The 115,545-nt window shown below is 37.9% G+C and overlaps 2 protein-coding genes across 14 annotated transcripts; one reads left to right on the forward strand and one right to left on the reverse strand.

Annotated features, from left to right (window-relative positions):
* Window positions 1–691: 691 nt before the first annotated feature.
* On the reverse strand, window positions 692–98,834 carry SPAG9 (sperm associated antigen 9). Of its 12 annotated transcripts, none has more exons than XM_039343969.1 (32): window positions 98,429–98,834; window positions 93,578–93,698; window positions 82,891–82,961; window positions 77,379–77,473; window positions 69,573–69,726; window positions 57,958–58,165; window positions 57,210–57,309; window positions 56,374–56,495; window positions 50,981–50,995; window positions 50,366–50,423; window positions 48,543–48,695; window positions 48,409–48,460; window positions 47,622–47,752; window positions 45,059–45,115; window positions 44,941–44,952; window positions 43,160–43,333; window positions 40,526–40,655; window positions 36,223–36,318; window positions 35,476–35,643; window positions 33,725–33,896; window positions 30,591–30,818; window positions 28,371–28,566; window positions 22,543–22,665; window positions 21,284–21,364; window positions 20,063–20,130; window positions 19,316–19,464; window positions 17,980–18,151; window positions 16,574–16,687; window positions 12,053–12,091; window positions 10,832–11,008; window positions 6,002–6,148; window positions 692–4,336 (listed from the first exon to the last, which is right to left on the reverse strand). In XM_039343969.1, exons 1-32 carry the CDS (start codon window positions 98,732–98,734, stop codon window positions 4,221–4,223), a joined length of 4,005 nt encoding a protein of 1,334 aa, XP_039199903.1. In that variant the 5' UTR covers window positions 98,735–98,834; the 3' UTR covers window positions 692–4,220. The 12 variants fall into 12 exon arrangements, with proteins under 12 accessions (XP_039199903.1, XP_039199912.1, XP_039199926.1 ...); XM_039343978.1 differs by lacking the exon at window positions 50,981–50,995 and adding an exon at window positions 54,116–54,127; XM_039343992.1 differs by lacking the exon at window positions 50,981–50,995.
* A 7,972-nt stretch (window positions 98,835–106,806) lies between these two features.
* Window positions 106,807–113,435, forward strand: LOC120308267 (nucleoside diphosphate kinase). Of its 2 annotated transcripts, none has more exons than XM_039344083.1 (5): window positions 106,807–106,961; window positions 108,874–109,006; window positions 110,826–110,927; window positions 111,949–112,061; window positions 113,188–113,435. In XM_039344083.1, the coding sequence occupies exons 2-5, from the start codon at window positions 108,878–108,880 to the stop codon at window positions 113,303–113,305; spliced, it is 462 nt and encodes a 153-aa protein (XP_039200017.1). In that variant the 5' UTR covers window positions 106,807–106,961; window positions 108,874–108,877; the 3' UTR covers window positions 113,306–113,435. The 2 variants fall into 2 exon arrangements, with proteins under 2 accessions (XP_039200017.1, XP_039200006.1); XM_039344072.1 differs by lacking the exon at window positions 106,807–106,961 and adding an exon at window positions 107,336–107,412.
* The last annotated feature ends 2,110 nt before the right edge of the window (window positions 113,436–115,545 follow it).

A 115,545-nucleotide genomic window follows, 5' to 3' on the forward strand; every position in this document is an offset into this window, starting at 1 on the left:
TTCCCACCCCTTGCCACCAAAATGACAAGAAACAATGGTGGCAACTTTTGCAAAATGTGATCAGGCAAGGGAGGAAAACTGGAAGTCCTATGTGACTTAATGATCTCTGACCTAAGCAATGAAAATCCATTTGCACAACTTTGAATCATCAAATTTATAAGCAAGCTTTGGACAAATCAATCTCAACTTAATATGTTGCAGGCTTGTTTTAAAGAGGCTTCCTGGGAAAAAAAGACAAAATACAAATAATTATAAATCATAAATGACTGGTTCATTTGTTGACTGAAAGATATCCTATGAGGAAAAAAGAATACAGTTGGTGTCATGGGCTTTCAAACAAGTTATATGTTTATTTACACATATCATTCATGTAAGGAAAAATATCTGCTAAGAAAAATTTGGGAAATTTCAAAGATGATTTTAGAATCTTTTTTCCCATTTAACCCTATTCCTTCCAGCATGAAAACATGTTTATTTCTGTCCTTTTTCAATATTAAAATTAGAATTTCACTGTTTCAAATTTGGTTGAGTTAAATTTGGAGTTGTGAAGAAGTTTCTCCACTCCTAGAGAGTCTATGTTCTTTAACACATGACATATATTAATTTTAAAGTTATTTTCCCCCACATGAATAAATTACATATAAATTATAATTGCTGCTGACCACGTTATAAGAAACACACCAAACAAGAATGCTTTTCATATACATATTTATATATATTTCATGTACAAAGTTACATTCTGAACCCCCAAGGATTCAATAATAAATACTGAAATAACTTCACTGCTATATGAGCTTATCAGCTCACAGAAAAGAAGCCTCAAGTTTAAACAGACAGCAGGTTTAATGCTGCAGTATTCATCTCAAGGTTACAGAGGAAAGTAAAATTCAGCATAAAGTGTCTAGACAACATTTTCAAAAAGTTAATGACCATAAAATGCCTTAAAACATGTTTAAATGATAGAGAAGTGTGCAGTAATGACATTGTTAGAGAGAAGTATTTAGTGTTCAATGTTTTGAAGTGCAAAACAAAGGTTGTTACAATATGGCATAACCCTGTTAAGAAAATAAAGTTAGCATCCACAAAGAAGTGTGTTTCTCACTCTGTCGTTTTTTACAAACTTGGGATTTTTACAAAATCCTTTATGCACAGGGTCAACTGTAAGCATGCCAAGTCAGTTTCAAGTCCTTTGGTAGCTTTCATAATACTCACATGGAAATAAATATTTAATTAAACATTATTTTCAGGACGCCATGTTCTTTAGAACAGTTAGCATATTAGAAGATTATAAAACATTTTAGTTACTAAGGCAGCCTATGATAAAGTGTCTACACTCTGCCAGCTCTAACTGATCCAATGCAGGAAGACCTTGCAAGAAATAAACTAAATGGCAGTATACATAAACTTATTATCTTTTACCATGCAAAACACATTTACCCAAACAAATCATGTGCTGCATTTTTTGTGCTTGAAATGCTCTCTCAAACTATTAACAAAGCTGTTAACTATCAAGAGACTCATTCCTACTTCTGATTTTAGAACTATGATTACACATTGAACATATGACACTCTCAAAACAGATTTGTTAGGCAATCGTTGGGTGCTTGAACTTTAGCAAATTTTAATCATCTACAGTTTAGAGTGTACTGGAACAGGGAGTGTGTAAGTTTAAGTGAAAGGGATCTTCTACATCCATCTTTTAAAACTGCAATTTTTTTAGGACAGGGAATAAATTTTAAAAAGGAGACTGAAAAATGGTGCTCTTCCCTCACTTGCACTAATACAGGTGTTGATCTCTCTGGCAGACTCCCGTCTTCTGCTGTGAATGACCATTGCCCGAATGAGGACAGAATGGCAATTTACCATCTGGAAAGTCATTAAACATTATCACCGAGGTGTATTTTTTTTGTCTGAGCAAGGAATCAGAGAAACAGTTCTAATGATTTTAAAATGAAAATGCTGGACAAAATTGAAAACCAATATATGGGAATTTCATTCCTTTTTCCAAAAACTATTCCACCACTCATGAAAAATCAGGATAATGTTTCCAAAAGATCTCCTCAAAGTAAGATGCCTTGAAAGGCAAGGGGTAACAAAGTTAATGGAACTGGCTGTCTTTTGGACATCTAGAATTATGAACTGCATGAATGGTTTCTACTGCTCTGAGGATAGGACAAAATCTTAAGAATCTATCTTCTTTTGGTAAGGCTCATGTGTGCCATATAGGCACATATGGTGAAACTTTCACTAACTCACCTGAACATCTCTCCCAAATTGACTATTAAAATTTCCTTGGATGGAAAAGTGTGAAAAGTGCAACACAAACGTGAGTCTGGTATGGATGTATATGAGTGTAGCAAAAGCAATTTCTGGGAGGAAAAAAACCCATATCCTCTTATCCTTCTCACAGTGTTTCATCAGTGTTCCTTTTGTTAAAATTCTTAAACCCAGTTCAGCAGTTGAAATAAATTTTAAGTCTATTGTGATCAGATCACATTGGGCATATTGATGAGCAAAATATGAAGGTATTAAACATTCAACCATTCTCAGTTATTTTTAGCCACACATTTTGTGGTTAAAATACATACCTATCAGAATGCATTCATTGTGTACAAAATAGGATGCTTAAAAAGTATTTATACATATAAAACTATAATCAGTACATCTGAAGGGAAAATTATTAAGTTTTCATCAGATAAGATTATAGTTTCTTTTATTAAAAAGCTGCCTAAATAAATATTTACACAACAGATCTCAGTTTAATGTGATTTTAAAAAGGTGTGTGTGTGTGTGTGTGTGTGTGTGTGTATTAAATACATGTTTCCTTGAGAGATGACAAACTGCTCCTATTGCATAAAAAGGTTTAGGCAGTTTTTCATGACAATTCCTGGTTTTAAATGTTGCCATTTCAAATTTTGAAATTCTTCCATTCTGTCATGTAAATAATAGCAACTCCCATCTAACTGGAAGAGCCAGAGTCTCTTAGTGGACACAAGCTTAATGTTAGTATTTTCACTCCAATTTTATAACAAGGAAAACATTGAGAAGCAGTTTATTTTCTGAGTGATTAAAAATATAGCATTTAATTTAGCCTTACCATCAATTGGATAGCAAATGAGTATACTGAGTCCAAAACTTTAAATGTGAAATGATAGAATAAATTGCATGATAGTATTTTTTCCAATTTCTCAGATTGGCCACTCAAATTTTATACACTGGTGTTCTTACATTAAAATTAATGAATACACCATTTCATAAATCCATCAAGGAACATACTGGATAGACCTTTCTTTTGAATGGCATCTGTAGACTGATAATATGGACTGAAACATAATATAATTTAAACTTAATTGAGGTTTTTTTTTCTCATGCATCGTCACTGCTAGTTTGCTCACCACTGAGAGCCCTTCTATATCCCATGGGAAGAGCTGGAATCCCCAAGATCCAATGAATAGGAGCACACAAAGGCAGCCTATTGTCTGCTCAAGGAGTATTTAAGGAAGATGCTTTGATCTAATGCCCTTTTGAGATTAAACTGGATGTTTCCAAGCTATGTTAAATAAGGAAATTGGGAAGACTATTCTCCCCATAAAATACCACATTTTTTTTCATTTATTTAGGATAGCTGTACTGATTTTTGGTGCTATTAGAACTAAATTTAAAAAAAAAGAACCAAATATCTAGTAAATTTTTAGTTCAAGGATCTCAATATAAACAAAGGTTCACAAAATTGGCAGGATTCAGAAATGAAAAAAGCAAAGTCTTCCAATTTACTTTAACCATCAAATTTGATGTGTTCAGTGAATCCTGTATATATTACACGTCTGTTTCTTTTGAATACTACCCAGAATATTAATTTTCTATTTTACTCTTATGCAAATGAATTCAAAATGGCTCAAAATATAAATGTAAAACATTATGGAAAGTAGGGGGGGGGAAAGAGTTGTGTTACAGATTGCAGTGGGGCCTATAAGGTGCATTTAGGAAACAAAATATGGCATTTATCTGCTTGGGAAGACCAATTTATTCTCGTTTTATAACACTGATGCAGTAAAACAGCACGAGCTGGTTCCTGTTTTAAGGTTTGAGAGGTTTATGATATAAAGTCAAATGACAAAGAAATGTTCAAACTGTATGCAGTGAAATGGGTTCCACAGAAACAAAACAAAACTGAAGACATGCAAAAGCTTTTGCAGTCTCAAGCCATTTTCTATTGGAGCTTATTCACTGCCACACATAACCTGCCACACTATCAGGTGGCTCCTCTCAGCTTTGGCAACGGAAGGCTCAATTGGTAATGCTTCTCCAAGGGGTTCGGATTCACCAACTTCATCACCTAAAAGCAAGAATATTTCAGTTAATAATATGTAGCCGCCCACCCACACACACACACCCCAAAGCTGTAACGCTTTATTATCAGTTTGAGATGAAGGGAAGATAACTATCCATCATTCCAGAAACCACTGTAAATGCAAAATTATCAAAAGATACGGAATTGTGGGCTAGAAGTAATTGCTTCCTGGCCTTTCGTACAATAATATAGCTAACAAACAGAAACAAGGTCAGTTGTGAAATAACATCAGAAGTTTCACTTTAATTAAAATGGATACTTGCCAGGAAGCTTCTTGGCAGTAATCCATACAACCATTCTGAAGAAATACAACGCATTTATAAAAGAGGAAGAGGAAAAGTCCAACTTCCAAATAACTACAGACTTGAATAACTGGGAATATTTTTGTCACAAAAATAGGAGCCCATGTGTTGCTGCTACAATCTCAGCTTTCCTCACCACTGGCCAACCTGACTGAACTCCTGGGAACTGAAGCTGACTAGTATCTGGGGGTCCCCAGGTTCTCATCTTGGCATTAAATAGAACTATGGAAAAACAATGAGAAAGTATGGGTAATACTCCACTTACAACTGATTATTAAGTGACTGTTCAAAATTATGACCGCTCAAAAAAGAATGCTTTACAATCGATAAAGCACTTCCAGCTGCCATAAATCATTTCTCCAAGTCATGTGTTCAAGATCCGAGTGCTTGGCAATCTGTTCGCAGTTACAAACAGTTGCTAAGTGCCTTGTGATCATGTGATTGCCATTTGCAATCTTCTCTTCCATCTTCCCCAGAAAGTCACTGGGGAAAGTTGCAAGCTGCTGCCTGCCAAAGGATTTCTCCTCCACTCCAGGCATACAGGAGGGGAGAGAAACTCCTGTGCTGGGCTGAAGAGCCATAGCAAGGAGCTTCTTGATCCTTCCTTGTTTCTCCAGCTGGTAAGTTCCCTTCCACACAAAGAAGGGAGCCCTATCACTCCATCCACCTAATGACGCACGCAGTTGCTTAACAACTACAACCAACAGCCAAAATTGCAGTGAAGTAGTCCTATGGGAACCTCACTTAACAGTCCCTATACTCAGTGACAGAGCTTCTGATCTCAATCCTGATCATAAGTTGTAGACAATATAGACTTTTCATTTTACTGACACACTCAATATCCAGTTTTCATTACTATCACCCTCTGGTAAAAAACAGAATTATGTAATAGGATTTTGTATAAAGGAAGGTGTATCTATACTGGTGGGGTTAGATCAGTTTTCAACGCCCACATGAGTTTTATGACACTAAAAAAGTATTTACAATATTATATTTCTCTCCTTTCAGCGATATTATTAGCCTGACAGGAACAAATTTTTCTCCTTCTAAAAAGCAAACATTTTTGGAAAATCTGGCCTACCTACAAGGTCCAAGATACATATTTAATTTTCTGTCAGTACGAAAAGAGTTGGCATTTTAAAAAACCTTCAAATTAAGACACCCTTACATCTAATTCAAATGCTACCTTATTGAGCATTGTTTTAATGGGTATGTACTAAGCCACCCATTAATAATGAAAAATATTTGGATATTTTATATTTTATGTAATTATTGGATTAGATTATCAGAATGTGGTAATATTTTAGGTAATAACAAAAAAAAACATTTGGAAAGTCGAAGTTCTTACCCATCCTAAAGTCAATGTACCCTTCTCCTCCACTTATCACCAGTACTGATTTTAAAGGAGTCTGGCTATTGGGTTCCTGTGTAGAGACGGTAGTTCTTTCACCAGATAATTCTGAGCTTCCACTCACTTGGGGACAAATCACCTGACCTAAACGTGGACAAAGTATTGAGGTTACTTTTTTGTAGAGCAAATTACCAATGCCAAACTGATTAACTAGATCTTGAAAGACAGCCTTAATGTACTTCCCCCCAAAACTCCTCAGAATATAAAAAGCAGAAAAGGGAATGACTTTTCTCCACTTCACTTTCCCAAGCTACTTGGCTTTTGTAGCTGGAAAGAAAATGTAGCGCCATTTTTGGAGGAATAGATTATCTATTTTAAGAACAGTGACAACAGAGTGCACATTAACTATGAGAGCTGTACTCCACTCTTTCCATCCACACGCAAAATGCCCTGTCCTAAGAATTAGATTAAATTCCCGCCGCTGAAGGCCCTCAAATGTGTGCCTGAAGGTTGGAGAATACTTCAGAACACACCTGAATGTACAGAGAGGGGCAGAAGTGAGGTATCAGAGAAAAGCTGTAACTTTTCTGCGGAAATTGGCTCTCATAGCCTTCAAATATTGCAAAGCTCAAAGTGTTCCCCGCACTGCAAATAGCAAGGCAAATTCTAAATGGTTTTGAGGTCTGACTGAAATAATATTTTCCAACCAAATTTAACCCACTCAATCCATATATCCCAAGAGAAGCTGCTACTGGCTTTACTTTTACAAGGCAAACAGGTTGAACTATCAGCCATTGCTTCTTAGTTGATATGTGAGGGGGGTTTTTTTGTTGGTTTGTTTTGCTTACCAAGGACTGGACACACCATAACGCAGCAGATCTGTACATATACTGCTCATCACAGCTTGTGTCCTGGTAGCTGACTGCCTGTAATAGTTGTATATCTCCAAATGTCACCTCCCACTTTCCCATCTGCTTGCTGTCTTCTTATGTCTTTTTCTCCTACACACCCATACACACTCTCTCTTGGCCTTTGCATTTGTAAACTAAGGGCTTGGGTGGGGTGAGGCTACCCCTAGACATTTCAAGTTTCTGGCCCTTTGGAGAAAAGCATAAGCTGCGCTGATCCTTGGGGAAGTGGGAATGAGGAGTGTTTCTATCTGGCTGCTGATGCTTTTCCAAACCACAGACAGTAATCCCAGCTACACTTCCTCACATGGAGGCCCTGCATTATGCAGCAGTCTCCCTCTGGAGATTTAACTCATCCCTACATTGCTGACCTTCTGCAAGTTTCTAAAATTTAAATTATATTAGAGAGCCTCTGGAGACTACTAGATGATGCTGTTAGTTTCACTGTGGATAAACTTATGTGGCTGTTTGATTGGTTTTCTTAACAATTTGTAACTCTGCACTATGGAAGTTTTATTGAATGGCCTTTAAGACTGGACTATGAGCCAACAGGCACTAAAGGAAAGAAGGACAGCAAGCAGGTTATCATCCTTGTACTAGCTCTCATCCTGCTAAGATAGGCATGGTATCTCTGGCAGAGTAATATAAGCTATCTGAATTAGATTTAATAAAATTGAAGTTATGCCGTGAATGCCAGCTTTCAGGTTGCTACAGCACTGTTTGTGATTTATGTTTTTTATAATTACCTTTATTCTGGCGTATAAGACGACTGGGCATATAAGACGACCCCCAACTTTTGAGAAGATTTTCAGGGTTTAGAAAGTCGTCTTATATGCCGGAAAATACGGTAAATGTATTTCTTATTACACTAGCCCAGGGGTAGGCAACCCAAAACACTTAAAGAGCCACTTGGACCCGTTTCCCACCAAAAACAAAACACTGGGAGCCGCCAAACCATTTTGATATCTAAAATGAAGATAACACTGCATATATCCTTTTTTACCTTTATTATAGGTGTGTGTGTGTTTGTGTGTGTGTGTTTGTGTGTGTATGTATGTGTGTGTGTGTATATATATATATGTATATGTATGTATGTATATATATACACACACACACACACACACACACAGGTTAAAAAAAAGGATATATGCAGTGTTATCTTCATTTTAGATGTCAAAAGGGTCTCTCTCTCTCTCTGTCTCTCTCCCTCCCTCCCTCTCTATCTGCCCTTGGTCTGCCTGCTACTCCTCTTCCCCCGCTCTCTTTCTTTCTCTCTCTCTCTCTTTCCTCTCTCTCTCTCTCTCTCCCTCTCTCTCTCCCTCTCTCTCTTTCTCTCTCTCTCTTTCTCCCCCCCCTCCTATCTGCTGCTCACCTGACAAGCTTCAAGCTGTTGTCCAACAAGATAAGAGGTAGACAACCTCATCTCTTTTATGACTCATGGACTTCAACTCCCAGAATTCCTGAGTCAGTCTAGCTGGGCTAGCTAGCTCTCTCCTGCCCTTCCTGCTTCCTGCAGAGACGCAGCAAAGGGAGGAGCTCCGCCCAGTAAGCTTTTCAGCTCCTCGGAAAACACTGTGAGTCCACTCTCTTTTACATACACACACACACACACACACACAAAAACACAAACACACACAGAGAGAGAGAGAGAGAGAGAGAGAGAGAGAGAGAGAGAGAGAGAGAGAGAGAGAGAAGCAGGGAAGCACAATTCCTCTCTCTGTCTCTGTCTCTCTCTGCAAAGGCAGACGAGGCTGGGAGCCGCAGGGGAAGGCTCAAAGAGCCGCATGCGGCTCCGGAGCCGCAGGTTGCCGACCTGTGCACTAGCCCAGGGGTAGGCAACCTTGGCTCTTTTATGACTTGTGGACTTCAATACCCAGAATTCCTGAACCAGCCATGCTGACTCAGGAATTCTGGGAGTTGAAGTCCACAAGTCATAAAAGAGCCAAGGTTGCCTACCCCTGCACTAGCCCAACTCCAGGAACATATGTTTTACACACATTAAAACTGTGGCACTGGCGTGAAGAAAAAGAGATTCAGAAAAATGGATGAGCAAGTATCTTAAGGTTATCCTAACACATGCAGTAACAGTAATAGGATAAGTTCCCAGAAGCATCAATGGTCTTTTGAATGGCAGTTTGATAGCCCAAATCATGCGGTAGTAGCAAAAAAACTTCCTTTGTATTGAATCAATGGCCTTCTGTAAGTGAATAAAACATAGACTGAAAATCTTGTCAATGTTTTAAAAATTTGTTGCCTACATTCTAGTAATCCTCTCCTTGCTGATATTCCAATGATTCAAAGTTTCTATGTTAAATATTCTGTTTCATAATGACCACATACTTTCCAATCTTATACAATTTCCATACGCCAAGACTGGTTCACATAATAGCACCTTAGTGCATGGTGTGAATCCAGATGGTTAACTGACAATACAGCGTGCCTAGTTAACCCAGAAAATTGTATTGATTTGATAAACCTTGGTTAACCCGACTAGGATGATGCACAAGCACAGCCCAAACATCAGGTAAAAGTTTAATTCATATTTAAAGTCTTTTACATCTTTTATAACTTTGTGTCAATTTCCTATCCTGCCACTATTGTTCTTACTTCAATGCCCCCCTTCATGGCCCTTCATCTTGTTGATTTTCATCACTGATGATACTACTTATGCTTATAATTGAACAGGTGCAGTGTCTTCAAGACAGGTAAGTGCAAATTCATTCTTCTTCTGATATCACAATGAGTTCTTTGATTATTCTACTAAAGTTTGAGGCAAGTTGTCACGTGTCATAACAGCTGTGGGAAGAAAGGACATTCTTCTCCTTATATAGAAGTATGGTTGGGGGTCTACACTTTCAAGTGCTTCCCCTCCATAAGTGTTTTGAAAATACTGTAGAAGAAGACATCCCGAAAAGACACAAGACAACTTGTTTATATTTCCCCTAACTGCACAGATGCTGTCCCAAACTCTTATCCCACCTGTGTCTCCTACCTAGAACAAACAGTTTGCTGTAGCTTTTTGAGTATGCTGGTTTCAACATCTTGTCTGAAGCAACGTCAAAAATCAGAAGTAAATATTTTCTCTGGATGAATTAAGAAAGAAAGGATAGAAAACTGGTGGTTCTATAAAGAAATTCCTCTTCTGAAACCTTTGCAAGTGAAAGCAGCAATGTACAACAATTTCTCCTTAATGGATGGACAGCAAAAGATGATGATGATGATGATGGAAGGGACTTTGGAGGTCATCTAGTCCAATCCCCTGCTCAGGCAGGAAACCCTATACCATTTCAGACAAATGGCTGTCCAGTCTCTTTTTTAAAACTTCCAGCGTTGGAGCATTCACAGCTTCTGGAGGCAGGTTGTTCCACTGGTTAATTGTTCTAACTGTCAGGAAATTTCTCCTTAGTTCTAGGTTGCTTAACTATTTGGTTAGTTTCCATCTGTTGCTTCTTGTCCTGCCTTCAGGTGCTTTGGAGAATAGCTTGACTCCCTCTTCTTTGTGGCAGCCCCTGAGGTATTGGAACACTGCTATCATGTCCCCCCTCGTCCTTCTCTTTCCTTAGACTAGACATACCCAATTCCAGCAACTGTTCTTTATATGTTTTAGCCTCCAGTCCCCTGATCATCTTTGTTGCTCTTCTCTGTAGTCTCAACATCTTTTTTACATCGTGGTGGCCAAAACTGGATGCAGTATTCCAAGTGTGGCTGTGAAATTGTAAGTGAAAGAAGTTCGCTGAGGATGGCCTCCAGCACGAGTCCAAAAGCTTGAAAAACAAAACCAGTGACTTGACCCAGATTGGATCCTATCCTGGGACGTGTATATTTGCCTTCATTTGTTAGTAAAAGAACTCTATGATGGATTCCAGAAGAAACCTCATGAAATGAAAGGCTGAAAAGTACAATTACACAGAAAGCTTACCAGGTACTGCAACAAAAAACTTAACAGCATCACGATGCCCATGGAAACAAAGCTGTGCGTGTGCCATTGAACAGTAAGGAATGAAGGTTCCAGGGGTCACTTTGTCACTGTTTTCATCTCCATACACGCGTATTACATTGCCAGGACGGTTGCCAGAGCTTGCTGCTGCTTTGTTGGCTACAATGAAAGAAATAAAACATTTCCCAGTGAAATGGCAAGTTGTAAAAAATAAATTAAGGAACCCTGTGATATATCCAATCTAGAAGCTAAAGCAAATTCAGGTAAATAAAACAGAAAGGGCAAGAAAATGCTAATTCAAGGCAAAGCTGCAAAGAAATAAAAGATAGCATGCTTAGTTATTGGAAGTACCTCAAGAAAAAAAAATGGAGTAGCTTGCTGGTCGAGCATAACCACACATTTTGTTATTTCAAAAGTCTATGTTTAGAATGAACAATACTGAGCAGGTTGTTTCAAACTGCCAAAACAACTAAGTGTAACACAGAAATATTCAAAATATTAAACCAAATTATTTTTATATTTTAGAAGAGGAATTCTTAGGGTAACCATGCTAATTTGTTGTAGCAAATATCAGAGGGCAGTGTGGCATCTTTAGTTTAAATACATTTACTCTAATATCTTTCTGTGAATAAACATAGTCTGTCATGTTACAGAACTTTTAAAAATATGCCTTCCTTGGAAGTTATGAATCTTGGACCTCCTAAAGCCAACACTACAATTACAGGGAATGAGGAAATGATAAAAAGATGCTGTTGGCTAGTTTAAGGAATTCATTTTTCAAGTACTATGTTCCACTGCCAATTTTTTTTAACTTATAATTTTTGCCCTTTTTTCATGCTAGACAGACAGAACTATCTCCATTTTGAAGAGTGCTAGAAGAAGGAAAGACATGTGATATGCAGCAAAGAAAAAATGGTGTGGATTAATGACAGCTACAAGGTTATGGTGTCACAAATGATGCTGGAAGAAAAACAAGAAGCCAGCATGAAAAATTCAGCTGCAACAAAATACGAGGCCACTAAACTGTTGAGTAGGATTGGTGGTCATTCAGCAAACATAAAATACTGCAATGCAGGTAACTGCAGGTGGAAATACAGCTTAGGAACAAAGGGAAGGGGGTGAATTTTAGAGAAGTGGGAACAGCCTTCAACGGGCTATTAGAGAAGCCTGAGAATACAGGGGAGGTTTGGGATCAGCACTTACCCCTCAGCCCCAGTAAACGTCCCTGGTGGAGGATTACAGCTAAAGTAAGAAAGGAGGAAAGGGGAAAATGGATAGGTGTGACAGCAAAGGAGAAGGATTAATCAGAACCCACAATTTGTGTTCTGCTATTTGAAAAGAGCTTCATGGGCAAGCTCCTACTAGCTAATGCACAGTAAGAATACTAGAACAAACACACTGTTTCTTTGCAAGAACAATATGGGCAAAACAAATAGCAAAATATTATTATTACTGCTGTTTTATTGCTACAGCCGCTACTTGCTACCTATTGAGAACTTGTCTTTCCCCTTTCCCTCTTTCTTTTTAAACTGATGCTAATAATAATAATAATAATAATAATAATAATAATAATAATAGTAGTAGTAGTAGTAGTAGTTGGAAGGGACCTTGGAGGTCATCTAGTCCAACCCCCTGCTCGGGCAGGAAACCCTACACCATTTCGGACAAATGTGTGTCCAGTCTCTTCTTAAAAACTTCCAGTGTTGGAGCATTTACTGCTTCTGGAGGCAAGCTGTTCCACTGATTAATTGTTCTAACTGTCAGGAAGTTTCTCCTTAGTTCTAGGTTGCTTCTCTCCTTGATTAGTTTCCACCCGTTGCTTCTTGTCCTGCCTTCAGGTGCTTTGGAAATAGCTTAATTCCCTCTTCTTTATGGCAGCCCCTGAGATATTGGAACACTGCTATCATGTCCCCCCTTGTCCTTCTCTTCGTTAAACTAGACATACCCAATTCTAGCAACCGTTCCTTATATGTTTTAGCCTCCAGTCCCCTAATCATCTTTGTTGCTCTTCTCTGTACTCTTTCTAGAGTCTCAACATCTTTTTTACATCGTGGTGACCAAAACTGGATGCAGTATTCCAAGTGTGGCCTTACCAAGGCATTGAAGAGTGGTATTAATACTTCACGTGATCTTGATTCTATCCCTCTGTTAATGCAGCCTAGCACTGTGTTGGCCTTTTTGGCAGCTGCAGCACACTGCTGGCTCATATTTAGGTGATTGTCTACTAGGACTCCGAGGTCCCTCTCACAGTTACTACTATTGAGCATGGTGCCACCTATGCTGTACTTGTGCATTTGGTTTTTCTTGCCTAAATGTAGAACCTTGCTTTTTTCACCATTGAATTTCATTTTGTTAGTTAGTGCCCAGTGTTCAAGTCTGTCCAGATCCTTCTGTATCTGAAGCCTGGAGTGTTGGCTATTCCTGCCAGCTTGGTGTCGTCTGCAAATTTGATGAGTTCCCCATCTATCCCTTCATCCAAATTTTGATGAAGATGTTGAAGAGTACTGGGCCCAGAACAGAGCCCTGGGGCACCCCCTACACACTTCCCTCCATATAGATGCAGTTCCATTGAGGACCACTCGCTGAGTACGGCCGGTCAGCCAGCTACGGATCCATCTGGTGGTGGTTCTGTCTACCCCACATTTTTCTATCTTGTCAAGTAGTAGGTTGTGATCTACTTTATCAAATGCCTTACTGAAGTCCAAGTAAATTATGTCCACAGCATTCCTCTGATCCACTAATTTTGTCACTTGGTCAAAGAATGCAATAAGATTTGTCTGGCATGATCTATTTTTGACAAACCCATGTTGGCTTTTAGTAATGACTTTGTTTGCCTCTAGGTGTTCGTTGATTCGTTGTTTGATTATCTTTTCCAGGATCTTCCCAGGTATTGAGGTCAGGCTGATAGGTCTGTAATTTCCTGGATCCATTTTTTTTCCTTTTTTGAGGATGGGAACTACATCAGCTCTTTTCCAGTCCTCTGGTAGTTCCCCTGTGTTCCAGGATCTTTGAAAAATATAGTTCAGTGGCTCCGATATCACATCTGCCAGTTCCTTGAGAACTCTGGGGTGTAATCCATCTGGTCCTGGCGATTTGAACTCATCTAGGCTGGACAGGTGCTCCCTAACCATTTTCTTGCCTATCTTAACTTGTGTTTCTGTTTTGTTTTTTATGGCACTATTTTTGATAGGTTGGTCTGTTTTTTCCCTTTGTGTAAAGACAGATGCAAAACACGAGTTAAATAGTTCTGCTTTCTCCCTGTTGTTTGTCACCTTCTTGCCACTTCCACCCACTAATGGACCAATCGTTTCCTTCACTTTTTTCTTGTTTTTTACATGTTGAAAGAAGCTTTTTTTGTTATTTTTGACTTTGGTCGCAAGCCTTAGTTCATTTTGAGCCTTGGCTTTCTTCACTTCATCTTTGCAGGCTCGGGCTATTTGCTGATATTCTGACTTAGTTATGTTCCCCTCTTTCCACTTTCTATACTTGTCCTTTTTATCTTTCAATTTGTCAGAGAGTTCTTTATGCAGCCATGCTGGTTTCTTTTGAGAGCTGTTGTTTTTCCTCTTTGTTGGTATTGTGCTAAGGTAGAGGAGCCACGGTCAAATGTAGCCCCCCAACCCCCCCAAATTTTAGGCACAGCCCCAGACTATCAAAAGATGTCACCAAATTGTGTGTGTTAATATGTCAGAAAGGGGGAAGTATTGGGTTCATGACTAGAGATTATTATGATTTATTTTTTATTTAAAATTTAATGAAAAGGAAATTAGATGGCATTTTTATTTTAGCCCCAGCTACTAATGGTCTGGACAGCACAACCATCAAAAGCCAAATGTATCTCTTGGTTGAGAAAAACAGTGCATGCCTCTCCCCATCTCAAGATCATAAAAGAGAAAGTATCCACTTCTCAAGGGGTGGGTGGGGACACCCAGATGGTGAGCGCTGTCTGTCAAGTGCTAATTGGTCAGCTGGTCAAGCAGGATCCAGTGTATCCAGCTTGTGCAACCAGCAGCGAAAAGAGACAAGTACTTACCTAATTATATCCTGTTCCACCAATGCTTTCCAAGACAGTAAGGATAATGTCACGGACATCAACCTCATCATTGTAAAATATAGTACCTCTTAAAAGGAGGATACTAAAAGTTTATGCCTTATGGAAAACTGGTGGTGAATAGTTGCTTAGCAATTTTTCCAGATTACAAACCATTTCTAGAGAGCATAATAAGGCGCATATGCAAACCTCAATAGGAAGGATTTCTTTTATTTGTTTATGGTGAATTTGAAAAAGAATTTTCACCATTTAAAGATATGCGTTATTTGAAGTATTTCTGTTTATTGAAGACACAAGCCAAACCAGACATTTAATGAATGATCAATGAATGGTATAGCATGGAAAACAATGCACATGATACTCAAGCAATTAATATGAAAAAGGTTCATCATTATTAAATTTTTAAAAAGTATTATATATTATATAGCAATGCTCTATAGTGACCATGCTCTCTCTATATATATTGCAGAAGGTTCTAGGGAAAATTTGCTATCTGATGCCAGTATTAACAAATCTGGAGGTTTCTCAATGTGGAAACCCTAAACAGAAGTATATGGATGAGAAAAGGACGGGTTTTTTTTTTTTTTTACATAATTGCAGATGACTAACAATTTAAATAAAACAGCATTTCATAACTATATGTATACCATACATGCATTTCAAAAAAAGTAAATAAAAAATATAGAATTAATTAAAATTAAAGTGCCGCTCTTGGCACTTATGCTCAGAACAAAAGCTATCCCATTCCCTATTTTTTTCAGCCGCATTATGGGGTTGGAAGAGTAACAGGAAAGAAAAAAGACAGCAGCGAAGTCTATCCAACTAAAAAGTAGAGAAGGGAACAAAGCAAACATTAAAGCTACAGAAGATTGTGGAAAGAAACCGAACTGGAACAAAGTTGTTAAATAAGTGTTCCCTATAACCATTTATTTGTAAATTTAAGAAATCTCATTTAATGCATTAATTAATGCATTTAATCTTAACATATTTAGTATCATGCTATCTTTTAAGGAAATTTTAATATATATTCTTTCCGAATTGAACATCATGGCTCCTGATTATCAAATCAACAGAGTAGGACTGAGGTCCTACACATATTTTACCCAGAACAAGGCCACATTTCAGCACTATTAACATGGAGAAAACTGGGTTGCCAGACCTTACGCTCTCATAAGCAAAATTATTACGTATTTGATTTTTGCCCCGCCTTTATTACTTTATAAGTATCTCAAGACGGTGAACATACCTAATATTCCTTCCTTGTCCTATTTTCCTCAACACATAATCCTGTGAGGTGTTGAGCTGAGAAAGAATCACTGGGCCAACATTAACCAGTCAGCTTTCATGGTTTTCCTCTCAGTTCAATCTTCCTGTATTCTAAAACTGCATGAATTTCTGTCCCATCATTAAGTCCTTACCAAGATTTAGTTTTAGTGAGTTAAGCTGCCTGGCAGAGAAGAAACCGAAAAATCCCTGTAGAGTCCCGATTGACTTGACTGATTGATTTTCTACAGTTTACGTGATGCTCCAATCTGAACATGCTGAGAGGCTTACACAAAGGATTACACATGATTCTGAGCATGGCTGAAGAACACTGAATATTGGTCTGTATTTCACATTTGGTATAAAATTGCTGGCATTCTTTGATGTCCCATTCATTCTTATAAACTTACTTTCTGTTAATGGTATTGAGATGATGACTCCATTTCCTGTCCCAACCCATAAGCGATTGCAAGACACCATCAGAGCTGTGATTCTCACAAATGAAAATCCCAGCTTTCCTGTACCTGAAAGAAGTATGCAGCATTCATTAAAACATAAAAAAAATTCTTCAGAGATCTATGAAATGTTTATATCTAACTCCTTTGTTTTGTAAACCAAAAAAAAAAAAAGCCAGCTTTGGAAACTCTTTAAATAACAAAGAATCCAAAACCAGTTGCTATTTTGAGAATAGAAGAGTTGCATTCACACAAAGGGCAGAGATCCAATACAATCTTCTACTGACCCTAGTTTTTTTCTTCAACCTGCTGGTCCTAGCACCATCAACAATGGTATTCATGGATTCCCTGGTCCTGCAGAGTATCTTCCAGGGAACAGCATGAAGTGCAGCAAGAAATCAAATATAGCAAGCTCAAATATGGTTATAGAGCTCAACCTTTCCCAACCTGCCCTGTTTCTGATCTATTATGACTATGCTGATTCAGAATATAAGAGTTACCAGTAGTGCAGATCAGAGCTCCCCAACCTTTCCAGCTTGGTAGCCTGGAAGGAAAGGAAGGAGCAGGGAAATATATGCGTACACAAACGGGCTGCTGGCGCCTGCAGCAACATACTGGTGCCTGCGTGCATGCGCAAACGGGCCATTGGCACCTGTACAAACGGGCCCTGGAACCTGCGCAAATGGGCCACTAGCGCCCACATGATGCTGGTGGCGGTGCTAGGGCACCCGCACAAACAGGTCGGCTAGCACCTGCACAGCGTGCTACCATGAGTGGGGGAGCTCGCCAGTTATTCCCGCGGCCCAGTGGCCAAGAGGCCACGGCCCAGTACCAGGCCGTGTAGATGAATATTCTAGAGTAAACAGTACAGATGTTGCTGTTGCTGGGATTACAGTGTATTACATAATATCTGTTGTGCATGTGCACACCTTTATATACCTGTAAGGAGATATATACCACAGTAAGAAACTGTTTTGCAATAAAACATTTTTCTTTAAATCATTGTAAACTCCTATACATAGACGTATAAAACGTATGTACAATTTATACTGTTAGTTTTCAAATAAAATTATTTGAATTATAAATTAAAAAAATTATATTTTTTTCTTTTTTTCAAGGTAAAAATCCAGATTTCCCTTTCCTCTATTTTTTTTTCCATGACAGATCTCTTCAGCTCAAAAAGATAAAGGTTTCTTTTATTTCTTGAGAGATGATGTGGTTGTCAGCGACCCACCCAGTGTTGTTTCTATATGGAAAATACATTCATAATTTATAGGATACTTAAAATATTTAAAACATTATCCAAGGAATTTACTTCATCCAAAACAAAAACGACCTCCCCTCCAAGGCATGGCACTTACCTAGCATTTTGCTTACATAAGGCTCAATGTCAACATCTTGTAGGTGCTGGTAAGTGTGTGCATGGTAAAGCCGGAGAGTTGAATCTAAACGAATGGACACCCACACTCCATCTCCCACCCAAGCCAGCTGTCTCACTTGGCTCTCCTTCCTTGGGTGTGCATCAAATGATTTCTAAGAGAAAATGATGGCTCAGTTAACAAAACATTTCCCCACACTCCTATTTACCCTTTAAAATACACTCAAGTGTCTAAGAGTCTTCATTAAATAATAACACATGAACATATACATTTTCTCTCTCTCTCTCTTTATATTGTGAAAAGATTTTCAATGCAAGTCTTCTCATCCCTTGATTAGTATCTATTGTTAGTTATCTTCCAAGTTTTAAAAATGCTATTTTTAAAATGTTCATGCTAATGTCTCATTTTGTTCCATCTGTTTGGCCTTCAGTGATATTTTCTTTGTACTGTATATACTCATTTCCTTTTAAACTTCCCCTTTTCTGTGTCAGTTCTCATTTGGTGCTCTCCTCTCCCCCCCTCATCATGTCAAAATCAAAGAGCTTAGAACAAGTAAAGCTGGCTGTTACAGGGTGGAGCAATGGAGCTTTACTGTCCTTAAAGCAGCAAGATCATAATCAGGATCTAACACATATTTCCAGTTTCTATTCAACATCACTACTGAATCACTATTCTACGTTTATTGTTCCTCAAGACAGACCTAGAGTTGAGAGAGTGGGCAACATATATCAGTGTGGAAGACACTGAAAAGTGGAGGAGAAAACCAGATCCCTGCTCCCAAAAAATTATCATTTGATATTGGAGAAAAAAGAAATAAGAAACAAGGAATAAATAAGGAAATGTTAATTTATTGTTTTTGTGTCATACCTTTATGCTTTGTCCCATTACAAACCAGGCACTGTTATACTGTGCCAAAGGTTCCAGTGATGAGATTCAAAAAGGAATATAAAAAACCCTGCTCCCAAGCAGAAGTTTATTTAAAATTGTTTTAAGTGAGTCGAAGGCTTCTGGATATTAAGCAATAGTAAAACTGAAGGTATGTGGTCTATGGAAAGGGATGTACTAAGATTTAAGGAGGAGAGATAGATGAGGAATCTCTGCAACACCTGGAATGGTACACAAGCCATTGTAAACATTGAAAGAGGAATACGTTTCACACTATAAGGCCTTTACCGAACAGGCTGCATGAATATTTAAGGCTGTTTATACTTAGTGGCTGTTTATACTGGCCTGGCAGTGTTTTTCCTGGTTCTCTGACTTAAGTAGCAAAGAGAACAGGCATAAATTCAGTCTGAGGAAATATTTTGTTTTCACTTGCCTCTATTTTCATTGCTTTTGGCTGAACCACATAGATTTTATTTCTGTACCCACACCAGACTTTATCGTGCACCACAGTCATACATCGGATTGAATGATGAGGCCGGCCAAGATCTAAGAGATGGTAATTTGTCAAATCCCATTGTCCATCTATAAAGAAATATTTAAGGAAGTCAGAAAATGTATGAATACGTATTATATACTCACATACTTCTAATTTTTAATACTTTTAGATGCAATTGTAGTTTAAAACCATAGAATTGGTGAATTAAATGATGGCAGCAGCTATCATATTACATCTCTTCCCCCCCACACACACACACATACTTTAAAGGTAGTTCCCATTCTCATGGCTTTCCAGAAGCCAGAAGCTCATAAAAAAAATGCTCTTCTGGAAGGTTTTTGAAATTGAAGCTATATAGATCTGCCAGTTTCAAGAACATTACATTAATTATAATCTTTTAAACTGCATGTTTTGTATATTATTGCATGGGACATTGGTAACCGTTGTTTTATATACCACTTAGAGCCAGCATGGCTGAATTGCTTTATATACTGTATTCCTAAATAAATATACAATGTTTGAAGTACTGAGGGAAACATTAGTGGTAACAGTACTTCAAATTATAAATTGAATAGATCATCTCTGAAAATATACAAGGTTTCTAATGCATACATTTTTCAGAACCAGATTAATAGTATAAAATACATGATAGCCTATACTCCTATATTGGAGTAAAGCACTTACCAACTCCTCTATGAAATATTGCTAAGGTTCCATCGGCTAGTGCAACTAGTACTATTCCTTTTACATGCCTAAATAAAAGAAAAGGGTAGAAGTTATAATTACAGTTAACAGCAGTAGACTGATATGTTCATTAATTCCATTCAATTTGCATTTACACTCAGATACAGTCAAACTGCTTCTCGCTTAAACTGTAGAAGGCCCCATGCTGTATAAACCATAAGTCATGCCATCTGTAAAAGACATGCGAGTATTGGGGGAGGAGTCTATCTATAAATATTCTATCAACAACTAGCTAGCATACTGAGTCAAATGTACTCCAAGTTTTTAAAGCATTTTTGTGGATCAAATGTATGAGAACTTTGATCCAGTATTTCAAAATGAGAGTGTATTCAAGATTTCCAGTTTTCACATCTAATATGTTTGACCATTAACAAAGATTTCATGTTCTACATTTTACACTCTTAGCCTTCTGAGAAGGACCTAAAAACATGGCTCTGGTGCTTATGTCTGAGACCTCAAGAGGCCCGTTATGTTGGGAATGGCTGACAAGATAGAGATGATTCTCATCCCCAGGATGCCCAACATCTTAGATCTTAACTTCTAATTTTTTATTCTAATTTTAATTGCTTTTTAGGACTTTTAAACTTTTTACTATATCATAAGCTACCGAGAGTTGCTGTATTAGTGAGATAAGCAGCACAGATATTTAATAAATAAATAATGGGCAACCTGTGGAAGTAAACTAATATTGATGGAAGAGGAAAACTTAGGGACAAGATAAGGACAAGAATTAAACACAAGCAAGCATGTTGCCTACATAAAAGTGCGCATAAACAGATGTTTATATGAGAGCAGCCTGAAATTATGAAGCTTTTACATAGAATATTTGCTCATCTAGGAAGAAGACTTAAATAAACCTAAAATGTTTATGTGCAGTGTAGGATCACTCAGTACAGAGGGAGCATTTAATGTCTCACAACATCATATCAGAAAATAAGGTTTAGTATTTTTTACCTTTCTTTCTTTCCAACAATTAACTATATCCAAGATTGATCCTTATTAATATATTCATGATCAAAAGCATACCTCTTTGTCACATTACCACCTCAATATTCTCTTTCTCAAAAATAAAAATGTAAGCACTTAAACAAAAATGAATGTTTCACTCCACATGAATTAATTTTAAATTAGGGAAGTGCAAATTAATTTGTAATTACTTACACTATACTGAGTATTGAATCTTTAAGTTTAATTGCATGAACACATTTTCTCCACTGAGCCACTGAAGAGTGAACATATAAACTGCAACAATAAAATTAAAATAAGTTAGAAATTCAATATCCCCGCGCTCATGTTAACACTGAAGAACAGCAGTATCACTTAGAGATGGTAGATTTTTAAAAATTACAATACTAGAAGACAGGCTGTAAGTTGACTTAAACATGATTTATCTACAGAAATGTTTCTTAATCTTGGCAACTTTAAGACATGTAGACCTCAATTCCCAGAATTCCCTAGCCAGCATGGCTCAAATATGGAACCTGGGGTAGTTTTCTCTAAAAACTCTGCTTACAGGACCCAAACCTCCCATTTTACCGGTGATGCATATCATTTTAATACAAACAAAGCAGTGATGAACATAATAGGAGCACCCTCTACCTAATCCACAGTTCAACCAGATTGTATACTGTGTATGTGTGTCCCTGTTCTGCCCAAAATAGTTTAGTCTCTAATCAGGAAAGGTTGTAGGGTTTTTTTTAGGTCTTTTTTTTAGGTCTGGAATTCATATTTCCTCAGACACACTTTTTCCAGCCATGACTCAGAAGCAAAGGAAGAAAGAAAGCAAGATATTTTGCAGAAGTGGAAAATTGTTAAAGTTAATATGTTAAGGGAGAGGGCCTGATGAAGCGAGCTGTGTTCTGAGGGAAAAAAACAGGAAAGGACTTGGGATGAACAACAAATCTATCACTGAAATAAAATATCCATGATTTTTAACTTTCCTAATTGATGACAGGAGGCAATGAGCTTTCCTCTGACTGCCTTTCTTTTTCTGCCTTCTCATCAAGTACATCAGGCTATTCTATTTCCCTTTTTTTTCCCCCCTCAATAAGAACCACAGCATAAATAGTAACACTTTCCAAGCATCAGCTTTAATTAGCTGAGTCTCCCATCATAAACAGGCCAATGAATGACTAGGGATAAACTCCAATTAGTATTCATTAATTGAAAATCTCCTCTGGAATTAGAATTTGTAACAAATAGCTTAAAATAGGTATTTAGCAATGTATAAACCTCGAATTCAAAATGTTTCTAAGGTCAAAACATCTGCTTTGATACCATTTCAACCTTGTCTGAAGTTTCGAGCTTCCCAAATTATCCAGAGTCACCAATTTCAAACTCAAACAACTCCGTGCAACGCCAAACTTTAATATTCTTACTCCAAAAATATCATTATTAACAAAAGTATAAAAAAGGCTTACCATCCGTTCTGTGCTCCCAGCCACATAGTAGGTAAAAGACTACTCATTTTTTGTGCTTCTTCCCTTACAAGATCCTGCTCATTTGGTAATTCAGCAACATCTTTAAACAACTCAGACTCATTGCTGAAAAGGGGAGAAAAAGTCAAAAAGATAAAAAGCATAAAAAAGACTCCTGGAATCTAAAACAATTCTACAACACATTAAGTCAAATGCTTATGTTTTGAGGTAATTAACTCTGTGGAGAGTTTTATAAGAATTCTTATAACTACCATCTGATGTAATTTTTTTATAGTTTCTCTGAAAATTCTCATTTCAGAAACTTAATTTGCAGCATGAATGTTTTTAAACTGGGGTCTTACAGTTTTTTCCCCTATCACCACAAAACAGCTACATTAGCTATTAACAAAATTTGATAAAGGGACTAAGTTTAAGAGAGACGCTAGCAGTTGACAACAAATCAAATACAGCTTTCAGTCCCAAAATCACAGAACTGCCACCAACAGTTTCTATTTATTTCATCGTCTTTCTGGGTAAATGCAATCTAGTGTAGAATGAGGATGCTAGGAAGTGAACTCCAGTTTCCTATTTTCCTAGTCCAAAATGCCCCCTTTTCCAAACTAGCAATTATTCCACATCCTACAAAAGAGTAAGTTTTTGCAGTGAAGGATACACATTATACAGGGGGCAAGGAACTATCGGAAAAAAGTATGTTTTTCTGACTATCCTTACATCTTTGAACTGGGCCATAGTGCAAGAATAACATTGACAAACCATCTATTGAGGGAGTATAACAAGAGAAATACATACTTACATGTATTCCTTGGTCTATTTTTTTTTTTTTTACACCATTGATCGTAGTATTTTAGAGGACTGGAAATTAGTAGCCCAACTCCAAAAACAGATTTCAGTCATGGTACTGGGGAAATACTATTCCACCACATAGTCTTCTTTCCCCCATGGTGTTCTATATCTCTATGAACTTCTGGGAACAATCACCCCAAGGGAGTGACTGGATGCCATCTTTATGTGGAGAATAGGCAAGTTTACTGAATCTCTTGCACTGATTTCTGCTTGGACTGAACTGCAGTCTAGCTAAAGCTGAATCCAGAAAGTCCAAGGGTCTGGGACTGAGTTAGTTCTCAGTCAGAAAAAAAGGACTCTTCCTGTTCTTCACGGAGTTGTTTTTCCCTATACCTTGGCGTGTTCTTTGTCAGTGTATAACTCTGGTCAGCACCATTTGGAATACGGAACTGAATTTTCCACACGACAAATCAATGATTCCAGGTTTTCAGAACTATTAAATATGATTTTAAAATTTTCCAACAGATGTTTAAAACAGAATGGTTATTGCCTGTCCCATAAAGGAAATGTAACTTTGAAGGTATTGAGAATTAATGTGCTGTTAAACTGTTAAACTATGTATCTCCTTCGTATTTTACAGTATTAACATAAATGAAGGATTGGAAAACATTCTACAGGATCAAGATTTGTTGTTAAATTTGTAACAATTTGTTGTTTAAAAGTTTCCAGCAATTTATGTAAAGATATAATTGGTATTTTAGTACTATTAGAAAAAGAAAAGCATGTTTTATATAGCTATTTTTAATTTTTAAAAAAACCATGTCAGCTTATCAGCTTTTTTTATTTAAACATCTTAGTTTTGTTTGAATTGCTCAACCTTCATTTACAAGTTTTGCATTTTATTTTTACCTTTATTTTTTGGTTTTATAAAGTCACTAAAACATATATTAAAAGCTAGCCAATGATAATGAGTGCATATTTCCAGCTGCAAGTGATACATTAATTATGTCTTTTCTGGGAGACAAAAACCAGTTAGAACTGACTACCTCCTACTTAGATTATTGTAGCACAGGGGTGTCAAACTGCCAGCCCGCGGACCAGTTGCATCATACAGAGGCCGCGCCCGCCCCAGCTCCAGCAATGCAAAAAAAGTCACGATACATCGTGACCCATCGTGTGATATGGCAAGTTTGACACCCATGTTGTAGCATATGCAATGTGGGTAAGCTGAAAAAAACAGCCAGTCTTCTTTCAAAAATTTAACATACCAATATTAGCCAAACTACTCTAAGCCCCATTAGATTCCTGAGTTAAATTCATGATGCTTATTATTATATATTAATAAATCAAAAGTTTGGGCGCTGCTTATTTGAAATGGCTTTCCTCATATGCAGTTTTCTGGAAGCTATGATCTTTGTTTGGGCACATGATGTGAAGAAGGCTAAATGCTGGAAAAGACGGAAGGAAAGAGGAAGCAACAGCTAGCAGCATAGTGGATAGATTCAATTAGTGACAATAAGTGCACCATTGGAAGACCCTGAAGACCTAGAAGAACAGTTTAGAGTCAAATCATCATGGAGAAAATCTATGAAGTTGCTAAGAACTGATAGTAACTGGATGACACATAATCAATGATCTTTGACCAGAATTCTTCTTCTGCACATAGTGTCTCACCAGGTGGAGGCCTAGCTTTCTTGAAAACTACTAGGACCAGGGCATTCTCAGTGGTAGCCCTGTGGAATTTCCTCTTTCTGTTTCATCGGTTTTAAAGAATATTTTGAAACAAGCGTGAAAGGAACTGTTACTGATTTACAGATTACATCATAAGTATGCAATTTGTACTTTAACTCTAATGCATTCATTAGAACCACATACCAATTTGTCTCATCGTTGTGCCATATTAAATTTGAAGATATTTTCACTGCTAATAATTCATTTGATAATATTGGAATATTTTCATCAAAGATCAGCGTATCATTTTACATAATGCATCATTATGGAAATGGGAATTTTGGCTGACCAACTTTTCTTTGGATACTGATTACTTTAAGACTCTTTTAAGCATGAAACACTGAGCCTGAATTCCTAAAATACTTGAACTGGACATACCACAAAAGATTTAAAAAAAAAAAAGTGGATGGAAAGGTCAGTAATTGGATTGCTCATTCCCTCCCTCTCCAACAGATATTCAATTTCCTCTTATGTTCTTAGGTAGGGCAAAAGAGCAACTTCCCAGCAAATGTATAGAACCAGCTAGCAGAGATAGAAACTTGTACAGAAAAAAGACCACATACAATAGAAGAAATAGTGAATGAAGGCGAATATGTATGTCCCAAGATAATGTTGAAGGATCCAATCTGGGTCAGTCACTGGGTCCAAAGATTTAGCCTTCCGAGCTTTCAGACTCTTGCTGGAGCCCGTCCTCAGGGAACTTCTCTCTAACAGAGTGTGTCAGAAGAAATAGTTTACTGAGTGAGGATCAGATACTCTGCACTCAGAGTGTAGCACTACATTTTCCTATAGCAGAGGATAAAATCCATAGTTGGAACTTCCCAATTCAGTAGGAACTAGTTGTGGAACTTTTTTCAACCAAAACACCACCTGCAGCAGGATTCTTTTGCTAAAGGAAGCATCAGTGATCATCTCTACAATAACTTACTGGCATCTTACAAAGAAGATATGGAGAATCACATGACCATTTTATATTGTTCAGAAGATGATTATTAGAGTAGCTAACATGGCTATGCTTTGTGTGACGCAGACCATTATTCCTGCTGGGACAATAGCTAACTAAACTTCATAGAAGGATATGCAAGTGCAGATATAACTGGTAACCACTGCCAATAAACTCTTTCAATTTAAGGAAACTTTCTGAAATCAGAAGAAAGAAAATTGAGAGAGAGTTATTCTTCATCCAGGTTGTTATAACAGCTGATGTCCAGCTTCTGCCACTGTTTTTACAGATAAGTGGACAGATGGTAAACAAAGAACCTGTTATCAGCAAAAAGTTTAACAGACTTTAGGACATAACTTATCTTTGTATGCCAACAGGATATATTCAGAGAGCAGATTTTACAGATATTAAGAAAAGCCATTTTCCAAGTCAGAGTCACTGTATAAATGGTCTGAATGTGTCACAGATCGGGGATTTTAAGAACAGGTGTAACTCTCATAAGAGCAATTGGTGCATACATAAAGACTTCAATAAAAAGGCACGTGAAAGAATAGCTTGATGTGGGAGTGTGTGGATACAGACCATCTTTCGGCCTCTGCAAAAACTGGTGGCAATATTGAGAATTTCCATTTCAATGTGCTCAGTTGCAGGCACTGATCTAGTCCAGATTGAAAAAAGACAAGCACCTGAAGAACCAAGGAGCAGAGAGACCGAATCCTCTTTGTCCAGCTCCAAACAAAAAGAACAATTGTCAAATTAACATATATAGACTGTAGACGTTCCAGGAAGCAAACAATAGCCTCTAAGATGACTACTGGCCTAATCCACTGGCCTAATTCTGGATGAAGCGTAGCTCCATAAATTTCTGGTAGAGGAAAAATCCTCCAATGGCTTATCTTCTATAGGAATTGAGGATTATTCCAAAGGACACTATTTGGTATTTCAAGTCTCTCCTGCTACTATAAAAAAATCATGGGGCAAATAGAATATCAGCCATCCAGACCTTGGAAAACTGATACTTGAAGAACACAGCCTCAGTGTCATCAGAAAACTCTAAGGGGAAAAGGAAGTTGTTGAGCTCTTTGGAGACACTGGAGTGATCAGAAAGAATAGAACTAAGATGAAAGTACAAAGGGGGTTCCTGTGATAACTTGTGTACCAGAATGGGGATTGCTGTTTTCTCTGCTCTTAAGGACACAAACAAATGGTCCTGGCTATCAAAGTTAGGGAGAAGAGTACCCCAAGCTATATATCTTCCTCCATTGAATAAAACAAGCATGCTGAAATGCACCATGCAACTGGTTCTACTGGTTCTTCCCATCCAAAGAAACAGTAGAACTAGGAAGGCTTATCTCATGCTAACTGAAATCTCTGCTTGCCATTCCAATATAAGAATTAGAACTCATGAACAAATCATGACTACAGATTCCAATTTGTTGGGGGGGGGGATGGTTGGGATCCTGGTACCTGAATAACAACATTAAAGAAAGTAAAAAGAAGGAATTTAAACAACTACATACCAGCATTCCTGATCATTCATATGAAGCAAGTATTTCAACTTGCTACTTTTGTTTTGGCTCTGAATAATATGTAAAGACTGCCAAAGATTCTCTTTTGGCAAAATGATGTGTTAAGCATGAAGTATTCAAATAACCAATTCATAAGTGTTTGGTATTTTTATATTATTTTATTTGTATTTATTTGATTTTTATTGTTTTGTATTGTGAGCAGCCTAATATTATTTGTTAACATGTGTATGTGTGTATTCTAAATAAATAAATATTGGAAGTTATTTATATGCTAATGGAATGCTTACCTGTGCATTTGAAATCTGAGTGCTGCAACTACGTGAATCACAGAATAATTTGCTTATTTCCTTGGCCTTAAATGCCACTGTAATTCATGGAGCAGCTTACAAAACCCTCTCCAGGAAGAGAATCGTGAAGAGTACATTAAAATGGCAAAAGAAATAATAAAACCAAGCAACAAATTACAAGTGCAGTGAACTTTATGCCAAGGAATACACATACACCAATGCATACTAAAACAAGGAATTTCCTTTTTCCCAATAATGCTTCACTCCAAACTCTTTGGAACAGTTAGGGTTTAATAACTTTCTGAAAATTAACACAGAAGAATGTAGTCTAATCAAAGAATGGAGCAAGAATCCAGTTCCAAAGAATTGAGATTGAGAAAGCTTGTCTTACTTGACCCGCCACCAATTCATGCAGATGACACTTTCTTGAAGAGATCCAAAGGCAGACCACTCTTCCAGATTTTATTGGATGGGGAGAAACCATCCAGTAAGTATTTCCTTCAATTGCTTCACATTGCTAGTACAAAATAGGCATACCTAGACTGGAAAGCTGGAGAACCTTCTACAGTATCTTGGACTCCCAAAGGATCTGTGAAGACATGCTCTGTGTAAACGCCACTTTGCGCAATATCTGCTACTTCTTCTCCCAAGCCAGCACTGACTTCTGTCGCTTCAGTTGCTTCCTCTGCTGTCTGAATATGCTCATCTACTGCATCATTTTCAGCTGCAATATCTGAGTAAATTTTTCAATTATAGGTGAACTTGAATGATCATACAGCTCCCTGCTGTTATGAAGCATGCGTGGCTTTAAGTATATTAATTAGTAATTCCTCTTCAGCTTCTTCAAATATTCCCTTCTGCTTTCTCCACTAAAAAGCTGTACTTAAGATACAGGAAGCATGATAGTGAGGAGATAAGTGAGGAATTCACCCATCATATCTACTTGCTATATAACATCAGTGTATACATTCTCCATCCTTGCCCTCAAAATAACATATTGCACACATACACTGAAATGGATTAAAAACATGACACTATCTACTTTAAGAGGTTATTATACATTTAGACAATTGAAAGTAGCCTCCTTCATGAACCAAACAGTGAACATAGAATTACTTCATTAATATATGCAACCTATTTTAATTTTCCAGTTCACTGGTCACTGCCTTTATTTTTTTGAATTTGATTTATACACCCTATTCTATTCAAGCAAATATTTAAGTCAGCTATTTATTAATAGAATCTAGTTTTCCTTCCAAGCTGAACCACACCAAAAGACAGTGATAATTAGCCCTAACATAATTCAGCCAGAAACAAAGGGCAAGCTACTACCTCAGTACAAAGGGCTTTTTGGAAGGCAATGCTTAATATGATTAGCATTTTGTGAAAGTATTTTATGCACACTGTCATCCCCATCTTTCCTTTCTCCACCCAACCACAAGGAAACAAGAAATTGTTAAAACTAACAACTGATTCTTGATGTCTTTAAATTTAAAACAATTATTTTGGGAAATAAGACAATCCTAAACTATTATTTAGGGAATCAGGCTTTTTTTCTTAAAATAATTATTACGTTAATGGCAGCTTTGGGCTGTGCAATAAAACTCAACTCCTATTCAGTCACACACTTCTTGAAATATTAAAAGAAGCCCGGAGAAATGTTTTTATCCCACCCACAAAGTTGAACTGCTTTCCCCACATTCACTGAAGTTAGCATAATTTCTGAAATACAGAACTTCCTATCTACAGCTTCCAATATAAAACCAGGCTAAGGTTAACTGAAAATAGGAATGGAAGTTTTGGTTTGTCTTTTTACTGTTGCAGGAATACCAAGCCTAAGGCTTACGCACATAAAAAAATAAATGCTTATGTCAGCATCAGTATACAAGTAGTCTTTGACCTACAACAGTTCATTTAGGGAGCACTGAAAAAAAGTGACTTATGACTATTTTTCAGACTTATAACCATTGCAGCATCCTCACAGTCACATGTTCAAAATTCAGACGCTTGACAAAAGGCTCATATTTATGTCCCCGGGTCAAGTGATCCCCTTTTGTGACCTTCTGACAAGCAAAGTCAATGGGGAAGCCAGATTCACTTAACAACCATGTTACTAACTTAACAACTGCAGTGGTTCACTTAACACCTGTGACAAGAAGGATTGTAAAATGGGGCAAAACTCACATAACAAATGTTTCACTTAGCAAAAGAAACTATGGGTTCAATTGTGGTCGTAAGTTGAGGACTATATATCAGATTTATATTTAATATAATGGTAAGTAAAGAGAATATATGGAAGTGACACTGTCCTCTCCATCCCAATTTCTGCTTGTTAACTAAAATGCAACTGGTTCGTATGATTAATGTGTTGTAATATTTATGTAAACGCATCTTAGTATATTATATAAGAGTATCTTTTTCTGCATTTTCTAAAAAATATTTCCCCCTTCAGCTAGAAATCCCAGCGAAAGTTAGAAATAAAATTATCTTGTGGAATGAATATAATGCTAAATAATAATGTATTTGTTTCCTTAGTTGCACTAAGCTACATTTTAGAAGCTGAGAAGGAAGAGACCTCCTACTTGACTAGCAGCATTGTCAGTTTGATTGGAAAATCAAAACTAAAATCCTGGACTATGGCAACCACTTCCATATTGTTGCTGAGACCCTACATCAATATACCTACAAGTTGGTAGGGGCTTAACCCAACAAAGGAGAGCTAGCTTCTTTTTCACAGAATGTCAAGGATTTTTATACCTGGCGGTTTGTTTATCTCAGGTGAAACAGTACTGGCACTGTGGGTAGCAGCAGAACTTGTAATGCCTTCGGCTGTACATCCAACGACTGTGATTCCTCCTAACAAACAGTCTGCTTCTGCTGAACTATTGCTATTTATGCTGCCACAAATGGATGACTTATCCACCACACCAGAGTCTGGTTCCTGTGATCCTTCTTCTCCTGTAGGGTAGTCAGTCTCTCGAGCCCCTGAAAGAAAATGTTACATTTGTCAGCTTGATTATCATTATCTTCCAACAGAAGGGAATACATGTAGCTCATTCTATTTCCTTCCATACTGTTAAAAATATTTGAGATATCCGGATTAAGTGAATGCAAAAACAGGGAGTCCTAGGTGCTGAGAGATAAACCATATTTACATACCATCCAAAAGAAAGAACAAAGCTAAGAAACAAACAAGACTGTAACACATCCTATCTAGCAGCCAACACCAGAGAAACAGACAAAGAATCAAACAGAAAACAATACCCTAATCAAGAAAATTACCAAAGAGAAAAAAACCACACCCCAACTAACACTGGTAAGCTATATAAACAAGGAGCAAACCCCACACTCATTAGCACTGTTTAGGCTACCTACTCAGGTAATGAAACATTGCAGACAAGCTCAGAGAACACCTAGAATTCTATAAAGGAAAATATTTATAATTCGGAGTAGAAATGAGAGGTTCTTGGTGCTCTCTTGAGCTTGGTTGTTTTCTTGCAGACTAGCACTGATGACATTACCTAGTTTGGATAATGAAACATCTGCAAGAAAACCACCAACCTTGGAGAGCACAAAGGACACCTCACGTAGAATTTTCTATGCAAATCTCTACAAGTTTTATTATGTGAACTACTAAACAAAATTTATCAAAATCAGAGAAATACTCAAAAGGAGACCTGGACATTAAGAAAAAATAATACTTAATTTTCTAATATAAAATGTACAAAGCATCTCATTTAAGCTGTAAAAATATACAAGATTGCTATCCACCTTAAAATAGAGTAAAAGAGAAAACACAAGGATCCTCTCCAATCTCACATAAAGCTTACTCAAACTACACTTCTGTATAGGAAGATCACATAGGAATAAACCATAAAAGCAAAGTATTTTGTGGTACAATTAAAAGGAAAGTACATTTATTATGGCATGAGTTTTCATGGTCTGCTGCACATGAAATCTTAATTGCAAGTCTCCAATCAATAAGCCCTTTCAGATTCAAAACAAAAAAGTTTACGTTGGATATTTCACAAAATTGTGAAAAACAGAATAGGAAGATAATGAGATCCAAGAATAATCTACTATGGGGCCCGAAAAAAAGAAAAAACTGATTCTTGTCACCTATAGCTCAAGTTAAATCCAATCAAACATCTATCCACTGCTCAACTAGGGCAATGACATTTTCTTCTAACAGGATTTTAGTGATAAATTGTTATCTGTAATCTAACTTAGGTTAAAACAGTTATTTAACAGGAACAGATTCTACCAATGAGACACAGAAATAAACCCCTGGAGTAAATCCAACAATTTCCCCATATTTATTTGACCAAAGCTAGTCTAGTATCTAATAACAACATCCACAATTTTAGGGATTCATCTACCTGTGCTCATCCTTCAATCTGAGCACAACCTCATAGGCTAGCCATGTCCAAGGCCTTTTCTGTAAGACAGATGCTGTGCAAATAATATTATTAATAATAAATTAAATAAAGACACAATCCTACATATTCAGAAACTGTTCTGAGTCTGACACAGTTTACATTCGCAAGATTCCATATATTCTTGGCTTTATAGCAGTGGTTCTCAACCTTTCTAATGCCGTGACCCCATAATACAGTTCCCCATGTTGTGGTGACCCCCAAGTGGGTGTGGCCACCAATAAGAGGGAGTAGGACAGCTAGGGAAAAGGAAAAAAAATAGCGGACAGCGTGGTTTGGTGACCCCCGTGAAATGGTCGTTCGACCCCAAATGGGGTCCCGACCCACAGGTTGAGAACCACTGCTTTATAATGACATTTATTTATTTCAATTTTATATGCCCACTCATCCCATCATTGTGGCCAGCTAACAATTTAAAAAATACAATCAAATAACAATAAATACATAACCAGCAGGTAGGATGAGACAACTTTACTTGGAACAGTAAATGATATCTGTAACACCATTAAACATTCACCTCTGTCTATCCTGGATCCTTGAGAAAGACTCAATAGATGGGCAAAATGCCAAATCCAATCTTAACATCTGGTTAACTGGTTGACCATATCTTCCATATACAAATACATAATCAGCAACAAGGATGAAACTAAAAAGCCGTAAGCACACACCCAAATTATACATTACATAACCATCATCTCTGGAGTGTCTTCAGGGTCCCACCAGATGACACTCTCTTAGACAGGACCCATACATGCCTCTCCTGCCTACACTTCTGCCTTTTTATTATTTAATTAATTATTAATTTAAAAACTGCATACTTTACATCATTTCACCAATGTGAATAGATCACAAATCAACTACTCTGATTGATGCAGCTACTTCAAAGCCATTTTAAGTTTTAGAAAATTGAAATATTTTAAATAGATTTTGAAAGGCCACTGCTTGTAATTCCACAATTTATACGGACTGCTTACAATTTTACTCCTATTCCCAACACAAAAGTCAACTATGTATATGTGCTCCTATCTCAGCATTAAACTCCACCCACATAATAAAGTAGCATAATTAATAAATGAAGTACCAAAATACATGTATTGGTTCTTAGAAATAACTTGCTGGTTTTACAGAAGTCATGTCTCAAGTATTTGGAATAAATTTTGTGTTTAAAATAGATTTCATTTATTTTTCCTGAGCCAGAAGAGAAACGGTTGGCTTCCTTAACAGAATTTGGCCACCTAAGATTTTTGCAATTTACCAAGTCAGTTATATATTAGGTAGGCACTTCTAACAGTCAAAACTATCCAAGAGAAAGATTAATAGCTAATTTGCAAAAGTTCTGAGAATGACTCAACTCTTTAGCTCAATTTGACCAAAGCCAGGCTTATCCAGTTTTATCAAAACAAGGGTAAAAGAATCCCTATTAATTTAAAACAGTTGTTATGCTGTGTCTCTTACCTGGCACACTAGCTATACATAGTACATGCGAATTGCAAACAATGAAACTGTCTAGGATGTTTCCTGGCTGGTTAGCATCTACAATGATAACTTTCGTAGCAGAATGGGTACTCGTACAGATCCAAACAAGGCTTGACAGTTCTTCTTGATTTCTCAGCTCTTTTTGCTGGTCCTGTATAGAAAGAAAGAAAAAAACAAGACCAACCAATATAAACCTACAATTGTGTCACGCAGGATGCGTTTTAAAGTGAGCAATAACAATTTCTGCTTTATGGCAAGAGGGCAGTAACACCCAGTTGCCAGATACATATTTGAAATATGCCTTTGAATTAAGGAGGAATCAATAAGATGCAATAACTGGAGTTGGATATTCAATAAATTTAAATAAATAATAATGTGACTGTACTCTGTTGCTACTTCCATAATCCTTGCCTCACATATGTATTCTTCCTGAGACTACACCAGGGGTAGGCAATCTTGGCTCTTTTATGACTCGTGGACTTCAACTCCCAGAATTCCTGAGCCAGCCATGAAGTCCACAAGTCATAAAAGAGCCAAGGTTGCCTATCCCTGGACTACACCCCTGCTCTGTGAGCCCAGGAAAAAGTACAACTTCTTTAATGCAGTGACACTGAGTGCCTGAGTGCACTTACTTCCCCTCTGAGCCACTTTTTTCCTTTCCATTTTGAGTAGCTGCATATTCCTAATGAGAGAATGACCCTGAGACCCTGCAATCATATTAAATGCATGCCGGTTACCAAGTGCCCAAATTTTGATCACGTATCCATGGGGATGCTGTGACAAGCATAAGACAGAGGGTCGATTTTTTTCTCTCTCAGTGTGTTTTGAATGATCGGTAAATGAATGGTTGTAAGCCAAGGACTACCTATAATTCCTTAGCATAGAAAGCAGGAAGCGTTTGCAGCACCTTGCAAATAAGGAATGGAGATGCAAATGCCACAGTAGATTATTAGTCCCCTTTTGAAATTTATCAAGTGGTTGCTGAATGTGTTTGGTTACAGAGAATGTGGAGTACTCCTTAGTTACCCAGAAATGAGCAAAAGCCTTGAAGCGTGAATAGATTCTGCAGTCCCTGACCAGTTTTCAAAGAGGAAGATTTGACAGGGAGAAATTTCCTAGTTAACAGAAAGACCCAAATTCAGTTTTCCCCATATAAGAACTTCAATGACAGGAGAGGGGGTTAAAGAGAGTGATCCCGAAATATGCCTCCCACTGTAATTCACACTAACCAAAGTGATGGCTTTGATTATTTCCCTCCCAATAAATCCAACGGAAGGCAATATGTTTTCGTTTGTCATTAAAGGAAAAAAATAGGGGGAGGAAAAAAATGTACCTACTCTTTAACTTCTGTTCTGGCAGGCCTTTTTGAAATAACGATTCACTTTCCTACTATGTAAAGCAAACTACCAGGTGCAAAGAATCAGGACCATTCGCAAGGTTGTAGCATAGAAGATTTATTCAAGCCTATATCAAGAATCTGGTCAACTAAAGTTCAACATTAAATTAGTGCCATATAAGGGTCAACGGAATTCAGGAGGGGTTGGACTTGGGAGTGCTTGTGGGAATGCACAAACTGATGATGGACTTAACTCTGCCCCCCAGCTCTGCCTGCTCTTCTCCTACACACAGACACACACACACTTCAAATTCAGGACTATGAATTAAAGGTATTTTCAGCTACAAACACAAAGCAGAAGCTATTTGCATTCTGAATCTACTTCTAGCCTTACCTTGAGTTCTTGATCCAATCTGTCCAAGCTATTTTGAGATGCACTTCTCGGTTTGCCGTTGTCCATGTCTGTAGCTGCAATATCATTGTAGAAGACACTGGCGCCAACTACTGAACCACCATCCCGTGTTTTCCCTCCAGATAGGTTCGCTCCTACAGCACACCATAGCTTTAATGACAAGAGAGCTTGATAAAACATTTTATCAAATTAAGCTTTATGAAATGCTAACAATGCTTTAAGTATAGCCTGTACCTGAATTTAATAATCAGAGATTCCTACAAGTTGGTACCTTCATCCATCATAAGATCATGAATCATGTATCTTGACTACAAGCCAACCTGGCATTTAGAAACAATCACTAGAATCCAGGGCCATCGTGGATCCAATAACCAGGCATTGAGGGTAGAAACAAGGGCCAGACAAGTGGGACAACTTACAAACAACACATCCAATATCTCTAACTACATCCTCCCATCATCACCATCATTTATACTATAAGGAATAAAGGAAAATATAACACTGATTTGATAGGAGATTGCCTGCCGTACTTATTTCTGTCCACTACAGTCATGATGTTTCAGTCTGCTCTCTCAATCCCCCCAACTCAGATCATGCACACGTTTAATGGGCTTCCATGCCCACCTGACACATAACAAATCAGCTCATCCCTCACAAGGTACCCAACAGTCATTTTGGCATTTGTTTGTAGTATATGAGAGGAGACAAAGAAAACAAAAACTCATCTACCTTCATGGAGGTATCCTTTTCATCAAGTGGTCTCAGGTAAACAGGCACAGGCAAATTCCTCATCCTGCTGTCACCCTGAGCACCACCATTCATAATCTAAAGAATGAAAGAAAAGGTAACACTTATTTCGATATGAGGGTGCAAGCCAACAGTGAGTTAATTCTTTTTTTCATCCAGGAAGACAGGAATTCTGTGACTGCATTTCATCCTATCAGACACTTGAAACACAACGAAGAGGCGATCAACACAGGAAGAGTATTCTGCTACAAATATGAAAGTCTGGTCCTGACCAATTAGCTGAAGTTTGGAAGCTTCCATCTCACAAAAGCAGAAACAACTCAGTGACCAATCCCACTCTTTGTTCATTGTGGATAGGCATTCTGAAGAGTGATAAGCATAAATGGGTCTTGGTAAATGAAAGAAGACTTGCAACACTCTTTTTCCAAAGGCCTTCACACTGAGGCAAGGTGACCAAGCTGTAGCATTTATTGAAAATACTTGATATATAATCCACAAATATATTTCATGAATCATCCCATAGTGATGATACAAACTGCTATTCTACCCTACCACTCTAATACTTTCAAGTGTCTTTCTGCCCGATATAACTTCCAGAAGAAGCCCTTATCGTCCTTGGTCCTTAGTTGGACAAATGGAGGCTTGGATAAGGCCACAAGGGATGACAATTTGTAAATCCCCAAAGGAAGCATGTAATATAGGGTAGATTAATGACTCGTTTTAGAAAAGTCTTCAGGTATAGGTAGTTGTGGTTTTTAATCTGAATTATAGCGTAACCATATACATAATACTCATGGGCTTCAAGCCTAGATTAAGGACAGCATATTTAAGCTAAAGGAAATCTTTGAGGGCCATCTAGGAATTAGTCTGTGCTTGCTGAATTCTAAGGAAGCATTTCCAATAACTTCTTTAATACATTTAGCATATTCTAATATTATGAGGATATGCCTTTCAAATGCCAAATAGCTAGGCACAAGTATTTTGAATCTCAGCAGGCCGTAAGTGCCAGATGATTCATGAGTCTATTTCCCCCATTGTAAAAAATCTCTGACAGGAATCTTCTAAAATTACAGTCATTCATTAGCTCTGAGCATCAGAAGTGTTCAAAGTATATATAGGCCTCTTTGATTTCTGTTGCATCCTTTGAGGGAAATATATAAGTCTTGTGATTTGCTAGGCTGTAATGAGATTTACGTTTTGTCCATACGCATTCTAGTGCAAGAAGCTACTGTAATAGAGAATGAAGCTATGCCTGTGGAAAACTGCCCACAGAAACAATGTGGCTTAACTACTATAGCAGAGATGTTAGTCTCTCAATAAACTGAATCAGACAAAACTAACGCACCTGCACGATTCAAATGAGACTTCCAAAGACATTCAAATTTATTTGTGAGAAATGTTTATCCATTCTCACAAATATAAAAGGTTATGGGCATTTTAGCTTTTAGCTTGTAAATTAGAACATAAAGAACTTCAGCTCCCAAACCTCTCTGCCTAATTCTTTCTAATTAGGTATATATTTTGGTGGACAGAAAAGTCACTGCTCAGTGTTTCTAAATAATCCATCCCAACTATTTTTTTTTTCATTCTACTCAATTTGAAAGATAAACTTTGTTTCACATATGGGACCCAAGCTAAATAGGCCTTGATTTCATCCAAGTTAAATCAAGTTATTTTCCAAAGCTAAATCATATAGGCCTTGATTTCATCCAAGTTAAATCAAGTTATTTTCCAAAGCATCAAACTACACCCAATTCTACAGTAACATCCCTAATTAGATTTTTAACAGCAATCAAAGGTCTCTTGTCAAGATTTCCCCTTTGTGGAGGAAGTACAGAATGGTGATGCTGAAATTACAATGGCAATAATTATAACAGGAATCAATATCCTAATCCTGTCATCTCTGAAGCAACACAAATTCCAAACAAGGCAAAAGAAATGATAATCAACATGGGAGCGAGCATCAGACTAAGCGCACTATGCCCACATTCACCTCTGAGATATTTATTTTGACCTTCTTTCACATTTCTATAATATCTATCACAGGTTGACAGAGTTAGCATTCTTTCACATGAGAGCACTAAAGTGCTATTACTCAATGCAGGAGTTGGGAGAAAAAGATGATAGCTTTAAAAGTAGTAATTGCACTTCGAATATCTAATCTGCCTGGCAATAAAGAAAAATGGGTGTTCTGACTACACTGATAACCTAGAGCAGGGGTAGGCAACCTCGGCTCTTTTATGACTCATGGACTTCAACTCCCACAATTCCTGAGTCAGCATAGCTGTTGAAGTCCATGAGTCATAAAAGAGCCGAGGTTGCCTACCCCTGACCTAGAGAGAAGGACAGAAGTCAGTGGGAAATATTTCCTTCAACGCCAAGCAACTGGCAGCACAGGATCCATAGGTCATATGCTCTCAGTTCCCTGGTCCCACATAACGATTACTCCTTGGATAGAAGAAAGGGCTGCAAGGGAGGCAAGCTACAGAGCTACTTTGAAATAGATCAGCGGTCAGAATCTCTACGGTACAGCTACTCATTCCACTTTGCTACAGAAGTGCTACAGTTACTAAGTGGCAGCAGGGAAAGATTTCTACAGTTATTCAGAAGTATCCCAGAAGACTGTTGGATATGAACCAAGAAGATCCCCATGGCCAAAATGTTGCAGAGAATAGTGACCTTCACATAAGACCTGCCAGATAATTGCAGCCGAACAGATCACTGACTTCTGAGGACTCCTTAGAATAACAGCCCCTAGGTTATCCTGCATTGCAGTAAAAAGAAACAATTCTTTTAGGCAGGTGGGCAGGCAGGCAGGCAGGCCAGACGAGATGAGTGCTATCTTGTGATGACATGTCTTCAATAGACAATTAATGGGGCATTTTTCCCATGACAGTATGCACAACGAACTTTTAGCTTCTACTTGATTTGTCTCAGCATGGATTAGTTTGTCATTTCTTTATAACAATTAGAATAGGTTCCATTTGTTTTCTCGGTTTGAAAAGATTAGGCTTGTTGTTAAACTATTTTTTGTTTGTAAACTTAGTAACATTTTAAACCAAAGAGCACAAAGATTTAAAATTGAGAAGATCCTAACTACGCCAAGTAGCAGCAAGTTGAAGCAGAGTGAGAAAAAATAAATTGAAGAAGCAGAAATCTGTCTATAAGAAAACAGAAAAACAAAAATACGATTTGTAGCCAAGTTTAATATTAAGGTCTAGATAAATGACAGAGGATACTACTCTATTGCATGTCTCCCAATGTCACACATTTTCTTTATTTTACATTAAGGCATACTTGGCAACCTATAGATAGATATTTACAATCACACCCAAATGTTGATGGATTTGACCCAATACAATAAAAATATTAAACTCTTAGGCATATGAAAGTTAACTGATACTTTTATTTTAAAATAAAAAGTCTGAGGGGTAGATATGTTTCTATCCAGAGTGGTACAGTTCTATTATTTAACAAAGTCTTTAACATCCCTCTCTAAAAATAGCTTAACGGACAGAGAGAATGAGAGAGAGATCTGCAGCTCTCAAGATATATGAAATACTCTTCTTACAGTTTAATAACCTTTTATTGATTTTGTTCCCAACAGCATTATGCTTAAGTAGAAATGTTGCCTTTTCATACAAAAGCTCTAAAAGCCTAACCCTCTTCATTAAAATATTTGGGGATTTCATGTAAGAAATGCACAAGATTATTACACCACTATCCTACACTCTTATGCATTTTAGTAAAATAAAATCTTTAGTTCTTAGCTAACCATTTAGCAGTAGAGTAGCACTGTTTTCCCATTTATGTCCTGTGTGGTACACTGCAGCTTGCAAAAGAAACCTTCCCAAGATTTTCCTTGCTGCAGGAGGCAAGATGCTTAAAAGGCCCTTTCAGCCCTAGTACAGTACCAGAAGTAGGAGGAAAGTGGTAAATATTCCTAGCCAAACCTGTCTCTTGCAACTTACTTTCTTCTTCATTTTCACCCATACTTAAAAACCACCATCACCCTTTCAAACTGGCTGTTAATTTTTCATGGCTATTAGTTTTATATAACCCTGTGTTTCAATTCATAGCTTGATTTTCACTTAATGGGTGTGTCTGCATCGTGACATAACATGCAGCCCTAATACTGTATTTTCCCATCTTTGATTTGTAAGTAGAAATACTTTCAGTGATCACATTCCCATGGAACAATAATGCCTAAACAATAAAGAACAGGTAATACACAAAGTTGGGTATTACCTTTCCTTTGCCAGGTGGTTAATATCTAACATAATACCTGTTTATATTTCTGAGGAAGACTCCAGCCAAAAGCCTGCACTCGGCCATCTTCTTTCTGAACGTGGGCTTTCACTTGGCGATACTGTTCTCTTTTTTGCTCTCTTCGTGAGGCCATACTGGCCTCAGACCTAGACCACAGGAAACATTTTTTAAAAAAACAACAACAAATCATTCTATTTCCTTCCATATTGTTAAAAATATTTGAGATATCCGGATTAAGTGAATGCATAAACAGGTGTTCTTTAAAGTTACTATATTGACCCAAAAAAGTACTCTTGAATTTAAGATGATCCTCCCCTTAAACAGATTATAAAAAAGAAAATAATAATAATTTGTCTCCATTATTGTATTATCAATGAATCTAAAATATCCCCATTTTACAATAAATCACTTGAGAAAAAATTAAGACTTTTATTTGGGTAAGTAGTGTATAATAGTTAAATAATACAGAAAGAGATTGCATTTTCTTATTATATAGAAGAATCACAGAGTAGCAGAAGTTGCTTTAGAAAAAATTACTTTCACTGAATATTAAACCAACTTTTGCTAACCTATACAACATATTACTGTTGCATTGTCAGTAAAAGTTCATTTCTGAAGCAGGAACAGCATTTTTCCAAGCTTTTAAAGCTACAAAATTAATTTGCATGGTTGCAGGCTGAATTTTTTTATGTGAATAAAGTACCCTCAACTGATCTGCATGAAACTTACAGAAAGTTTCATGCTCCTAATTTATTTTATAAAGTTGCATTTTAATATGAAGATCTTTCTAGATATCTAAATTGCTATGAAATACATGCAAAAAGGATTTTTCTCACATGGTACGTTAACTATTATGGGTAATGCTCTAACGTGGAAGACCGGTGTTCCCATCCTTAGTAGGATTGCCCCTCTTCTGTTTTGTCTCATATTTATGGGCCTCAAAGTGTTGTGACATCCACAGTATGACTGGAAGCTGAAGATTGCCAGCATGTCCCTTGGCAACTTCTAAGAATTTAAACTTGAGCTGATGAGAACTTGTCAACACCGATTTAGATTTCTGTTCCTTAAAGAAGAGTTGTACCATGCCTAGTCCCCAAGATTACATTTCCAAAAGTTTCTACCAACTGTTACATGTTATATGATAGAAAGGGAAAACTTTAAATAGTATTAACTGCATTAAATTAATTTTAACTAATATTACATTTAATCTGAGTCCCAGATTAAAATTTGGTCTTGGGGCCATTCATTTATTTTAACTCATATTACATTTGAGTCCCAGATTAAAATTTGGTCTTGGGGCCATTCATTTATTTTAACTCATATTACATTTAATTTGAACCCCAGATTAAAATTTGGTCCTAGTGCCATTTGTTTCTTTGCTATGTCACCTAGCCTACATTTTTGAGAGCAGCTTGCAGCACATCATTTGAGTAGCATACCAGGCCTGAAAAAAAATATCTATCTCTGACCTAAAGCTTAAATTATTGAAGCCATATTTCAACACTATATAAAAGCTTTAATTAGTATAGAATCATAGACAGGTTTCCAGAAACATATTTTCCCAATATTCTTCTGTATGTCCATGAGCTCTCTACTCTTTTTTTCAAGGTATTGTGCATGATCTGCCCTGCCCGACTTACCCCCAGAATATGTGGATGGTCTCTTAAAAACTTTCTGTGTGCGCCAATGGAATCACTGAGATTCCATTAAGTAAGAAAGTTGGGAGGAAGAAAGCAACTTAACAAATTTCAAATTTGCAGAGAACTACTGAGCAGTTTTTGAAAATTAAAGAAAGGCTTAACTTGTTTCTACAAATGTTTCAACAAAGGAATGTGATGGAGGAGGAGGAGCCATGTCCCTCTCCACCATAAATTACACCTACAAGTATCTGCCATATTCATGCAAACACAAATAACATTGTTCTTATAAAGGCTGAGTTATTTAATGTCCATATTGCACTTTCCCATTTACTGTACAAAATACGTCTATCAATAGAAGTATTGGTGGCAAGTGCCGCATATATATAATCACACACAATAAAAAAACAAATAAAAGGCCTTATATAAATGTGACTTTACAACAGAATTCCTAGAAATTATCAAGCTAGTTTTCCAACAATTCTATTGTTTTACATGACTACAAAGAAGATGCTTTCTGCCAACTGAAACTTAAAGAAAAGTCTCTTTCCATCTGATAATAGATTGCAGACTAGTCTGGAAAAAATTGTTCTTTAAGGGTACCTCATCTTGAGTTCATGTTTTGAAAAGCCACCATCACCACTGTTTTGAATTATAGCCTTTAGGGGAGTTAAAGGACTATAGTCCTTTAAGAGAAGACCCACCAGCCTTTTCAGTGTTATATTCTGGACCAGGTGCAGTTTCAAGATGTAGCATGAATTGCAATAATCCAGTCTAGAGGTAATAAGACATATATCACCACATCTAGGTTTGACCTCAGGTAGACACACAACTAGTGCAAGATCAAGCTGGATAGAACCATTGATACCATCTCTGCATTCAGTACAGATATGAGTCCAGGCATTCCCAGAGTGCAAAGCCAAATCTTCAGAAATATATTGACCATGGTCATTTATATAGTTGGTAAGTTCTGTCTATGCATATTTTTACTCTGTAAAGAAAACATAACTTACTCTTCACTGAGGAAATCAAAAGCTTTTGATTTGTCACTTGGGAGCTGAGATAAGGTGCTGCTTCTTTTCTTGACTGAAGGAGTAATGTGTGAGGTTGGTGCGTTGTACTTAACATTAACTGGTGGTTCTGGTTTCTTGGTAGTGTTGCCCGATGAACTGAATAATCTGCTAAAACTGGAAGGGAAAAAAGCAAAAGCACTTGGATACGTAAGCACATATAGCCCCTTGATCATCAGAGTTTGACATGTACATGCGCATTGAACACAGTGCCTCACACAAAGCAGGGCAGAAAAGAAGAGCCATTCACTGCTCAATACAGCCACACCATTAGAAGATAGCTATAAAGCTCATCAGAATTAACCCATATGCTTTCAAGTCAAAAATGTTTCAAGGGTAGCTAAAGGCTAGCCAAATGTCTAAAACTGTGGTTCTAAGAGAAGGAATGGTTCTCTCTAAGATGATGTCACATGTCAAATATTACAAAACTCTGGTCCCTGATAATTAAGGTAGTACTCAGATTATGACCATTTGTTCAGTGACCATTTGAAGATCTGACAGCAGTCTAAAAAATGACTTATAACGGGTCCTTGAACTTATAATTACTGCAAGGTCCCTGTAGTCATGTGATCAAAATTTGGCTGCTTGGCAACTGGCCTTCATTTATCAGTCGCCACAGTCCCGTAGTCATGTTCTCTTGCCCCAAGCAGATTGCTTCAGCTTTAACCCTTCCCACCTATCTCCCCCTACCTTGAATCTCTGCCCTTTGGCTGCTGTAGACGCCTTCCCAGTCACCAGGCTTCTAGTGGGCTTGTCCCAACTTCAGCAGTCTCAGCCAGGACTACCGTAAAGGGTTTTTTTAGTTTCCTTATATGTATACAGCACATTTCTAGCAATAAAACTATTAGCATGAATATGATTTAGAAACTGGAGAAACAAGCCATATCGTAGACCACTTGCTAGTATGATAGTCCTGGTTGATCACTAAGATAACAAGGGGAGAAGACCAGCTCTGTATCCCAAGGGTGGCAGAGTGCTGACTTGCAGTTCTTCACAGAAGAGCTTCCTCTGGGTGGCAAATGCACTTCAGAATACACTCAACCTATAAAATTTATCACCTGTCCACTGTTACATCTTTTAGGTTCCTATTGAAGATTGCTTCCCTTCCACCATTTCCTCTTGTTTCTTTCCCCTACTTTTTAAATAAATATTATTTTCATCTCTTTTTTTAATAACCCAGACTATCAAAATATGTCCAGTTAAACTAAAATCTGTGGGTATATATCCAAACATACTGGATTATCATGTTCATAAATTAGTCTTGGTCGTAGGGATTTACAATCTCTGTATATCAGTCCAATACCACAGCAGAAGGTAAGAACAGATAACGTGAGCAGCAATAAAAGTATTATAAAGACACAAACCTGCAGGATTCTGAATCTTTAGCAGCTGAGCCCTGCAATTTTGCCAGCTCGTAACATTTTCATTAACCAAATAATCCTAACTTATTCCTCACAAAAATAAAATAAAAATTCGGAGGACACAGGACAGTCATGCAACCTCTCATGTACAATTTTAGTAATTATAGCTTTAGTATTAAACAGAGCAAAAAGCAAAAATTTGAACTCCCCTCAAACATATTTGATGAACTGAAATCAGTAAGCATACAAACAATATGGTTTTAAACTGCCACAATTAGAGAAAGACAATTATGTTTCTCTGCTAAGTGCACAATAAATCTTTCAGGATGCATCTTACAATATAATTCAGCTTTAACATCTTACCTGTCTGGCATACTAGACAATAAAAGAAAATAATGGATAGTCATTACTAATTAAAAGTCCCTAAAAGAGTAATACTATTATTTTTAATAAATACAAGTATTTGTATCTCAATACTTACAACTGCCAAAGACTCGATCTCTTCTTCTCTTGCATAGCTGGATTTTCTCTTGATGCCCTAAAGAAAAAATAAAAAGCCCAGATTATAACATCTCTAACGTCTGAGGATTTCATACAGTTGGAGACATGTTGGCATTTTATAAGTAAATCCACATTAATGATTTTCCAAATTCTGAAACAGAATTTGAGATTTACACTAAAAAAAAAACACCACAGCTGTACATGAGGATATGACATTTAAGAAATCAGCTTTTGTGCACTATTGTATCCCCTCTTAAATTCAATTGTATCTCCTATGAAAATAAAAGTAATTGCAATCATTCAATACAATAACTAATTCACAATAATAACAAGCAATCACCTGTACAGGTTGAAAATATACTTACTACATGAGAGCAAAATGAATTTGTGTTGCTCCAGTATGTAACTGAAGATTTTTCTCATGCAAAATAATTCAATCTAATCCTAAAAATGAATTGTTTTGTTTTCTGTAAAAACTAAGTTGAAAACAACCAGTAGATTATCAGGCAACTAGATGGTAACAAAATAGGGATGGTGAATGTAGTTTATCTTAAATAGAAGTTTTAAAAAAATTAGCTCAAACTAATTGGAGAAAGCCAATTTGGTGTAGGGGTTAAGGCATCAGGCTACAAACTTGGAGATCATGAGTTCTAGTCCTGCCTTAGGCACAAAGTTGGCTCAGTGACCTTGGGCCCGTCACTCCCTCTCAACCCGAAGAAGCAGGCAAGGGCAAACCACTTCTAAAATCTTATCAAGAAAACTGCAAGGATTTATACAGGCAGTCACCAAGAATCAACACTGACTCGAAGGCACACACACACAAAACTGGGTGCCACTTTTTTAAAAAATACATACTCAGAAAGGAGCTGAGAAAAGCCAAATAGAGATGGTGGATGGTCTTATATATTCGGTAAGTGGGACAGATGTTTAACCCATATATTTATCATAGAAACATGGAAATGGAAGGACATTTAGGTCACCAAATCCATGCCTTGCTCAGGAGTTTAAATTAAGGCCTCATAGACAGATATCTGCATAGCCACTCGAGCACATTCAATGAAGAGGAACCACTACCTCTCTGAGTTGTTTATCATGTGTTTTCCTAAATTACTCTGAAGGCCTATAAATTGCATATATGCATACACACACACTGCCAGCAGTAAATGATTTATACCAGGGGTCTTCAAACTTGGCCCTTTTATGACTTGTGGACTTCAACTCCCAGAATTCCTCAGCCAGCAGGCCTGGCTGAGGAATTCTGGGAGTTGAAGTCCACAAGTCATAAAAGGGCCAAGTTTGAAGACCCCTGATCTATACTCTGAAAATTTTAATGCATATTCAGCACTATGTAACAAGGCCAAAGTCAGCTAAATGTACAACAGGACCTGGAGAGGTTTAGATTCTACTATTTAATTGCCTCCGTGTCAAGTTAAGTTTACACCAAAAGCACAGCTGTAATCAGTAATCTATTACTAGAGTGATCATGTCATCTGTCTTACTATAGTTAGAATACCAATTTGGCCAGTTTTAAATCTGAAACAGATTTCATTCAGAAATAGCAACCTGGCATTAGGCCAATTTTGTGTGAATGGCATGCTGCTTCCCAGTGATATCCCTCTCAAGAACCGTAACAGCCGGTTCGAAACTAACCCTCTCCCACAGCAGAAACTGAATCAAACTTCTAAGTACCACATCCGCCTCAGCTTTCCAGTTAGTTAATTCCATTTTTTCTTTCCCTTATTTTTCCACTCTGCTTTTCTTTTTCATGCTTTGACTTTTTCTGCTCGTCTGCAACAACTTTCTTACTTCTTCTTTTTTCCTTCTTCCATCTTAACAGAATACATAAAATAATAAAACCCATTTCTTTCCCTCTGTACTACAACCTATGCTATTTTTCATAGCTCATTTCTGAAGCAAAAGCCAGTATGGTGTAATGCTTAAGACACCAGGCTGAAAACCTGGAGTCCATGAGTTCTACACATGGAGAACCTTCTTAGGCAAGGTTATCCAACTGGGTAACATTGGGTCAGTCACTCTGTCTCTCAGCTCTAGGAAGGCAGTCATGGCAAATTACTTCTGAAATCTTATGAAGAAAACTGCAGGAACCTGTCCAGGCAGTCGCCAGGAGTCAACAGTGACTTAAAGTGTATGCGCGCACACTGATGTGCACACACAAAGACACACATTTCTGAAGGTCTTTGGAACAGACTTTAAATCTAGACAAAGCAAATGTTGAGCGATACCTGTAAAACCTGGATCATTTTAACAAAAATTAATCTTGTCCGCCTACAAAAATTCATCTTAACCTAGTTGTATCTATAAAAACAACACAAAAACATATGTTGTAATAATTCTGTTAACCTTTAACAGTGCTGAAGTTTTTTAAATAGATTCCTTTTGTGAAATGTTTATTTAAAAAAAACAAATACAGTACATAAACAATTGCTTTTAAAATAAAGAATGAAGCACTTTCTCCTGCCTAGTAAACAAAATGTGTATGACTTGTTTAATCTGTCCACCAGGTTACCATAAATTGCACTTGCCTTATCATCTCAGTCCATCGCACCGCTTCCTGAAGCTCCATTAGCCTTTCTTTGTACTGATTTCGTTCCATGAGAACCCGGGCCATCTCCACACGTGTGAATCGCTTTCTCTGAGCAGTAGGAATATCACTCTGCAGAGTTGAAAAGATAGCAAGCACACTTAATTAAGTGGACTGGGAAGCACAAACGCCAATCATATATAATTTTTACAGTACAGAGAGTTCTTGACTTACAACCACAACTGAGCCCCATATTTCTGTTGCTAAGCAAGACAGTTGTTAAGTGAATTTTGCCCCATTTTACAACCTTTCTTGCCACAGTTGTTAAGTGAATCTGACTTCCCCATTGCTTGTCAAGAGGGTCGCAAAAAGTGATCATATGACCTGGTACACTGTATCCATCATAAATGCATGCCAAGTGTTGTAAGTATGAAAAACAGTCGTAAGTCTCTTTTTCAGTGCGGTTGTAACTTCAAATGGTCACTAAACCATTTGTAGATCAAGGACTACTTTACAGGTAACTGTGAATATTGACAACAATGAGGGGAAAAGGCCTCATGACCAATTTTGGCCCTAATGAAGGAAAATATGATAACTGAATATCTTTCAGAATTTCTGTTTTACCCCCCCACAAAACAGACTATGTTACAGGATTGGCATACACAAGGAACCTGTAAGCTCATATTTCTGTACAATAATGCCACAGAAAACTAGGAGGATCAATCCAACTATAGTACTGCAAGAATAAGAGAAAATGTAGATCCAATGTTATTAGTATGAATACGTACATCATCCTCTTCCTTTGCCTTTTGCCTTGCTTCTTCAGCTTCTGCACGGGCTCTAAACAAGAGGAATTAATCAAATTAGTCCAAGAGTTTTTCTAGGAGACTCACTGTAACACATTCAAGAATTTTATGCTCACTTTCTAAGCTCTTCCTCCAACTCCTTATTCTTCTCTTCAAGCTTTTGTTTGGCTAGTTTTACAGCTTCCAATTCTCCTTTCAGCACATCCTTTTCACATGTCAGTTCATCAACTTTTGCTATTAAGTCATTCTTCACCACATTCAAGGCATTTCTAGAACACAGATGTTTGCAATTAAATCATTTCTAACAACATTCAGTGACAGAAATAATGTCACTCACAGATCTATTTTCATCACAGCAACATTTACAATAAATACATACAATGCATACAATGAATACAATATACAATAAGCAAAAATAAAAATTTGATTTTACTTTTTTATGGTCTATTATTTTGCCAAGTGAAGCCAATATACTTCATAAAGGTCTTTTTAACAAAAATCTGGTACAATCTAATGTTCTGAGGTGAAAACCTCCATTTCCAGTTTTTTGTCAACTATAATCATGAATATCATGCAAAAATTGAATATTTGCAAAAGAACAAACTTCAGATGTGATAGGAAGTCACCTCTTATTGTTTGCACATAGGATACGATAATCAGAGTACTCTTAAAACTGGATGCTCAATTCTTGGTGCCTAACTAATTATATTTTTAAGTCAGTAACCCAGCAGCAATAAATATTACCGTATATTCCGGCGTATAAGACGACTTTTGAGAGCGATGAAACAGCCTCCGAACTCGGGGGTCGTCTTATACGCCGAGTCATAACGTTTATTTATTTATTTATTATTTCCGGCGTATAAGATGACGTTCTAGGCATGCGACTCGGTGTCGATCATCTTATATGCCGGAAATGACGTCATTTCCGGCGTATAAGATGATCGACACCAAGTCGCATGCCTAGAAAGTCATCTTATACGCCGGAAATAACGTTATAAATTACGTTTATTTCCGGCGTATAAGATGACTTTCTAGGCATGCGACTCAGTGTCGATCATCTTATACGCCGGAAATGACGTTATTTCCGGCGTATAAGATGATCGACACCGAGTCGCATGCCTAGAAAGTCGTCTTATATGCGACTCGGCGTCGATCGTCTTGCGACCCGGCGTCGAACTCGGGGGTCGTCTTATACGCCGGGTCGCCTAATACGCCGGCATATACGGTACTATCCGAAGCAGAACATCCAGATTCAGCCAGAGTTTCATTCCATACAGCATTAACCTTGCAAACTCTCAAGCGTCCTCCTTCTGTTATATATTCAAGATGGACAATATTTAGTATTTATTGCTATGTATATGTAGGGATGTGGGTCTATACATATGTTGTTCATAGTATGTTTAGGTGTGTGTCATGTATGTGTTTCACTTTGAGAGCGGGCAACTAAATTTCATTTTTGATGTGTGCCATTGTGCCCACAGTATAAAAATGACAATAAAGGTTATCTTATCTTATCTTATCTTAAAATATGATATGAATTTCAATAAATGAAAATCCCTTTTGATTGTCCTGAAACTGCCAGTAAACAGAATGAAACCACCTCCAGTGTTCATATTTCCAAGTCTTTTATAATTCTATGGCTCTATTAATAAAATATTTGTAGAGCTGTAGAATTATAAAAGACTTGGAAATCTATTCTATATTTATATACAAATGCTTGTATTTATAGGATATTTTATTCATTCTACAACAATGGAACACCACATCAATTACCATGTATCTTTCACAAAATTCCATGCATGTATACATGTGCCGTTACACACAAGACTTAGGGGAAATGATTATATACTTTATCAGACAGCAACTTGTGGGCATGCAACATCATGTTTAATTAAAGAAATAGGTTAGTGTATCTAAAAACCGAGAAATGATTACTCACTTGGTTTCGAGTAGTTGTGTATTTTCCAGAATAAGGTTTTCAACTTCACGTCCCATTCCTTTCAAAAACCGTAGAGAATAAAGAAATATTAAAAGACAGAAACGTGCTTTAACAACTACAAGTTTTAACAACTGCACTGATCAGCATATTCAGCAGGTGCTCTGGTGCTCACAATTCTACTGCACAAGTAAGAGCTCATTAATTTCAGTGGAATTTTCCTACTATCTTACAGAAATGTGTACAGATTTGTATCCTCACTAAAATGAAAGAATTTCACAAGCAGAATTCTGTGATCAGAGCACTATGATCATAACCACTGATCAGAAAAGAGTTTTCAGATATAAAGTATTTTGCTCTTAGGTTGTAAATCTCAGTATGAAATTCAATTTTGAAACCCAAAGGAGCCAGGCAAAATACTTTTAGTCCAAGCAGACAAAACAAAATAAATTCTATTTCATTTGGTAACAACAGTATAAAACAATGGAAAAACTTAGAACACTTTATATTATGTAATCTCGTACTCAAATAGGTGACACCACAAGAAATGTTGAATGTTAAGAAACTCAAATAATGCAAAGCCCTTGCAAATGTTCCTCAAATGAGATGATGCCTTACCAAAGAAATCATGGTCTTTAAAGCCCATGCATCCCATGAAGAGCAAAAGGAAGAAGAAATATGTAATGAGAACAGTAAAAATGAAGTACAGAATAGAGAAAGCTGAGAATTTGAAATATGAGTGATTTCAGGGTAAAGCCAGCATTAAATGGCTGCAGCAACGTATGTAGAACAGCCAGACAAACAGTTAAAAGAGAGTCGTGTCTAGATCAAGGATCCATCCAATCCAACCTCCCTCTTCTTAGAGCAGCTACCAGAGATCTCTCCAAAGATCACAACAGGCCTGAAAGGGAGAACATCCCACCCCCAGTAAGGTAGCATTCAGAAATACTGTTAAAATCAGATCTCATTTCACTATCAGAGCTGATAATAACAGTCATTGCTATTTTTAATGCAGATGGATTTAGAAGTGAATTATGGATTACCTATCCTGTTTTGTTTTTCCCTCAATAACCTCCTTTAGGTTTTTTTTAAAAAAATAAATGTGGCATTTAAATGACTGAAGAAGTACTCAGTTTAATGAGATGTTTCCAAGTAATTCCTTGCAAAAAAGCAGCCCTTATCAAGTCATTGCAAACCTCATCACCTAAACCATGCTTAATTTTTTAAACGTCGTATTGCATTCCAATTCTTCTAAAGTGAAAAATACTTAAACCTTTTTCTTGTAGAACATGCTCTTAACCATAAAAGATTCATTTTTACTTTTTTTGCTCCATTGTATCAAAATAGCATATATTTTAATGGAATGCAAGATAGAGAAGACTATATATTATTACAAGAATTATCTTTTGAAAGGGTGCAGTATAATATGAACACGTCTGATATTTGAGTTTTAATGGGGCCTTTTTACACAAATCTAATAGGTTAATAATTTGGGGTTGTTAATTGACAGTTATCCACATATATTCCCATCCATATTTAATATAGGTAAAATAAAATAAGCTATTAATAATATATCTTACAAGATCCAGCAAAAGACTAATGGAATATCATTGATTTTGTACTAGCTTTTGAAAAACCGACTTCATAAAATGTGAGTAACTGTAGGAAAATGCATAGTATTACTGCATATACATGAAATGATGGAAAATGAGACTGATAAGTGCAGACAGTCCTAGCTTGATAATCAGTCTCTTAGCAACCATTCGAAGTCATGACAGACCCACCCCTCAAAAACTATTTATGACCCTGTTCCAAAGTTATAGCCGCTATATCGGCTCCATGGTTATTCACTCTCATGACTCTTATGATCAGAGATGCTGCAGTGGCCTCCCCTTTGTCTATCTTCCCTCATCCTGCTCCACTGGGTCCCTACTTGGACCTGTTTTCCAATTCCATCACCCACTGCACACTTATCTCTGGAAGAGCTCTGGGGCTCCAGCCCCAAGTTGGGGAAAGAAGGCAAGCCACTCCATCCCTCAGGGTCCCTGGGTCCCAGAAGGGACCACCATTTTCTGAGCAGCCGCCAAGGAACTGTGGCCACATCCAAATGGTAGACACTTCCAGCATGCAGCCACGTGTCCTAGGGACAAAACGGTCTGCTCTATGCAGCACTGTGGAAAGCTTATGGCCCCATTAAAGCAACAGCCACTTCCAGGACACAGCCACGTGGTCCAGAGATGAAGCAGTTTGCTCTGCTTCCCTAATGCACAGTGCTGCAGAAAGTTCTGTTAGGAAAGCACAAAATACTGCTTCAAAACTGGGCCGGATGACTATGTTCCAAAATTAGCTGCCATTTTGGAGCAGCTACAACTCTACAGGTCTGGAGCTCTGGATATCTTTGAAAGGTAAGTGCACAATGGATGACAGGGGGTGGGGAGGAGAAGTAGGGCCTGGCAGGATGTGAAGCAGGCAAAAGGTCTATTGGGAGCCAGTGTGGAGGGGAAAGGCCTGCGGGGATCCAGGAAGAGAGCAAGTTCAAGGACTGTGGGGACCCCAAATGTTGGGAAGTAGAGCACAGAGTGTCTGAGGGAGTGGGGAAAGCCTGGGGAGTCTGCATCAGGTGGGCCTGAGCCTATGCTAGGCCTACTAAAGTTTTCCCAGTTTTAGATACCCCATGCTCCACTTAACGTCTATATCAGGGAGAGCAGGGGGTAGGGGTGATTAAGCTAGGTGAACTCACTTAATGATTGTCAGATTGTCGCAACATGCGAAGTAATGGGACTACCTGTGCATCATTTATTTAAGGCTTAAATAAAGCTACTATTCTCATCAAAAAAACATGCCTACACTTCAAAGTACAAAACTTTAAATGACTTCTAGAGCAAATGGGCTACCTGGTATTTATTATGCTTGTACACCAGAAATGTCCCTCTTGGGAACAGGGAAATTCTTGCAGGGAGGGGTATTCTGTGAGCACACTGAAATTGTGCAGAAAGTTAGTTGAGCAAGGCAAAAACAAGTTTTTGGAATTCTTATGCATTTAGTACAATTTATTTCAATATCGGATCTTCTAACACTTGACAGGCTGACTGCACTATGGAAAAATATAAACACATGGACAGAAGTTTGCTTGTTTGATAAGACACACTCAAAGTACTGCTCAAATCCATAGATTAAAAAAAAATTCCCAGATTCTGGGCTTTCTGTGTGGGAAGCAGAAACACTCTGTGTCCATTCTGTCAGGGTGGCATAATCACATTCTATTTTTTATTTTATTTTTTTTGTCTTCCAACTAGCCAGTATGTAATTTGCATCCTACATGTTTCCTGTTTGCATAGGTTTCACAGATTAGAAAACAGCCTTTTGTCCTGCATGAAGACTCAAAAAATAATGAAAATTGTTTCAGAACGATTACTCCTTGCCATGTGCTTATTCCCAATCATTTCTCCAAGGTTGACGTTTGCATTGGCAGAATTTGGATCAGTACCACAGAAAGGAGACTATTCGTAACGAATGGTCAAAGTTTGAGTTTTTAGAATACTTCAGTTTGGAGGAAGGAACTGTTTCAGTTATGTGAACAACACTTTTAACTGTTGGTATTCTGAGTAGAGAATAATTATCAGGCAAAATAAATTAAAAAGCACTAGGCAGGATAAAGACAAAACAAACTGCAAAACAGACATTATGAAAGCAACAGCCAAGAATGCTGAACTTCAAAACAATCACTTTCAAATATATAAAAAGGATACAAACCAGAATATTCTCCTGGGTACGCAGCCCAAGAGAAAGCAAATTGGAGAAACCCATTTAACTAATGTTGCAAAAGCATGCCAAAATACAACACAGTAAACTACTAATACAAAACATTTCATATAAAATGTGTTCCCTCAGATTAAGTACCACTGGGCTTCTGTACCATTATGCATATTGGTAGCCCTATTTACACATACTATCTAGAAACAAAACAAAAAAAACCAAATCTATGCTAAAGTAATTAGTACATGGTTACAACTGAGCAGTATTACAAATGATGGCCTGCCTGTTAATCACCTTAATACTGCATTAGTGATCTATTTAAATATACCCTTAAAATTACCTATTTTGGTATAAAAGTGAAATTGTTGCAGTCTCTAACGTATCCCCCTTTTTTATGCTTTTACTACAGCCATTTCTCCTCTCATCAAAGTCACTCCCCACTTCCCTCAACAGCAATAACATAACTGAGACCATACTCATCAGGTGCCACTATGATGTTTATATCTATTATAGGATTAACCTTAATGGTTCAAAAATCTTATTTTTTAAAAAAAAATGCAGAAACAGTATGGGCGTAACATAAAGTGACTGCTAGAGGAATGGGATAAGTTATAAAACATTGGCAGCATCTACTATTCTTTTTTGGGTTTTGTTTTAAGCAAACAGAGCCAGGGGCGAGGAACTAAATTACAAAGAGAAGTGGAAAAGAGAGAGAGGGAGAAAGGAAATGTAGTATTTTTCTGTAAGTAAAGATTTCTCTCCCTTTAAACTAACACAAAAATACACTTTCAAATGAATAGAGGGAAGTGTGTTCTTCGCATGAATTTTGGGGTGGAAGATGTTCCTCCACCAAGAAGTGTTTGAAGAAGGAACAATTCACATATATCTCAGTTGTACAACAAAAGACATGTTACCTCAGAAAAAATTCCTCTTGACATTTTAAGGCATGTTAAACATTTATTTATCTTATTCCCTCCAATGCCACCCAACTCCAAATACATTGGGCATCTGACAATACACCAGGCAATACAGGTAGTCCTCGACTTACAACATTTCATTTAGTGACCGTTCAAAGTTACAACCTCACTGAAAAAAGTGACTTATGACCATTTTTCACACTTATAACTGTATGACCATCCCCATGGTCACCTGATCAAAATTCAGACGCTTGGCAACTGACTCATATTTATGACCTTTGCAGTGCCCTGGGGTCACGGGATCACCTTTTACGACCTTCTGACAAGCAAAGTCAATGGGAAGCCAGAACAACAGTGCTACTAACTTAACAACTGCAGTGATTCAATTAACAACTGTGGCAAGAATGGTCATAAAATGGACCAAAACTCACTTAAATGTCTTGCTTATAGCAACATAAATTTGGGGCTCAGTTTTGGTTGGAAATTGAAGACTACCTGTATAAAACAATATAATAAGAAATAACAAACTACAAAAAACAATCTAGAACAAAAAAAGAAAAAGGAGCAAAATAGCAAACCCAGCAGACACCCCAAACATCCCATTAACTTCTAATATCCCAAAGAGGGGCTTCGGCCACCCCCGCTCAAAACTTGGGAGAACAACCAGACTTTTACAGCAATCCCCACTTCAACTGTACTAATGTCAAAAGCACTCCTTTTTTTAAAACTTTACAAGAGGGGGAAACATTGCCTTCCCCATTAATTCCTAGATAGAAAAAGCATCTAGGAAGTTCTTTTATAGGTAAAAAGTTACAGATTTCCTAAAATAAATTCCTCCTTTCTCTTCTGCCTATTTTCCAGATTACTCATCCACATAAACAAAACCAGACTGGAGGAGGTGGGAGGGAGACTGAATTGTCAGATTGAAAAAAATGTAAAATATTAGGGATAGTCATCTAACATACATTAATAGCAACCGAAAGCATAATGATGCAATGGCAGATTTAAGAAAATCTCACCATTATGAAATAAACAAAATGGTCACCATCGCAACCCACTATTTGAGCTGTAAGTTTCCCAGATGATTGGCCAAAAGATTGGTTGCTAATGGGAACCCTTTTTTAATAAATAAGTGCAGGCATAAATATGATTATATGTTAAACATTTAAACAAATGAGAACATCAAAGAGCTATGGTAAATAGTGAATGCTTTTAACTCTATTCACTAGGCAAATTATGTATGGAAATATCTTGAGTACTTTTTTCTTAGAACTCTATCCTTGAACTATTCTGTAAATTGCTTTCACCATTTCTAAACAATTTTAAAAAAATACTCACCCAGCAAATCTGCTCCTTCATCCACATCCCCAATCAGACCAGAACCCGCAGAAGATAGTTCTTCAAAGAGCGATTCTGTATTACGATCAAATGCTTTGTTCTCTATGCCTTTGGTAGGAGTGCTACACAATAGAATTCGAATGTAGGAAAAGAATTAGATCTTTTTAAAAAGACTTCACCAGTCTAGATTTCAGTGTACAAATGTGCGAACTTTCTAATGTAAATTCTGCTCCACAAAAAACTATGCCACAATTAATGGTTTACTATTTAAGAAAGCTAAAGCAAAATGACACATTCAGCAATAACCTTTCCCCCTTTCCTTTCTCTGTCTTTTCCTGGTAGGATGCAGAAATATTAGGCACATTAATCAAGGCACTATTTTCTCCTCCACAACACTGATGTTCACATGGTTACAAGCTCCTCTGATTCACTTAGTTTCTTCCTGACAGTTTTGTATCCACATTGCCACCATAACAGGTTAGCCATTTTCATTTCTTTAGAGCCTCCAACCACACCCTGCAGTCTCTTCCTCCATGCTAAGCGGGTGGAAATGAGAAGCAGCGTAACAATCTGACATATTACCCTTATGAGGAGATATTGAGCGATGGCTACTGCACATACTGTTTTGCCCTTCACGGTAGATCAAAGATTTTTGAGCCAGAGCATCAATAGAAAATCTGAGTGCCACAGAATGCCAGAACACTAGTACTGACTGAAAAGTATTGATCAAGAGATTGGTCATATGCCATAACGATCACAAAGAGCTACAAAACTCTCTTGTGCTATTTGTATTTTTTCCTAAGCTCTCCAGTGATTGAAAATTGCTGGCAAAATACCTTGAACCTTTATATCCACTAAGATCTTTATCCATATCCAGCTCTGGAGTGGATTCAATGATTGCCTGAACTTCAGATTTGTCATCATTTTCATTAGATCCTTCAAAAGAAATAAGTAAATATTGTTAAAAGCAAGGAATATGAAATAGAATTAAAGGCAGCATACATAGGATCTCCCCTAATTTTATTCTCAAACTATAATCCTGTGAATTAGGTAAGAATGAGAAAGAATGACTGGCCCCCATTGACACAGTGAGCTTCATGATCAAGTAGGAATCAAAATTTAATTTTGCCTGGTCCGAGTCGAACACGTAAAATCATTACACTATACCAGCCACTGTACCAGTCAATGCACAAGATTATTAGATTCCAAAATTAATGATCACTTCTCACCGACCATCTTTTCTAAATGTGAAAAACTTTAGTAACACATGTTGTCATATAGAAAATAATATTTTTCCAGCATAAAGAGCCTTAAATGTGACAACTTAGTCTTAATCATATACTAAATCTGAGAGCAGTTGTTATTTAATCTCATAGTCTGTAAATACACTGAAGCCTGCTTGTGATCAATAAGGCCACCTTCACATGACTTTCCTGCTGCTTTCTGTATGAGGAGGTCTTCCTATAAGGAATACAAGTAGCACTCTAAGTAAATTTATTAATTCTGGAACCTGTAGGCATACTATGGATTTTAAATTACTCAAACTATTAAATTACTCAAAATGTGAATAATCTAGCAACTTACCAATAGATACATTTCTTGTTTCCTGGGCTACCTGCACTTCAATGTGCTTGCTTATGTCCAATTTCTGGTTCCATGAATCAGAATTCTTTGCAAGGCCTTCCTTGTCTTCATGCAGGGGAGACTCAGCAGACTTAAGCACATCTGAAGCAGCAGTTAAGATTGGTGTAGTAGATTTGGACCCTGCTTGGCTAACATCAGAAATTTCATCCTAAAGCATAAATAAGTTTGAAGTAATTACAAATTTATTTGGGATATCCCCTAATCCAAGATTAATACTTAACTAGTTGAGGCCAGATAATTTACTGTGTTTTCTAACTAAAAGATGCATATTTCTTTTTGCAAATGCAATTTCATTTATATTCAAGGTACCAACCTCAGTGATACAAAATACACCTTTCTCATGTTCAATAATACTTCAATACCACCATAGTAGTAGTAGACCGTAGGCTTAAGCATTTAAGTCTTTTTTAAGCCCTTTGAGGTAGTCCAGACAAAAAGCACAACTATGAGTACCAACACTACCTTTATTGTATGCTTACATTAACAGAATCTTGCAAGATTGATCCTCCTTTTTACTCTCTGGAAAACTAGGAAAGATCCCTTCTGAAATGCTTCCTAGCCCCACTCCTTCTGTGGACTAAGATTTTTTTTTTACATGATAGTTGCCATGTCTGCAGCTCTTCTTCCTGTCTCTCACGATCATTCCCACTTATCATTCCATTAACCCATCTAAAGTTAATCTATGTCACTTACAAAGCTTCATCCTCTTCAACAATGCTTTCCTTCAGGAAGCCTCTATCCTATTGCCAAGGAGTTCAACTCCTCATTAGCTATACACCCCTTTGTTCCTAAAAATTGTATTCAGCCGTTCAGTGACTGGCATTGCTAAAACATATTACAAAAGCAAGAAGGGAGGTGGAAATCATGGGAATCAGGCTTTTTTAAAAAAAATTTGAAACAATATTTTATTAGCAATAGCAGCAGTTTGCCCCCAACGATCTGGGACCTCATTTTATCAACCTTAGAAGGATGGAAGACTGAGTGAACTTGAGCCGGTGAGGATTAAACTCCTGGCGGTGGGCAGAGTTAACCTGCAATGCTATATTCTTACCATCATGCCATAACAGTTTCTATTGTGCCAGTTTGCCAAAGGAAATGCACAACAAATATATGCCCATGAAATTTCTCTTCTCTTTTGCTTTCCATAGCAAAGTATATATTGTTAACATCATTAGACTAATAAGTACTAGATTAATGTATACATAATTTTGAAATGTGCAGATTTAATCTTTGCATAAGTGTTTAAATAATTTAAACACTTTATATATTGCCTTATGCTACTTTAATACTGCATCATTTAATTTACATGTCATACATTCAGACTATAAAAACAAGACACCACGAGCTACAAATGGGTAGCCATAAAAAAATCAATGAATGAATAAATAAAACTTTTTGTGTTTTAATTAATAATATATTCCAAGCCTCATTCTTCCTCTTGGCACAATGAATATTAAACAAATTAAACTTTTTATAAGCTGCCTGAGTAAATTTTGTTTGTCCATTTTAACTGACACTAGCAATTTGCATCCATAGCTAAGTGCTATTTATAATTTCCTTTTACATTTCGGAATGAAAATGTACCTAAATGGTTAAGAATTCAGGTACAAGCACTTCTGAACACACGTCTCAGGCTGGGAATTTGTAATCAATAATCAGAATTTAGCAAAAATCCAACCTCAATTTTACAACTGTCAAAGTCAAGAATATCTGGCAGGTAATCTATCCCAACACTCACAGAACTACCAGTAGATCCAGATCATCCTTGATATATACATCTTTGATCTGAACAATGGCTTATCTACACATATACTTTAAAACAGGGGTCCCCAAGTCCTGGATCATGGCCCACTACCAGACCGTAGCCTATTAGCTGGACACACATGCCTGCGCAGCTGAACTTCTGTGAGTGGCGAGCCAGTGGGCAATTGCATGTGCACACCAGCCTGCCGCTTGCACAATCTGAGCTGTGCATGTGCACACTGGCTTGCCGCTTGCACAAGAACTGTGTGCATGTGCGCACACGCTAGCCCACCAATTGCATGGCCCCGTTCCCCCCTCCCCAATCGTGCCACCAAGCTGCAAAGGTTGGGGATTGCTGTTTTAAAGCTAGAGAAGGAAATTGTCCCTTATAACTCACATTCAAATTCTAATTTCAAATTAGAATTAAAAAACATTGAGAATGTTAAAAAAAAAAGTCACAGAAGAACACAAAAAATTAGAACTACTATTTATTGGCTGTAAATCCATGCACTGGTACATCATTTTGAAAAAAAAAAAGGTACTGCATTCTGAATTACCATTCTTTAAATTTATATGCTGCTTGATTCCCAGGGACTGTGCAGTTCACAAAGCTATTTAAAGCAGGGGTCTCCAACCTTGGTAACTTTAAGACTTGTGGACTTCAACTCCCAGAATTCCTCAACCAGCTTGGCTGGCTGAGGAATTCTGGGAGTTGAAGTTCACAAGTCTTAACGTTGCCAAGGTTGGGGACCTCTGATTTAAAGGATGAAAATAAGACAAGAAAAACAAGAAATAAAAAAGGATAGAGATGGCAGAATAACAAACCAGGTGGAAACAAAACCTAGGTCAAAAAAAGATGTCATTCATCCTCACCAAGAGCCTGGATGAACAGCCAGATATTCAGGCTCTTTTGAAATACCAGCAGAGCAGGGCCATTCAGATCTGAGCGGGGGTGAGCTCATTCAATAGGACAAGTGCTATGACAGAGAAGGCAGACTTCTGGGGTCCTGATAGATAGCATGGTTTCACTGAAGGAATCTGGAGAGTGCCATATCTGCCATATTAAATAGGTTGGCCAGATACTGTTCAAGATAGGTAGTCCCTCAAGTAACCTGGCCCTAGGCCAAGTATCTTTCTCAAATGATTTACCTGCATTAGGTAAATGGTTGAAACAAACTATTTTAGCTCCTTATCCTTAAAGGACAGGTCATGAGTATCAGATTGGAACAGTCTGAATGAAATACTTACATCCTTTCAAGCATCCTACTTCTATATCCTTCTAAAAATTGTATTTCTCCTCGTCAAGGAAACAGACAAGAAAGGTACAGGTGGTCCTTGTTTAATAACCATTCCTTCAGCAAGTCTTCAAACTTATGACCCTGCTGAATGGTAATTATGACAGCTCCTTGGAGTTCCAACTGTCAGAAACAAGGTCAATAGGGAAGCCAGTGGGAAGTCAGAAACTGCAGTGAAGAAAGCTCCTCACTTAACAAAACTGGGACTGCTAGAATTGCTGTGGTTAAAAGCACAGTCATGTGATATAATGCTTTACAACTGCATCACCTAACAATGGCAATTCTGATCCCAATTGCTGACATTAACTGAGGACTATCTGTAACAGGAATAATAGTATCAGTAACGTTTATTCCAAACATGTCTAACTCAAGGCCCGTGGGCCAAATCCGGCCTGTGATGTGTTTAGACCTGGCCCACAAGCCAACTAGTAGGAGGAGGTGACTGAGTATGTAGCAGTGGGGGTGGTGAGCTGAAGCAGCAGCAGCGCCAGTGAGGCCTGGGGGAAAGTCAGCTGAAGCTGCAGTGTTGCTGGGACTCTGCTGAAGTCCAAGGATCGGTACGTGCGGTTCCAGCTGATTGGGGCTTTCGGCGACCTCAGAAATGGTCGGCAGCCACAAGTAGTCTTCGGGCAGAGTGTCAGCTGGATCTGCGGGGCTGTCGGTGCTTGGCAGGGACCCCAGAATCAGCGCAAGAAGCTCCAGCTGATGAGCGCAGGATGAAAAGGCCAGCCAGGTAGTGAGTGAATGCATGTGGAGGGGAGGAGAGGATGTAAAAGGAGGGGTTTGGATGGGAAGGAGGAGAAGTAAGGGGGGAGAGAAGGCGATAGGGAGGAGAGATGTCAGTGGAGCAAGCCTGAGGGAAAAAAGGGGATAGGAGAGGAGAGGCTTCTGTGGGCCAAGCCTGAGGGAGAGAAGGGGACAGCAACTGGCACTTTGAGGGCAACCATAATGCTGATGCGGCCCTCAATGAAATTGAGTTTGACACCCCTGGTTTATTCTAACGTACGATCACTATATTCTTCATAAAACCACTGATATTTTAGTCCCACTTCTGATTTCATGGATCATAGATACAGGCAGTCCTCAAGTTACAAGTGTAATGGAGCCTGCCCAATCCACTCGTAACTCGAAAATTCGTAGAGTGAATCTCGTACCTCAAAAGAGATTACTCCCTTGCTCATTAAAACACTTGCAGCTCGTTAAGTGAACATGAGGTATCTCAGGGTAGGAAAGGCCACGAAGGGCCTAGTGATGGAACAGGCCCCCAAGGCCTCCCCGACCCACTAAGATACCACATGCTTCCCCCTCTCTTCCTGCCGCACCAGATTCACCTGGAAAAGATCTGTCTCCTCTCTGCCGCAGTTCCTGCTGCCACCTGGATCTGAGGCCAGAGGACGCTTCCGCACTCTCCCCGCAGCCCGATCCGGGCTCCGGAGGCCTTTTCCAGACCACTGCTGCCTGGATCTGAGGCAGGGGAAGCGTCCCCCGGCTTTGGTTCTGTTCTCTGTTGCAGAGAACAGGGACCTAAAGTACCATTAGATCATGTGAGATCAGTAGCGTGAGATCTGCGTTACTTTAGGCCTCCATTCTCTGCGAACGCACCAAAGGCCTAGAACAGCCAAGTGAAGGATCTCGATCTTCGTAGGGTGAATATTGAAGGCCTGGTGACTAGGAAGACCCGGGGTGGGGATGGAGAGGGAAGGAATAACCAGGGTGAATGTTGCAGAGCCACTGCGGTCACTCGTAAAGGCAAACAACTGCCATGGTGCTGCAATATTTGTAACTTCGGGATTTGCTCATAAGCACTAGGGAGCTCTTATCATGTAACATTGAACGAGCATTAAGTGAATGCTCGTAACTCGGGGATTATCTGTACTGCAGCACCTATACAAGAGGGCTGTATCCAACCCTATTTAGGTTCATTATTGCAAACTATCAAAATCAATTTATCTTTCTACTGACATAGTTCTAATCTTTACCATTACGCAATCTCATAAAGGAGAATTTTTTTCCTACATAGCTGTTTGTCCATTATGCTCTGCCTACATGGGCAAAATATTCTAGGATTATCTTCTGCTCCAGCAAACACTTCCAGAAATAGTTTTAACTTTGCTGTTAAGAGTGATATTCCCAAATCCACTAACCCCTCCCCCCAAAATCCAGCAAAAATACTTATTAAAAGAAAAAAATCTGTAGTTTTATTCAATAAATCCAGAGTGAAATAAAATTTCACTTTGTCTAAACATTTCCCAGCTTCTATATTCTAGCCACATCATGAAAAGAATGCAGGCACTCAAATTACTGACCTTAGCAGTCAAAAAACTCCCAATAAACAGCCTGGTTACCAACAAAAACAGAACTTGCAGACCTTTGTTTGAAAGGTTACAAGAAAGTTTAGACTATTCTAATTGCAAAGTGACCATTCATTTTAAAAAATGCAACTGCTGTTCTTCTGCTGCTGGTCTTAAAGTATCAGGCTATCTGAACAAATTTAAATTAATGCTTCGGTCAAAGCTGATAAATACTATTAAGAAAAATATGATTATATTGCTCTAAGACCTTAAGTGTTCAAGATATTATATTGTCTATGCACTTCTTAATGCAATTTTCAGTCTCACAAGAAAGGAGGGATTACTATTCCATATGTACAGGCAAAATTAAGCAGTTATTACTATGTTAAACTCAAGGAGTGGAAAGCAGAATTTAAACCTCATTCATTCATGAAGTTTCAAGTGACCTGTGAGCAGTTACACTTTTTCATTCTAAACTACCTCATATGGTAGCTGTTCAGAAGCTGCCCAGAGTCATCTGGAGTTGGCAGCCATAACAAATCTAATAAATTCAATTAAATGTATGAAAAAATCAGAAGTAACAACTATACTAAAAAGTATAAAATGAAATTCTAGATGAAAGAAAGACACTTCCAATTTTACGCGGGAGAAAACCCGAATAACCAAAGACATATATATATATATATATATATATATATATATATATATATATATATAATTTGTTTTCTGAGGTTTTTGCGGGTGTTTGTATATAGGTCTTTGGTTATTCGGGTTTTCTCCCGCGTAAAATTGGAAGTATCTTGGCGACGTTTCGACGAAGTCTCATTCGTCATCTTCAGGCTGGTGTTTTCGGCTTCGTGCTTCTAGGAGCAATGTGTGATCGTAGCTGTTTCTTCCTTTTAACTGCCAGTGGGAAACCCGCCCTTATTGACAAATGAGTCCCTAACACAAAGAATGACACCAGACCCACACTCACGAAAGCCACACAGGATGTCACCACCACATGTCCACACAAAAAGCAAACCCAAACCCACACCGATGATGAGGCACGACCACAAACCAGAAGCCAGACCACAGCTGCATCATTAGCCACTTTAAACCCCTCCAATCCATACATGAAACAAACTGACACCCACCACGAGAAGATGAGGCATGACCACGAACGCGAAGCCAAACAATAGCAATGCTCATCATCTCACATCCCCCTGCAACTCAGATTAACCTGAGCACAGCAAAGCCCCCACCCAAACAGAACACTCCCCCAACCAATCAGAGCACAGCCAACCCCCCATCCAATCAGAGCATAGCCAAGCTCCTAACCAATCAGAACACACCTCCATCCAGTCAGAACACAGCCAAGCTCTCATCCAATCAGTTCATACCCCCATTGGCAGTTAAAAGGAAGAAACAGCTACGATCACACGTTGCTCCTAGAAGCACGAAGCCGAAAACACCAGCCTGAAGATGACGAATGAGACTTCATCGAAACGTTGCCAAGACATTTCCAATTTGACGCGGGAGAAAACCCGAATAACCAAAGATAGATATAGATAGATAAATAGATAGATAGATAGACAGACAGACAGACACACACACACACACACACACACACACACGGTTGATAATGTCCGTAAAGATGTGACTCCTGGGTATATTCATAATATAAAATAAATAACTTACGATCACCAGGAGAATCCAAGTAAGAAAATACTTTAATAAAACCAAGCTTTCGTTGGGAGCTCCCAACATCGTCAGGGTTAAAAGCCAGTTAGTGGAAATGCCTTAAATAATAATGCTTGCGCCCGGCTCCTAGACCGCGTCATTGGTCCTAACCAGTTAATCTGTGTTCTGGTCGTTTCTATGACGTCTGCATCCAGCTCTCCTCTACTACTCTTTTGGACACTCTTACTTGTTCTCTCAATGTTAGTTCTTAGATTTGTTAGAGTCCTTTCACCCTCCTCCTCTTCAATGATATTTACTCCCATACCATTTTTCTCTCTGCTGTGGGTTATGGGGGGTCATTTGATTTCATACTATCGTTATGTTCCATTAGGGCTCCAAATATCTTCTCCCACTCTCAATTGTAAGTCGATGGTCTCTCCTTGCTCCCCCTCCCCCATCCTCTTCCCCCCTATGTGGATAGTACTTGTCCGGGTATCATACTGCTCAGCACTTCCCCCTTCGCCCCCCATCTTAGCGCTCTCTGTATCAACTATGCCTTGCTGTGCTGTCTGTTGCTAGCAGTTATCACCCCTATCTGAGGCGAATCCCCTGTATTCCATCGGGGAAGCCGCCAGTTGCGGGCACAAGTATCCCCCGTCCGTGATCTTCCGCTCGTCCATAGGGCGAGGGGGGGAAACCTCTCCCTCTCTTTTACAGCGCAAGCGAGTCACCACCCCACATCCTCTTCTTCTCCGTATAAGCCGCTCCTCTTCGTTAATGTGGGCAACACTGGGCTCGAAAATCCCGTCGCCAGCTCCCCCGGATCTCTTACTGATGTAATCAGCCTCACTCCTCCACCCAGGGGGCGAGGATCTATTAAGATGTTGTCGGAAGACACACAAATCTCCCGCCCGGCGGGCTCTCCCTCCTCCGCTTTCCGAGGGGCACTCGGTTCTTAACAGATGCCTCAGCTGTTCTTCGGAGTGAGTCTGCTGTTGACTAGATGCCAAGGGGGGGGGTCCGTGGGCTGCTATGGGTCAATGGAAGTCTCGTGTGCTTGTCCATACAGGGAGTTAGATATGATGTTGTCTCCTCGGTCTCGTAAGCCTCGTACGGATCGTTTGCAGCGAGTGGAGTGACGGTTCATACTCCATTTCCTCAGTGCCTGTTGTGTCAGGCAAAGATCTACATGGCGATTGATTGAGTCCTTGTCTGAAAACTAGGCTTCCTTTAATAGTCGGCCCCCTTTCGTGGCATCACTGGATATAATCCATGTGTTATCAAAATCAAATTGACGACCATGTTCTGCCATATGCATCCAAACTTGAGAGTGTTGCTCGCCCCTTCTTACGACCAGTTTGTGCTCATGTAAATGGGTTTTTAACCGTTTGGATGTCTCGCCCATATAGTTACTTTGACAGTTCTTACAGTCAATTTTGTAAACCACCGCAGATTTTTCCATAGCGGCGAGTGGGTCCTTGGGGCACACAATTTTGGAGCGTAGCGTTTGATTGGGCTTATGGGCCACCTCTATGTTATAGGGGGCCAACAGTCTGGCTGTTGCCTCAGAGACGTTATTAATGTAAGGCAAGGAGATACGAGTCTTCTGTGGGAATGATTCATCCCTCTGCTGGTTGCTTCGGGGTTTAGGTATTGTGCCATGCCGCTTTATAAATTTTAAAGGATACCAATTCTGTTGACAAATGCAGAGGAGATGTTCCCTTTCCTCCATTTTGAACTCAACCGTGCTGCAGTGGGAGTCCATGCGCTTAAATAACGCTCTAATGCAGCTGACCTTATGGGACACCGGGTGATTACTCCTGTAGTGGAGAATCCTGTCCGTATGGGTGGGCTTACGGTAAACTTTTGTGTATAATGATCCATCCGACTAGCTTTGGATCAGCACATCCAAAAAGGCTAAACGGCCTTGCTTCTCTTCCTCCACCATGAATCTTATATCAGGGTAAATCGAGTTCAGTATTCCCATAAAGTCAGCTACATGTTGTCTTTTAACAACAGCAAACGTGTCATCCACGTACCGAACCCAAAATTTGGGATGGTATAGAATCATCGCCTTACGCTCTAATTGTTGAAGCACTGCCTCTGCTACAATGCTGGAGATGGGGGAGCCCATAGGTGTGTTAATCTCTTCATATATGACACCCTGACACGTGAAATAGGTTGTTAGGCATACCTCCATTAGTCTCACGAGGTCTTCCGTCTGCAGGGAGTCCTCGTAATGACCCCCCTTTTTGTCTGTCAACTGGTCTCTCAGGACAGAGATGGCTAAGTCCTGGGGGATGGAGGTGAAGAGTGAGGTAACATCGAATAATACCATCATCTCATCCTCCTCCACCCTGAGTGTCTTGATCTTACCCAGGAACTCCTCCGCTGACTTGGGTAGTGAGTAGTGAGACTGTCATCCACAAGGTGGCAAATACGGCCACTAAGCCATTTTGCCAGCCCCACAGTAGGAGTACCTCTAAATGAAACTATGGGGCGAAGAGGAACGCCTTCCTTGTGGATTTTGGGTAGCCCATAAAACCTAGCAAGTGCCGTGTCACATGGGCGCACTTTCTTCAGGGTGTCCTCACTTATCTTTCTACTGCACTTAAAAGTATCCAGCAGTTTATTAACTTTGTTCCTGAGTGTCACCGGGGGGGTCTTTCCCAATTATTTTATATGCTGTTCTATCGTTAAGAAGCTCTAGCGCTTTAGTTATATAAAGCGTCTTATCCATGACCACTGTCACCCTCCCTTTATCTGCAGGGAGTATGGTGACAGTGTCATCCCTCCTGAGTTGCTCTAGGGCCTCCATTTCCTTTATGGATAATGTGTGATAGTTTCTGTGGCCCATGAGCAGCCCAGCAACCTATCTATCTATCTATCTATCTATCTATCTATCTATCTATCTATCTATCTATCTATCTATCTATCTAAAAATATGATTCAACAATATGCTTATGTTGATAGATTTTGATAATTTGTCATAGGCTTTTACTATGAAGATTATGTATTGTGTTGGGGAATTTTCTCAGTTTACTTTGCAGTATTTAGAATATCAATGAATTTAAATATTTCAGATATATCCAGACAAAGTGCAAAAGATTATCCTTCACCAAAATGTCCAGAAAAAGTGCAAAAGATTATCCTTCACCAGACAATCTAAATTGCGTGTAATCCACATAGCAATACATTTAAATATGTAAAGAGTTAACACTACTTTTTCATTAGCTTCATTGACCCAAAACCCAATGTGCACCAAACAATGTATCAGAGTTCAAGTTGAAGCTTTAGGGTTATAATTCTGAAGTGAAAAAATATGTGTACTTAATGACCAATTCATGTGAATGGATTCATATTATGGCTTTATTCGGGGCTATATTATAATAAATGCTTGCTAGGTGGATACCATACAGTTTAGAAGAAAGGAGATCAGTAAGTCCCAGTAGAAAATACAGTGAGTGCCATGGCATTACTTATTTAAGGAGTAAAACTCTACAAGACATTCTCCAGCACTGGAGATGGATAATCCACTAATGGGTTAACTTAATCCTCCTGCGCAATCAGATCAAGTCAGCCAAACTTGCCACGCCTGTCCTGGGCCTGTTTGCCCCAGTTTTTCGACTTGATCTTGCCCAGAACAGACGTGCAGGTTTGGCTCACAGGCAGATATTAGTGGATTACCTATTAGTGGATTATCCATTAGATTATTAAAATTTCTAAATTCCCTTGACTTGTTCCCTGAGTAGCGCTGGGACCAGCGCTCCTCCAGAGGAATATTCCCCTGATTCCCTTTGGGCTTCAGTTTGCTAACAGAGGACTCCGTCCTCTTTCCAACTCACTTCCCCCCCCCATTCATTCCTCGCCGAGTAAAGGGGGGGTCCTCCGTCCTTTCTTCCTTTCTTTTCCAATCCCCCCCACTCTCACCAATTCCCCTCCGGCGTTGGAGCTTGCGGCTACAGCTCCAACGGCTTTTGAAGAGCTGGATTGACTCATGGAGGCCGCAGGGGCCTCTAATTGCATAGATGAGTCCGAGTGCTCCGGAGGCTTCCGGAGTCACTCGAAACGCCGTTGATCAGCTGGGGAGGGCGTTTGTTGGCCTTAAAGAGCCCGGACTGACTCGGGGAGGCCGCAGGGGCCTTGAATTGCATCAACGAGTCCGGATCGCTCCGGAGGTTTCCAGAGTCAATCAAACGCCGACGATCAGCTGGGGAGGGCGTTTGCAATCAAAATCTGAAAACAGTAAATATAAATATTAATAATTCCTAAAGATAAACTGAGTAAGCCCTACAAAGGATTCTTACCCAACTGCAAGCTTGGAAAACAGTATGTCTAAAATATTTGAAAATGTTGTCTTCCCATATTTCCAAGTGCAGATATCAGCTTTTCAGTAAACCATACATTAGAAGAAAAAGGAACTTACCTTTAACTGACCTGGAATGAGTTTCAAAAATTTGTGCACTACGAAAAGACAATTGGAAGTTTAGCTTTTATTCATACACATACATCCTGAGGAACAAATTAATAATTTTTTCTGTGAAAATTAAAACAGCTCCTTTACCTTGAGGCTGGTGCGGGAACGAGGCTGACTTAGTTCACGGAACTTCCAACTATCTGATCCAGGAGTTTCCACTGATCCTCTCTGAGAATCAGGAGTAAGAAGTGCATCTCCTGTAGGGAGCGGAAAGATGCCCAATGATATAGGAGGCTCCTTTCTGTAGATAAAGAGGACAATATCATATGTTATAATTTCTTACACATTCTCGATTTTTGAAACGTAAAATGTTGAAATCATGTTTACCATTTTAAACTGATTCACGATAAATACTCTCTCACGCTGCTTTACATGTAGGCAGTAGACCAGGGGTGTCAAACTGCCAGCCCACGGGCCAGATGTGTCACGCGGAAGCCGCGCCCACCCCATTGCCGGCAATGGCAAAACTGTCCCGATACGTTGTGCAACGTCACGTGACGTCACGAATTTGATATGTCTGCAGTAGACAATGTACATATTAATTCATTTAAGGCCATGTTACAAACATACTTTCCTGAAAATAAAGCTAATATCAACATCTCATTAGAAAATCTTGGATTATGCATACATTTCTGAGTAGGAAAGCAACATAGCAATTATACACTACAAATGAAACAAATGAAATAGGTATCAAGTTTGGAAAAGGGCAACCAATGGTAAAACTAATTTAAAATTTAAAACTAATTATCAAGTAACTGTGATTTCAAACAGCTTTTGCTAAGGAAACACAGATTAAAAACTTCCAGAAAAGCTAAACTTTCCCCCAAATTGAATAAAGAAAATATATCATGGAATAAACTGCATGTAAGTATGCAGTTCATTTCGCTTTGCTTTTAAACCAATACTTTCCCAAAATATTCAAAGGAGATTTGTCTCCCTAAAGGAAAGATCACTGCATTTCATCTCTTACATATGGATATTTGATTTTCACCTGACAAAAATTAAAGTAGAATGCTTAATATTTATCAGATAAATAATATTTATTTATGCATATATTTATATTTTTTCTTGATGTTTTTAATAACGCTAGGCCAAAGCTGAATGATATAGGACTTTTCCACACTGAAATAAAGATAAAAATATATTTATAACTATACAAAAGTTTCTAAATTCCCATCCTTAACCTCATATTAAATGCTTGAAAAAACATATTACCCTGCAATATTGTAAAGATACTTTTTGGGAAAGGAAGCCACACAAATAGTTAGACCAAGAGATGCAAGGGCTAGTTACAACAACAAAAATAATATTCTAATTGTAAATTTAAATGGTTTACAAATCAGATTTCTTAGTTTGTAAAGTAACATCAGAGGAACCTGATTTAAATCAAGGTATTCCTGCCTATTTAAATTAATGTTTTGAATGGGAATTAGAGCTTGTGAAAGATAATACAGGCTATCTTTCCTTTGGAGAAGCTGCCAACATTAAGTATCATTTGGGACTAGAGAATAAAAGGATCCTCGTTTCCATATGGAATAATAATTAATTTAAAACCTTGGCTGCCACACAAACACATTCACGATTTCAGGGAATGTTTAACAAATATTGACTACAGTCAAACCAGCACAATCATTTGACTATTCAATTGATTAGTATGCTGGTCCTACACATCCATTCACCAGACTTGCTCTGTACTCTATAAAGCTTTCATTCACACTGTATCACCAGCGAACTTTCCCACAGAAAAGATGGCTCCAAGTGGAACAAAATCAAGAAACACTGCTTTAACTACCGTGAGGTTTTTACAGCATTTTAGACTAGCGTTCCTGGGTAGGACATCTATAGCTGCAGGCAGCCATCTCCATTGCTATTACTGCAAGGTCTTGGTCACACCTATCATACTACAGGGTTTTGCCCCAAAGATAATGACTCCTCCCCCTGCAGTATTTGGTTATCCTAATGAAATACCATTTGCACATGGCTAAAATGAAAAAGCAAGGTGGGCTGACATGTGGCCAGGCGTAGTGCAGGAGGAAAAGATAGTTACATATCAGCAATGAATTGTTTATGCCACAAGCAATAGAAGACGGAACAGAAAAAAATCTCTTTGGTTCAACAAATCAACACAGTGTAAAATACCAGGTCAGGCAGTTAAATAAAAAAAGTAAATGAGGAACTATAAACTACAATCACCCAACATCTTCACTATGGGTTATGTGCCAAGTGTACATCAGATCATATGTGCTGGCTTCCTCTCAGTGCCCTGATTAGCTTGACAGCATCCAATGGAGGCTTGTATATAATGCTGTTCTCCCATTGATTTCCACTCACCACCAAACTGAAAAATAAGCTAAAAACAAGCCATGCTATTGTTTTTTTTCTGACTAGACACCAGCACATTATACACCAATCTGAAAACAATTTCTAACAAAGTAGCAGCAGTTCTCAGGCTAGTATACAAAACAGGCAATTACAAACAGATTCAAAATCTGTAATAAGTGTGTCTCTATCATCTATCTAAAAATGTTAAAATTGTCCTGAAACAAATTATGCTGAAGAAGGTGCTCATGCAGGAACAAAAATAGCAATCATTATAGAGCCATAAGAATTTCTTGAATAACTCATAATAATGACACGGACAATATCCATATAACTTAGAGCTTCTATATGTAAACAAAAGGTGGTTCTTTCTTATGGTGATCCTCTTTTAAAGTATGCCTCACCTAAGGGGGTTCACTGGAGTTCATTGAGCAAAGTCTGGGAAGTCATTCCGCTCATTGGTCTGCTGCTACTGCTCACTCTGATCTTGTTCATTGCTCATGATTTATGCCTTCGCTAATTGATGTGGTCAAGAAGTGCAACATTGTTTAGTAAAGGCAATCTGTCATAACCCCAAGATCTGCAGGTCATTAAGTGGAAAGAGTCCCAGATAAGCAGTGTAGGGGTGCCGCAAGCTTGTGTGAGAGAAAGCACAGGGAGGCTGGGAAAAAGGGGGCTGGTGGGTGCAAGCAAGCAAGAGAGAAGGGGGATGCAGTGCAGGCAAGCAAAGAAATGTGGGAGGGGTGATTTGTGACTTCCCCTGCTGGCTTCCCCATTGATTCTGCCCGTGGGAAGCCAGCAGAGAAGGCTGACAACAACCATCACCCAACTGTGGGATGCTGCAATGACTGGAACTTTGAGAATTGGTCATAAGCCCCTTTGTTTAGGGTTATCCTACCTTCAAACAGTCACTGAACAAAGAGTTGGAACTCAAGGAGTATGTGTATTGTCTTCATTTTTTTAATATTTTGTTTTTAATATTAGTCCTTTTTTAAACATTGTGAGGAATCATAAGAAGATTTGATTGGAAGAGTAAATGTTTGTGGGTGACTCTAAATTTTACTTACATTAAACTCAGAAATCAGATAAAATTATGCTTTGCTTTAAGAATGAATGTTTATCAATTTAAAAGGCCTCAGATTAGTAGCAAAGGGTATAAAAATCTGAAGGAACTGGATGAATTTCCACTTCTGTCCTGAACAGAATTCAAATTATTGCCTGTGCTGTTTCCCTTTTTATATACATGTTATGAATGTACAAATAATCCAAATACAAATAGATACACAAGCATCAGAACTATATTAAATATAATGCTTAAAAAATGTATGGAATCCAGACTTCTTTTTTTGTGTGTGCGCCATCCAGACCTGATTAAAACAAGATAATTCAGTTAAATGTTGGCAAATCACACACATGCTATGGCTATACAGGAGTTCCAATTCAATTCCAAAAATTGTTTGGGAGCACTCAGGGACATAAATGTATCCCTTGCTTACAACTCTTTAAAGTAACTGCATCTTCACATGATACCAGGCGATAGTTTCAGAAGGAAGTTGTACAATCCCAGGAAAACTCATAGTTGCTTTAAAAAGCTGCGGAAAATGCTATTTCTATGCTGCTACACATTCCAAAACACCTTTCTGAATACAAAGTATAGCAGAATCTTTATATAGTATCTCTCTTATTCGTCAAAACACAACTTCACTGTATTTGATTAAATGCATTTGATAAAAACAGCCCATGAAACAAAAATATTCATACATGCAATCATCTATTTTCCATCTGATTTCTGTACAGTATTTTCAAATAGTACCTATCTCTGAAACCACTCATTTCATAATAAAAGCCAAGAGAATGCACTGATTTATTTGAGTTTGTATATTATTAAATACCCGACTATAATTGCTTATCAGGCATCATACAACAATTACTAAAATCTATTTGAATATACATACATACACAGTTCACCATCAGCAACAATGCACATGGTGTGGCTACTAGATGAGCTATCCAGGTCTTCCATACAACTTTAATATAGGCAGATTCCCAGTCTGTAATTAAGCTCTATTATGTATCGTGTGAAAAGATATTTCAGGTATCTATACACATCACGCAAAGTCATGGCATGTTTAAATCATCTTTACTGAATAACATTCACACATTGTAACAAGCGATAACATGAGGCATTTATATCTATTAAGTCATTTTACAAGGTTTAATACTAGAACAATGAAAAACACTCTCACCGGCTCAAGGTTGACTCAGCCTTCCATCCTTCCGGGGTAGGTAAAATGAGGAACCAGATTGTTGGGGGCAATGTAAATATATATATACATTGCTTACTGGTGTACACCACTTAGAGAGTGCTTGCACTTAAAGCGGTATATAAGTCTCATAAATAAATAAATGTAGCATCTCAGTGTGAACAAAACACTTCTCAAACCCCTGAGGCAGCTGCATCGTCTGAAGGCCAACCTAGCAATTTTGAGCGCTTTCCCAGGTTTTCCATCCTGCTCAGTCTGTCATCTAAACAAAGCCACTGAATGCAGAAAAGGCACAAAAAACAACCTAAGCCACAATTCTTCGAGGAGGACTTCACTTGTACAACTATACTTTGTTCAGCGGGTCTTTGAATGTGTTGCACAGCTCTAATTCAATCTTCTCACTTGGACTATTTTGAATTCCACTGCTTCATTTAGCATTCTCCTCTAGCTTCAAAGTTTCCACTTGATCTTGAAATATGTCTTGTCAATGGAAAGGATGTGACCACTCTTTTATAAGACTGATCTTGTAAGTAATCTGTTTTTAACAGAATATATGAAGATACTTCTATATTCTAGTGTAATGGTACCAAGTATTTTTAAAAAATATATTTTCACTTATCATTTCTATTGGCCAACTCTGAATATTTTACATTCTGCCGAGAAACAAGTAAGGAAGCGACCACTAATGGGGTCTGTTTAATTTCAAATTTATTATTTTTTGTTAAATTTATCTGCCACCCATCTTGCCAAGGGGCTACTCTGGGCGGCTTACAACATCAAATGGGGGAAAAATGACTTTAAAAAAAAAGCTAATTTGATTCATCAAATATGAGTAGGAGTGGGGTAAGTGCAAATGCAATATAAGCCATGGAAAGATGCTACCAGAATGAGTTCTATACATGTGTGCTTAAATCCACCATTGTGCTCCATTTATATTAGCTCCACTGTAAAGGGGTGAGGGGAAGACCTACCCATCTACTTTATATGTTCAGCTATAATATGAATGAAAGAACATTCAGGTCCTTTATTCATTGTGTGAATTAATTGTGTGAAAACTCACAATCAATTCTTCACAATGGATCAGATTCCTTACTGGCTTGCAAAACTAAATAAAAAGCAATCCTTAGCTACTGAAAACATGAATACTAATATTTGCAGTCTTCTGCAGGCTTCTACAAAATGCACGCCTACAATTTAAGACCCCAGTTAATGCATAAACTTCATTTTGCATCCAAAAGTTTATATATCTATATAAATGCAGATAGCATTTAAAGCATTGTAGAAGTTTATACAGTAAGCAGCTTTTTGGAAACATTTTTGACAAAGCAAAAAGATCCATCTGTAATCAAATTAAATGCCTTCATTTCGTATTCTTCAGACTTTCTATGGTCTTTTACTTTTAAATTAAATCTCCTTAGACTGGATTACCAGAATCTCCTGATTATGTTAAGACTTCTCTCTCCCTTGGTATATTCCAGGGAAATATGAAAATCCTAATACCCCACAGGAGTTTGTAGAAGTTCCTATGAGACAAAGCAATTCGATAAAATACATTGATCCACTTACATTAACTGTAAAAGCCATGTATGCAGCTTGCTGTACTTTTATGTAACAGCAGAGTTCAAATTGGAAAGAACTGGATCAATGGACTCCACCAAATATGCATTGTAAAGGTAAAATTTCATTAGGGAAAGGTTCCAAATAGAAACAATTTTTTATTAAATTGTGGATATTGGACTGTGACATTTGATCTTGATTTGCTAGCTATACCTTAATATGCATGCAATTATGCATGCAATCAATGTAGATATTTGTTTTTTTAAAAAACAGAAGTTTTCAAACAGCAATATGGAACATTGTTGCTATAAAAGTAGTTTGATAAGTCCAGATAAATAGTCTGCAACTCAGTACTCTGGGGTGAAAAAAAATATTACTAGATACGGGTTTAAAAAGTATACATTTATATCCTATTTTTCACATTATAATACTCCTAAATGCATGCAACAATCTATTTAGAGAAATAGAAAGCAATTATGCAATTTGAATAATTTGTGTTGAAGAATTAATCCCAGGCAGATTATACATGATTCTTGGAAGCAAAACACCAACTGAATAAATGAAAGGCTGTTACAGAAAGCTTTTTGAAGTTGCTAATTTCATAAAAGATTTTCTCAGGAAGCAACTGATTTTGTAATCTCAAACAAAGCACATCAAAAAAACCATGTCCCATCTTTACAATAATAAATTGTACACTTTACAGAGTCTACAAAATATCAAACTGAGATTTGAAAATGGCACTTCAAATCAGCATCACCCCACCATTTCCCACTTTCTACTCCTATTCAAGAGAGGAGAAATAACATGGTAGGCTAAGAACAAAGAATATTTTTTAAAAAGCAAAGGTTCCGGGGTCAGAATACCTGAGAATCCTTGGTAAATTCTGCGTCAGAGCTGGCACACCAGTGGATATAGAAAAGTGCACAAGCAGCAAAACGGAAAGAGACACTAAAATAGCTGAATTAATGACCACCGCCCCGCCAACGAAGCCAAACACAAATAGCAGCATGCATCCAGGACTCATGGCGCTGCGCTGGCATGGTGAAATGCAAGAACCGAGGCTACGCAGGGGACAAGGGAGTATCTTTGTAGTAAAAGTCTGTCACTGAGCTGCTGCCACAGAAACAATGCCATCGACAGCAGCTTTCCACTATCTTCTGCAGTAGCTCCAAAGCAAAATGACATCACCTCGCTCTCCTCCCCCACCTACAAAGGAAAAAGGAATCCGAGCGGCTTCTCTTTTCTTCAGCATCTATGCAGCAAGCAACCTAAGGATACAAGCAAGCTCGTTGGCAGTTTCCTCCACCCCCCTACGCTGAACCTTTGCAGCCTGGCTCCACTTGATTGGATGGGAAGCTCAGGCATCTCCATAATGTAGACAAAGCTTTAGTTGGAGATCTCCTTTCATGAAAATGTGCACAATGGTGTAAAGAGGGGAAATGAGATTCAATTATTTCACACCCTTAACTGCATATCCTTTTGTTGTTTTTCATCCCTGTCGGAGAAGGGAAAGAAAAATCCTGCTACATAAAGTCTACATAAGAATGAGTTTAAACTTAAGTCAGGATTAACCAGGCAATTTTTCCCATTAAAATAATGTTCATTCCTCCTGAAAGATTTCTACAGTCTTTCTTGTAATCCAGCAAAAACGTAATTGTGACTCTCTAATCATTATTTAAGATTTTTTAAAAAAAACAAAGCCTTGAAACAAAACTGAATGGGTTTCACTCAGACAAAATTCAATGAAGCTTACCTAATTCTACTGTGCATGATGGGCTCTGGCTGATCCCCTCCTGTCAACTGATGAAATTTTGCTCTTTCCAAGTGTTCCATGTAATTATGAATCATCTGTTGTTAAAAAGGAGGGAATAAAAGATTTTAAACTGCTTCATACCTATTTGTTTTTTAATTATTTCTTTTCAATTCACTGTCAAGAAACTACTATCCGATGTATGTTTTAGGTATTTCAGACTACATAAAACATCCCATGTATCAAAAACTATCATCACAGTACGTTGTTTTCTTCCAAAGTTATTTTCCCCTTCCAAGGTACAACTTTACCTTAATTTATCTTTACATTAATACAAGCGGTCTTTTTTTTCACCTCCACACTTTTATAAAATTATGCAATTTCAGCCACATGAGACAAATATACACTTTGTCACCCAAGTGCAAACCAAGAGAACCAGTAGAAGCCCCATCCGTGATCGAGTAGAAAAGATACCTTAGTAAACTGAGAAAACTTCACATACATTTGGGGAAGGATGGGTGGCTGGAGAAGGTTACACTGGTGCCCACTTCTGATGTAATGAGAAACCATGATTCCTCCCTATGTGAATGGGCTGTGGAAGATTCTGTGAGGAAATAAGAAATTTTCGCATCTTCTTTTAACTACAGAAGAATTACCTGTAAACAATTAAATCTGGGGAACTGAAAACAAGTCTTAACAAACAGATGTTTCAGATCCAACTTTTTCAAAAACCATAATTAAACAAGTAACATGACTTTTAAACCCAAGAAGAGACATGCTTCCCTTTGTCGTGAGAAGGGGAATGGGGGAGCATAATGGCTTCTCATTACATCTGAACTGACCCAGAGAAGTTGACACTGTTCTTCACTTAGCACATTTAATACCCCCGCCTTGTTTTAAGATTACATTATATTTTCAAAAGATTGGCAACTAAGAGCTTTGAATGAGCACACATACTCAAAACAATGTATCTGATAGGATATGAATTTTTAATATATTGTATCAGCATGCCATTTATACTACAATGAGGGACAGAAGGATATTGCTCTCACACCCTGTTGGTTTTTCCATTGTTGAAAATGAGATGTTGGTGTCTCTTGGTCAGGACTAGGTGAAGACTCTTGGTTCAATTATTCTGTATACTACAGCTGACTAAGGCTTTATTGCATTGTATCTTACAGAAAAAAAAAAACAAGGGACAGAGTAAGACAGTTGCAGAATCCATTCATAAAGAGCTTAGTATATTAGTCATTGATATGAATCCATCTGATTCTACTATTTCTTTGTGTCACATTAAACTACTTCTAGATCAATTTCATATAAATGTGTTTTTTAAGATTCCTATTGTAGAATTAGAATTAATTGGAAATAGACTCTAGAATTAAAAAGTGTATTCTTAAGCTCTTTAATATGCCAACAGTCGATTGAGGTACTTTTTTATCTGAGTAAATGAGACAGAGATCAAGAATTTCACCAAGGGTTAGACAGCCAGATTTATTTACATCACTGCACAAATGGTTGGAAGCTATGTCATACTGTCAGCCAAGTACCTGGTAAGACAGCTTCAAGCAAAGGTCTTTTATCACATTTTTAAAATGTGCAGAAAAATATTTCCCGTATTTCCGGCATCAAAATAGGATCAGATGATGCACAAAAAAAGACTCATGTGCATGTTTAAGGATTTCATAAAGATGGATGGCTTATTAAACATTATTTCAATAACTATAACATTAAAATAGAAATATTTTCATTAAGTAATCAATTACTCCCTTCAAAGATAAACCAATTATAGATAAATGCAAATTATAATTAGTACAACTATCTCTTTTTGAATTGTAACTATCTATAGTTGAGCCTACCATCATTTCATACTGCACTGTGGTCATTTGATATATATCAAAAGGATATTCATGAACATTTCAGATTAAGCAAAATAGCATGAGAGGCTATTTTGTCATTCATAATGTGAAAGTGAAATAATCCAAAGAGAAATTGCTACTGTGTACAATTAATTCATAAAGAACTAACATTATTTCTAATCTGTGACCTTTGTATTTTCATAACTGGATAATATAAACTTCTATGTGATTTACAAATACTCTGAATAATAATCATTTGCGTTTTAAAAAATAAAAAAGAATGATAATCAGGCATCATTTGTATTTTTATATCATTGTTTATATAACCATAAGACAAAAAAAGTTACAATTAAAATGGAGTTATTAAAAGGTGTTTATTATTTCTGATATATTTCTTTACCTGACTGACCAAGAACTGTCTTTATAGTTTTCTTGGCAGTGTTTTTAGAAATAGTTTGCCATAGTGTATTATTCTGTTATGCTCCTCTTCCTGAAGCTGAGTGAGACTAACTGACCCAAAGACACTCAGCTAGCTCTGTTTCTAAGGGCAGAATTGGAACTCATGATCTCCTGGTTTCTATTCTAGCCTGCTGCCTTTATCCATTACAGCAGAGGTCCCCAACCTTTTGGGCACCAGAAACCGGTTCCATGGAGAAAAGTTTTTCCATGGACCGGAGAGTTGCGTGGGTTTGTGTGCTGCCTGCATCCCACGGATGGGGCTTTGCTTGTTTGTGCGGACTGGTTACTGGCATGCCGTGGCCTGGTATCGGTCCACCCCTGCAGTACAATATACTAGCTCTCTTTACAGGCATAGAGAAGCACATACATGAACAATTTGAGAGTTTCTCTTGGCAGAGGGAGACATTAATTGCTGCTTGTTAACATTTCTTGCTAATGATTGGGTTTAATCATTGCTTTACTTTCTATTCATGGTTTCTGTTACCAAATTGGCACTCAAGGTGGCTTCATCAATCAGAGCATATTAAACAGAAAGTTTCTGAGTGTTCTAAGAGGTACTTTTGATTAAGTTACATTTAAATCTTTTGCCATTTCTTCTTAAATATGTTTTACAGCGCTTAATGATTTTCATATGTTTGAGAATACCTCTGTTTACCAAGGACCAAAAACACTTCAGCTAAGATGAGGCACAAGAAATTACAGTACTGTATTTCAAGATATAGGGTTTTTTTTATCCCTTGGAAAAAAGCAGACCCAGCTGCCTCAGATAAGCAACTTATATATTAGGATTAAAATTTCTGGATATCTAAAAGTCATAGCATAAATCCTAAAGGACCACTATCTTTAATCTTCACAAATTGACTCTTCTAGCAAGAAAACCTTTTTATTTGATGCATCTATTTAAGTTGCTCAGCCTGCTGATGAAAATCAGTAAGTCTTAATTAAAAATACTTAGTATTGTAGAACTACATGTTACAATGCTTTCTGTGTGGCCAATAATCTATTTGATACATTGAAGAGAAACATGTTAAATTCAGTGGCTTGTTTTAGTATTACCAAATAATGTAATGGATTTAATTAATTAATTAATTAATTAATTAAAATATTTTGGGTGTTTGTGTGAGATACACATTAAGCAGCACTAATGTATACATATGTAATTTTAATTTCCTCTTTACATGTATATATATCCCCAAGTATTATGATATAATAAATATATAAATATATCATATATATATATAAAAATATATTCTACAGGTCTTGAATAATAGGAAATGCTTCCATTTTTTTTCTCTGCAGTAGTCTGCATTTATAATCTAGAGTAGGGGTGTCAAATTGGCAGTCTGCGGGATGGATGTGTTACGTGCAGACCACGCCTGCCCCGGCTCCGCAAAGGCAAACAGTGTCATGATATGTCACGTGACGTGATCGAGTTTGACACCCGTGGTCTAGAGTATTGTCTGTTAAATTACCTCGGTGATGTCATATGCTCACTTAATGAATACCATTAATGTTCACCAACATCAAGTTATTTCTATTTTGCCTTAGAGACTTGGTGTGTTACCAATTAACTTCACCTACTATATATGTGTATTGTAAGTCTCGCTCAAGAATTTATTGTTAATCAAATGCATAGGAAAGGATTAATATTGCATCTTACAAATTTCATTCTCTGTTTATATTGCCAGTACAGTTCCCTGTGACTGTCCCCTGGCTATTAATTCACAGATGGTCAAAGATACTCTTCATTTGATAACAATGACTGATATCACATGTGAATTTCTCCCACTACTTTCCCAGTTTCATTTTTTTTTTAGTTTGTAACCTTTGAAGACATTCTCTATCTCATTTTTACCAATGTACAACATTCATTACCACTGTTGTATAGAAATATTAAATTGACCCATTTTGGTATTCAACATTTAACTTAATATCCTTTGTATGCTTTATATTACTTTTTCTGTGTCCATCTCAATTATTCTGCAGTTTGACAATGGTACCTTAATATATAAACTAAACATCAAAGGGAAAAAAACAAATTGCACTGGCCACAATTATCATCAGTAGTACTTCACAGTAATTTTTGCATCATCAAGACTTTATTCACTACTTGACAAATATAATCTGGGTACATGTAGTCTTGGCTTAAGATCACAGTTGGGACCGGAGCCTCCATCTCTAAGTGAGGCAGTCACTGTACCTGATTTTATCTTTTTGCTGCAGGCATTAAATGAATCACATGGTTGTTAAGGGTTCCCATATTGACTGTGCTTGTTGGAAGCCCCCTGGGAAGGTTGCGAATAGCAATGACATATACAACTACAATAACTGCATACTGATCGGCAAGAACACGAATTTTAATCATGTGGGGACACTGCAACAGTAATAAGTGCAAGGAGCAATCGTAAATCACGTTTTTTGTATTGTCATGCTTTCAAACAGTCGCTAAACAAATGGTTATAAGCCAAAGACTATGTAATCAAAAACATGTTGCTAACCTTTTATTCAGATTATACTTTGGTTGGTCATTAGCCAGATTACATTCAATGACATTGCCTTAAAAAGCATGCATATCTAATATTTTTACCACAAGAAAAGATGGGCTTAAGTGGCATAAATCAGGCAAAGTTTGACAATAAAATATAAACATCTGAGAAGATTGTTAGTGGGTGGGCTTCTGAAATTCATAGGATCACCGTTTCCATCATCCAGAATTGTTGAAAGTCAGACAGCATAAAAGATGATGAGGATAATCCCTATCTATAATGGTTGTTAAAACTGAAAGGAGTTCAGTTCAACAGATTTCATACGGCTCATTACTTTTTAGGCAGATAAATTTAGGATTTGGGAAGATAAATTTCTTATCTCGACTGATCAGCAGTTGGCAGTAAATGAACTACCTACATTTCTCAAATCTACCAATCTTTTCCACAAGTTCTCCCTTACCATATTCAATTATGCCAACAACCACCTGTCTGAACTCAAACTATGTGTTGTAAATATACCATCTAATTCTACCCTAACACATCAGCAATATCCAAGAGCCACCAATGCTTTCAAAAGCAAAGAATCAAAACCCTATGAGCTTTTTCAGAAAATGTTGATAACAGATTAATATACTGGGTACCTTTAAGCACAGGTCCCTGAATTCACTCATTACATAGAGGCACTGTTCAAAGAAATACGTAGTTACCTACCTCTGTATGCCTTGAATGACGAGCATTGTATTCCTTCTTTAGTTCTGCTTCCCTCTCCTCCAATCTGCTAACTGAAAAAGAAAATAATTCATTCATTTTACTAGTGTCAACAATAGAAAAAAAAAGATGTTTACCTCAACCTAGTTTTTACAAATCCAAGCTATCAATTCAAAAGATATTTTGATCTATTTTCAGGGGAAAAAATATTCTTGCTTTTCCACTTTCAAGAACATTTTTCTTAAACACTGGACACAGGGCAATGTGCACAAACTCAGTCCACACTCAGGACATATGCAGCATCCTTATTATCCCTGACACAATCCAAGAAGGCCCAAACTGACAAAAAAAATGTGTTCATGAAATGCAATAGGAATTATAGAGAAAAAACAAGGACTTGCACATATTGCCCAGGACTACACTGCTATAAAATCCTAAAGTTACATTTGATCCCCACCATATTTGTTTAACGTATAAAAATGAGAAACCTAAAACAGCACCACAACACAATCAAATTAACAAATTAGCAAAATATCATTATCCGGCTATGAATGTTTTGAAGCATGGGGAAGTAAAAAAGAATAGAACAAATTATTATAACACATTTGCTCAGCAGAACATCATTAATTATTGTTTTAAAGAAGAGTTTAGCAGCACAATAGCAAATATTAAACATAACTACCGTACTTTACACCACCCTGATTACACAAGGGAAAACAATATTCCACCTAAGCTTTCTAGCATATTTCATTTTAATCTCAGTAGAGAAGACATATAATTTCAATGTCTTCTCAGCTGAGCCATTTGTCAACTATACTTCTGCTCCATCTAGTGGACTACTTTTTTGTCACTCTGGGAATATATATGGTGTCAATAATTAATGATAGTACTTCGGATTCTTCTGTCTCCTGAACAAACTGGGACATTCTCCAGATTTGGTTGTAGCAAATTCATGTAGCAGGAGTTTTTTAAGCATCGTATATCGCTGCCTAATGCTATCAGTTTTCTTTAAACATCTAAGAGCATAGGCCTTTAATGTTCTTCATCCACAGCTACGTAATTACAAACTCAAGGCATTATCTGACAACAGATGGTCAATGTGAAAAAATTACTCAAATACAAAGACATGGATAATGTGCAGTATTATTGTGTGATCAACAAGGTCAAAATATAGCCTCCTCCACATGGTGGATTACATTTCCCATCAAGCTTATCAAGTTTACCCAATTAGAACATTTGAACACCAGCCTGGGGAAAATTGATATATAGTTTAAGGCTTTAAAAAAAAAAACCTTTAATGGAAATAATTGGAACATTTATACACAAACACACACACACCAGCAAAAAAATAATTCCAGAACAGAGCACGATACATTATTTTTAATAATTGATCTAAAAGTCAGCAGACAATGCCTCAAGGATATTCTTGACACAAAGAGAACCATAGTCTAACATTAATCTGCTAATATATTTGAAGTTAATTGAGAAATTAGAAAACACTGAAGCTTACACGGGTTCTCAACCTTGACAACTTTAAGACTTGTGGACTTCAATTCTGGGAGTTGAAGTCCACAAGTCTTAAAGTTGCCAAGGTTGAGAACCCCTGGCTTAGATCCTAGAGCAGGGGTGTCAAACTACCGGCCCACAGGCCGGATGTGTCACGTGGAAGCCACACCCACCCCATTGTCAGCAATGGGAAAACCGGCCCGTTGCAAATTTGACATGTCTGCCCTAGAGGAAGTTACCTCATTTAGAAAGGTGATCAAGAACTGTTCTCAACTTCAGAAAAAAAGGAATTAGGGAAGAAACAAAATAGCAGCCCTAATACACAGTGCAGAAGTCAAAACAGAAGCTGCTGAGTACAAACCTTCTAAATTGATCCCTTTTGACAGGGCAGAACCCATCAGACACCAAGGGGTAAATCAACAGCCTGTTTTAGCTGCCCCTAAACTGTTCTTTTGCTAAGAGTTAAATGAAGAAAAGTAAGGCTATTTTTTTGCTCCCATCTGACAGAAAATTACATGGAGCCTCCCTATTGCTACCATCTAAACAAAATTTCTTTACAAAGGCCCATCTGTCCATTTTAAAATGGAAGACATTTCCATAATACTTATACAGATTTCTTTGGTCAAAATAATAAATAATTTTACGATTTGACCTACAGTACTTTGTACCACATTAATAACTTAAAGATTTTTTTTCTTCTGACTTCCTTAAAATATTTCACACTTTGCAGCATAACATAGGCAGACATATGTAACTATATATAAAATGGCTTTTTTTCAAAGTATTTAATCTACTAATTCTGAATTAAACTTCAACTGAAAGGATCCCAGAACAGCTTATAAAGAACAGCAAGAGTATCTAGTCATATTTAGATACCCCCCACTAACACATGCAGTAAATCACTCTTAGCAATCAAAAATGACCTACCAAGCAAATACATATTGGCAATACAGCAAACGATGACTCTATTTTTTGCCTTTTTTGCAAGCCCTTTTAAACATGGCAGAGTCCCATTTATACTTGAACTAACTAGCCAAACATTATTTCTTTTTTTTTCTTCCCCAATGCCCTTCTTTTTTGTGAAAATGATGGCATCAGAACCTCTGGAAAGAGAATGGATAAAAAAAAAAAACCCTACCCAATCCCCATGGGAAAAACAGAACGGAAGCAAAGAAGCAGCGAGGGGACAAAAGAAGACTCTGTTCATATTCAAATTATATTCCAGATCATAAGGTAACTTCACTTAGAGCAAGGGATGAGTTGATTAATTCTGCTTTAGTCACACTCTGATTTTTTAACTAGGGCATCACCCTAAAGTAAAGCATAATGCAATTTAGCATGTCACGTGACAATACCCAACATAAAATCAAAAATACAGAAAGTCAGTCTTGTTCCGCTGAACACACAGAAGATTGAACGGCTGCTCCCACTTCACTTTGCTTTTCACTTCTGCATAACTCCTCCTTAACAGCTGCTGTATGCATTTCTACTAGCAGACAATAGCTATATTGGCACAGAATTGTGGAAAGGCAATATTTTAGCAAATTCTATCTTGAAACGAACAAGTTATATCATTTTGCTCTTCTTGCTAATATAAACAGCTAACCAAGTTCAGAATGATTCTTTTCTTATTATTCCAAAGTCCATAAAATCCATGATCTTAAATTTGTACATTCACTTTTTTTTCCCCTAAAAAGAATGGTTATATTTCTTTGCAATGATTGCTGGGTTATGTGCCATCAAATCAGTATTGAATCTCAACTACCACATAGATAGATTTTCTCCAGGACAGTCTGTACCCAGTTTGGTCTTTCTAGTCGTCCAAATGCATACCCATCACTAGTATAATCGTGATCATCCTCCTTGCTTCTGGTTGTCCTCTTCTCTTTTTTTCCTCTTTTTCTCCTTTTCTTTCCACCTTTCCCAAAATTATCTTCATTGTATGTTTATGCATTAATATTACAGCGTCTTCATTTTATTGTAATTTCTTTGACTACTGTGAGCCATCCAGAGCCACTGAGAATTGGATGGCAAACATGTTTCATTTATTATGGTTGGGTGCATAGCTAGCTAGAGGTTTACACTGGATTCAGCATTTTTGTCCGTTCTTACCAAGAACTTAAGGTAGTCAGATGTTGTTCTTTAATAATATTAGTGGTATCATCGCAGGATGTAAGCTGTTCCAAGTAAAGCTGCCTTTTGCAATAGTATTCAAGGGTGCTGTAAATGTTTTGGGATTGCACCCAAGGAACCTATTACTATTTGTATTATTTTTTGCTTTCTTTTGCCACAGTTGTTCTACTTTTTTTTTTGCAGCTCTTGTATTTTGTGATTTTTCTCAAATTTTTCTCTTCTCTTCTGCTCTTTCCAGGTACTGCAGTGTTCACTATCCAGATTTTTTTTGTCTTTTTTATCGACAATTATAAAGTCTGAGAAGTTATAGGGCAGGCGTTTGTCTGTTTGAATTGTAAAATTCCAGAGAACTTTAACTTCTTTTCTATTACTTTGTCTATTCTGTAGTTCATCAGTTCTTGCTTGCAGACAAGCACTACTTCTTGCAGACATTCCAATGCATTGTTGCTATTTTGTCATGCCTTTGTTTCTAATCAGCCTGTGCAATCTTGCAGCACTAACTACAGTAAACATAGCCACCTTTTCTCCAACTTCTTTGCAGAGGTAACATTTATTGTCTGTTGCTGCCTCCTCAATTCTGGTTTTATATGCATTTGTTTTTAAGGCTTGGTCTTCTGCAGCCAGAATTAGTCCCTTTGTCTCCTTCAACTTTCCTGCTCTTAGCCAGTGTCAGGTCTTCTTTTTGTTATCTGATATGATTTTACTGAATCTTATTTTGTTATTTGCAAACATTATGCTCAAAGCAAATACAATTCAGAATATTAACTATTCCAACCTGAAATTATCAGGATACTGATAAAGCACTTATACTGATAAAGCACTCTTTCCATCTTTTTGTCTAAGCCAGAGGTGGCACTCGGAGCCCTCTCTGTGGGCACACGTGCCATTGCCCCAGCCTTGCCTCCCCCCGTGACCCCCTCCTCTCCAGCAGCCCCCCTGAAGGAGAGTCGCCCTCGAGCGTGGCCCACACGGAGCAGCGCAGCCAAGGACATGGTAGCCAGGCAGCGTAGACAAGACTCTGCCCTCACATCCCATCATGCAGTTGATGCTGCAGGGCACAGGCAGAGGGTGTGGCTGCCATAGCACTGCTGAGCTGCCTGGGCGTTCTGCGGTGGGCCCTGGAGGCAGTGAGTGGTCCTGTGGGCAGGCGGGGCAGGGGATGGGGGGGCAGAGCGGGGGCGTGGCAGGGGGTGGAGCAGGGCGGGGCCAGTTTTTGGGCACTCGGTCTCTAAAAGGTTCGCCATCACTGGTCTAAGCTATTAATTGAAATGGTAAAAGTGTACCTACCTTAATTGCTCATAATAGTCTTCTTTTTAAAGCGTAAATTGCAGGTTAGCTATACATTCCATACTTACAACTCTCACTAGCTAGGATTACAGATCAGGATTTGTTCCTTTGGTGGCAAAGAAAATGTCAGGGTTTGGCTGCCATAACAAGCTTTTGCTTTTTTTGGTTGGGTTACTCTCTCATCTAAGCCCAAAGAACAAGTAGAAAAAATAGACTCCATGCATGATGTTTAGCAAGATTCTCAACTGAATGGCATGCAAACAGTCAATGCATGTGAAGCCAAGACATCTGAAAAGAATGTCACAAGTTTTATTTCTTGTGTATCTACAATTCTGAATAAATACTCAACTCAAATGGCTAGACTAGCATACAGGAGCATTACCAACAACAATGCTGGTCAAATCAAAACTCCTACAAGATAAGTAACCAAACAACAGATAGAGAAATTCATCATTTACATTATATGTATTATTTAGTGAATAAAGAACTTTATGAATCTGGGAAAGAGTAGGCGGACATTTTTAAAATAAATTACACAGAACTATCTCTTTTTAAGTTATTTTAAGTTTAAGCATAACAATAACATTTAAACTGAGATATTGCTACACAGTCCAAATTCCATGTTTATTTTAATTTCAGTTAGGCCATATTACATTTAGAAATGACACTATTCTTACTCTTAATTTATAGATCTTTATAGGTCTTTAAATAAAGAATACATATAGCTCTGGGAAATGACAATTTAAGCCAAACTGCCTATTTTCTAAAGAACAATCTTCCTTTGTAAAAGTAAATCACAGGAAGGCCTAGATGCCAAGTGAATAAGCAGCTTAGAATAGACAGATATGGCAGTACTATATTTTTATACAAGTAACCTAGGACACTAGAAATTAGAGGAAGATAAAGTTCTCAAGCATACAAAATTTAAGAAAAATCTATTATGGGTGAACCAAACAGAAAATTTCTAATAGCTGGAGAGATTAAAGAGGAAGGGATTAACAAGAAAGAAAGAGGGCATAATAGTAGAAAATACACCGGGCTGTCTGCCTAAGACACTTGTGGCTGCTGGTACTAGTGCACTGCTTTCCATGTGCCCACTTACTTTTTTATAATCCCTTCCTCCCCAATGAATGTAAATGTAAAATGGAATTCTCTTCTTGTAATTATTCCAGCTGAGGGGGGCAACCAGAGGATGATAGCTAATCGGCTTCTGGGGGAAGCCAGCCAACTGAAGACAGGCAAATAATGCTGGCTATTTGCAGTTTCTACAAAGAAGTGGATGTGGATCAGTTCCCTTTGGTCTTCTGATGTGAAACTGCCCAAGGTGTTTCTCCTTACAATCGTTCCTTTTTCTCATGAAGAGACCACAAGACAGCAACCTCTATCTCGGGAGGAGGGGAGGGGGCAGGGAGACAGGGGAATTAATCGTTTTGCTCCAGCTGCATATTAGAGCCTTTTGAGGACACTAGGCTTGTGCACTTCTCTTGCTAACTATTTTTAGAACTTGTCAATTAATTTAAGGAAGTTTAAGGAAGTTAGTCATTCTTTTCATTAAGCTAAACATATCCAATTCCTGCAACCATTCTTTCTATGTTTTAGCCTTTAATCCCCTAATCATTCCAAGATCCCTCTCGCAGTTACTAATGTTGAGCCAGGTACCACCTATTCTAGTACATTTGGAGTTGTTTTGCCTAAATGTAAAACCTTTCTTTTCTCTACACTGAATTTCATCTTCTTAGATAGGGCCTGTGAGATCCACCATCTTCGGCTTGGTGCCATGCTGGTGTCCTGCCATCAAAGGACTGGGGGGGGGGTAGCATGGGGGGGAACAAATGGGCAACAATAAAGCTGTATGTATTTTTGTGGGGGAATTTGGGAGGGGGATGGGATGACAGCTGAAGAAAAGCTGATCAACGTGGGACTGGTTCGTGCCAAGGTGTCTTCAAGGCCATTTACCATGAGTGTGGAAAGTTACCAGTCCAAACACCTCAGTATTTCGAAAACATTTAGGCACCATCGCATTGGCTGTTTGGACAGGTCATGGGGGGAGGGACAGGATTGAAAGAAATAGCTTTGTTGTTGTGTGGGAAACTCAGATTACATCTGACTTTAGTGCAACCAGCATCTCTTGGTAAAAGTACTTTTCACTTCAACCAAATGGAGTCAGGAGTTTTTCTTCCCTAAGGCAAAGTTCCCCAATCTTTTGGGGTTGGCTGCCCAGAATGGGGAGGAGGGAGGAAAGAAGGAATAGTTTTGTGAAAGGTTTAAATATGCGTTTGTGTGCGCATGTACATCCACAGCTCATGCGAGTGGGGCCACAAGCACCTGCAATGTTTGGGGCGATGGTCACGCGAGTGGGGCCGCAAACACCTACAACGGTCACACAAGTGGGGCTGTGTGCATGTGCTCACACATGCACACCGGCCAGCCATTCATGCAGCCCAGTGGCCAATAGGCCGCAGCCGGTAGTGGGATGCAGCCCACAGGTTGGAGACCCCTGCCCTAAGGGATCTGACTGGGGCAGATCTGACAGGGCCCAGTGTTCAAGTCTGTCAAGGTCCTCCTATAACTTGTGCCTATATTCTGGAGATTTGGCTATTCCTGCCAGCTTGATGTTATCTGAAAATTTGAGGAGTTCATTTTCTATCCCCTTGTCTAAGTCATTGATGAAGATATTGAAGAGTATTTGGCCTAAGATAGAGCCTTGGGGTACCCCACCACATCCCTTCTTATACATTCAGTTCCCTTAAAGATTACATATTGAGTGTGGTTGGTCAGCCAATTACAAATCCATCTGCTGCCGATGCTGTCTAACCCACATTTTTCTAGCTTATCAAGTAGCAGATTGTGCTCAATTTTATCAAATGTCTTATTGAAGTCTAAATAAATTATTTTCACAACATTTGGCTAGTCTACTAATTTTGTCACTTTGTCAAAGAATATTTGTCTGGCATGATCTGTTTTTGACCAATCCATGTTGGTTTCTGATGATGACTTTGTCTCTAGGTGTTCACAAATTTGTTGCTTGATTTATTTCATACTTAAACTGATTTTACATTTAGCTTTTTTTCTTTAAAATAAGGAAATCTGGACAGATTTTTTAAAGGAGAAATTATTTTTTTCTGCTATGCTTAACTTCAGTTTTTTGTTTGTATTTGGACACTGGAATTATTTTATACTTGTGAAAAGTGGTTGAGCCTATAAAGTGGAGATATGGAATTACACTTGAAGATAAGAAGGTATTTGGAACATTGTGTATTGGGGATGTATTTTGTAAAGGGGAAATGGTCCTAGGGTTTTTTATATATTAAGAAGTTGGAACCATTTCAACTTTTAAATGGGATTTTGTTATAGTTAAAGATGAGATGTGAGTTTTATATAAATCAATTAATGTTAAAACTTAAGAATTATGTATGGATCTTTTGTTGGTAACTGGATAAGATGTTATTTATCCAATTTGCATACTTACAAGAAATGGATTGTGGGATGGAGAGATTTATATTTATTAGCTAAGAAGAGGTGAGGATATTAGGGATCTCTTTACACTTGCCACAAACTGGGTGAGGAATCATTTTCCAGGAAGGGAATTTTTTATATATTTATTTCTCTTGTAATTCTTTTTGCTTTCTTGGGTTCTATTATCTTTTATTGTTTTATTTAAACAATTTCCAGTTTCAAGCTGGAAACACAATCATATGATTTCCTACTGAATGAGGGATTCACTTAGTCAGGAATTACCAACTCCAATTGTGACCGCAAAATGAAGATTCCCGGTAGAGATATGCAAAGCATTTTGAGGCCAAAAACATTTTAAACATTTATAAATCACAAGATAAACAAACACTGGATTGCAGTCACCCAATTTATGGTTTTCTAAGAATCTACCTGGTAACCAAAAACAGTGTTAGAAGTACAGATTATATTTTAGGTTGATGCTTTACAGGCTTCTGGGTTCATTAAATGAAAATAAACTAAAATGTTAAATTAGGAAAGATAAGAAACTTTGAAAGTTCAAGAAAAAATGTCAGCAGTCACACTTTCACTTCAGGTGACCAAATACCCAGCACCCTAACAACTTGTTAGGCTGCTGGAGAATGGGAGAAACCTTCTGATTACAAAGAAGTGATGTTGTCTGATAAAACTGTTTCAGAATATATCAAAGTATTTATAATAGAGTATTAAATACTCTATTTAAAAAGAAAATAACAGTTTGAATAGCTACTGCAGAAAAGTACATGTCAAGACTGACATTTTTTCTATTATTATTTGCATTCTTTCTGAAACTTTTAGCTATTTCATCAGAAATAATTTTTACATCTGCTTACATTTAAGTAATATAGAATTATTATAAAATAAGAGAGAATTTTTACCACTAAATTTCCTGGAAAGTTTTAAGAATATTTTGAATCATTTTAACTTGAAAAATATCAAGTTACAGGTAATAGAATCCATTTGAACGTAGCTGATCTAAAGTAAGTCAAATCTGGTTAGCGAGACTACAAGTATATCCCAAGTGAGACTACAAGTACGGTACATCCCAGATTTGATTCATAAGAGTGACTGGGGATTTATGAAAAATCTTAAACATGTTTACCCATAAATCAGTCTCAGCATGTATTATGGAACTTTTCCCCAAGAAAATTCTTTGCCTCTTAATCCTTCTTAATATTTCAGCCTGTTGCAGATCTAGAATGGCTGTTATATGATTATTTCAGATGGACAAATCACTCCAAGTGTTAGTTGAACATCTTTCACAAAACTGTCCGCTCAGCTACCCCAAAAATTTTAACTAGGTTAGTATCTACATGGATTATACTAGTTAATACAAAATAAAATACATGTACACATGTTATTATTAAGAATACTAAAAACAAAAAGGTGATTCCTGGGTAAATTCATGTTGACTAGCATAAAATGCACGAACACCAGGAAATTTATAAAACTATAAAAGTTTTAATAAGATAAAATACCAAGCTTTTGCTGACTACTGCCAGCATCGTCAGGGTAACTTCCAGTCGACGGGGGGAAGCTATTTATGGATATGGCGCTCTTTGTGCCCAGCTCCTAGACCTCGCACAGGTCCCAGCCAATCCACCTGTGCTTTGATGGTAATTTCCGTATTGCTAGCCGTTGTTTCCTTGCTTTCCTTGCTTGTATCCATATCACCTCCCTTTACATGAGGAGGGGAGAAAGGGTGGTGATATGGATACAAGCAAGGAAAGCAAGGAAACAACGGCTAGCAATACGGAAATTACGATCAAAGCACAGGTGGATTGGCTGGGACCTGTGACGAGGTCTAGGAGCTGGGCGCAGAGAGCGCCATATCCATAAATAGCTTCCCCCATCGACTGGAAGTTACCCTGACGATGCTGGAAGTAGCCAGCAAAAGCTTGGTGTTTTATCTTATTAAAACTTTTATAGTTTTATAAATTTCCTGGTGTTCGTGCATTTTATGCTAGTCAACATGCACATATGTGTATTTATGTGTGTGCACATGTATATGCATTGAGATGGGTGGATACACAAATCTATAAACAAAACACCATAACTAGGGAATTGTTTAGGTACAAGCCTCTTTCATGATTTTCACTTCCAAAATATAAATGAACTGTGTGAGACATTTAAAAGGACTTGATTAGAGTTAAAGAAGCTTCTTGGATGAGAAGCAAAACGTCTTCAAGAAAAACAAGAAAGCCCAGTTGCCTCGTGAAAAAAAGCACCTTTGGGATGACTTCATTAGCATTTACACATATTTTTTACTTACTTTGATCAGCATAATTTTTTGCTTTCAGTTCAAGTTGCCGAGTTTGTGACTCTAAAGCTTCTACTCGTATCTGAATCTCTTTTTTTTCTTGTTCTTGAGAATCTTCAAATTCAATAAATTTCTGTGTCAAAAGAAAATGTATTTATGAGTATATTTAAACATTGTATATATATTTAAATACTCTGTAGAAGCTGTTTAATCTCTTTTCCAAACCATTTAAGGAGCACAAGCAAAAGAAGTACACATTGTTTGTATCCAAATCTATACTATATTAGAGGCTACAGTCCTGATTCTTACTGGGATAATTTTTATCCTGTCTATGTTGGGATATGTCCAGCCTGTGTTGGCTGCACCTGGACCATATTATTTTGGCTCAGAAATTAAGCAGTTTATTTTGGACAATACTTTGATGGAAGGGCTACAGGCTATATTGGAATTTTTTAAAAGAAATCCAGAAAGAAAGCAATAGCAAACCACTTCTGTACTGTTACTAAAAAAAACTACTGGGACATTTCCATGAAATCATCAGGAATAAAGTTAAACTTGCGGGAGATTCTACTTTTACCATACAGGTATTGTTATAAACATTAATATCATTCTCCCTATAGCTATTCCAAAGAATCCACAACAATCCAAGATTTGGAAAATGTACACTGGGGATGGAGAATCCAATTTAAGTCTGCTCTGCTGACAGAGAGACACAGCTGACACATCTTAGCTTCCTACAGATGCTCTTAGATAAACTCCACACTAAGCTATTTAGTAATCCTTTGAATCTCAAAGTTTTTAAGAGATTATTCAGTGTTTAACAGTGAGTTTCTAATCCATTTATCCTGAGCCTCCCTGATAATCCAAATGAAATTTCAAAATAGAACATAAACTTTTTATTCTTAATAAAACAGCAATTCAAACGATTTAAAAACTATTCAAAATAGTTAAAATCATATAGCATTTCAGTTTTGGTTCTATTTAGTATTCTCTGTATAAATATAGCACTGAATACTTAGCTAGAATTCAGCTAGTATACCTCTAAAGGATTTCAAAGTAAAGTTTTAGCCCAGAAAGTTATGCAACGTATCTTTTAGGACTTTCTTTTGATGGAAAAAAATCAGCAAATATTCATCTCTATGATATGCAAAACTAGGGACAAAAAAGAAATAGATAACAAACAACCCTGGGTTATTTTGTGGGAACATGAGAGAAATAATGAAACCTAATTCAAAAATGAAATGAAACTAATTCAAAAAAACATAACATATTTTCATTAAACATCAGGATACAAATACTTAAAGAATGGGACATGTCATAATTCTGATGTAATCTTGGTTTGCAAGATTTGTAAAAACAAAGAAGGCAAAATAGCACAAGGGAAAATACAAATGATCTTCTGTACATACATACAAATGTGGGGGGAGGGGGTTAATTTCATATCCTAAAAGTAGGAAATCTCCCAACCAACTTAATTTTAAAATAAAAGCAAACACAGATATATCAAGCATATAATAAGGGCAGAAAGGAACACTCTACAGGTGGTGTCACTGGATGTGTTAAGGAAAAATTTCATAATACCAAATGACAGAAGCTATGTAATTTTGCACTAGAGATATATAATCTCTTGTCCAGGGTATTCTTGAGATGAAAAACAAAAATTATGAATATATACATTGGATAAACATATATTCTAGTCAAGAGACTTATGTGCATATACAGTTATGTGCTGATGATTAGAACATACATTGGTTTCTGGCCATTTCAAAACATCTCAGATAAAACTATCTTTAGCCCTATCAATATCAGAAAGATTGTTTTGAGAAAATGTTTGGCACAAATTATATCTTCGGAAAAGATCAAGATAACACTAATGATAGAAAAAAGCCAAGTGCATTAGGTACTTAAAATAGTTTTACCCTTTTCTTTAGCCAAAAGAATCCTTACAAATACCATGTGACACATACTGCCTTCAGAAACTAAAGAAATAATGATAAAGACAAAAATATTCTTGACTACAAGACAAGAGTTATGGTATCTCTTTTACTTCAAATGCTACCATAAAGTAATAATGTTACTGCCATAAATCATAAGAGAAATAAAAATTAAAATGCTTTAACTGAGGCTAGCATAAAAATCCTAATAGACTACATATAATACCTTGTCGCCTTCTTAGATACTTCCTCCACTTCACATAATACTCCCAAACAGATTTAGAAAGTGCTACAGTTTTCTAGAGAGATTTCAGAAGGTGAGAGGAAGGCAAGAGAAGTGAGGAATTCAGCTTGTCAACAGTGTCTGCATAGCTGGTAGAAGGATACCACTAGCTATGTACTATCATAGTAATTACAACCATTACTATTGCAATTGTCTTTCAACAGTAAATACACCACAGCAGTGATGGCATTCAGAATTGTTCAAATAAATAAAAGAACATATTTTATTTTTTTAGTTTCTATGAGATTGGACAACCATTTGTCTGAAATCGTAGGGTTTCCTGCCTAAGCAAGAGGTTGGATTAGAAGACCTCCAAAGTCCCTTCCAACCTATTCTATTCTATTCTACCTAATGTCAAGTCAGAACATTAATCCATCTAATTTGCTACAATGATTCTATACATCAATAACCCTAAATTCTGTAACAGGTCTTTTTCCTAGTTCTTCTTAACTGGGGTTTAAGCAAAGCAAATGTTCAGGTAAATTCCATGGATAACTAGCAAATAATTATTACTCAATAAAAAGTCCATTTCCACTCATATTCTTGTCAAATGCATATATGAATATAAATTTAACTAATCATTTCAAAGTTAACTCTTGCATTCATCAATGCATTTATATAATTAATGTTGTAACTCCTTATAATTTGGTAACTCACAGCCAAAATTACCATAATCATTTTTAATTCATTACAAAACTAATTGACATAGTTCATCTACATATCTTGACCAAATATTATTTGACATATTTGTTTCTGATGATAGTGTCTATCCTAATTTATCTTTCATTCTCAGTATCATTTGCTTCTTAAGCAGCAATATCAAGCGTTTTAACAAATGAATGCCCAGGATCCTGGGACTGTCCTATCCTGCCCACAAAGAATCCGAGTCAGAATAAAGCTGGCAGGGATCTTGGAGGTCTTCTAGTCCAATCCCCTGCTCAAGCAGGAGTCCCTATATCATTTCAGACAAGTGGCTCTCCGGTCTCTTCTTATAAACCTCTAGTGATTAAGCACCCACAATGTCTGAAGGCAAGCTGTTCCTCTGGTTGATTATCCTCACTGTTAGGAAGTTTCTCCTTAATTACAGGTTGCTTCTCTCCTTGATTAGTTTCCATCCATTGTTTCTTGTCTTGCCTTCTGGTGCTTTGGAAAATAAATTGAACTCCTCCTCCTTGTGGCAGCTTTTCAAATACTGGAATATTATCATGTCCCCCCTAGTCCTTTTTTTTTTTTCTCCAGACTATCCATACCCAGTTCCTGCAACCATTCTTCATATGTTTTAGTCTACAGGCCTTTAATCATCTTAGTTGATTAAAAAAGTCAAAAGAAAGTTTTCCCCTAAAGAATGGAAGAAATAGCACAACAGTACTTATACTTTAAGTACTCTTCAAAATATGTTGCTGAAATATTATAAAAGTTGTCAACTCATGAGCATCACAGTTTTGAGGAATCAGACTGAGAGTTCTAGTCCTGCCTTAGGCATGAGAGCTAGCTGGATCACCTTGGGGCAGTAATATTCTCAGACCAACCCATCTCATAGGGTTGCTCTTGTGGAGGAAATAGGAAAAAGAAAAAGTATTATATATATTTGCCCTCAAGTTATACAAAATAATAAAGGTTGTTTTAAATAAATGAATAAATTCTGGATGCAGCAGAAGGTGAACCTAGAATGCCAAGCATCAGCAGCATGCCTTTATCAAAGAATGTATCTAAAATGTTCAGTTGTGCTATTGTTTAATGAAAAGCAACCTTCAATGTTACAGGTGGAAGAACTGCATAAGGAAGGGATACTTATTTTTTTTCTCTTTCATCTATTTAAAATTCAAAGTTTCATTTATAAATATAGAGAGAAGATAGCAACATAAAGCATATTACTAGCAATTATTTTACATAATGCATCCTATCTATAATTTTTAGTATCAAATGTATTGTAATCTCACTTCTGATATTAAGTGTCTTAGAGATTCATGAACAAAATGTTGCTTTGAAGTGACATTATCTGTTGCTTCAAAGTTTCATTCTCCACAACTTGCTAAACATAGTCCTCTACAAGAATGGATTTATTGAGGCCTAACATTGCACAACAAACATATGACAACTACCGCAACTAAAATTACTGCTCCAGGGAATGACAGTGTTGAAAGCAATAAACTGAGCCTTTCAGAAGTTCACCCTAGTCTACCCATTGCGTCACAAGATACAGCTGGCAAGAATCCTGGGTAACAGCAGCCAATCAGATTCCTCTGGAAGGATCACAAGCTATGCAATCAAAGCATCTCCTTCAACAGTATCCTTTAACCCAACTGTGGGACAAGCAGCTCCACCACTGGGCCTCCCCCACAAGATTCACACCCACGCCTATTGCTCGTGGATTTTTCTTTTCTACACTTTTTTCAGCTCTCCATGCGCCTGACAAATAGCCTACTTCCAGCTTGGTTATGGAAGTCCGTCCCAGGCTATTATTTAGCTTCTTCATCCTCTCCCCATCAAACTTTTGACCACGGACAGTCCTGCCACTCCTCCAACGCATCCTTCCAGCCCTCGTTCCCCTCGTCCAAGTAAGCAGAAAAGTCTCTTGAGACCCTGCGTGGCTGCCAACATCGCCCCACCACCGCGCCCCAAGTCCCCCCCACCCCGCCTACGCACCTCCTCGGCCTGTTTACGCAGCGCCTTCTCCCGCTCGTACTGGGTGAGGAGCTGTTCGTTGTCGTCCCGCAGCAGCTCCAGCTCGACGCTGGTTTCCTGGCTGTGCGCACAGACCGAGTCCAGGTTCTCCAGCACCGCCACGACCAGCGGCATCAGTTCGGCCACCACCTCCTCGTCGTAGCGCCCGATGAGCCGCTCGAACTCGCGGTAGATAGAGCCCGCCAGACCCGACACCCGCTCTGACATCATGGCCGGGCCGGGGCCGCCCGGATCCTCCTGGTAGACCACGCCGTCCGCCAGTTCCATGGTTTCGGAGCAGACGGCGACAAGGACCGGGCGGGAGGGCGGGCGGCAAAGGCTGGCGGCGAAGAACCCGCAAGAGATGGAGCACCTCCCACCGCAACGGAATCTGGACGGGAAGGAAGACTGGGTGAAAGGCGCGCGGCACTGACCTCACCCACGGCGCCGAAGCGGAGGGAGGGGACGCGGGGCAGTGGCGTCAAAAATGGGCGGGGCTTTACCGAGGCCCGACTTCTCGAGGCCTCGGCAGTGGGGGTGGAGCTTACAGCTGCTGACGTGCCACGGAAAAAAAACTAGGGCGGGGCGGGGCACTTGGGTAGGTGGCTGGCTGGCTGGCTGGCTGGCTGGGGAAGGGATGGGCTGATCAGGCGGCGTCCCGGTTTGTGTGGATGATTCAGGGAGAAAATTGATGGGTAATTATTCAGATTGAACCACTCCGTTTAGCCACCTTTATCTCTAAATAAGTTTCCAAGCATCTGTATCTCCTTTCCTCCTGGAGCTCAAGGCGGTGCACACAATGTTCATACCTAGGTTGTGCAGTCTGCTGCACGATTACTTGGCACCGGCGTGTCTTTCACGCAGCACAACAGTTGTGGTTTAATGTATAGGGTGAAGCTAGGTGTACTGATTTTGTAAGCCTTGACGTGTCTTTGTTATGTGAGCCCGACCTCATTTGCTTTACTCGATAACGTATAGTTACAGAAACCTTGGCTTAGTTCATAGTAATGCGCAAAAACATTCAAGCTGCAGTGCCAGTGGATTGATTTTCAAATAAACATGCGTAGGATTGGTCAATAAAACTGTTTCCATGGGATCTTTTCCCACACATTAAATAGAATTTACTCCAGCGAATTTCCCGAGTTCACATGACACAGAGAACTGAAAGACCTTATATAGGCTTGATTCGTACCACGTGTTATAATGTGGGTTGGGTCGTTTATCATCGGTATGTAATGTGAAGATAGAGTCTGGCTGCAAGAGAATGAGGAGTGAAGAGAGTGGGAGAATTAATGATAACTGCTGGCAAAAATAATTATTTGATTTGTAGAAAAATTGATAGTTGCAGAGACAAATTATAGTGGAGAATGAAGAGTGTTATAAAAGTTAATAGGATGCCGAAGAAGATGAACCTTATTAGGTGTGAGTAACGAAGCAAAAACATTTTAACCTTAATTTCACAATGAAAAGGGAAACCTGTAGAGCTAAAATTGATAATGAAAAAATATTAGTAACCTTTAATTCTTTAATTGATTAATATTCCTCCTTATTAATATATTATTGCAAATGATGTGTTTATCCCATATTTTTATTTACATGTCATTGTAAATATACACACAATATTACAGAGCATATTGTAAGTTTTTGTCACTAAGGAGTTTGCAATCTAAATTTGGACAGAAGATAATAAAGAAAAATTGGAGATAAAGGTAGATGAGAACAAAATGATTTTGTGTTTATTTGGCCTTTTGGGGGGAGGGTACTTGGTTTTAAGGCAAAAATTAACAGAAAAGATGGTTAATAAGAAAAATTGTACAAACCTGAATATGTAAAATCTCAGAAAATTTGAATTATTAAAATTACAGTCTAGACACATTTTTAAGAAAAATGAGCAAGTATGTATTTACTTGAACATTTAATGCTATACTGTAATTTCTGAAGAAAAGATCCTGATCATCTGAGATCCTTACAACTGAAAAGTTAAAAATCTTTCCTTTTTCTTATTCAGAACAATAGGGTAGCAATTACAGGAAGAGGAAAGGCTGGGCACATCAAAATTTAGGTCTCATATTCTGAATGAGTTCCAACACCATTAGCTTCCCATTTCACATAGACATACAGTAGCTAGCAGTAATAAATACTGCAATTTGACATTTGCTTAGTTCTGTTTCCAAACTATCTTAGCCTGCAATTTCCTGTTGAAATAGTAACAAGGGAGAAAGTAACAAATATTAAGAGTATTGCTAAACTTAAGTTGGGTATTGATTTCGCACAGTTGTTAAAATCTATTTTCTAATTTATTTTATTTTCTAATTCTTATGTTTAATTCATTGAACAGAAATTCCAGTAACTACTGTATGACTTAACTGTGACTTAACTTTGCTGTTTGCATACAAATAACATTGGCATTTAGGACACAATTTTAGTCGTGTGCCTTTTAATGAGCTCCCTCTACTGGTCCTGCAAGAGTATAAAATATGCTCTATGTTTCTTCTTTAAATCAAATCCTTTCATCACTGCAGGGTTATAGCCCAAGGAAACTTTAAAAAATAGAGCTAACTAGTTTAGGGGAAACTGCATCTATCTAGTTTTCTTGAATGATTAGGGTAGGGCAAAGTACATGAATGGAACAGGTGGCACAGTGAATAGAATTCAGCATACATATCATGTTCCCCTATATTTGAGATAGTTACTGAATTACAATCAATAATTTTCAATGTTCCATGTCATTTACTTAGAGTAAGTTTCATTGACCTTAGCTGGACTGAACCATTTGTAGATATTAACCACATAGAACAATGCTGTGAACCTATTGCAGCAAATGATACCTGAAAGACCAACCGACTTGTTTTATTTATTAGATTTGTATGGACACCCATCCTAAACTATCTTAGACTCCACCCAACTTTGGGTGGTTCACAAATACAAATCTTTTCTGAATTAAACCTTTTATTATTACAAAGGATATTTCTAGACAGATAAAAGTCTATTCTATAATGTTCTGCCTTTTTTATTATTGGCTTTATACCTTGCATTTATATCCATTTAATACTCAATGTGGTTTACAAGGCAAACACAAGTACAAATTTTGAGAATACAAAAGGCAAACAAGCAATGCCAATAGAATTAAATCCCAAATAAATTATTAAATAAATAAACAGTTAAAAGTTTAAAGGAAGATATGTGTTTTATCAATATTCTAAATATTGGGAGAATGGGTAGTGTATTCTACAGCCCAGGAGCCACAGAGAAGGCTCTTTCCATGTATGGTTCGGACTGGGAGCGGCAGTATCTTTGAGAAGGCCTCTTCTGCTGGTCTGAACAGCCATGCAGATTAATGGCAGGCAAAGTAGTCCCTTAGATTATCATTCCCCAAGCCTATGAATTAAGCTCTTCTGCCAAGGTTTTTCTCCAAAGTACCATTTTGATGTTACATAACAACAAAGGTAAGGGCTCTCCCATCAATAATCACCTAATTGTAGAATGCATCTCATAAAAATGTGTATCTGAAAGCCACACTGCAATATTTTCCTTGCCAGGAAAATCTATTCATTTCTGTTTGTATTACAGTAGAAGTTGGCCATCCACCAATCTACAGTCTGAAATGAAACAAAGGGCAACCTATAAATGTTTCACAAAATGGAATGTGACTATAGATGTCTCTCAGTGTAGGACTGCGATTTCATTTATCTGATGCATCGGAGTGTAGATTTTAAAAAGTGAGATCACACATGGTATTTTGCATGACATGTGATGTTTGTGGCATATGGAAAATGAGGTCAAGTTGTAATGATTCACATTGAAGAGTTGTAACAAGTATTGGGGGAGAAGAAATTCCTAGGTAATACTGTTACTCCCCTTTCTTGGAAGACAGGGCTATGTGTTATAGAACCTGGTCCATATTCCTGAAACCAGAGGCATCTCCACACAAGGATGCTATATAAAGGTCAGTTCTGAACTCTCATCCCCAGATTGACTTTGACTGATATCAAAAAGTTAAGCAAAGTTGGATCTCAAGGGACAGAACATCACCAGAAAATCTCAAAGGTAAGGTTTTAGGAGAAAGGAATAGTAGGGAATATCGTTGCCAAGAAAATATTATGGATGTATTCTTGAAATCATCAGAAGAGTAGCAAATTTGGCTTGCAGAGTTTAATCTATACGTGATCAAACATTAACAGTGTTTGAGCACTGAACTGACTTATTCAGAGTGAGCTACAAGAGGTAGCAGCCATTTTTTGTTAATAAAAACATATGGTTCTCTGCAACTTTAGAATTCTCTTTAAGGGCAAAATTAACACCTTTGATCATGCAAAGAGTATTCTATAATACAATTGAAAGGAACAAAAATTATTAGAGAGTTCCTTGATTCAATTTTCACCTTTGGATATGTGCTATAGCAACTTTCCGTATCCCCCATATTTTCTAGAAGGGTGTCAATTTTGATATTCCAATTAAAAAGCCTGGCTTTTAATTGTACAGATGGGAGGTGAAGTTCTACACATTAAAAAACTGCCAAACTGGAAGAAATTATCTTTTAGTAATTACTAATTATCTCTTATTGGAATTACTAATTAAAATTATGGTACAAAAGTACTACAGATAAGATGAAGGGAATTCCTTCTTTCTCTTTTCAGTATGGATCATTTAAGATAGATTCCTCCTCTCTGATTTCCTAAGTTCTGATGCTGAAACTCTCAAGAAAGGAAAAGTGTACCAGTTTCATTATAGGACTCATTATTTGTTTCCCATAGTATTGATTATACGTAAACCCCTCTGCCAAATAGTTCAACCTAAAAAAAAAAATTATGCTGCCTACAATAGATATGCAAAGCTTGGTAGTTTGTACCATCCAAACTAACCTGCTTCAGACTTTACCTTCAAAATTTCATTGCCTACACCTTCTAGTCTAAGGATAGGCCAGAGGCATTTTCTAGCCTACATATAGCAGAATGAGCAGAAACCTAACACTGTTTTATTTAGAAATATATTTATGGCAGTGATTCTGAAAAAAGTACAAAGACTGAAGTCAACCTATGATTCACTGAAAAATAGATTACAATAGTGATCTTTTATAAGTATATGAGTATTAATAATATATTTGTGGATGCATATTATACAATATTATACAAATGATTTGCCATTAAATATATGAATTGTATGAAGGATGAGCATAGGAGCTTTCACTTTAAAGTTATAAAAATATTGAAAGTGAGATATAAAGAATTAAAAAGTGTCACAGATATTACAGTATATACAATAGCACTACAACGTAATTTGAAATGAAGAATCGTGGAATTTATGGTGTGTAAAAAAGATTCATAAAAACTCAGCTTTGTTTTTGTTTCAAACATACTACATATCTGAGTTTCAAACATACTACATATCTGGAAAATAAAGATTTAATACTGATAATTAAATTCTTACACCAATCTCTTCCACTGGCTCTCCCACCTGAGCCAGTTTTAGGCAAATTTAGTATAGCTGCTTATGAAATACGATTTTACAAGAAAAGATTAACATTACAGCCATTAAGCTCTACATCTGTTGCTGTGTTATATAATACTCTGTTTTGGAAAATGAGGGTTAATAAACAGACCCATTTATCTATTACACTAGATGCATGCTTTCAAAGTACATGTCATTGTGCTACATTTTTCTCCTAGTTGTGGGATATATGCAATAGTATGCTGATTTCCAAGAAATTATCTATACAACAGACCTAGCTGAAGCATGTGAGCATGCTTGGAGAAAAATAAGGATAGTAATAGCTGTTCTCTATGACCATTCCAAAAAAGGCCACATAACTTGTACAACGTGAAGTTGGGCAAAACTCCTCCTAGTTATGGCTTTTACGTCTTCCATCAGGGTGTGTGTGAAACCAGATTGCAAGCTTAATATTGAAACCTATGTACGTATTTTGGGGAGAGTATAACTCCATCTGAAGCAAAAGTTAGAAATAAGTCACCATCTAAATTAACAGCTGGGGTTGAGTGCCAACCTGTTTCTTTCCATTCAGAACTTTAGGTTGAAGATACTGGTTCAGGATTTCTACTGCATCTCTCCTTTGGGAAAAGAGGAAACAATTGAAATTATCTATGTATTGATGGCACTGTACTCCATTCTGTCAGAGGCGCTTCCCCCAGAAGCTTCATATTAAAATAGAGGAGCGAGTCAAGACTTGGAGTGCTATGCTGGGGTGCCCAAGAGCCCAAATGCAACTCTCTATGCATACCAACTGGGAGCAGATATTCAGAAAGAATGGCATCAGCAAATAACAATGATTTCTTCTCTCCTTCACAGGCAGCCCAGGACACCAAGGCTATGGTACTGAACGGTTACCAAAATTCTAGCAGAAACGTTAAGGTCATTTCCCTTATTTCCCACCTCAAAAACTTCCTCTAAAAGGGGAAGTTAGAAACCAGGTAATAATGCTTTGATATGGCTAGGTCCAGGACCACATTCAAGATCCTGCAACATCTCCCCTTCCTACAAAAAGCTGTTCATCGCAGTACAGGCCCTGTTTCTTCCCTGACCCTTAAATCAGTTAGATGGGACAGGGAATCAGCAACCAGGTGGCAGACTTCATCTCACAAAGGATTCTGTGCATTGGGATACACAGGTTCCCCAGCATCACGAGTTGCCTCCCAGGTACTCCTCAAGCTTTCTTCATGATTCCTTGGACAGACCATTCTTCTGTTGAATGGTAGTGGCATCTTTTAATGCCTTGGTCACTATGATTAGTTATATGTCTCCACTATCAGATCATATCTGAGTTGCTCCAAGATACATACAAGTTTGAATGTGTGACCTCCCCTGTCTTTTAAGCCTGGGGTGACTTGGATTAAGCCTATAATTGTCATGGTAACCATGAAATCCCCAAGCATTCATAAAGGAAGATTGACATTTCTGAACACATTGATCTTGGGCATACCAACTCTGGAGTGAGATCAACCAGCTTGGGCAAGAATGCTACTGTGCAGCTGGGTGGATGGTATAATGGTAGCACCAACAGATGATCTGTAGGATCCAAGAACACATAAAAGGCCCCAGGTCTGATCACGTGTGGAAAAATGCTTCTAGAGAGTTGAAGACTGAGGTTTCCTGAGACATTGTTTTACTCTTTAAAATCAGGAGACGACTGCAGTTAGTATCACAAAATGAATGTAGGCAGTTATTCTAAATCAACTCAGGTTATGAATTGCATTCTCAGCTTCGAACAAAATAAAGCGTTTTGTATCAAGCTAAGCTTGTATGGGCTAAGTTAGGACAATACACTTGCTAAAGTATGATTGGCTAGGTTGCGGGTCAATGGCTATATAAACCCAACTGATATGATTTCTGATTCATTGGATTTCCTGAACCCAGACAAACTGAGTTAATGAACAAGGGTAAAATTATCCATGATGTCATGTGTAGTCCAAATATAGCCACTGCTTATTGTGATTAAAGTTAAGCAAAAACCTTTGCCATCTACTATGTCTAAATGAATCCTAATGGTAATGTTTTTTTTTGTTTTTTTTTTTTGTGGTTTCCAAAGACACTGAGATGTCATGATTCTTTTAGTGGACATTTGTGGCTACTTCACTCATTGTTTTGCTTCTAATGGATTAGGTTAGGCCATTAAGCACAAAACCCTGAAAAAAAGGCACAAACAGAAATATGAAGCACTTGCTTCTAGATCTAGAGGATAATGTGAGACCTATTAATCTCTAAGGTCAATTTCTTTATCCGCTAATGTGCCATGGGGTTTTGAAAAGGCTGAGTGAGGTGAATAGGGCAAATATTCTTAGTCTTAAGTAGATACTATATCTGCCAGCCCAACAGTGCAAACAGAGGTTTGGGGTTACATAATATGCAAAAGCTTCGCACACTACCCAAAATGGAAGAGTGGCCGCATGCGCAAGAAGGAGAATCATGTAACTGTACTTCATGTACTGTAAAGAAACTGAACTTAGTGAACTTAGTGCCTTCTGCCCACAAATCACCTACTCTGGTTCTGCCATGTTTCCATCCTTACCGCATGTTCTCTACAATCAATAGACGGAGACTACCTCTCCGCACCCAGTCGCAGGAAAAAGCAGCAGGTACCGGACATATTTGGATCGGAGTGACTGGACCTCTGGGGGGGGGGACACCCACATCTAGAAGCCAGGTTAAGGAAAAGCGCCAACTCCGTCTCTTTCGTTCGAGGAGAAAATGCGGGGGCAGGAAGAGCTCTCCTTATCAAAAAGATGTTCCACCCACTTCCAATGCCAGACTTCTCGGGGGGGGGGAACCCATTCGCGAATCAGGAAGGGCAACCTACGCGATGGGGTGTGGGGGGGGAGGAAGGAACAAGACAGCGTGGCCCGCCTTCTTTGCTGCGGCCAGGCGGTGGGTTGGTGAGACTCCTGCTTTAACCCAGCCTCGCCTCGCTTCGCTCCTCCTCTTCCCCAGAAGGATTTCAAGGAGGCAGCCGCTGTAATCACGCCGCCCTGCCTGCCTGCCTGGATCAGATTTTCCTGTAATTGGGGTAAGTGGTTTGTGTTTTGCTTTCCTCCTTTTCGGAGTGGAGAAGCAATAAAACCGAAGCCTTGGAGCCAAGGAAAAACAGATTTTTAAAGAAAGAAAAGGAGGACTGGGACCCGCCAATCTAGCAAACCAGGGTGATCGGGGGGGAGGGGGGCGCTCCCCCCCGATCACCCTTTCATTTGCAGCTGCCATGAAAGCAGAATGAGCAATTGCTCAAATCGCTTCCTTCTGAAGACCTTCCACGGACCCAACTAGGGGACGCCTCTTTGAGCCGGCGGAAGGCGTCGCTCCTCCTTTCCGGTCTCCGGAAGGCGTAAGCGAAGGCGGCCGAGGCGCTCTCCTCCTCTCGGGTGGACCCACCGAGGCTTGAGCAATTCGCCTGCCGCGGAAATGGAGTCAACGCTACACGTTCGTTTGTTGGCGACGAGAGCGGGGCCTTCCTGGCTGCTGAGGTGCGAGTGGAAGCTCGAACACGTGTCGCCGCCCGCGAGCCAGAGAAAGCGAGAACAAAGCGTGACACGTGGATGGGCGGCCTCTGCTAGCCTTTGGAAGAGAAGCTGCCCTCAGGACGTTTTTAGGATGACCCAAAGGGAAGGGCCGCTCAACAGCCGAGAGAAGGCAAACTCGGGACGCAATTGCCGAAGGGTGGAGGATGGCATCTCTCCGTCTGCCCCCAGATCGCGACTCTGCGGGATGAACAGTCTCCGCGAGTCCCTTTTAGGTCTATGCGTCTTTACAGATCCGGTATAGAAACGTTTTGTGGTAGAAGCACAATCAGCGTCAGTGTTATAATAAGGAAGACAATCCAGTTTCGGGAAAGCTTCACCGATTATGCCCAAAACTGGTGAAGCTGCTGATAATAACCATTTTGAAACGAATGATATGAATGTTCTTTGGGTCTCTGTTGAGTTCTAATTTAAAAAGTATAGGGAGCCTATACTGTTTTTTTCTTTGCCTTTGAGTCAGTTTTTGACTCCTAGCGACTTCCTGGACTAGTCCCTACCTAAAGTTTCTTGGCAAGGTTTTTCAGAAGAGGTTTGTCTTTGCCTCCCTAGAGCAGAGAGTGAGTGACTGGCCCAAGGTCACCCAGCTGCCTTTGTGCCTCAGGCAGGTCTAGAAATCATGATATCCTGATTACCGGAGATGCATTAACCATTACAGCAAGACAAACTGGCTGCTCTATGATAATCTAGCTGATAATAAACTATAACTCCCAGCAATCCTTATATTGGTAATACTACAAAGGTTTCTGGATATTGTAGTTTAATGATACCTTGAAATCATGAACATTTTTGTCTATACACTGACCATGAAATAGTTTGTTACTTTAGCAGACCAGGTCAGAGGAATGGATTAGCAGGTGGCTGGTCCATTTTTAGAAAGGATTTTAATGTAGCATTTTTAGGGGAAAATACAGGCTTTTCTTAATTTTTTAAAAAGAATTTAAAACAGGAAGAAAACTCGAACAGCATCTTCTTGGTGGCCAGAAAGATACATTCTAGAAACATCAGAATTGGAAGGAGCTTACTTATCATATTGACTGCTCAGCCAGAAATGATAGAGCTAGTGCATTCCTTTCACAAAAGACACTTCATCTCTTCAGACTTGATTCCATTGTTAAAAACATGCTTTTATATGAAGTATTTAACTTCAATGGTCTTGTGATAGCACTGAGTCTTTCAAAAGGGCTCTAATTTCCTCTCTTTCACTTATTCATCCCCCCCCTCCTTTAGCCAAGCAAACTGTATACAAACCTAACATAATCTGCCTTTTCATGCTTAGGCTCTTACATGCTTTAAATTATTTGTTGTTCTAACTTGCTAGTCACCATCAATTTTCTCTATTTAAGAAAGGTAAAACTGAACTGTTTTGCAGCTGATTTTCACTGGTTTCTTTCTGCTTTTCTCTTGCAGAATTATGGCTTCTAATACAGAACGTACATTCATTGCTATCAAGCCTGATGGAGTCCAGCGGGGATTAGTGGGTGAAATCATCAAACGGTTTGAACAGAAGGGTTTTCATCTAGTAGCTATGAAAATGATCCATGTAAGTTTCGTATTTGGCCCATGTGTTGGTTAATTGATAGATATGTAAGCTCTCTATATGAGTAAAATATTCTCATATATTGAACTGCATCAGTTTGTAAGTTGGGTCCCCAACCTGTGGGCCACACCTCATTACCGGCCCGCAGCCTATTGGCCACCGGGCTGCATGAGTGGCTGGCCAGTGAGCACACACAGCCCCACTCGCAAGAGCGTCACAGGTGCTTATGGCTCCACTTGTGCAAGCATTGGGAGTTTACCCCTCCCACAAAACCATCCACCCTCCTCCAATCTGCCAATCCTGAAAGGTTGGGGAACTCTGGTTTAAGTTAGATCAGTGGTTCTCAACCTTTTTATACGGCGACCCCGGTCATAAGGACGCGCTGCGCATGCGCGAGGCAGCGCGCATGTGCTGTGTCGCCCCCATGCGCGACGCGCATGTGCGGCACCGACCCCATGTGCGGCGTGCATGTGCGGCACTGGCCCCATGTGCGCATGCGCGGCGGCGCCCCCAAGGGAAAAAATGGCGGATCGCGTTGTTTGGCGACCCCCATAAAATGGTCGTTCGACCCCAAATGGAGTTGCGACCCATAGGTTGAGAACAGCTGAGTTAGATTAAGCAATTCAGAGCTATTTTAGCCCACATTTTGTTGTCCTTCAAATTCATATATGATTGTTGGCATTCTATTCTTCCTCTTAACTCTTGAGCATGCACTCTTTCTACCCACATATAGAAATGCAGAACTAGCATTTTTTGAGAATTTTGAATTTTGAGAGATCAAAATTCAGAGAAGAAGCCATGGATTCATGGTGTTTATTTTCTGACATCAGCTGAATTTTTTAAAACATATAAATAGAATTTATCCAAAAACTTCACCTAATGATAACATTCTGCATTCTTGTGATTTGACTCCGTCTAGGAATACATTATGGTTATTATCTTTTCAGCTCAGTTCAGATTATATTTGTGAAGGTAAATTTCTAGCAACTTGTACAAAATTCAAGGTGGAGTGCAGACTGCTTTAGAAAGTAAGTCAGTTAATTTTGATTATATTCAATATGAAAACAAAATCACTTTTAAGTTCTGCACGTTCAAGTTTATCTTCTTACTGATCTGTCTGGCAATCCTCTGTTTCCTAAGTTGTAGAAAGTTCTCTTAAAACCATAAAGCTATAGAAATGAGTTTGTCTGACTTTGGTTAGAAAACTACGTGGTAAGATGGCATGTAGCTTTTACAGTAACAACACTATGGGATAATCTGTTAAGATTGGTTATCCAAACTAATAATGGGGATTAGCTGTGTTTACTATTTGGTGTGATATTCTTAGTTGTGTTCACAGAATGCAGGCAACATTATCACTTTCCCCCCACATACCAGCAGCATAAGATCAGAAATGTCACCGTGAAAAGTGGGAATTGACATTTTCAAGCTTCTTCAAGCTACCAAAAAGAATGCTTTGAGGGAGCAATTTGCTATATTTTCCATTTCACATTTTTAAAAGGGGGTTGGTGCGATAATGAGCAGAGAGTATAAAATAACCGGTGGTGAAGTGCCTCTGTTTATCCCATTTTTGAAGGCTGTCTTAGAACTTTGTTCTGGCACCTGGACAAGAGGTTAATTTTCTCATCCTTGTTTGGATAATGGATTGACAGGAGTTAATTTTCCTTCCCCAACCTCCCAATTAGATTATGCTTTTCGCTTGATCTGCTAAACCCTCCCATTGATGCTGGTGCAAACAGGGCCATTCAGAAAAGACAGACTTAAAATAGATTTCCACTGATAATAGAGGATTAACCCATTGCTGTATTTCCTTTCTCTAAAGGCATCTGAAGAACTGCTTAAAGAACATTATATTGACCTGAAAGACAGGCCTTTCTATTTAGGTTTAGTTAAATATATGAATTCTGGGCCTGTAGTAGCCATGGTAAGTATCAATTTATGAACATTTATTTAATTTCCACCCACCCCCGTTTTTCCTGAGAAAAATAATTTAACAGTTGGGCGATTTACCAGCTCTCTTATATAACATGAACATGTGTTTCCCTCTAGGGAAAGACAAATGTAATGCATGATAATAAATGCTACATGTATTTTTAAAGTATTGTTCTAGCAAAGGATTGCTATTTTCTCCTTTGGACCATAGCATTCTGCCCATTTCAGGAATGGTGTGGTGGTTTGGGGGAAGTTAATTCCCTGAACAAGGTGGTTTATGGTGCTCTGTATGAGTTTGTATTTTTTATTATATGATAGGCTTTATTTAATATATTGGACATCTGGTCTGTGACGGTAATAACATTTTGATGGGATTTATCCACATGAGACAAGCAGGTTTCATTCCTGGACTAGAAAACTTTGCACATAATATCCAAAGCAGGGGGATAGGGTTAGGGGATATGATAGCAGATACCGCATAATATATCCAGGAGTAAATTAAACATCCTTATTCCATCATATTAAAGCCTAAGATTGTGTAAACTGAATGATGATAGATTTGGAATAAATAAAAACAAAAACTTATACAATAATGCATAGAAACATGAAATTCATTCTGTAAAATAGCAAATTCAGTTGCAATTTAAAAGGGAAAACTAAATCCCAATGAATGGGATTTTTAGTGGTGATTATATTGTTATCTATTATTATTATTGGATAAAAGCTCCAGAATAGGACTTGGTCTACTTCAGAATTAGGTAAACATAAGTGTGAAGATACTGTTGCATCTTCATTCCTGTTTGTATGATTCCTGCTGGCCAACATGGAAACCAAATGCTATCCTTCTTTGCTAAGCTTCTTAAATCTAGTAATTCCAGTTGGTCTATAAAGCTAAAGCAAAAATATATTAGTATATGACTTTTAAATATATGTATAATACGATAAAGCCCACAACTATTCATTCTGACAGTATCGTATTTGCACCTATTCAATAAACTTATTTGTTTTTATAGGTTTGGGAAGGACTTAATGTTGTGAAGACAGGCAGAGTAATGCTGGGAGAAACCAATCCAGCAGATTCCAAGCCAGGCACCATTCGTGGAGATTTCTGTATTCAAGTGGGCAGGTTGGTGCTGCAATTTACTCCTTATAGATTATCGAAAGCCCTGCTAGAAATCAAAAATTGCTTCAAAAGTAATGTCAGATACAATTAATGTATATAAAATATTGATCCTGTTATGCTAATGTTTATATAGCACTTAATGGTACTAACAAATTTATAAAATACACTACTAATCAATGTTTAGGTATAAATATTCAGAAATCTAACAATAGTTAGCAGGCCTCAAGCGCAAGTCCAAGTGCTTTGTGCTAATAGGAATTGTAATCTTATACTCCAAAAGCCCCAAATATAAAATGTGGTAAAGAATATCTAAAGGTGGTGCTATATTGTGCTGGAGATTCACTCACCCCCAAGTGCTGAATGATTTCTATTGAAACTCCCTTTTGACTAGCAAGTTGGTGTTAAAGAGTTGTTGTTGTATGGCAAACATAAAGTAACTGAAGTAGCAATTCTTAATTTTATGTTTGGTATAAAATAAAATTTACTTTCAAAAGGCCCTCAAACAGGGAAGAGGAAAGAGTACATAAATGCAACAATTGTATAATCCATCTTATTCACTAAATGGGATCTTCCATCCTCTTAAAAACAAAATGTAGGGAATAAAGGTATTTTATCCATTGCAAAATCCCCAGATTTTTATTTATTGATTTCTAATGGCCAAAGTTTAAGAAACACTGTCTACATTTTAAACAAGGAGATAGTTCTTAAGAATTTGACCCAAACCTTTAAATTAGACCTTGACTGATTTAAAAGTGATTGCTAACACTTTGAAGTGTGCCCCCAAACAACTCGATAACTCAATTAATTGAAAATATTTTTAAAGGAAAGCAGGCTAGATATTAGTATTTTGTCAGGAGTGTCAATTTAATCTTTGTCAAGCATTGATGCACAAGCTGAAGTTTGGCAAAAGCATGCATGACTATAAACTTAACTACAGCTGGAATACTATGCTGTTACTGTAAATAGCTTATACAACCATCAGACTTGAGTGGTTAGTAATAATTTGATTATGGATGGTACTTTCATCTTACAAATGTATGATGGAATTTAAAAATAAACTTAGCTACAAGCAGTCTTTATTTCTTTAACTACTTCTCCAAATATCCTAACACCTTTGTCTTCTCTAAAGGAACATCATTCATGGCAGTGACTCTGTGGAGAGTGCGCAAAATGAAATCAGTCTGTGGTTCCAGCCTGAAGAACTTGTGGATTACAAATCTTGTGCTCAAGAATGGATTTATGAGTGAAGTAGTCCTTCAGAGGAGTCGTGCCTTCTTTCAACAAGTCATTTCATTCCACCCTTACATTTCATGGGAGCAGTTAGCATAGTTACTTCCTTGATTGACACTATGAAATAAAGGCATCATGAACAAATAAGTGTTCTTGTCTTTAAAGAAATGAAAAGGTATGTGTGAATTGTTTGAAGTGTATTCGTGGTACATGTTGTCATTTTAAAAAGATCTTCAATAAATACAAATGAGAGACATGCTAAAAAATTCGAATTGAATTCAAGACAAGCTGTTTTGGCTATAACAGAGACATACTTGAAGCATCTGTAGTGCTTTCAACTAGATCAGAACACTCTGAATATCAAATGTGTTGCATTTTATAAGGAAGGATCTTGCAACAGCACATAACTAGGTAGGCTAATTCCTGGTTAGAACTTGAATGGGAGACCACTAGTGAATCCCAGGATGGTGTAGTACAGTGGTTCTCAACCTGTGGGTCGGGACCCCATTTGGGGTCGAACGACCATTTCACGGGGGTCACCAAACAACGCAGTCCGCCATTTTTTTCCCCTTTTCCTTAGCTGTGCTACTCCCTTTTATTCTATTGGCTTTTGAAAGCCAATAGAATAGACTCTCTTGAATAGAGTCTAATTCTATTGGCTTTCAAAAGCCAATAGGAATTGTCCAGGCTGTCTCTGCCCTGCTGAGCCCGCCAAAAGTCCCATTCTGCAAACGTGCTGCACCAGTTGAGTAGTCCTCGACTTATGACCGGTTGGGGGTCACGGCATTAAAATGGTTGAGAACCACTGGTGTAGTAGATTGAGGAACCGAAAATGCATTCTAGAAGAAGGCAGTGGCAAACCAGTTCCATATTGTTCCAGAGAAAAGCACACACAGTCCAGCATCACTCAAGGGAATCATACCTTCTACACAATCTGCAAATTCTACACTTCTGTAATATTATTTTATAACATCATCAATTCACACTGGGCTTTCCACAACAAGAACATGTTATATCACCTGCATAATCAAAATTCACTTCTAAAAACTGTTCTCGGCCAGTAGTGATCGTTCTAAAGCTGCTTTTCTTTTGCTTTTTGTAGAGTGGATGAAAGTACATGGTAAGCAAATACCAGTTACCAATAAAATATCTTTAAATACAGGTAGTCCTCAAATTATGACAACTGAGCCCAAAATTTATGTTGCTAAGTGGGAAATTTGTTAAGTGAGTTTTGTTCCATTTTACAACTTTTCTTGTCACATTTGTTAATTGAATCACTGCAGTTGTTAAATTAGTGTAACGGTTAAATGAATTTGATTTCCCCATTGACTTTCCTTGTCAGAAGGTTGCAAAAGGGGAACACATGTCTGTGGGACACTGAAACCACCATAAACGAGACAGTTGTCAAGCACCCAAATGTAAAACGGGACCATGGGGATGCTGCAACAGTCATAAATATGAAAAATGGTCATGTCACTTTTTTCAGTGCCATTACAACTTTGAACAGTCACTAAATGAACTGTTGTAAGTTGAGGACTACCTATAGTACATATCTCCAATCTTAAGCAGCAGAATTCACTTGCCACAGAATTGATTCTGGTGCCCAATATTTTTCAGTATGTCAGAATTTTGTTTCTGGAAACTTAAGATTATTGAACGACTTAGCCATAAGAGCGATTCCCATTCTTCCCAGGACTGCACAGCATGGCCCACCAAATGGCCTTGCATGGCCTGGTGGCATATTTTAAAATAAACTCACTCCTGGCCCCAAAGAATGCTGCTAAGTGCCCCCAAACCTCTCTACATCCTGCATTACTACTGATCAGCACACCAGGTATTCCTTTATAGCTTTATAGGCTGCTGTGGTTCCTCCCATCTTACAAGTTGTGTGGACCTCCACTATAGGCTATCCAGGAAAGTGGAAACAATGGCTTCGTGTATTTCTCCTGTAATGCAATAACATCTTAGAAAGTTGATGTAGTGCTACTTGATGTGTGTAACCTTCTAAAGTATGAAATATTCAACTGCATTGATAGAGATGGAATAAAATAACAATGTTCATTCTGAAAATCTTTTTTAATCAACTGAGCGTTCCTAATCATATCCAGGGCTGGAGAATAAGGACTGTATAATCCCAGTAACTATATGGGCAAAGAAACTACTTGATTTGTGGTTTTATGGTGAAAAACTCAAGTAATTCCTAAATCATAGTCATAATATTTATGGCCCGTAAACTATTTTGCAGTTCTTAATTTGA

This window comes from Crotalus tigris, unplaced genomic scaffold, assembly GCF_016545835.1.
Source record: "Crotalus tigris isolate CLP2741 ecotype Arizona unplaced genomic scaffold, ASM1654583v1 scf7180000017551.9496454, whole genome shotgun sequence".
In the NCBI taxonomy this organism is placed as follows: Eukaryota; Metazoa; Chordata; class Lepidosauria; order Squamata; family Viperidae; genus Crotalus; species Crotalus tigris.

Bases quoted from the DNA above. Each gene is read 5' to 3' on its own strand.
- SPAG9 (XM_039343969.1), bottom strand. From the start codon at position 98,734: ATGGAACTGGCGGACGGCGTGGTCTACCAGGAGGATCCGGGCGGCCCC. The intron at 16,688-17,979 runs GTAAGTGCCATG...TACTTCTTTCAG, and splicing joins TTATGTAAGCAAAATGCTAG to GTACAGGAAAGCTGGGATTT. The intron at 12,092-16,573 runs GTAAGTTTATAA...TTCTTACTTTAG, and splicing joins CTCAATACCATTAACAGAAA to CTGTAATCCTCCACCAGGGA.
- LOC120308267 (XM_039344072.1), top strand. From the start codon at position 107,351: ATGGAGTCAACGCTACACGTTCGTTTGTTGGCGACGAGAGCGGGGCCT. The intron at 110,928-111,948 runs GTAAGTATCAAT...TTGTTTTTATAG, and splicing joins CTGGGCCTGTAGTAGCCATG to GTTTGGGAAGGACTTAATGT. The intron at 112,062-113,187 runs GTTGGTGCTGCA...TCTTCTCTAAAG, and splicing joins TTCTGTATTCAAGTGGGCAG to GAACATCATTCATGGCAGTG.